Below are 144,179 nucleotides of genomic sequence, written 5' to 3' on the forward strand. Positions count from 1 at the left end.
TTGCTGAAGAAATGGGGCATGGGGAAGTTTTTTTTAATACTTGTTTTGCCCTCTGAAGAGCAGACCACAATGGATCACATTTCAGAGAGTGTTTGATAGGCAACGATGAAGCATTATATTAATTCATCACTCCTGACTTACCTCTAAAAACCTGCATCACCATGTTGCAACTGCATGCATTGTATGCAGATGGAGGCTGGCTCCATACGGTGTAATGGGTTGCGTTCAGTGGCTGAACACAACAGGGGGATACGTTTTGCCCAGCCATGATGCAAAACATCGCGGCTGCAGCATGTGTATACCCCCACCCTGACTTTGCAGCTTTTGCCCCATCCACTTCTACAGCTTTTGCCTGTGCATTACCCCTCCTAACCCTTGTAATCTCACACACTTGTGATCCCAGGTCTGTGTGCATTTACCTCTCCTAATTCTTGATCTATGTACATTACCCATTCCTGACCCCTGAATTATGTATATTACCCACTCCTGACCCCTGCATTTTGTATATTACCTATTCCTGAGCCCAGCACTCTGTACATTACCAACTCCTGATCCCTGTACTCTCTACATTGTTCACTCCTGAACCCAGCACTCTGTACATTATATACACCCTATACCTGCACTCTATGTTACATACTCCAGACCCCTACACTCTGTACGTTACATACATTTGACCCCTGTCTGACCCCTTCTATTGTTAACTCAAATTTGCCACACCTAAATGTCTTGACAACGCACACTGACTGCAGGCTGGGGGAGGGGTAGTTGGGCTCAAACCTTGACTTTGTTAGGTGAAGGGACCCTGTCAGGTAGGTTGTACAGGGCCCCATGATTTCTAATGGCAGCCATGTTCCTCTCTGTGTACTTTCCCCCTTGCAGTCTCTGGAGTATTAACAGATAGAGGTTTCCTGTATAGACTAGTGGTAACTACAATTATCACCGGTCAGACGGACATCGAGGAAGAAAATCTCTCTCGTCCGATTGTCCTGTGAATGACAGATTCTCATCATTGTTGTTTAAATAAGATAAAAGGACTGACAAGTCAATGTCCATCTGACCGGTGATAATTGTAGTTACCACTAGTCTATACAGGAAATCTCTATCTGGTAATACTCTTTTATTGTCCGATTGTCCTGTGAATAATAGATTCTTATCATTGTTGTTTAAATAAGATAAAAGGACTGACAAGTCATGTCCGTCTGACCGGTGATAATTGTAGAGTTACCACCAGTTTATACAGGAAACCTCTATCTGGTAATACTCTTTTATTGTCCGATTGTCCTGTGAATGACAGATTCTTATGATTGTTGTTTAAATAAGATAAAAGGACTGACAAGTCGATGTCCGTCTGACCGGTGATAATTGTAGAGTTACCACTAGTCTATACAGGAAACCTCTATCTGGTAATACTCTTTTATTAGTCCAATCCTAGACATACTATCAAAAGTATTCCGGTTGGACAATTTTTGCGCATTTGTCGCAGCTGTATTGTCAAACAGGATTTCGCTACATACCAGTGCTTTTTACATAGGGGATATCCTAAATGGATGCTGGATAGAGCATATTGTATAGTCAGTTCTAAACGAAGGGAAGATCTTCTATTGAAGAAAAAAACCATGCAGTGGGAGTGATAGTAAGAGAAATGATAATGTCAATCAATCCAGTAAAAGGAATCTTACTTTTTCTACTCCATTCAGTTTGGAATTTAATGACATTAAACACATTGTCACCCATTATCTTCCTAACCTATGTGAGGATCAGATATGTGCAAATATACTCAAGAACGGTATTAATGTAGTTTCAAAAAGAGCCCCCACCTTAGGTAACACTTTGTCTCCCAGCTTCTATAGTCCCATACAAGCACAATCCACTACGTGGTTGCATTTCAAAGGCAACTACCGTTGTGGTGCGCTCTCTTGTCCATGCTGTATATATATTATGAAGGCCAATACATTTGTCTACTGCTCATAATAAAGAATACAGTATTGCTTCCTTCTATAACTGTAATACCACCTATGTGATTTATCTGATCACCTGTAAACTTTGTAATATTCAGTATGTGGGACGTACGATCAGACATTTAAGGGATCATTTTTATGAACATCTATATAGTATAGAAAGACATCTCTCTACTAGTGTGGCCCGCCATTTCAATAATTGTCATGCAGGAGTAGGGGCGGACTAACAAGTAATGGGGCCCCCAAGCAATAGGGGATCATGGGGCCCCTGTGTCCTTGCCCAAACTCAAAAAAGCCTATGAAAAAGGTACCAGGGGCATCTCATGGGGCCCCCTACTGACCCTGGGTCCACGGCCAGTGCCGAGTTTCCAAATGGTCAGTCCGCCCCTGTGCAGGAGATATTATGGCAGTACAGGTCATTGAAAAAATGTGTCCTTTCAAAAGAGGTGGTGATACGCTTTTGTAGTTGTGCAAAAGGAAGGTATTCTTATATGTATGTATATGTATCCTCTTATATATTTAATTACTTAGTTTATTTAGATGCACGTTCATTTGGGCACATCATGCACCTTACATGTGCATATTCATGTGCACACACATCTTTAATACCATCTCTCTTTTCCCTTTGGGATTTTCCTTTCTTTTTCTTTTTTTTTTTTTTTTTGATGCATTCCTTTTGTTTTTTGATGCGTTGTTTTTTTATACGTTACTTTTGGTATATATATATATATATATATATGTATATATATATATATATATATATATATATATATATATATTTATTTATTTTTTCTGCCGTCTGAATATGTATGTTTTTTTGTGATTTTATCCCAAGTACACATGCGTTATGTGATTTTTGTATGCGTTTTTGTATGCTTTTTTGCATATATTTATATTTAAATTTTTACTATTTACAAATATGGCTTCTTAGCCCATATCTTCTTGGGATATTTACTCACTTTCATCTGTGTTTGTTATTCTATTTTTCATTTATAATTTTTTCATAATTATTTTTTCACAATTTTTATCCGTTTTTCTTTTTCTCTTTCTTTGTTTATCTTTTTATTCCACTTCACTTTCATTTTTTCTTTTCTTCCTTTCTTGTTGTTCTTTGAGATCACTACTTTTGATACAATGGTTTTATATGTCTTGTTACAATGTATTAGTAGGTGCAGCCTCAGGATTCAGGAGTGCTGATCAGGACAGGTGTTCTTTATTAACTAATACCTATATAAGACAGCACTTTTGTTGTTTTCTTTGTTATGATTAAGCACGAGATCATGTGAAACGCGTTAACAAGTCCTGTATTCACGTCCTGGTGTTTTGTGTGTCCTATGGATCAATAAATACTCACTATATTCATCTATCCTCTGGTGTGCGGCTGACCCTTCTTCCTGTTGCATCGTGTGTGGTGGTGAGCCAGAGCCTGCACCTGTTGTGGATTGATCTGGATTGTTTGCCTGAGCGGTATACCTTTGTTCTTTGGTGACAGCAGATTACACATAGAAGGTGAAGGGATGTCCGCAGACATGAGGAGAGAGAGGGAGGGGCGAGCGCTCAGACCAGTTTTAGTCATTTTTTTAACCTCTTCCATACCGCGCTATAGCCAAAAGACAGCTAAAACGAGGTTGTCTAGTTCTAGGAGTACATCCATGGACGTCCTCCCAGAACATGCCCCCTGCTCGGCCCCAGTTGATCACATGATACAGTAAATGGCTAATCACAGCGACCGTTTGCCACGTGATCAGCTGTGTCCAATGACACAGCAGATCACTGAGTAAATACAGTTGCCAGTTATTGGCTGCACTTTCAGTGTGAGGAAACTACTGCCGATAACCGACAATTGTCAGAGAAGTGATTGGCACTGATCATCAGGCCCCTGATGATCAGTGCCCAGAAGTGACGCCCACCTGTGCCACCCACCTGTGCCCATCAGTGCCGCCAACCTGTACCCAGCAGTGCCACCCACCTGTGCATAGCAGTGCCACCCAGCAGTGTCGCCCATCAGTGCCCAGCAGTGCCGTCAGTCAGTGCCACCCATCAGTGCCCAGCAGTGCTGTCAGTCAGTGCCACATCAGTGCCTATCAGTGCTGCCCATCAGTGCCTACTATCAGTGCTAGCTTATCAGTGCTGCCTATCAGTGCCGCCTATCAGTGCCTCCTATCAGTGCCTCATCAGTGCTGCCTATCCATGCCACCTCATCAGTGCCCATCAGTGCTGCCTGTCAGTGCCCATCAGTGCTGCCTCATCAATGCACATCACTGAAGGAGAAAAAATACCTGTTTGCAAAATTTTATAATAGAAACAAAGAAAAACTTTTTTTGCTAATGTTTTGCTCTTTTTTTGTTTATAGCGCAAAAAAATAAAACACCCAGTGGCAATTAAATACCACCAAAAGAAAGCTCTATTTGTGTGAAAAAAATGATAAAAATGTCATATGTCGCATGACCGCGCAATTGTCATTCAAAGTGTGACACCGCTGAGAGCTGAAAATTGGCCTGGGCAGGAAGAGGGTATAAGTGCACAGCAGGCAAGTAGTTAAATTGTCATTTTAATCCTTTCACTGCCAAAACAAATGGGTTTTTAATTTTTTTTAACCCTTTCACTGCCGAACCAGATCCCCCCCCCCCCTTTCTGGCACACATGTTTCTCAACCAGGGTTCCATGGGTTCCTCCAGAGTTTGCTAAGGATTCCTTGAGCAATGAGCAATTTCTTCCTCTCAAATAAGTTCTCACTGACACCATTGATCTTTTTAGCTATCTATAAGTGGGTAATTCTTCCCAATTACCACAAGTGTAAAGAGCATTCATCCCAGTGACCATCACACTAATGTATCATGAGTTGTAGATAATAATTAGCTGGGGTTCCCTGTCACTGGAAGGTTATTTCAAGGATTCTGCTGTGTTAAAAGGGTGGAGAAAGGCTGTGTTAAAGCATAACTAAAGGAAAACTTTTTTTGTTGTTGTTTTGGATAGGATGGACAGGGATTAGAGCACCTGTCAGGTTCTTATTGCTCTGTGTGCCAGGGACATTCACCCTCTCTATTTTTCATGTTTACCATTACCACCAAATGTTAAAGGACATTCCAAATTTTGGGTTGTCACAAAACAGGGATAAAGGGGAAATATTCCAATGGGGCCTTCCAGGCGCTGTGTTGGGGGGCACACTGGTGACCGCCCACAAGTCCTGGTCCAGTAAGCAGCAGTTGTTGGTTGCCAGCGTCCCGAGCAACGATGCCCTGCAACACATTTTCCTCTCCTGCCTGGCAAGCTACAGGGACTTCTCCTACAGGTACACTGAGCACTGTGATGGGGCAACTGATCTACTGGGGGACTCTGATGGGGCAACTAATATTTTGGGACACTGTGATGGGGCAACTGACCTCTGGGGACACTGTGATGAGGCAACTGACCTCTGGGGACACTGTGATGTGCTAATCTATGGGGCCTATGATGGGGCAACTAATCTCTGGAAGCACGGTGATGGGGCAACCGATCTATATAATAATTTGATGGAGCAACTAATCTATGGGAGCACGGTGATGGGGCAACTAATCTCTGGGGGAAACCGATCTATATAATAATTTGATGGGGCAACTAATCTATGGGGACACTCTGATGGGGGCAACTAATCTATGGGGACACTCTGATTAGGCAACTAATCTATGGGGGCACTATGATGAGAACAAATAATCAATGGGGACACACTGATGAGGGCAACTAATCAACGGGGACACTCTGATGGAGGCAACTAATCAATGGGGAACTGTGATGGGGCAAGTGATCTATGGGGGCAACAGATTTATGGGGGTACTCTGATAGGGGCAAACAATCTAGGTGGGTACTCTGATGGTACAACTGATCTGTTGGGGAACTCTGATGGGCGCATCTAATCTATGGGAGTACTCTGATTGGGGGAAATTGATATGAGGGTATTCTAAATGGGGTTACTGATGTAAGGGGGCACTGTGTAGTGAGGCAACTATGTAGTGGTAGGAACAAAAGGGCCACACTCCTCCTCCATCCAGCTCTTTCCTTTCCACCTTTTCCCTGACTACATTCCCTATAGGCAGCCCCAAGCAGAAGGGGTGTCACAGGTTTACTTTATGGCACTTCCAGTCCGGAAGAGGACACACAAAGTAGGGGCGAGGGTTAGCTGCAACCATGTGATGATTCTGCCAACCCCACCCTGCCATCTCCAGCTTTAGTACTGAGCAGACAAGTTTAGCTGTTTTAGCATAGGAACAAATGTAAAAGTATGCCCCTGGCCAACCCCATACCCAGCCTGTCAATGTCAGCTGGTTTTACAGCTGCTGCCATTCCAGCTGATGGAGTCTGCCTTGTTCCGTGGATGTGCGACCTGTGCTGAACTGCAGTGGCAGTTTCAAAGGAGCCACTTTTTCACCCATAAAGCCATCCCCACCCTCCTCCATCATTTAGAAGGTAATGTTTCTATGTTGCTGAACCATGCAGTCAGCTGCAGGGTCCACATGATCACAGACATGTGGTCCAGAAAGTATCAAAGGCATTATATTTTTTTCTCAGCCCACTAGGTCACTTTGCTGGTGGCCAGGAAGGAAGTAGAATGAGGTAGGTCCTGACACCTGATTAGTCACCTCCACCTCCTCCTATACTCCCTCTGGTAACTCATCCTCAGAACCGCCAGTTCCCTCCAAGAGGCTATGCAATAACTCAGGCAAAATGCTGCCATTTGGTTAAGGTAACTGGTATCCCTAGGGGACAGGAGCCACACTGGGGAGTTTCTGTCAGTTCTTCAGGGCAGGCCCATAGATGGTTAACCCCACACTATTTTGTACCTATGAATGTTGTATGTGATATTGGCACCAACCTGTTATCTGCCCTTCAGCAAATAAGTTCACACACATTTCTTGCCTGGTATGCATCCTCAACCTGGTGGTGCAGTGGTTTCTGTTAGGTAGCATGGCTTACAGGATCTTTTGAGACAGACCAGAAGAGTTGGTAGCCATTTCAGGTGGTCATAACCAACCAGTGTTCGAATGGGTGAAATTTAGTGCGAACTCACATCTGTATAATCACACCTATATGGGATATGCCTACCTGGCAGAACTCTACCTTGACCACACTACAGCAGCTGCACATGCATTAGTAGGCCATAAATGAGAACCTGTGTCAGTATTGACACAAGGACTGGCTCGGGGCAGCTACGGTCTTTTCCTCACATCACTCAGCAATGACTCTTCATTCAGGATGCATGCACTGTATAGTGACATCTGAGGAGGCAACCAGAATAGTGAGTTGTGACAATGCAGACAACATTACTATTCATGTAGTGTTACTTCTGGAGCAGATACTGCGGAGGATACCAGACCAGGGTTTTGAGGCACAGCAGCAGGAGGAAGAGGATGTCTTCCTGGTGGCTTAGGACCTGTTTTATCCAGACTCAGTTTCTGTGAGACCACAGCAGGCACAGCAGGAGCTGTAAGGGAGAAGTATCATTGCTGTGATGATGTTGAGGAGGAGAACATGAGGCAGGCTTCCAGGGGTGGGTTTCATCCCTCACAAACCCTGTGATCTGCAGTGGTTTAAGTGAGATAGCTGAGCACAATGTTGTGCTCAGCAACACCAAGGTTCATCTGCCTCCAGTAATTTGTGGTGGATGTGCATGTTCATGCTCCAGTGTCTGTGAAAGAACCCCAGGATTTGTGGCATCGAGGAGAGGGACCATTACTGGTTGGCCCCCCTCCTGAATCTATGTTATCAAGGGTAAGTCACAGAACTTATCCTGCCCTTGCAGGGGGAGCAAAAGGTGAAACATGTGAAGGATGTGCTGCAGAGGATCCAATTAATCACCTCTTCAGAAGCTGGCAGTATAGTTTCACAGGAATGTGACATAGAGTTGCCTATCATTGAAAGAAGGTGTAGTGATGGCAGTGGCAGCCTAACCGAGGCTTTCAAGATATTCATTGGTATCAAATGCCCAAGGTTGTTTGCTGCCAGCAGTTACAGATACAGAATTGTATGGTGGCTGATTACACTGGGTCAAGGGCAGATGTTGACACCTTTCCAACAGACGACCCCCTTAAGTTATGGTTAATAAGAACCAGTGGGCAGAGCTTGGCTACTATGCAAATGAGCTGCTAGGCTGTTCAGTAGCAAGCGTGCTTTCTGAATGTTCACTTAGTACTGTAGGGGCTTTGTTACAGAAAAAAAGAGTCCATCTGTTCCCAGAAGCAGTTGATTGGATGATGCTTGGGAAAATGAACCAATCCTGACACAGTTGACACAGATTAAATTTTTTTGGCATTCTTGCCCCCAAAATTTTGTTTTGGTGTACAGCTTAAGCATCTCCTTTTACCGCTGCAGGCCTGAAATAAATGCCCCCTCCTGCCACCGTTGCAATCTCCTGTCTTCATGAGCACACTCTGTCATCATTAACACTTCCTTATATCACTGCTGACTTGACACTGTGACCATCTACTGCCACTGCTGTAGGCCTGCCACCATAACTATCTCAAACTGATGCCATTGCGGTAGTTTGCAACAATTGCACTTTTAATATGTTTTTTTACTTTTATTTTCTGTAGTTATTTCCCAGTTACACAAAATTTTACATTTCTTGCCAGGGTCAATCTTTGCTCTTCATCACTATTTGTGTAGGGTGCATTGTCATTAAGATTGAATAACACTTATCTGTTTATAAAACTTTCACTGTCCTGACCTCTCAAGCATTCACACAGCTGTCACGAATCATCATAATGTGTGTATTATGTTTATTTTCTATGATCCTCAATTCCATCCTGTAACAATGGTGTGGTATTTTCCCAATTTAGGTATTTCAGGGAAATACCACATTATGATTATTGGATGGAGCTTACAATCATAGGAAATAAATAAACATATTACACACATCATGATGATTATCTGTGATGACTGTGCGAGTGCTGCAGGTATTCACAAAGAAGTTGTTTTAAAAATATACCCCTAAATATTTCCACATGATGCTCTTCAGATAACAAATATTTGTGGCTTTGATGCAATTTACATCATGCTGCCTGTCTCAGTATTTTTGTCCTACTTGGGTGCACTGGCATGATCCTAAACCAGGGGTCTGCAACCTTTAAGACATAAAGAGCCACTTGGACCCGTTTCCGAAGGGAAAAAAAGACTGGGAGCCGCAAAACCATTGCAACATTTAAAACAAATCCGACACTGCATATATTGCAAAAAGCGCTCTGGTCATGAAGGGGGTTTAAGGGCCCAGTAAGCAAAGGGTTAATCAGGGCCACAGTGTATCGTCATAATCACAATCATAGCCTTTGGTCAGTGGTGGCAACCTTTTTTTTCAACTGAGCCAAATCTCGCCAAAACCACGATTTAAATTTATTTTGAGAGCCACATTTTTAAAACTGAAAATACATCCCCCATATAGTAATTCATCCCCCACAGTAATTCATCCCCCATAGTAATTCATCCCCCATATAGTAATTCATCCCCCATAGTAATTCATCCCCCATATAGTAATTCATCCCCCATAGTAATTCATCCCCCATATAGTAATTCATCCCCCATAGTAATTCATCCCCCATATAGTAATTCATCCCCCATATAGTAATTCATCCCCCATATAGTAATTCATCCCCCATAGTAATTCATCCCCCATAGTAATTAATCCCCCATAGTAATTCATCCCCCATAGTAATTCATCCCCCATATAGTAATTCATCCCCCATAGTAATTCATCCCCCACATAGTAATTCATCCCCCATAGTAATTAATCCCCCATATAGTAATTCATCCCCCATAGTAATTCATCCCCCATATAGTAATTCATCCCCCATAGTAATTCATCCCCCATATAGTAATTCATCCCCATAGTAATTCATCCCCCATATAGTAATTCATCCCCCCTATAGTAATTCATCCCCCCTATAGTAATTCATTCCCCATATTGTGTCAATTCACTTACCTTTGCTCTGCGCGTTCCTCTCGCCGTGTTCCCGCGCCGTTCCGGTCTTCAGGGCGGACTGTGAGAGGAGAGGAGTTCGTCACGCTGCCCCGCCTACATCCTGACAGCCAATGTTTGCCACGCTCCGCGGGCCGGATTAAAAGGTCCGCCGGGCCGTAGTTTGCCCATTGCTGGGCTAGCTGCAGAGTCCTGACTTTTGGGGCGGCCGCCCGAGAGGAGGGAGGGGAGCGGGCGCCCGGCACACAGAAGAGCCGCATTAAAATGTGTAAAGAGCCGCGGCTTGCCGACCACTGAGCTACAGCAACCCTATTGCCTGTCACCTGGTGGGCAGTGTGCTCCGGAGCCGCAGCAAAGGTGAAAAAGAGACGCATGCGGCTCTGGAGCCGCGGGTTGCCGACACCCATCCTAAACGTTTGGGATACTAACTATTTAAAGTAATTATGAATGCTGCTGCTAGACTCATACACCTTACCAACCGATCAGCGACTGCTGCCCCTCTCTGCCAATCCCTTCACTGGCTTCCACTAACCCAACGTATAAAATTCAAAATACTAACCACAGCTTACAAAGCCATCCATAACATTGCCCCTAGCTGCATCACCAACCTTATCCACAGATACCACCCAAATTGCCCACTCTGCTCCTCCCATGATATCTTCCTCTCTAGTTCCCTCATCACCTCCTCCCATGCTCGCCTCCAGGACTTCTCCAGAGCTTCTCCCATCCTCTGGAACTCCCTACCACAGCATGTCCGGTCAGCCCCCACACTGTCTGCCTTTAGGCGATCTTTGAAAACCTACTTTTTCAGAGAAGCCTACCCCACCTCCACCTAAGAACTGTGCTTGAATCACCTCCGCCAGATCATCCCCGCAGCTATCAACTTTTGTATCATCTCTCCCTTCCTTTAGATTGTAAGCTCCACGAGCAGGGCCCTCACGTTCCTTCTGTACTGAAAGTATTGTAATTGTACTGTCTCACTTATATTGTAAAGCGCTGCGCAAACTGTTGGCGCTATATAAATCCTGTATTATAATAATAATAATGTGACTTAACAGTGATTCTTTAAATAGAATCCATTCCAACTCCAAAATTGGTGACCTATAAAACATTTATACACTCTGTACTGATAAGTTGTACAACATATTTCTCCTTTGCCAAAAGTCTGCTCTCTCCCTCTTGAGTTGCCTCCTATGAAACATAATTCATTTCTGTAAATGGAGTATACATTAGATAATGTGTCAGAAAAATAATAGTCTAATTCAATATTTTGGGCTGAAATATGACTTTTCTCTGCTAAGACAATAAATGATATTTAAAAGAAAAATATTTTGTGCATCAAATTTTTTACATTTTTATATAGCCTCTCTGAAAAATGTCAGTGTAATTGTCTTTTTCTGTCTGAAATATATTTACTTTCTACTTCTGAAATTGCTCTTCTTTTAAAAAAGATGAGATTGTGTTGCAGCAAAGCAATACCATTTTAATACAGTGTATGAGAAAAATAACATTAATTATGACTGAAATATGACTTCTACCTGCCTCTGAAATTGCAGACTATTAAAAAATATGTGATTCTAAAAGGGGGGGGGCAAGTAATGTAAAAGGTGATGGCTGTGGGAGATGGGCTGATGGAGAATGTAAAGGTACAGTCTCTAGGTGGAGGTGGAATGGACCTCCCTGAAGAAATTGTCTTTTAGGTTTTAGGGATTGCCTAAATGTTGACAGATTAGGAGATAGCTGGACAGATTGTAGAGAGTTCCAGAGGATGACAGAGGCTATAGAGAAGTCCTGAAGGCCAGCACTGGAAAAGGTAACTATGGAGCTAAAGAGCAGGAGGTCCTAGAAGGACAGTTTATATGTTACTAGTATTTTGAATTTTATTTGCTGGAAGGATTAGCAGAGAGGGGCAGTGGTAGGGAAGGCTCCTTCCATTCAGCAGTGACTAAACTGTCACTGTCATCAGGCTGCTTCCATTAATCAGGCAAAAAAATTGAGCTTTTTGTAGTGGCCTTAAAGGTTAAGTTCACCTTTTCCCATAAAATAGCTTATACGGTCAAGGGGCCCCAGCAAGTATTTCAAACTGTGCTTCTTTCTAAACGTTCATAAATTTTAATGTCATACCTGCAGGCCACGTTGGCCCCCTGGAACCCTACTTCCTGCCTTGTTGCTAGAACACGAAAAACATCAATGCTCTTTCCTACAATGCTGAGAGTGAGAGTCAACAGATTTCAGGTCCTAGCATCAAGGCAGGATGTGGGGATTGCTAACTAGGTGTTTTTAGGCCAAACTTTCAGAGGGGTCCAAATAGCCCACAAGTATTAAAATTAATGAACATTTTACATTGCTTCACAGTTTTTAAAATCTACCCCTTGACTGCAGTGGCTGTTTTCTGAAAAAGGGGACACTAAACTGGTTTAAAAAAAATTTAATTCTATTCAAGTATGTATTCTTAACTCAAAAAGTAATTTCTGTTTCTCTCAGCCTACACCACATCTCCAAATTCCTTTTTGCTGCTGTAATCCAACTTCCTGTTAGAGGGTGTGTGTTCTCCATGGTCTGACTATATATAGGAACATAGAAACCACCTTTTTCCTTTGTCCCTAGAACAGGGTTTCTCGACCATGGTTCCATTAAACCCTAGCATTCCTCCAGAGGTTCCTCCATGAGCAATTTCTGCCTCTCTGACAAGTTCCCACTGACACCATAGATCTTTTCAGCTATCTATAAGGGGGTAATTCTTCCCATTGTCCACAAGTGTAAGGAGTATTCTTCCCAGTGACCATCACACTAATGTATCATGAGTTGTAGATATAGTCATTTTTTATCCGGGGTTCCCTGAGACTAGAAATGTATTTCAAGGGTTCCCTTGTGTTGAAAAGGTTGAGAAAGGCTACTCTAAATGGACTATGGGATATATAGTGTGCATAGAAAAGGAGAGGTTCTGGAGCTCATAGAAGACGTTACCAAGAGACAGAAAAACACAGTAAAGCAAAACACTTCTGGTGCTTCTTCAGGGAGCATTTGACAGGCAATGAGGAGGCATTGCATTGCCTCCTCACCCCATTTTAAGCCCCTAAATGCTGCACTAACGCATTGCAACTGTGTGCATTGTGGATTGTTACAATGAAACCCCATCTTTTTAAATGGATATTAACCTCCCTAGCGGTCTGATTATGTCCATATTTCTGTGCTCAAAGCGGTACATTTTTTTGCATGGAAATATGTATTTTTTTTATTGTAGGCCTATAATTTTTAGGAATAACTCACTGAAATCTGTCTGAACAAGAGTCTAGTAAACATCCCGGGTAGGATAAAACTTTAAACACTAAATCATAAATTATAATTTAATAAATAATCATAAAAAAAAATAATAAATTTAATTCAATAATATAGTCAAACCAAAAACACTGAAATTTGATTTATAGCGCCAAGTTCGCACATCACTGAGCAAAGTCACAAAATCATTTTCAGTGTCTGATGCGAATTTCCCCACGAATCATTATCACTCAATTCTGCAAGTGGTTCTAATTTATTATTGCTGTTCTCTAGCTGGTCTAAAACCGCTTTTGACCTAAAGGGACGCTTTTTGGATGCCATGGACATTGCTCAGTTTCCAGGCAGAAAGAACAGTAAAAATGCAGGCAGGGCACAGGACAAAGCACTAGGGACAAAATGTATGTGAAATGGTTTAATACAGTAATGTTTTACTATGTGATTTTAGTGAATGTCACTTTTTGTCATTTTCAAATTTCCCGCCGTTCCGTCCCCGTACGTCCCAACGCTTGCAGGGGACGGAACCCAGATGACAGATGCCGGCATCCCTCGGATTACATTGCCAAGGACACTGCAGTAGGGACATCGCGGGAGCGCAGGAAAAGGTAAGTGATCGAGGGATAGCAGAGTGTAGCTCGGGGTTACCACTTGTGGTACTGAAACTTTACCCCGAGCTACACTCGGGAATACTGCCAGGGAGGTTAAAGGTTTGGCTTTAAAAAACAAAAAACCTGCTTACCTGCTCTGTGCAGTGGTTTTTCATACAGCAGCCTCAATCCTCTTTTTTTTGGTCCCCCCTGTGCTCCTGGTTACTCCACGTTGACCAGTGCCCCCAATAGCAAGCTGCTTGCTATGAGGGCACTGGTGTGTACGCGCTCCCGAGTCCTGCTTTATGCATCCAAAAGACACATAGAGCTGTGGTTCGGCCCAACTCCTCACTCTCTTTTCATTGGCTCACTGGCTGTTATTGACAGCAGTGGGAGCCAATGGCACAGAGCAGCCCTGATCTTCTTCTTCTCGGGTCCCCCACAGGCACCTCTTCCTTGACCAGTGCCCCCAATAGCAAGCAGCTAGCACTGGTGTGTCCTCACTCAGGAGCCCTGCTCTATGCATCCATAAACTGTGATTTTGCACAGAGCAGCACCAATCCTCTTCTTCTCGGGTCCCCCCAGTGATCCTGGCTCCTCCCCCTTCACTAGTGCCCCCCAATAGCAAGCTGCTTGCTATGAGGGCTTTTGTGTGTACTCACTCACGAACCTTGCTCTATGCATCCATACAGTATCTCACAGAAGTGGGTACACCCCTCACATTTTTGGAAATATTTTATTAGATTTTTTCATGTGACAACACTGAAGAAATGACACTTTGCTACAATGTAAAGTAGTGAGTGTACAGCTTGTATAACATGTAAATTTGCTGTCCCCTCAAAATAACTCAACACAGCCATTAATGTCTAAACCGCTGGCAACAAAAGTGAGTACACCCCTAAGTGAAAATGTCCAAACTGGGCCCAAAGTGTCAATATTTTGTGTGGCCACCATTATATTCTAGCACTGCCTTAACCCTCTTGGGCTTGGAGTTCACCAGAGCTTCACAGGTTGCCACTGGAGTCCACTTCCACTCCTCCATGATGACATCATGGAGCTGGTGGATGTTAGAGACCTTGCGCTCCTCCACCTTCCATTTGAGGATGCTCCACAGATGCTCAATAGGGTTTAGGTCTGGAGACATGCTTGGCTAGTCCATCACCTTTACCCTCAGCTTCTTTAGCAAGGCAGTGGTCGTCTTGGAGGTGTGTTTGGGGTCGTTATCATGTTGGAATACTGCCCTGCGGCCCAGTCTCTGAAGGGAGGGGATCATGCTCTGCTTCAGTATGTCACAGTACATGTTGGCATTCATGGTTCCCTCAATGAACTGTAGCTCCCCAGTGCTGGCAGCACTCATGCAGCCCCAGACCATGACACTCCCACCACCATGCTTGACTGTAACAAGACACACTTGTCTTTGCATTCCTCACCTGGTTGCCACCACACACTCTTGGCACCATCTGAACCAAAGAAGTTTATCTTGGTCTCATCAGACCACAGGACATGGTTCCAGTAATCCATGTCCTTAGTCTGCTTGTCTTCAGCAAACTGTTTGCGGGCTTTCTTGTGCATCATCTTTAGAAGAGGCTTCTTTCTGGGATGACAGCCATGCAGAACAATTTGATGCAGTGTGCGGCGTATGGTCTGAGCACTGACAGGCTGACCCTCCACCCCTTCAACCTCTGCAGCAATGCTGGCAGCACTCATACATCTGTTTCCCAAAGACAACCTCTGAATATGACACTGAGCACGTGCACTCAACTTCTTTGGTCGACCATGGCGAGGCCTGTTCTGAGTGGAACCTGTCCTGTTAAACTGCTGTATGGTCTTGGCCACCATGCTGCAGCTCAGTTTCAGGGTCTTGGCAATCTTCTTATAGCCTAGTCCATCTTTATGTAGAACAACAATTCTTTTTTTCAGATCCTCAGAGTTCTTTGCTATGAGGTGCCATGTTGACCTTCCAGTGACCAGTATGAGAGAATGAGAGCAATAACACCAAATTTAACACACCTGCTCCCCATTCACACCTGAGACCTTGTAACACTAACGAGTCACATGACAGTGGGGAGAGAAAATGGCTAATTGGGCCCAATTTGGACATTTTCACTTAGAGGTGTACTCACTTTTGTTGCCAGCGGTTAGACATTAATGGCTGTGTGTTGAGTTATTGTGAGGGGACAGCAAATTTACACTGTTATACAAGCTGTACACTCACTACTTTACATTGTAGCAAAGTGTCATTTCTTCAGTGTTGTCACATAAAAAGATATAAAATATTTACAAAAATATGAGGGGTGTACTCCCTGCTGGGAGATACTGTAGAACTGTGGCTCGGCCCCACCCATCAGTCTCCTCATTGGCTGTGATTGACCCACTCCCAGTGCTGTCTTAGCCAATGAGGAGAGGGAGATGCAGGACAGCCGAGGCTCCCATGCACAACACTGGATAGAGGGCTCAGGTGAGCATTACGGGGGGCTGCTGCACACAGGTTTTCTATGTATGAAGGTAAAAAAAACCTTCAGCCTTTGCAACCACTTTCAATGCTGCAGGGGGTTTCATTTCTACCGTGACCAAAGCAGGGCATTGTGGCGGTGGCATGTGTACACCCTTGGTTGCTGCCTTTTCAGCTAAAGGGGGAGTAGTTGGGGTGTGTGGCAGGGGCAGACTGACAACTCATGGGGCCCCCGGGCATTAAGGGATCATGAGGCCCGTATCCTTGCCCACACTCAAAGCACACCCAAAAAAGCCTATAAAAAGGTACCAGGGACATTTCATGGGGCCCCCTACTGACCCTGGGCCCTCGGGCAGTGCCGAGTTTTGGAATGGTCAGTCAACATACCTCAACATAACTCAACAACCCCCCCAACACCACCCCCCCACTAGTGTAGTCAAGCCCTAAGAAACAATTTAATGAAGACTAGATTCCAGGACCATTAAGCCGTAGATGCGTATGGAATATTTTTGAATAAAGGTATCTCCTAGATTGTAAGCTCTAAGGACCAGGACCCTCTGACTCCTCTTGTACAAAATTGTATTGCAACTGTCATGTCTGATCTCATTTTGTAACGTGCTGAGAAAACTGTTGGCGCTATATCAATCCTGTATAATAATTGTGCAGACTTTCTGAGCCCTGTTGATGATAGCCCTGAGGAAGACGGCAAAATGCAGCAGCTGATTGGCCAGGCTAGTGAACCTGCACCAATCACTATTGCCCCCCAGAAGTGGCACTATGAGTGTGTGTCAGCAGCACTCCCCTCTCCATGGCAACAAGCAGTACACTGTGCCAGGTAAGTGTGTCTGGGGAGGCATGGACGGTGCTTCGTCCAGGTAAAGGTGTTCGGTGCTCTTTAATGTCCCCATTAGAGATGTACAATCAGTGTAAGTGACTGGAGGCAGAGCAAGGTCAGGGTGTCAGTCCCGGGCGGTGTGATGATGATGATGAACATCCCCCTCCCTCTCTTCGTCCTCTCGTGGTCCCCCACCATCCGCCATCCTCCTCCTCATCAGGCGAGCCTCCTCACGCGTCCGCTGTCCCCGGCTGTGTGTGGCTGGGAGAGGCCGGGCTCCACCCAGGGGCGGGGCCGGCGGGGAACACACTGCTAGGCTGGGCCGGGGAGGAGGAGAGGACGGCGCGGAGCTCACACAACCTCCTCCAGACATCGCACAAGGGAGCCGACACCGGGACACACATAACGGTACCCGTACTGCTCGTTAGACCGGGGAAGGGGGTGGCCGGCCGGGGAGGGGGTGTGGGCGCTGATGGAGGAAGTTTGACAAAGTAAGGGGATGCCGGCAGTCACGTGGCGGAGTTTGGAGGATGGAAGCTATATATGGCCGGGGTGAGGGAGCTGAGCCTTTTCGGGGTCCTCCCTCCACCCACTCCCATATCACTCCGGACTCATTTCCTGGGTCACAGCGCTCACACACGGGACAACTCCATACACTGCCTCCTCCTATGGCGTCTGGAATTTTCTCCATGTGTCAGTACACCCCCATTACACATGATCTGCACCTCCTCACTTAAAGGGGAGCTCCTCCTCAACCTGGCTTGTAGGGCTGGACTGGACCCCCCCCCCCCGATTAGTTTTGTTCTCTCCCTGGCCATGCTGATCACCCCAGTACTGACACATGCAACACTTACAGAGGAACTAAACCCGCCCATTAAACTGCTCCATTCAAGGCATGCTGCGGATGAGACCTGTCACTGTTGCTTCTGCTGTTAACCAAGCTGTCAAGCCATTAAATGGCTAGTGTCATAACTGATCACATGGCAACTGCAGGTCAAACTGATGGCAGCTTCCTTGGCTGGAAAGGATGGGCGGATTTAGTTCCACTTTAATAGTTTCACAAGACAGTTGTAGTAAAGGTGTGATGACTGTCACAGTTGCTTGTGCTCTTTAATTGAACTGTCAAGCCATCAGTTTGCCAACATACCTGATTACTGGTGTAGCACCATGGCAACCACAGATCAGAGGCCAAGATGGCAGCTTACATGGCTAGAAAGGAAAAGAGGATTCAGTTTCACTATAACAGATGTATTTAGCTCTGGTTCACACTGATGCACACCTGATGCGTTCCAGAGTGCATAGAATGTAAGTGTACAATCCAAACACACATGTTCCTGTGTTACAAATGGCTGTGTGTATAAGTGGGTGCTGCAGCAACCGTCGTCTGGAACTGAACAGAATCAGCAAGGGAGGATGTCACCAGTACACTGAGAGTCACCAATATGGGCCCAAAAGTTTTAATGAATGATCACATAGTTACAGCAAGGCAACATTTCGGAGTCTCGCAGGACCTCTTCATCAGGTATGTGACACACACCTGATGAAGGGGTCCTGCAAGACTCCAAAATGAAACTATCTGATCGTTCATTAAAACTTTTTGACCCATATTGGTGATCCTCGGTGTGCTAGTAACATTCTCCCTTCCAGAATGCATAGATTTGCATGTCAAGGGAGATAAAATGGTTTTCTATGGATGTCGTTCACAGCTATGTGTTCCAAATGTGATGCGATTTCTAAAAGGGTCCTGTGTGTGTTTGATGCGGTGTGTTTTTGAACCCCATAGACTTGAATGGAAACAGCAGTGAAAAGTTATAGGTGTTCGAATGCAATGCGATTTCAGTGTGAGATGCACCTATTTCTAATGTCACAAAATTAGCCAGGATAGAAATCGCAACTGTGTAAATTGCTGCAGAATTGCACAGCAATTCACTGAAATCGCACCACATCAGTGTCAACCAGGGTTCAAGCATGCCCTGAATGATAACTGTCACAGTTGCTTGGGCTCTCAACCAGACTGTCAAGCCACCAAACGGCTGGTGTCACAACTGATCACATGTGCAGCACCATGGCAACTGCAGATCAATCAGAGGCTAAGATGGCAGCTTCCTTGGCTATAATGAGTAGGAGGGTTATGCCATTTTCTTTCCTTTAACCACAGGTTGAGGGAAAGAAAATTGCTTGATTCCCCCACCAACACAGTTCCCTCCTGCCGTACTATTGTGTTCTGCCGGCCAGGAGCACAAGGAGCCCTTCCCACTGGCAGAATACAATGATCACTGCCGGCAGCGATCAGGCTAAGAAAGAACCCGACAGGCAGGTTGTACTGAAGTCAATCAATCGATCAACTTCAGTATAACCATCCTGCCCACAGATGGATTGAAATGCAGCAGGCTGAATTTTAAGCCATCTTTGGCCAGCTTTAGTTCCACTTTTTCACTCTTCAGTATTATCCTGTATATGCCCTTTGCTTTTCAGTGTTTGCATAATTTGAATGACCATTACTTTGTCATATAAACTTTGTGTCTAAATGTCATTTTTTTAACCACTTGACCTCCAGACCAGTTTTGACATTACTCTACTAAATGTGCATATCTGCATTTTTATGCTAGAAAATCACTTAGAACCCCCAAACATATATATATTTTTTTGCATAGGGCCTAGAGAATAAAATGTTGAGTGTAGCATTGTTATGTCACATAGTATTTGCACAGCAGCTTTACAATTTCTTCTTGGAAAAAAAAAATTTTTTAATGAATTTTAATGCACACAAACACAATAGAATACCCAATTGTTTGATAAAAGATGATGTTAAGCTAAGTAAATACCTGACATGTCATGCTTTGAAATTTCCCATGACCATGGAATGGCAACAAACTACAGTACTTAAAAATCTCCATAGGCAACACCTACGGGCTACCAGTTTAGAGGTAAACAGGAGGTCTGGTGCTAGAGCTTGCTCTCGCTAGAACGTTCACAGCATTACCTCACATATAGGACAAACAACATTGTTTATACGCGTGCACGACCAATGTATGCATTCCCTTTCCGCACGAACATGGGAGGCTAAGGGAGCTTTAAAATTTGTTTTATTATTTGTTTAAATTTTTTTTACAGTATTTAATTTTTTTTTTTTTTTGACCACTTTCCCTTGTGACAACATGCCTTGTAATAGCTGGATCAGTGACAGGCCCTCTTTATGGAGAGATCTGGGGGCTTTTATACCCAAGATTTCTTCTCTGCCCTTCAAAGCACCAGATCAGATTGATCTGATGCTTTCACAGGCTGGTAACAGTCTCTTTACATTAGACCAAAACCGAAAGTGACAAAATACTTGTTGCTTCCAGTTTCTTAGACCATAGAGATGATCAGGAATGTTCTTGTCCTTGGCTATCTCTATGGTCAGTCGCGGGCTCCTTGGTGGGACAGGGGAGGGGGGACTGGTTTAACAACTCAAACTCGATGACATACAGGTACGTGGTTTTCGGTTTGGGTTGTATTTTAGCCGTTTAGAGTGTAAGAAAAAGGGATAGCCTTATACATGTCATCTGTTAAGGGGTTATTACGGCAGATTGCACACTGTGCATCATTTTTGATTTAGGGCTTTTGTCACTATTTAGCATGGAATGGGGGTTTGTATTACCTATACATTTGTGGTCACTATGACAGTTCTATCATACGCACTGTTCATGCACAAGATGTGAAGAACACTGTTTTAAGTGTGCTGCAGAACACTTCGTCCACCACTCCGCCGGTTTAAAATGCAAAGCAGTAGTGAAGTGGTTAAAGAGGTCTCTAGGAAATATGACTAGAAGGTAAGCAAGTGGTCATTGTAGTGTGTTAATAACACCTTCCCTCCATGCTGATGTCTCTGTGATCCAGCTCCCTGAAAACTGTGACAGGAGTGTGGTGATACTGTTAGCTCAATGCTTCCAGCTCATGTACTCTTTACATCTGGTCCCTGTTATATGAACGGATTTAGTCATGGCAAGGGTAGCAGCAGCATTGATCTGACACTGTGCTCCTGTGACAGTGGAGGTAAGTGGTATTAACACATCACACTTACCTCCAGCTGTCCTTTTTACCTTTACAAATTACCGGAGAGCCTAACACTTATCAACTAAAATTGCTGATATATGTAACTCTATTGGAGAAGCTTTTTTCTGCCTTTGACAACACAAGTCAAGCCTTCCAAGCAGGGACAGACACAGTACCCTTTCCCAGCCCCATCCAAATTAGAAATGGAAAGTTTGGAGTTGCACCTCAAGCTATCTCATTAACCGCTTGCCCGCTGCCCTATAGCAGGGCTGCACAAAAGTGCGTGTGATTTTGCATCTCTGGGTAGGGGGCGCATGCACCCTACCCATGCCGCCATTGCCGGCTTCTGCTGTCAATCACCGGGTCCCGGCCGGAGATTCCCTACCGGCCGTCGTCGAGTAAACAATACAGACCTCTCCCGTCAGCTCCAGCACACTGCTTTGTAGTGCTCTGCATAGCAGAGCACTACAAAGCAGCATGTTTACACTGTAAAGCACACGGTTAACCCTTTGATCACCCCAGAAGTTAACCCCTTCCTGCTTAGTGTCATAAGTACAATGTCAGTGCTGTTTATTAACACTAGTCATTGTACTAGTGTCACTGGGGATGTCAGTGGCCGTTAGTCATTTCCAGTGTCAGAATGCCCGCCGCAGTCCTGCTACAAGTCGCTGATCGCCACTATTACTAGTGTATTAAAAAAAAAAAATTTTCAGTATATATACTACTATTTGTAGACACTATAACTGTCACTTAAACCAATTAATTTACACCTATTGGGATTTTTTTTTAGCAAAGACATGTAGCAGAATACAGTTTGGACTAAATTTATGACGAAATTTGATTTTTAAAATTTTTGTACTGGACATGTTTAATAGCAAAAAGTAAAAAATATTGGTTTGTTTATAGTGCAAAAAATAAAAACTGCACAGGCGATCACATACCACCATAAGAAAGCTCTATTTGTGTGGAAAAAAGGACATAACTGTTGATTTGAGTGCTGCATTGCATGACCATGCAATTGTCTGTTAAAATAACGCAATGCCGTATCGCAAAAAATGGCCTGCTCAGGAAGGGGGTTAAATCCTGTGGAAGGCAAGTGGTTAAACAGTGCATCCAATAGGACCTGTATTTGTCTCTGTGGGGTATACTGCTGTGTGCACTTAGATGTCATATCGGATCTCCATCAGAATGCAGGACGAGGACAGACAGGAGATAAAGCCTATATTTCCACTGCTCCATAGTTATTGGTGGAATGACTGCTTTGCATATAAGCAGTGCTGGCATAAAGTGCTTCATTTGTAGACAGAAGACTTGTATGATCAAGCTGTAATGGTGGCCATACACATGGCCATTTTCAGACAGTCCTCTACCAACCCAACACTTTTCATTAAAGCTGGGTGTGACAGTAATATTATTTTTGTGGTTGAAATTTCCAAAGAATTGGTATGTGTCAGCATAACCGTATTCCACTGTCTGATTTCTGAAGAAGTTTGGCTTTCTTTCTTCTATTTTCTTCAGTGATAGCTAGTGGTGCACCGAAATGAAAATTCTGGTGCCGAAACTGAAAATTCAAAATGCACTTAGTCGAAAACTAAAACCAAATGCGCAGTTGTTAAAAATGAATGTATTTTTTTTGGAAAAAAATACACTTTGATTAAAAAAAATATATATATATATATACCCCAATTTTTTTGTAAAATATGAAAGAGGATGTTACGGCGAGTAAACATGTCACACTTTAAAATTGCGCACGCTCGTGGAATGGCATGAAACTGCGGTACTTAAAAAATCTCCATGGCTGATGCTTTAAAAATGTCTACAGGTTAGCAATGCAAAGTTACAGAGGAGGTTTATTACGAGAATTATTGCTCTTGCCCTGGCTTTCGTGGGGATGCCTCACATGTATGGTTTGAACACCATTTACATATGTGGGCATCGCCTACTTTTTTTTTTTTTTTTGCACTGTCCCTTTTAAAAAAAATTTGAATCGCTTTTATTCTTATCACAAGAAATGCATGCATCGCTTGTGATAGAAATAATTAGTGACAGGTCCTCTTTATGGAGAGATGTGGGGTCAATAAGACCCCACATCTCTCCTCTGCAATGTAAAGCATTGGATCAAAAAAAGCATTGATCTAGTGCTTTAAAAAGAAGAAAGGAAAAAAAAATGGCCGGAACCATTGCTCCGGTCCTCCAAGGACATAGAGATGAGCGGAGGCCATCTTTCCTCCACTAATCTCTATGCCCTGCGCCCAGATTGTTCGATGAATTCTCAGGTAAGGCTGAGAACTGAGTAGCGGCGGCGAGGGGCGGGGTTTTTTCAGCAGCTGTATTGGTGCTTTTTTTCATATCGGCCGAAAGGGGTTTTGGCGCTTCCCTAGTAATAGCACTCTATCTTTCTTTTCATGGTTTTTTTTTATTCTTCATAGTGTTGCTAGGATTACTTAGGGGTGTAGGGCCCATTCAGAAGCACAAATTACCGCTTAGCTGCTGGTGTGTGCCATGAAGGTGCTATGCGTTGTTAGAACACATTGTACTGCTTACATTTTTTTTTTTTTCGGTAATTTTATTGAAATGTCACAAATTGACATAATAGTTATCTTTTATGCACTACAACATGTTGCAATGCAGTGTAGTGCCATAGCCTGTCCTACTTTTTTTTTTTTTCGTAATAGGAGAATATAGGACATACGTAAATTTGCCTTGTCTATGCATTCAGACTGTGTTGGGCAAGTCTGCCCAGTGCAGTCCAATGTATATGGTTTGAATGGGCTCTACGTTACCGGGATATCCATCCCAGGAAGCTTTGGAAGGTGTTAGGCTTGGTTCACTCCTATGCTTGTTGCGATTGATTGATTAATTTTCCCAGCACGTTTTGCATTTTAAATGGTGTATGGTGTTTTTGAAGGGTTTTTGCATTTTATTTATTTTTTTTTTGCTAGTAGATAAGTATTGAGTGCGACTTTGAAGCAATTCAGAGGTGTGGCAATTTTTTAAAAAACTACTTGTCCAGGGACTAAATCGGTGCCCCAATCTACTTGTCCCTCATGACAATCTACTTGTCCAGATAAAAAAAACAAAACAAAACACTTTTTAACCAAAACCGTATTTAAATCTGCTTTAAGTAATGGCTGGGGCTTTTAAAAACAAAAGGGGATTTATGGTGACTTAAACGTTTAATATTTTTAACATTGCACTGTTTATCTCCTCCTCCCCTCTCTGCCTATCTCCAGCACCGAACCTGGGGACTAGCAGGGAGGGGAGAGACCTTGCAGTATAATGAGCACTGATTGGGTGCTTGTCAGGAAAGGGGAGTGTCGGGCTTATCCTTTATCCCTTTCGTTGCCAGTTTTGTGTTTGCTCTTTTTCCACACGTTTAAAAAACCATTCAAGGCCTGAAGATGACACAACTCTAAAACATTATGTATTTTCTAAAATCAGAGACCCTAGAGAATAAAATAGTGGTAGTTTCAATTTTTTATGTCACACAATATTATCACAAAGGTCTAAGAAACCCAAAATTTCAGTAGAAAGTACACAAGTTAATTTTAGGGCACAAAAAGCAATAAAGTATCCAATTTTTTTTATAACATATAAAGTACGAGGTTGCATCGAGTAAATAGATATCCAACATGTCAAACCTTAAATTTGCATGCGGTCGTGAAATGACGACAAACTTTAGTAACCCTATATTTTCAATAGGTGACACTTTTAAAGCCCTTTATAGGTCATCCGTTTAGAGTTACGGAGAAGGTCTGGTGCTAGAATTATTGTTCTGATTCTGGCGTGCGCGACGATATGTAATGTGTATCGCAGTCATTGTCTACATGCATAGGTGCCCCAACGTGTGCTTTTACGTTTGTACGTGCGAGCATATGTGGGTGTGGGGGCCTTGAAAAATTTTTTTTTTTTTTGGGGGGGGGGGGGGTTATATGCTTGTGTGTAACTTTCATTTAAAAAAAACAAACCTTTTTTTTTTTTTATACTTTTTTGGTGACCGGTTCTCTTTTTTTGAGACATCCAGGGTCTAAAAAACTCTGCATGTCTTCCCTGTACTACACTGAATGTAATGCAGTGCACATCGCACCGCATTACATTTTTTCCTGGCCTCGATCGCTGGGAAATCTGTCAACGGGGACCTAAAAGTGACGTCCCATAATTTCCGGATCAGGACGGGGAGGGGAGCGGATGTGTCCTCTCTCCTCCCTGCCATATAGCTGCTGGCAGCCAATGAACTGGTCCTGGGCCTGCACATGGGCAAGCGGAGCCTGGGAGACATAGCGGGCAGCGGGGCAGAGGCTGGAAACATAGTGGGCTGTGTGGAAGCAGCACTGTCGCCCAAATGCTTTTACCTGACTTATGAGCCCTGCTGTTTGCCCGCAGCAGGGCTAAAGGTAAAAAAAAGTACATGTCCCGGGCATCGGGCAACATGAACTGAACATCCATGAACTTTACACTCTCTGGCACTCAGTCACATTAAAGCAGTGCAGGAACCTTTTCAAAGTCACTGCGACTTTGAAAATGTTTCTGCACTACCTTGATGCAATTTGGCACTAAAAGTTGCATCAAAGTAGTGCAGGAACGTTTTCAAAGTCGCAGCAACTTTGAAAATGTTTCTGCACTACTTTGTTGTGACTTTGATGTGACTTGTGTCAGAGCGTGTAAAGTTGCATCATTCACCCTCAATACATTCCTATTGGCCAAAAAAATGCATCGAAAAGCAACACTTGCATTTTTGGTGTGGATTCATTGAAGTCTGTAGAATCAAAAACGCAATCTACTGCGGGGGAAAAAAGTCCCTGACTCTTTCCAAAGACGCAGCAGCTGAAAACACATAGATTTGAACACGTTCTGTATAAAAAACACATAGGTGTGAACCAGGCCTTAAAGTTGGTGTCCAGCCTTACCTCTTTTCCATACTTGTAGCAGGTCACCTAGATGCAAACCTGCATCTCCTTGGTATGAGTGTTTGAAGCTGCAGCAGCTATCATGAGCGTGCCTTCATTTTCTGTCCGAATGACTTCAATCACGGTCATACCCTCTCCTCCTGCTCTGTACCGTCATTGCCTATCTGTCAGAGCTATTAGCTTTCCCTGCCAACCATCTCTTTGTTCCCAAGCAGTATATGAAAGAACACATCAAAGACATTCCTTAAAGGCTAAGTTCACCTTTTCAAGCAGAATTTCACTTTTCATAATGAACAGAAGAGTTTTCAAATGTCATTTCTGGCCCAGCCATCCAAATGTGTTTATCTCTCACTTACCTCATATATAGCAGCTTTGAACTTTCGTCTGTCTATTTGGACTTTTAAAAATGCTTGTTTGATTCCATAACTTCCTGTAGTTCATATCTCATCATGCCCTGGCTTGCTGCATCACAGAAGGGGGCATGATAGGGTATGTTCACCTGTCTGGACCACACCTCTCTTATTATTATACCGCCTCTTGTTTTGTTTTCCACCTACATTCTGTACAATCTGATTGTACAATCTCCTTTAGATCTTCCATCACAAGTGCAAGGGCCTGTCGGATTTGATACAAATTGAATGGATTGTTCAGGTGCGTCCTCTTATTCCATGGTTCTGGTAAATCTAAAGGAAATTGCACAGAGATTTGTACAATAAGATTGCATAGCGCAGGGCTTGACATTTCTACTCGCCTGCTCGCGAGTGGAAATTATGGTGGGGGCGAGTGTGTCCCCCAAGGCCGTCTTGCTGAGCAGGCTCGGAACTCAGGGCCGGATCTGTCATTGGCACTGGGAGCCGTCAGACTACTCAATAGCTGAGCGCAGTGAAAGCAAAGGAAGGCGTGTGTGCTGTGCTCTCTGCCTCCCCCTGGAGTGCAGTACCCGGATCTGTGAGTGAACAACGAAGTACTGCAACTTTTTATGGGAGGGGGTGTATGTGTGTTTGTGTATGCATGTACATGTGTGTATCTGTATGTACATGTGTATTTCTGTGTATGTACATGTATCTGTGTGTATGCGTGTCTGTACGTGCCTGTGTGTGTATACATGTGTCTGTACATGTGTGTACATGTGTCTCTGTGCCTGTGTGTACATGTCTGTGTGTGTGTACAGGTGTCTCTGTCTGTGTGTTTGGTGGTGGAGAGTAACTCTTAAGGCCTGGCTCAGGACTTTGAGTGTATGGCCATCTTTATACAAGTACATAGGAGGGAGTGGACAGAGACACCCAGTTGCCAGGCCTGTTCACATCTCCTTGTAGTGGGAAATCACATTCCCGTATGGGGTTTTTTTTTTTTTTTTGAGAATTTTCGCTTGTCATGCATATGGCAGCTCATTCACGTGAATGTGCTACGTTACATGCAACAATCGCCCTAAAGAAGCTCCAGAAATTTTTAGAGCAGAGCGTGGTGTGTTTTTACTGCACTTTTTGGTGCGTTTGCAGCACGCTGGTCTCAGGCAAACACATGGCTGCTACCCGTGCTTGGGGTGCCTTCAACTTTTAATGACAATTCGAGCACGATGCGTATTTGTAACGCATTTCTGAAATGCATGGCAAAGCGCACATTTTATGTGCAGTTTGCCATGCATTTGGAAACAAGCAGATGTAAATGGAGCCTCATTGTTCAGATTCACTTTCAGGTCTCATTCACACCTAGCGTAATGTAATGAGAACGCATGGTTTTGGCTTTTTTGGATTTTTCCCGTGACATGCATTGGGCAGCCCATTGATTTCAATGGGCCTCCCTACACATGGCAAAGTAGCTCATGGTACATTTTTGCAATTTGCACGTTTTCTTTATTTTACTGGGTGGTTTGCTGCATTTGTTACTTTTTTTTATGCCAAATGTGTGTTTGTATGTGCATTTGGGGTTCCATTAACAATTAATGGCATCGAAAGAGCAACTAGTTCATTTTAAGTCAATAAGGATGGCCATACATGATACAATTAGATTGTACAATTTCTGTACAATCTCCTTTTAGATTTGCCAAAACTATATAATAGGAGGACTCCCCATCTATTGAATCACTCTGTATCCAATCAGGCAGGCCCTTTCACTATATAGTTGATGGTAGATCTAAGGCTAGGTTCACAACTAGCAGTTTGTGTTTGATCTGCATCTGCAGTGCCTTTTGAGGTGCACTTTTGCACATGTGGTTTTGCTGCGTTTGGATGCATTGTGGTTTTTTTTTTTTTTTTTCAACTTGTTGCTAGGCAGAATAAAATGCGTCCAAAACTTGCTACATGTTTTTCTGCAGCGTCTCCATTGAAATCTATAGAACCAAAAAGGCAATGTTTTGCATTTAAAAAAGTCCCTGACCACTTCCAAAAAATTGCACCAGGTGAAAACGTGGAGATGTGAACATGTCCCATAGGAAATCATGTTAAATGGACTGCTGTGCATTTGTGCAAAACACAGCAGAAAATGCAGAGGTGTGAACCTAGATTATGGCTGTGTATTAAGTGAGAATGTTGTTCCTTGACATTGACTGTATGTGTGCACAGAGGGGGGTGGGAACCATGTCCTGGAGAGAGAGGGGGAGGGGGGTACAGGTGCTGGGTGTGTGCACTAATGAAGTGAATTCCTTCCTCTGTCTTATCGGCTTTCCCAACCTAAGGGATGTCCAGGATGTAATGGAGAAGTTTTGTTATGCAACAAACTATGCTGAGGTAAGGGCTGGACCAAGATATTACAGAAATTTTTTTCTTTTCTACAAAAGATACACATTAATAGTGTGTTGGTACATAAGGGAGTTGGAATTTAGAAAACAAAAAAAGTTGAACCTAACCTTTATGACCTGTTCACACTGCCCCGACAGCAGTGCAAAAGCTGTGTGTAGTGAGCCAGGGGTAGGGGTGGTGTGATGCGCTGAAATGCGCATCACACAGTTCCCTTATTTGTTTCATTTTTTTACTCCACTTTATTTGCAATGTACTATTCAGTCATGTCGCTGTACAGGTGCACTGCGCTATTGTACAGTGACGTGACCCTGTCTTGTACGCTGCGATAAAATGCAGCATGTCTGCAATTTATTGCAGCTCACTGCTGCAGAGCTCCAGGTTATGTTCAGGTATGAATAGTTCATAGAAAACAATTGTGTTCTAGCAGTGACTGGTGTTCTTTAGCTGTGCAATCTATTATTCAGTTGCTTGATTGCAAATCCCGCAACTGATCAGCAGATTGCACAGCTGAAGCCTACACACAGTGGCCATCAGGGAGGATCATACAAGTCTGAAGGGATGTCTTCTGTCACATAACACTTGGACGTTTGAAAGATCCAAGTCAAGGTGCCAAGATATTTACTGGAGCCTCCCACCTCTCCCACTAAACTTGAAACAAAAAGCAGAAGAAAGATCCAGTGATGATGTCACAGTATCTCAAAAGCATTGTTTCCTGAAAACCGTATGAATTGATTGAAATTTGAATTTTGAAAGGGGGGGGGGGGTTGGGGGAGAGGGAACAAGTGAAGGTATTATATGCATACTTCACACTCCAGCTCTAATCCTCTAAGAAACTCTTTACCCTGTTCTCCATAATCATGACCTCTGTCTTACTTATTAAGTTACCTTTCTTTAGTTTATAGCAATTAGACCATGAGAGTTAAAGTAGTTTTAAATGCAAAACCAAAAATGTAATCTAGTGCAGCTCACCAATCATTAAATGTGGTGGCTGCATTCATTTTCTTCTCTTAGGCTTTTTTGTCCCTCTGTTTTTGACCTGGTGAGCTGGCCAGTATCACACCTCCTGTATTAGAGTGCCTCCGCTCTGGATCAAGAAGCACAGGGGCACCTTTGGACAGCAGCATTGTCATTCTGGGGTGAGGGGAGTGTTGGATGTACTAGCACAGGGTTCGACAAATTCCAGATGCCAGGTTGCCATGGCGACCAGAAATCGCAACCTGGCGCCTTGGCACCCGTCATCCCGCTCACACCAGCAACTCCCACTGCTCTATGCCATGCAGCTCCAGGCGCGTGGCAACCGATCCTCTCTCCCCCTTGCTGGTCTCCAGTTTTCCTGGAAGTAGGCAGTAGGCTGAGCTGTAATCCGATGTCTGGCTGTCAGGCCCAATGTGAGTGAGAGTCGAGGTGGCCTCAGGCGGCTGCTATCCCCACCCCCATTGCCCGAGCAGGGTCCGAGAGTGAGCCGGCTCTGCTGCTGCCTGCTGTTCCTGAGGGACATCACCGAAAAGCTGGCCTTGCTCCCTGGTGTGTACATGGTAGGAGGCGGGGGGGTGAGGTGAGGACCCAGCGGCCTGTGTGCCGCCCCGTGTGACCACCACCTGACGAAACAGGTGGACCGGCAGTATTCCCTGCAGGAGCTTGATGCGATGGAGGTGTTCTGGTGGAGGATGGAGCTGCCTGGGCTGTATGTTTGCCTGGTATGTGTGTGAGTGTGTGTATACACACACAGGGGGGAAAACCAGATCTGGGGTGTATACAGGGGGGAGGACCAAACCCAGGGCAGGGTGCATATAGAAAAAGGGGAGGAGTATACAGAGGAGAGGGGGAGATGTATAGAGGGGGGAATCAGGATATATGAGGGGGGAAGGGCTTGACAAATCCCAGGTCGCCATGGTGACCAGAAACCACGTCCCGGCACCTGGCCTTCCACCAGCCACTTACCGCGCGTACCAGTCGCGAGCAACTCCCATTGCCCGATGCCCCAGACATGCAGCTTACCCACAGCAGAGCCAAAGTTTCTCTCTTCCTCTCCCCCCACGGCACCGCCGTGTACACTCCACCCCACCCCCCCCAGTATACCCACCGTTGCCTTGCAGAAAGGCTCCCCTCTCCCTTGACAAGAGCCAATCTGTGCATACCATGGCCCACCCCTCCTCCTCACCGCCAGTCCCCTCTCCCTTGACACCAGCCAATCTGTGCATACCATAGCCCACCCCTCCTCCTCACCGCCAGTCCCCTCTCCCTTGATGCCAGCCAATCTGTGCATACCATAGCCCACCCCTCCTCCTCACCGCCAGTCCCCTCTCCCTTGATGCCAGCCAACCTGTGCATACCATGGCCCACCCCTCCTCCTCACCGCCAGTCCCCTCTCCCTTGACACCAGCCAGTCCGTGCATACCATGGCCCACCCCTCCTCTTCACCGCCAGTCCCCTCTCCCTTGACACCAGCCAGTCTGTGCATACCATGGCCCACCCCTCCTCTTCACCGCCAGTCCCCTCTCCCTTGACACCAGCCAGTCCGTGCATACCATGGCCCACCCCTCCTCCTCACCGCCAGTCCCCTCTCCCCTGACACTAGCCAATCTGTGCATACTATGGCCCACCCCTCCTCCTCACCGCCAGTCCCCTCTCCCCTGACACCAGCCAGTCTGTGCATACCGTGGCCCACCCCTCCTCCTCACCGCCAGTCCCCTCTCCCCTGACACTAGCCAATCTGTGCATACTATGGCCCACCCCTCCTCCTCACCGCCAGTCCCCTCTCCCCTGACACCAGCCAGTCTGTGCATACCATGGCCCACCCCTCCTCCTCACCGCCAGTCCCCTCTCCCTTGACACCAGCCAATCTGTGCATACCATAGCCCACCCCTCCTCTTCACCGCCAGTCCCCTCTCCCTTGACACCAGCCAGTCCCTGCATACCATGGCCCACCCCTCCTCCTCACCGCCAGTCCCCTCTCCCCTGACACCAGCCAATCTGTGCATACTATGGCCCACCCCTCCTCCTCACCGCCAGTCCCCTCTCCCCTGACACCAGCCAGTCTGTGCATACCATGGCCCACCCCTCCTCCTCACCGCCAGTCCCCTCTCCCTTAACACCAGCCAGTCCGTGCATACCACGGCCCACCCCTCCTCTTCACCACCTGTCCCCTCTCCCTTGACACCAGCCAATCTGTGCATACCATGGCCCACCCCTCCTCTTCACCGCCAGTCCCCTCTCCCTTGACACCAGCCAATCCGTGCATACCATGGCCTACCCCTCCTCCTCACCGCCAGTCCCCTCTCCCTTGACACCAGCCAGTCCGTGCATACCATGGCCCACCCCTCCTCCTCACCGCCAGTCCCCTCTCCCTTGACACCAGCCAGTCCGTGCATACCATGGCCCACCCCTCCTCCTCACCGCCAGTCCCCACACGTGGCGCTAGAGGCAAGCAGAGTCCAACCCACACAGCATGCCACACACACATCAAAAACCTCGGCTCCAGTCCCCTCCATGTGCAAATTCAAGATCTGCCATCTCCGTCATCGAAAATAAAGCCGTTCCTAACTGGCGCCTAACTTTTATATCTGGCTTCTAGATTCAAAGCAAATTTGTCAAGCCCTGTACTAGCAGGTATAGGTACACTAACAAATTGAAGCTATCCAGCTAAGGCTAGGTTCACACCGATGCGAATTGTGTGGCTTGGGTACAACAGCCTATTTGTTTGATTCCTGTAGGAAATGCAGGAAAAAGTTCCTTGCACCTTTTTTAAAATCTCAGGCACATGGAATTCCCATAGTGCTTTTGCACCATGCAGTTTCCCACACTCTGAAACAGTCTCTGTTTTCATTTGTGGGGTTGCCATGTAGAATGAATGGCACCTCCACACATCTGCTAAATAGCAGTGCAGTTTACCCGTAAGGCCTCGTTCACAGCATACGTACAGAAAAACTGACACGCAGATTTCACTTGCAGAGACATCAGTTTCTATGTGCGCTCCAATGAGTTTTCTACATGTTGCAGATTCCTGCACAAAAAATAATCGGCACGTGATAGCAGTGTTGTAAACAGGGCACATAGAGAACAGTTGATGTCGTTGTGCCCTTGCAGTATGCATGCAGAAAAATTGACATCTATGCACCATGGTGTGAACGAGCCTTATGTGTGGGTGATTTATATGTATTCCTGCACCCACATAGCTTAACAGTTTGCAATCAGTTACAGAAACCGTTTTTGTTCCTTTTGGGATAAAGGTTTTACATGAATAAATAAAATCTGTAAGAACAACAATCTTTATGGCAGGATCACCAAGTAAAAATAAAGGAAAGACAATCTAAAAAAAGAAAACTAATGCAGCCATCAGGTTGAAAAATTGGTAAACTGCAATATAATAGTCTGCTTTTGAGCGTAATACTGATTTAATGTTACTTTTGCACTTTGTACATTCTTTGCCTGTCTTCCATATACAGTGTTATAGAATTTAAATTTAAAGCTGAATTCTTAGCAAACAGGTAAAGTTTTAGATGCAGCAGGAAAGGTTTAGGTTTGCCTTTATTACTTTCTTTGAGACTTCCCCTCACGCTTGCAGGTCAGGGTGTCTCAAGGACAGGACATGGAAGATCTCTCCAGTTGAGACCAGAATGTATTAAAGGCAGGGGCGGACTGACCATTTGGAAACTCGGGCACTGCCTGAGGGCCCAGGGTCAGTAGGGGGCCCCATGAGATGCCTCTGGTACCTTTTTTATATAGGCTTTTTTGAGTTTGGGCAAGGACACGGGCCCCATGATCCCCTATTGCCCGGGGGTCCCCATGAGTTGTCAGTCCGCCCCTGATTAAAGGTTAAAGTCTTGAATCTTTGCGCTCTAAAATGTTAGCTGTTTGCATTGCTGGGCATTGTAATGGTGGTGTGTGAATGTGAAGACTGGCTGAACAGAACTCTAAATCCTTTGGAAGGCAAGCAGCTCATATATGTATTTAGCACAAGAGCCAATAGAAGGATTGTTGGCAAATATGCCTATTAGTATATGTTGTTAATACTCCGCAGCCAACTACTATTGACTTAAGCTTTGGACCTTTGGATGACAGATTCTGTCATTGACTAGCTACTGAGAAAGTATTGAATATTTTAAACATTATTTCTAACCTAACATAACGTTCTATTGAGTTGGTATATAAAAACTAGCAAAAGTAAAGCATTTCCCAGCAATCAATTGGGTCTTGTCAATCATTGTGATCAAGTCGGTAACTGCTATACCATTGATTCAAGTTATGAAAGCACGTATCGAATTGCCCCCTTTCCAGCTCATGTCACAGGAGGAGAGTGATTTACACAAAAGGCTATGTTGGAGCTGGTATTGGCTTAATCAGCTTGACAAAGAAAATCTGTTCCACAGGATTTCAATTAAAGCCCAACTCCCCACTGCAAGGGTTAAGTGCTCATTTTGTCTAGGAGAGAAGAGAGATCCTTATACTTACTGATCCTGCACTCCACCAGAAACCGTTCTCCCCCACGATCCAGCGGTGGACTGTTCCTGGCGTCCTTACACCCAGAGCAGGTCTATGGAGCTGAGACTGTGCTTGATGACTTCGGGACTCAAGACAGTGCAGGGGCGCAGGACCGATCTTGTGCGGGGAGGATCAGGTTAGTATATCTCCCTTCATCTCTCCCCTAGACAAAAATGAGCACTTAACCCTTGCAGTGCGGGCACAGTCCCACTGCAATGGAAAACTTATTCTTGCCTAGAGTTGAGTTTTGAGAAAATGACAGTGTACAGGAAATGCTTGTGTAACCCTTGGGGCTCATTCACATTTGCAGCAGCAAATGCCTCTCTGAAAAGGGATCTGCAGTGGATTGAGCTTCAGAGGGCAGCTGACAGGCGGCTGGAAGAGGATATGCTGCTTTTTCAGCACATGTTTTATACATGAAAGGCCCACACCACCACCATGCATGCAATTGCAGGGTGGCTGCTGCACAGCCCCATTCACTCAAATGAGTCATGTTTGGTAGCAGTACTGCTCATTGTGTGAAGTTTTTTTTTTTTTTTTTTCATTGCTTTCACTGCCTGTGACATGTGTGAATGGGTGACAGTCTGATGAGTCACATGATTCTCTCCCCCATTTACACATTGGGGTTGATTTACTAAAGGCAAATAGGCTGTGCACTGCAAGTGCACGTGCTCTAGATGCAAGGGTAACATGCAAGGAAAATTTTAAAAACAGCATTTTTGCTTGCATATGATTAGAGAAAGAAATCAGCAGAGCTTCGCCTCATTTTAGAGCTTCTCCTCGGATGTAAAGCATTGCACTTGCGATGCACAGTGTATTTACATTCTCAGTGGATGAGAAGGGAGGGAATAGCTGTTGGAAACTTTCCGTTACATTTTTCCCAGGGACCTGAAGTTGTTAACCCCCTGCATACCAGACAGTCATATCCAGGAAGAGGACTGGTATCCCTGCAGTGAAGATTTCTCAAGAATCCAGCTTCCTGCAGGACTTGAGACATGGTTCATTACAGGCAAGTTAGGTAACTAAAGCTGTAATACTTAAAATAGTGTTTAGCTAAACTTCAGCTTTAAGGCCACACAGCTTGCTCATCCAGATCTTTATGCACTATGCAATGTAGTAAACCCTGCTTGGCTTAGAGTGCTGCTACTCCTGTCCTTGCTATACATGCTATTACAGGAGACTGATATAGAGGCACACTGAGTTACATTAGATACCTTTTATAACTAGGTTTAATGGGAGTATTTTATATCTGTCTACATTTCTGCTTACAGTAGACATCTAGTTTTGTAAAGTTGTGCCATCGATTTCACAAGATACTAAAGTATACACTGGTATTACCTAAGGTTTCAACCGACTTCATGTGTTTGTCTTCCTCTAACTATGCTTGTGTGAACAAAATAGCAGCTGTTGTTCTCAATACAGCATTTATTGATAACCAAGATTTAGTAAATAAAGTAAATCCATTTTTCAAGTGCATCTTTATTTTTGAAATTGAGTCTGCATGTATATTCTTTTATTTGCATTTAATTTATGTTTTTGTTTGTTTTTAGATTGCAAACATGGAGACCTTGGACAAAGCCGTAAATGGATATATAGATAATTTACTGGGACCAAGAGGTGGGAACTGTACAGTATTTAAATAGTTAATGTTTAATCACATGATATGTGTGTTTTTCCATCAAAACTTTATAGAATAGCTAAAATTAAGATGAAGAATGTAATTATTTCAGCTTACCAGTCCTTTCAAATGTCATGTGCTTAGGTGCTGCAGTTATTCAGATAGAGCTCATTTAATTTCCTAGCTGGAGGACGTCCAGCATCATCCAGCGTTTGCTCTTTAGCCTTAGTGTTCCTCACCCACCCCCTCCCTGATTGACCCCCTGTCAGTCAGGGAGGATCAGCATCACATGTGGGTGATATGTAGGGGGGCATGCAAATGCAGGCTGCCTAGGAATGCCACTCCTCCAGATTGACATCCACGCATCAAAGCCTTTTAATGTTTACCTTTTCTCGAGAGCCAGCCCACTGCTTTCATTAGAGCTCAGGGCTCTTTATAGGATTACTGACGTAGGGAGCTGGTTTCAGGTGCCCTGCTGACCCTTTTCTTCGGTCATATTCTGCCTGCACTTCATAGAGAACCACAGATATCCAGTGATGACAATACAGAAGACGGGGGGGCACTTTTTACATCTGGAGGAAAAGATTTAACCTCCAAATACGGAAAGGGTTCTTCACAGTAAGCTGTGAAAATGTGAAATAGACTCCCTCAAGAGCTGATTCTGACCAGTTTAGTAGATGGTTTTAAAAAAGGCCTGGATTCTTTCCTAGATACAGAAAATATAACTGGCTACAAATATTTATAGGTAATGTTGATCCAGGGTAGTATATCTGATTGCCTGCTGGGGAACAGGAAGGAATTTTCTCCCCACTGCAGCAAATTGGATCATGCTTAATCTGAGTTTTTTGCATGCCTCTGGATCAACTGTGTGTATAACTTTGTTGTATAACTTTTGTTGTTTGAGCTAGATGGACTTAGTCAACCAGACTAACTGTGTAACATGGTCTAAATTAAGGTATTTAATGAAAACTGGTTTTATTTAAAAAATGTTGATAGCTTGTTGATGGGGGAACAGGCAAGGAAAAATATAAGCAAATTAACTTTCAGCCTTAAGCCTGTTTTGATTGTAGTTATCTTTGCAGCTTCCATATAGACATGCTGCTCCATGAACTTCTTACTGCCATCTTCTCTCACTGCTTACACTACTGCTGCCTGTCAAAATTGTGTCCCTACCAGTGAAGGTATTGGGGTTGACTTACTAACCACAAATAGGCTATTCCCTTTACAAGGGAAGTTACCCTTCGTAGGGGAATTTTGCCCCAGAGCTTGGTGAATGAGGTAAAGCTCCGCTGACTTCTATTCTCCAATAATATGCAAGTACAAATGATGTTTTTTAGTTTCCTTGCACATATTTGGCCATTCTTTGCAAAATGAAACTTCACTGCATTCAATTCCCTTGCAAGTTGGAACTTACATTGAAGAGAGACCAACTTACAGTATGTGCCTTTATTAAAGTTTTACTAAACCCAGGACCCTTCATTCACTAGATCTGGTCTCCCACAGTACACAGAACATGGAAATGCAATTATTTTAGTAAATATAAACTGCTAAATACCTTTTCTCATCAGCAGTTAGAGCAGTCTTGTGACTTCTATCAGTTTCCAGTAGAGCACATGATAAAGCTTGTAGGAGGAGTTTTCATTTTGCTCTAGGAGGATGCAGAACTCCTGACCTCTGTTTGGACAGAGCTGATTGGTCCTGTGCTGATCACATGCACTCTCCCAACAAAAAACAAACACCTCTCTAACAATACACACCAAACTTAGCATGTGCAAAGTGACTCCACAGGAGATAAAGAGGGGCGGTGAAAGAAGGGGAGGAGAAAGTCAACATCAAACAGCCTTTTTACACAATGCAGAGGATTAACCCCTTAGGCTCCACAGTAAGTATAAAAAGCATGCTTTAGTGCAGGGGTATTGAATTAAAATTCAAGGAGGTCTGGTCACTAAAATTTTCTTCTGGCCGAGGTCCAAATCTCATGTTTGTGCTATGACTCAGAGTGTAATCACTGTATGTCTATAAAAAAATTAGAAATGTACAATTTCCATAGTAAGGATGGAAGGGGCGGGTGAATGGAAGGAAGGGGCGGGTGAATGGAAGGAAGGGGCGGGTGAATGGAAGGAAGGGATGGATGGATACAAGGGGTGGATGGATGGATGGAAGGAAGGGGTGGGTGGATGGGAGCAAGAGAGGGGTGGGTGCAAGGAAGCAAGAGAGGGAGGGGTGGAAGGGAGGGGTGGGTGGAAGGGGTGGAATGAAAGAAGGGAGGAGGAGTGGGTGGAAGGGGGGGGGAAGGAAGGGAGGGGGTGGTTGGGTGGAAGGTAGGTTTAACTCATGTGACTCATTCAGGTGCATCAGAGCGGTCGGCTGCTGTATTCAGTTTCCCGCCCACACCTCTGAAGCTGCACGGACTGGAGTGTGGATGGGCACGGGGAGGCAGAGCAGATCCAGTCTCTCTCCCCTCTTCTGTTGGTGCGGAGGTTGGAGGGACTGGGCATTGAGAAGAACACAGCGGTGGTGGGAGGGAGAGGGGGTGGGGGTTAGAAAGAAAACTGAGCCGTCAGGTATATTCTTTGCAGCGGTGGGGGCGATGACAAGCAGCGATTTCCTGTATGACTTTCAATGAAGCAGCTGGAAGCCGCTTTTCCTCCTCTCCCCTCCCTGTGGCTTCCAGCTGCTTTATTGAAAGCCATACAAGAGATCGCTGTTTGTCACTGCCTCCACTGCCACCCCTTCACACACACCCCTCACGGGCGAGTGGAAATTTTGAGGGCTGCAGGGATGCTTGACAACTCTCCTCTGGGGGGTTTCAGATCCCCCTGACTTTCCCCCTTATCTACCTCTGCTGCAAGGGCAGAGCGCACACTGTGACGTCATGTTGTCGTGACAACCGCCCTGCTCAGCTGCAAATCTGTCATTGCAGGCTGGCTGTCCGGAAGGGAGCCCTGCTGGGGCCGTTCTCTGCCTGCAGTCCGCCATTTAGTGACCACTGCTTTAGTTCATATACAGACTGAATTTACTGTTGTGGGTTTAGTAACACTTTAAATTAACCCCAGTGAGTAGTCTGATGATATCATGGTTGGGTAAGAGCTTCATGTTGCTGGCACAAAGGTAAATGTTTTACAAACCAGACTCTTCTATCTTATTGTTCAGGGAGATGTACTTCTTAATTTTTTATGTTTTAGTACAGTGGACTAATACAAATTACTATTTAGCTTTTGATTAGTGTATGTTGGCTGTTGTGAATCAGCATTTTGTCTGCAGTGTTGATTTATGGTATTGGTAATTGCTCTGCATTTTAAGAAAAAATGTGACATCTAAGGCTTTGCTCACTTGGGCATATTTTAAAGTAGTTCTAAAGGCTGAAGGTTTTTTACCTTCGTCATTATATGCATGAAGGAAAAAACCTTCAGATTGCAGCCCCCCCCCCCCCCCCCCCAATACTTACCTGAGCCCAATCTCGGTCCAGAGCTTTGCACGGGAGCAGCTGCTCTGCCGGGTCTCTATCTCCATTGGCTCCCACTGCTGTCATTCACAACCAGGGGGCAGGGCTGAGCCGTGCCATGTGTGTTTTATGGAGTGAATAGACAGAGCAGCGGCTTGAGAACGAGCCTGCTTGGGTGCCCCCATAGCAGGCTGCTTTCTATGGGGGCACTCAGCGGGGGGGGGGGGCAGGATCGCTGACAGGGGGGTCCAAGAAGTGAAAGATCGGCGGCAGTTCTGTGCAAAACTATTGCACAGAGCAGGTAAGTATAACATGTTTGTTTAAAAAAGAAAAAAATACTGTGCTTTCCCCCTGTATGCTGCTATGCAGATCTTTGATTTGTTGACCTATTACTGGGATAATGTAGAACTATCACGTTGGCAACTGGTATTTTTCAAACTGCATTACTTGTTTCCTTTGTTCTGTTGTTCTGGTTGCTGGGAAAATTAAAATCCATGAACAAAGACCAAGCACGAGTGGCTTAGCACAAGCAGTTCATAGTATGTGGGATGCTGTCCAACATTTGACATTTTTCTTTACTTCATAAGACAATCTTTTTAAATAAGTATCTGCATTGGCAGCTTAGAGTGGTGGTTTATGTTGGATGCATAAAATAAAAACCCCTTAGGACCCCATTCATACGTGAGTGTTTTCTAGCTTAAAGCTCGAAGCTCCAAAAACCCCTCAAAAAACAAAATTCAGTGTAATAAAATAGTGGCTGTTCACATATGGGAGACCAGGCGCCTGTAGCTTGATGCCTGAAACTCAGTAAGCTACTGAAGAAGCCACTAAAGAACTACTTTTGAGGCAGATTTGATCTTTTTTGCCCCCTAGGCTTCAATGAGAACTCCTGTACACACTCAAATGAAACCTTTTTTTCAGGAATTTTTCAGACCTGTAAGAACTGGTCTCTTCCTCCTAGTGTTTTCCTTTGGCTAAAACAAAAATATTTGTAGCTTAAATACAAAACGCTTGAAATACATTTCTAAAATACTCCTGTACATGTATAAAATGCTCAGATAAAAGCACATGACAATTTTTCTGCTCAGGTGTAAACGCAAGCTTAGTCCTGTAAGTAGAAATCTGTCTTTGTCTTGAATATAATGACATTGAAAGTAGGTTTCATAATACACCAGTACCTGCCAGTGCTGAAAGTTAAAAATTGGCCTGTAGTCCATTGATTTTCTGAAATTACCAGTTAGCCAATGCATCCTATGGCTCAAAATGTTTCACTCAATTCCTATCAAAGATATGCAGCTGTGACCAGGTTATCCAATCTGTGTTTCAGGTGTCCTTTTTGTTTACAATTGTAAAACTGGATCTCACAGCCCAAGAGGTTTAGTATGACTTATAAACGTTTAGATCTCATCAGAACCGTTCCAGAATGACCCTACAAATGCAATCTTTTGCAACCATTCCACTTTTTTCAAAGCAGATAATGATCAAACAGGGGGACTGTTCGTCCTTGTGTCTGGTAAGATTAATTAGTTAGGTGTAGTGTGTGTATATACACACACATACACGTCTGACCTCTGTGATTGCCAATAAGGGATTTGCCACCAAGTACTAAATCATGTTTTGTGAAGGGGATCAAATACTTATTTCCCTCATGAACATGCAAATCAGTGCATCATTTGTTAGACATGCATTTCTTTTGAATTTTTTGTTGCTATTCTGTCTCTGTTACAATACACCTACCATTCGATTTTTAGACCGATCATTTCTGTCCTTTTGGTCTCTGTATTTTGTTTGTGTGCATTGCTTGGCGAAATAAAGGCTGTCCCTTGAGATTTAATGGCATTCGGTATCTTATTCAATGAGCCAAGATGCCTGCTTTCTGATTTGCAGGTCACTTGTAAAATTGGGACTTTTAATATTCTGTAAATTTGCAGATTAGATCAGAAGCTGATACGGTTATTGAGCCTTAGGAGCCTCCTTGAAGTTAAGTTCACCTTTACCAATAAGCTCACTATGCTGTCCAATGTTGATATTGCAGCATAATATGCTAAACCTACATACCAGTCAGGGCTCCCTTTCAGTTCAAATAATGTAGGTTAAAATTGCATTAAAAAGGCCTTATTAAAATCTTCTACAGCGTGTGATGGCTCTTTCCTGAATTATTGTAGGAACAGAGCAGCTGTTGGGACAACACTCCTTAGTACCACGGGAGGGAGCACCATCCTGTTTTTTTGGGCCACGCATATGCAGTGTGTACCCTCTCTTGTCGCCTAAGATGAGTTCAGAGGTTGCGACAGGCTTCTTTTTAATGCAGTTTTGGCCTACATTCTTTGAACAGAAAGGGAACCCTGGCTGAAAGGCAAGTTTAGCATACTATACTGCTATACCTATATGGGCCAGCTTAGTGTGATTTTGGTAAATGTGAACTTACCCTTTAAAGGAAACTTGACTTGTAATAAAATACAGAGGCTGTCATTGATGACTTCCTTCAGAAAATGCTAACTTCCTGGCATACATGCTGATTTCTGACTCCCAACTGCATAGCAAGGGCATGTATTTGTTTGTTCTGGGTCAGTGACTTAGAAGTCATTGGATGAAAATAACAGTCAGCAGCTAGCATTTTTAGAGCAATAGCCAGTATTTGTGTCCTGCCTACTTGTATTTCTCTCAGTCTGAGTTTCTTTTATGGGATTAATGTGTGTGAATGTGTTCACAAAGAATTGGGCTGAGATTGACAAATGTTAGAATCTTGCAAATGAGCTATGAAAAATAGACTGATGCATAGTCAATTAGGTATGTTTAATTTATCATTTTTTTAAAACACCGGAAACCCAAACGAAGATTTGCATGTATGCACTGCCAAGAGCTGATCTAATGTCTGGTCAGGGTGACATTAGGATGTCTCTTGGACTTTCCTCAAGTCATAAAATCATTTAAGTTTATAAAAGATTAATTACAAAGGATATATAAGGTGCCTCACCTTTGTCACATACTTCCAGTTTGTAAATACATTCAGTATCTCACAGAAGTGAGTTCATTCCTCACATTTTTGTAAGTATTTTATTATTATCTTAAGATTTAACTATCTTTATTTATTATCTTTTCATGTGGCAACACTGAAGAAATGACACTTTGCTACAATGTAAAGTAGTGAATGTACAACTTGTATAACCGTGTAAATTTGCTGTCCCCTCAAAATAACTCAACACACAGCCATTCATTTGTAAACCGCTGGCAACAAAAGTGAGTACACCCCTAAGTGAAAATGTCCAAATTGGGCCCACCCTCATGAAGTCTGTTTCTGATTGTTTTGCCAGAGATATTCACACCATTGGCCTGCTGGAGGTCATTTTGTAGGGCTCTGGCAGTGCTCATCCTATTCCTCCTTGCACAAATTAGCAGATACCAGTCCTGCTGATGGGTTAAGGACTTTCTGTGGCCCTGTCCAGCTCTCCTAGATTATTTGCCTGTCTCCTGGAATCTCCTCCATGCTCTTGAGACTGTACTGGGAGACACAGCAAACCTTCTGACAATGGCACGTATTGATGTGCCATCCTGGAGGAGTTGGATTGCCTGTGCAACCTCTGTAGGGTCCAGGTATCACCTCATGCTACCAGTAGGGACACTGACCCTAGCCAAATGCAAAACTAGTGAAAACAGTCAGAAAAGATGAGTAGGGAAAATAATTTTCAGTGTCCTCCACCTGTAAAACAATTCCTATTTTGGGGGGTCGTCTCATTGTTGCCCATCTAGTGCACCTGTTGTTAATTTATTTAACACCAAAGCAGCTGAAACTGATTAACAACCCCCTCTGCTACTTAACTGACCAGATCAATATCCCAGGAGTTTAATTGACTTGATGCCATGCTCTGATTAAAAAGTGTTCCTTTAATTTTTTTGAGCAGTGTATATTGTATAACATAGAAATAGCATATGCAGTGGAACCTATAGCACAATGGCATTTGTAATTTCAGAGATTAGGTGTTGATTCCTTTGCTAATCCTGTTATCTTAAAATCAGTCCATAGGTATCTTGTGTACTGTACAGAGATTTTAGGCTCTATGCACATTATTCTTATTATACAGGATTTATTTAGTGCCAAGACAGTTTGCTCAGCGCTTTACAATATGACGGGAGACAATAGCTAGGGCTCTGCTCCTAGCGTTTTTTTAAGCTCTAGAAGCTATTATGACTATTTTTATTTTGCTCCTAGAAGCTAATAGTGTTATCCTATGTGTCCATGCACACTATTTTATGCTAGAAGTGCTTTTCAAACTTCAGCATTTAGGTGCAGAAAAAAGTGTTTTTGTACAGTTTTTGGCGTTTTCATGGCAGAAAAAACACTGAATGCTCCTAAACACTCCTAACAGCTTTTTTCCAAGTATCTTTTTTCTTCATGTACTGTAAAAAAAAAGTTTATAAAATGCTAACGCTTTTAAATGCTGCTAAACACAACTAAACATTACTACAAGCCAGCACAAAAAAAGGCTATTAGTGTTTTTCATCCTGTGTTCTTTTCTAGCTTTCTGAGCCTATAAATAATGCTAGTGTGAAAGGAGCCTTAGACACTTGAGGAATAATGCTATAAACTTAGAATGCTTTCAGAAATAATACAAAGAATAGATTTCAAAGTGCATAAACAGAAAAAAAACTAAATCAGATTATGATTTCTTAGTCTTACAGTACAGGACACAAGCTCTTTAATCATTGCAATTGTTTTATTTGCAGCTACCTTCAGGTGATTGGACACCAGCAAAAAACCCCCCCAAAAAAAACAAAATAAATGCAGGGACATAACCCTACTACTCCCAACTAGGCTAAGTGTTTTGCTGTGTCCTTATTTGATGGACCTCTTCTCTACCAAAGCAAGCTTATCTCCTTCCTATGGAGGTTTCTCCCTAGCTCTCACTTTTAGGCAATTAGGTTCCCTCTTGAGGGATCCTGTAAACTTCTCCCTACTTCTCAATCCAACATTGCTAGGTGGATCAAGCAAGTTAGAGCTTATGGTTTAAAGAAGTGGTCTCCAAAAGGTGGCCCTGGGGCGTGATGCGACCCTCTGCTTGCCTTTGGGCCATTATTCCTCCCATTGTCAGCAACCGTGGTGCATAGTTCCTGCCACTGACACCGACAACAAGACACCTATTCCTCCCACTAATACCAATGATGGAGCACTATTCCTTCTACTAGCACCAATGATGGGGCTCTATTTCTCCCACTTACACCAATGATGGGGCACTATTACGCCTATTGACGCCAATGATGGGGCACTATTCCTTACACTGACACAAGTGGTGGGACACTATTCCTCCTACTGACACCAATAATGGGACACTGGTTACTTTCACTGATTCCAAGACATTTTCTACAGTCCGGCCCTCCTAAAATTTGAAGGACCGTAAACTGGCCCTTTGTTTAGAAAGTTTGGAGACCCCTGGTTTAAAGGATAAAATTCCTCTCTTCGCTGTTAAAACACACTCTACCAGATCTGTTAGTGATTCATGGGCTTTCTAGCATCAAGTATCTTTCTCAGATTACCAAGGCTACCACCTGGGCTTCTGTTCATACATTTGTTAAGTTCTGTCAGGTAGACATGCTAGCCTCCTCTGCTATTTTCGGACGCAAGGTGCTACAAGCTGCTCTTTGTATCTGTTTGTGGTGGTTTGGGCTGGTTCACACCAGATGCAGTCCAGTGCATTTTATAATCTACATAAAAAACTCATGCACAATGTTCTCCATGTATTCTAGGGACCCTAGTTCACACTAGTGCAGTCAACAAAAGTAGAACACGCTGCATTTTTTCAGTAAAAAAATAAAATGTGGCAAAACTCATGTAAAATGCATATGAACACTCCAAAAAAACACTGGAATGCACATGTCCTATATTGAGATGAAGAAAAAGAGGGGCAGAAATGCACCGGAACAGATCCAAACCCGTGTTGATGCGTTTGGGGCTGCATTTCTGCACATATAGTTAGGAACCTGGTCAGAAATAATGGTCTCCACAGTGCTAAAAAGAACAGTCAAATACATATTTATAATGCAGAACCAGGTGATCAGACTTCAGGCGTCTGATCAGTCACACATTTATTCTGCAACAGGACAATGAATGGAAACCTACAGTCAATCATAAAGAACTATTTTTAGCAAAAAGAACACAAGTCTTGAAAGCGATAGTATGGACCCACAGAGCCTTGATTGCAACATTATTGAGTCTGTCTGGGATTACCTAAAGAGACAGAAGCAACTGAGACTGCCAAAATCCATACAATCATTTTGGTTAGTCAACCTACTGCTGAATTCGCTATTAAATTGTGTGCATGGGTACCTAGGAGAATTGATGTGGATTTCTAAAGGCAAAAGGTAGAAACCCCAAATATTTGATGTAGATTTTTTTCTGTTTATGCACTTTGAGGGTTGAATGACAAATAGAAACTATTCTCCTCCTTACAGCATTTTTCACAAGTGTCTAAAACTTTTGCACAGTACTGTATTTATATATATATATATATATATATATATATATATATATATATATATTATTATTATTTTTTTTTTTTCACAGATATTTTCTGACAGGTCATGTGACATGCAGGATCTTTTTCTCCAGTACTGGGCAGTCCTCAGTAACATAGATAGCATTACCATTCTCTCCATTATTGTACTGTGAAGAGTCGTGGTGGTGCTCCCCTAAAGGGGCATGTCCATGACGTCTGGCACTCACAGGAAATGGGTTGCATGATGCAGTATGTTGTTCAACACAGAAGAGCAGTGCCACTAGCAACCGAGACAGTGAGTCTGCAAGGTACAGCACCAGAAAGATGATATTTTGCAGCTTTCTTTTCACTGGAGCAGGGCTACTGAATTTAAAAATGAAAATGCTAGGCCTCTTGCACATGTGCGAAAATACACTGTGTGTGTGTGTATATGTATATATATTCTAATATAATTTTTTTTTTTTTTTTTTTTAAACAATCTACATGAGCATTGTCTTCTATAGCGCAATGCACACTGCTTTATAAAGATCAGTATGCAGTAATTAGTTGAGAGCTATAAGAACAAAAAAAAAAAAGAAAATGTTACGCTTGATTACAATAATTTATGCGCGTATACATGTATATGCAAGTATATATTAGCAGCTAGAAGAGAATAAAGATGAATTTTACTTGTGTGCACACAAAAGCACTATTCTATGCTTGTACGTACATACTTATGGAACATAACTTGTATTTTTTTCTCTGGATCTTTCTGCCAGCAGGATCCTGTGTATAAATGTTAAGTTAGTACATCCGTGTGAAAGAGGCCTATAGTCTATCAACTCACAAGATCAGTTAGGAATTGCATTGTTTGCATTATTTTGTTTGTTGTCTAACTGGAACCTGTTTTTTTCTCTAACTTGGTTTGTTTGATTTGGAATACTAGATCCTGTGTTACCATGTTTTAAAATCCTATTTTTGGTGCTTATCTAATTTGCTGTTTCTGATTATGTTTCAGACCCGCGAGTGAAAGGATGGTTCCTGTTGGATAATTATGTTCCCACCTTTGTATGCACTGTCCTGTATTTATTTATTGTATGGATAGGACCAAAATACATGCAAAACAGGCAACCCATTTCATGTAGAGGGATTTTAGTGGTTTATAACCTTGGACTGACTCTGCTCTCCCTGTATATGTTTTATGAGGTAAGACTTTTAGACATTTATAAGTATTGGCAACCATTACTGTGAAATGTATGCTGATTAATGTTATTGAAGTGGATCTTTACTCAGCTAGTAGTCTTACAGAGATGGAATAAAAAGTAAAAAAAAAGGGCTGAAAGGGGTATCTTTTGTGCATATATGCTTTATTAAAATCAACACAATTATTGTCTTGTTTACTAATTAGAGCGACCTATGGGGAAGATTTACTAAAACAGGGGAACACTGATTACCATGCAGAGCTGCACCAAATTCTATCAGCTTCTAACTTCCAACTTGTTCAGTTAAGGCAACATTAAAGCTTCTGTTTTTTTAAAATTAAAATAACAAACATGTCATACTTACCTGCTCTGTGCAATGGTTTTGCACAGAGCAGCCCTGATCCACCTCCTCTGGGGTTCCCTACCGGCGCTCCTGGCCCATCCTCTTTGGCGGGATTTCAATGGGGATACCCGTGCAGGTTGGCTCCCGAGCTGCCCTGTCTGCTTCCATTGACATAGAGCAGGTGGCACAGCCCCACTCCCTGCTCCCTCAGTACAGCATTTGATTGACCGCAGCAGAAGCCAGTGGCTCCCGCTGCTATCAGTATGCCCAGGGAGGAGAGATGGCGGTGAGAGCCGCTGCTCTTGTGCACATTGCAGGATCAGATCGGGCTCAGGTAGGAATAAAGGGGGGTGGGGGGTTGTGCAACACAGAAGGTTTATCAACATAGAATGCATTAAGATGAAAAACCGTAAGGCTTTAGAACCACTTTTAGCTTTGACAGTAAAACCTAGAAGCTGATTGTTTACTGTGCACAGCTGCACCATATTCTGTGTGCACCAGTTTTAGTATATCACCCCCATGTATAGTCTTTTTTTGAAAACCTTTGATTACATAACTCATAGAGAGATCTTCTGCAGTCAGAAAAGCTAACACAGTCCATGGACATTAAGTTATATTCTTTCCAATGATTGTGACATAGACATTGAAGGTTTAGTTTCGGTCAGGCGGGCAGGTTTCTGCACTGATGGTCCTAGCTCAGGGGATCTATATGATTGAGCAAAAATGCATTTCAGTCAAGCCTTTTCATTGAGGTGGAATGACCTGTGAGTTCTGTCAAGATTGCATACTGCCCATAGACATGTGACTGTTTCCAAATGCAACAGCAATAATCCATTTTAGGCAACAGTCATGTTAATGGACCTCTTTATGTCCCCAGAGCCCTGTGATTGCTCCTTCTCTGTGGACAGTACTGTTGGCTTAATGTGTCCCACATCTCTGCTTAATCCATTAAGTTTTCTACATTTAAAGTATAACTCAAGGCAAAACTTTTTATTTTTTTGGATGAAGGGAAGAGGGATTAGAATGCTTGTCAGTTTTTATTGCTGTCTGTGCACCCGTCAGGGAGACCCACCCAATTTGTCCTGTTTATCATTGAAAATCCCAAATTTTGGGTTGTCCTCAGAAAAGTATGAGGGAGGAAATCTTTTAATGGGTGCACTATATCTGGTGACCTAGGGATCCCAGAGGAATTCCCTTAATTTTCAGGGATTTCTTCTCACTTCCTATTTTGTCTATGGGACAAGAAGTGAAGGGATGTCTCTGATGGGACACAGACTGCGGAAAAAACCTGATGGGTTATAACCCTCCCTTACCCAAAATGAAAAAAGTATTCCCTGTAGTTCTACTTCAAGGTAGCTTTTCTGTGGCACTTGTTTAATGTTCCTTACGTTTGGTCCACCTTGTCTGGCATCCTTTAGCTCGCATCATGCCATTTTAAAAGGGAGTGTAGCCTGAATATTGCCAGCTATTTTAGTGGCTCTCATGGCAGCTCACAAGGTTTAATAACCAGAAATATTTGTAATTGCAGTCTGAAGATGGCTGCTGAGCTCCTGTTCTGGTCTGTCTTTGTTTTATATTTCCATACACTGCATGGGTGTACTTGCTAATTAGAAGCTCCTTTTTATCCAGGTTTTTTTTTTGTTTAAATTATAAATTTTTATTAAGAGCCAATGCCCCAAATTTTTTTTAAACAGAATACAGTTACAACAATAACACTTTATGTGTAAATGTTGCAATGACAGGAATCTATCGTTCGCATAGAAAACAAAGTCAGAAAAGATATGGACATGAGTGAACAGCATGTTAATCTGCACAATTCGAGAACATGAATCAACATAAACCTGCACATCGTTAGACTACATTAGGCTACTTTCTTTGTCAAAGGCATATTGCTTGAAAAAGTGTCTGGACTATATAAGAGGAGGGGGGAAAGGGGGGGAGGAAAGAGGCTTGCCAAAGGGAGAGTGATCCCATGGCCCCCAAATAGAGTGAAAATTACCTGAATGTTCACCAACTAGAGCTGTAAGGTATTCCATTTCTCTAATTTCAGAGATCATTCTTAAAAGGTGATTTTGCGTGGGGACATCTGTTGATTTCCAAAATCGTGGTATAACCCTTCTGGCGGCAGTCAGAATATGTACTCCCAACCTTTTAGATTGTTTGGGGATACCCCTAAAGGGTAAGCCCAAAAGATAATGTAACGGGTCTAGGGGCAGGACAACATTAAGTACTTGTTCCAATATCGTTTGAATCATGGCCCAATAACCCGCAATCTGTGGACAAAACCAGAAAATGTGCACCAGTGTACCTACTCCTCCCATGCTTCTCCAGCACTTATCAGACAGATTTGGGTTAATTGCATGGAGCACTACAGGGGTCTTTATACCAATGCATCAACACTTTTATATGAGTTTTCTTTCTATACAACACAGCGAGAGGTATTGGCAGCCGAATCCATATCACCTGCCAACACTTCAAAGAAATTGAACACTGGAGTTCATCCTCCCATCTCCTCATATAACGGTGGGGCCTCTCAACCATAGATTCCTTATTGAGGAGCAGTTTATATAGAGAGGTGATAAGATGCTGCTGGGAGGGACCCTTAATAGCTATCCTATTGAAGTCTGTAGGGCGGTCTAACGTTAAGGAGGAATTCAGTAGGGCGGAAGAAGTGATGAAACTGCAGGTAAGTGTACCTGGCCGATACAGGTATTGTGGATTTCCATGCCCTAATCTCCTCAAATGATTGAATTCTGTGTGAAACAGGATTGACCAGATGGCGGAGTTGGAATATTCCATTAAATGCCCAAGGGTTCATCTGTGAGTAGGACAGACTATCTGGGAGCTCTGGATTATACAAAATGTTCATCAATGGAGAACACATGGACAGCAATTGCTGCGATTTTACACAAGTTGACCAAATCTTGAGGGTAAATTTTATAGGCTCTATTATGGGAGGAAGGGGAGAGAGAGGCAGTGTGTAATGGAAGAGGTGTAGTAATGGAAGAGGTGTAGTAATGAACACGTGTGGATTGGGTAAATGTAACTTAATTCGATCTCCGCCCGTCTATTTTGAGGTTTCTAGGTGAACCATGATACTTATCCAGTTTTTGGGTTTTCTCAGCCTGTGTAATTGGAATAGGTTAATAACCTCTGGCCTGTCAGTCAAGGGAATTACATTGTATATCACACTACATCGGATCCCTACTATTGACCTCTATGCTTAGCACACTAAAACTACTGCACTATGGTGAATGGACAGCGTTTTCAATGTATATAAAAGGACATTTGTGTGTGCATTTAATTGGTTGGGGTGGCTAAGCAGTATACATGTGTGCTTTTTTGCCTGGATTGACCAGTATGTGATTGAGCACAGGTTCAGTTTGATTGCCTTAGAAAATGGTTAGCATACATTTTCCCCTTGTGCTTCAGTGAAGCTTTTCACGCCATTTTATTTTATCATAGTGACACTTGTTGGAATTAAAACATTCCCCCCAAGTGCCAGTGGAATGCATGCACTCCAGACAAACAAATATATGTGGAATTTTTGATTTGGAAACACAGTGTTCTTTGTTGCCAGAATACCAAGGACCACATCACTTAATCTCCTTAGCTGTACAGTGTGTGCTCTCTAGTCTACGTCAAAAAAATATCACACTGTTTTACATTTAGCTGTAGAAACAGCTCTGTGTTTGCAGAGTACAACAGCTATGAAGCATGTAGCTTGTATGTCCTAGGCTGTCATTACAGTTGTGTAGGAGTTCTTGTATTCTATTGTGATGAGCTAGCCTGGATTATGTCATTTTCTGATGCCAGATAACTGGCGTAACACTAGTATGCTTGTTTTTAAATGCATATATCAGAACAGAATTATATGGAAACTGTTTTCATGAATCCATGGTTGTCATGTTTGTTCTTTCTTTGCTGCTTAGTCACTTACCTGGAACAAGTGTTTGTATGTCTGGTGTTCCAACATTGGATTTGCATGGGCTTGTTTCACTCAACTAAGTTATCAAGTAGTGAAGGAATACAAAGGATACAAGCTATGTACTATTGAACCTTCAAAGACATTTCTTCAAAGACATTTCTGCAGTGACAGCTCCCATTTGCTATCCCGGTATATTCTTTTTAGAAGAGCAGTACAAAAGAGAGCTGCTTATGAGGAGCAAATTTTACTTTACTATTGGTGTATGTTGTGAAATTATTTCTGTTTGGTAGTTGGTGTTTTTGTACTAGCGACTGCACTGCTAGCTCCTATGGTCTCATGCTCACTGGACTTTTTTCAGCTGCTCCTAGGGGCATCTGGAATTTTTTTTCTAAATGCCTTCTAAAAGCCTATGTGTCCATGCAAACAAAGGCTTTTAGAGGAGTTCAAAGGCAGGAGAAAAATCATTGCCAGTGCCTCCAGGAGTAGTGGCGTTTGGCAGAAAAAATGGCTGACACCTGTAAATGTGTCTAGACACGCATTAACACTGGACACGTTGATTCATTTCAATGACTGGAATAAATTATTATTCTGGCCAATGAAATGAATTGACACCCAAGAGATTGACATGCCTAAATGTGCTTAAACTTGCCTAAATGCGTTACACACTTTAGCCTCCCTGGCAGTCTAACTAATCAATATTTTTTGAATGTCAAAGCGATACATTGTTTTGCATGGAAATTTGTTGTTTTATATTGTAGGCCTGTAATTCTTAGGAATAACTCATTTAAATCTGTCCAAACAAGAGTCTAGTAAACATCCCGGGTATGATATAAAGTTTGAAACACGTAATCATAAATAATTATAAAAAATAATATAATAAATTTAATTCAATAATATAATCCAAACCAAAAACACTGAAATAGAGCACCAAGTTCACACATCACTGAGCTCAGTCGCAGAATCATTTTCAGCGTCTGATGATGAATCACTATCACTCAAATCTGCAAGTGATTCTAATTCACTATCGCTGTTTTCTAGGCGTTCTAAAACCGCTTTTGACCTAAAGGGACATTTTTTGGATGCCATGAACATTCTCAAGTTTCCAGGCAGAAAGAACGGTAAAAGTGCAGGCAGGGCACAGGACAAAGCACTAGGGACAAAATTTAGGTGAAATGGTTTGAAACAGTAATGTAATACTAACAGATTACAATGTATTGTGTGTGTGTGTGTTATATTTTTACTTTTTTGAATCTCCCGCCGGTTCCGCCACCCTGTGTCCTGACGCTCGCAGGGAATGGAACCCGGAAGACGGATGCTGGCATCGGCCGGAGGACACAACGGGAGTGCATAGTGGGATCGCAGGACAAGGTAAGGATTGGGGGATCGCAGGAGAAGCACTACAGTGTACTTTTGGTACTGTAAATTAACCCCGAGCCACACTCAGGATTACCACCAGGGAGGTTAACAAGCAGCAGGTGTTTTTCTGCAAAATTCTGCTACCAGGAGGAAAGGCTTCTGGAAGACTTAGCAAAACGTCCTGTGTGCATGAGGCCTTAATTTGTTATAACAATCAGATTTCACTAGTTGAACCCAATTTATATTGTCATATCTGAATTTATACAAGCATAATTTTACTGGCATTCTTGATTCTTTAACCTTAAATGTTTGTAAACCCTTACATATACCCATTGAAGTGACTGGCCACAGATGATACAATGAGATGAAAGCAAACCTGCATAAATTGTGTCTGTCTATTTATTTTTTATTTTATTTATGGTACTTATATAGCACCATCAATTTATGCAGCGCTTTATATACATATATTGTACATTCACATCAGTCCCTAACCCTCAAGCGGCGAACAATCTAAGGTCCGTAAATCACATTCATACATACATACATACTGTATACTAGGGCCAATTTTAGACAGGAGCCAATTAACCTACCTGCATGTTTTTGAGAGTGTGGGAGGAAATCAGAGTACCCGGAGGAAACTCATGCAACCACAGGGAGAACATGCAAACTGCAGGTAGGTGGTGCTGTGGTTGGAATTCGAACCAGCGACCCCTGTACTGCCAGGCAGAAGTGATAACCATTAAGCCACTGTGCTGCCCAGATCTGCATTTTTCTCTTCTCTACATCTTTATGCTGTATGTATAAAGTTTGCCTGAAAGTTTAGAAAAAAAGCTAATGCGGAGCTGAACTTTCACTCTGCAGAGCTCAGTAAGGGGAGCTTATTGGAGGGAAGAGACACTCGCACATTCACACAGGAACATAGCTGAGGCTGTCAATCTGCTGGACATCCCTCAACTGTCACCATTTTTCTCTTGGTGTCAGAGAAAACATGTCAGAAGTGATTCATGCTGATAGTAGGGGAATTAAGCAGCAGACAGAACTAACACTTAGTCCTCTTAATAGGGACAAGTACACAGTATAGAGAGATATGCATTGTTCATATTTTATGTATGGTGTTTACAACCACTTTAGGGCAGACCTTGGTTAAAAATGAAAAGTCCACCTCTATCAGAAATAATAAAAAAAAGGAAAAGCAGCTTTTCAAGAAAAGGTTTAAAATAGTCATCTTGGACCCCACTTCCTAGTGGCACTGATGATGCCATGGTGCCTCATTGCTGCTAGGTGCTCAACATCCCAAGAGAATGAGCTCCTGCACATTGCTGTGATTAAATTCACTGTGTGAGTGAATCTCCACTTTAGATATTGAGTCTTCTAAGCAAAAGTTTTACTTTAAAGAAGAGAGCACTTAAAAAATTTAAAAGGATCCTAAAGGGCCACCTACTGGCTTACAAGGAGAATGCAAAATATTAATATACAGTTTTTCATATTTACTTGACTTAAACTTAAATGTAAGTATTGGCTTAATAAATGCATCGTATACAGTACAAGAGTACTATACTGTCCTTTTAACTGGCATTATCATGTTTTATAATGTGTGCTCTTACACACTAACAGAATGCAACTGCCCCCAAAATGCCCTGGTGTCGGTTATTGGCAGGGCCTAACAAAAATGGGTATGCCACCCCCTCCATCATGTGACAATGCTTGGTCCTAGTGTAACAAAAGGTGTGTATGACCACACTCCAATGCAAACTACCTTTTTATTGTGCAATATAATAAAATGAAACAAGCTGAAGCAATGGATCACATAAAACTCACATGTTTCATGCTTAATAACATTGTGGAGGCATAGGTGGATACACCTTGACCATCTGCTCTGAACAGAAGTGACAGTATCTCTAACATGCAAACAGTTATGCACTGCAATGCACTGGACATATGTAAAGGGGACTTTACTGCTTCTTCTGCGAAGGGCATTCAAGTCAAACTGGGACTTTTACATTTTTTAGGTAAAAAAGGGATGCTAGCATGGCAGTACTACACGCAGCAGTAAGTGGCAAATGTGCCCTTTTACTGATGGGCAGCACACATGTCGCAGGCCAGTCCAAAGACCGTTAATCAAGATGGCAGACAACAGTGTTAGTGCGTGCGTGGAACAGCGTGTGGTGATGAACTGTCCTATAAACGAAGACGTAAAACCCGTGGATATGTACAGAAGACTTCAAGCACAATGTAGTGCAAAAGACATTTGAATGGTGTTAACGTTTCAAAGATGGCCGTGTGTCCATCAGTTATGATCCCAGCCGGGGTGGTTCCCAGCCCACAGCAGTCATTCCTGTGAACAAGCAGCACGTGGAATGCCTGTTCCAGAATAAACTACACTTAATGCGTTGTGAAATTGCACAAGAGACTAATCTTTCTGTGGGAACGGTGCATACAATCATTCACAAACATTTTGCATTTTTCGAAAACTTAGCGCTAGCGCACGCTGGGTACCAAGACAGCTTTTCTGCTTTTGGACGAGTGATGTGCATACGCATCTGTGAAAAAAACAGCCTTGTTTGATCACTAAGGTTGTCTTGTTTCTCCAGGACATACAAGCTCCAACTGCTCACCGCACTACGTGCACATTACAGCAACTGGGAGGTATTGCCACATTCTCCTTAAATCCTGGACCTCGCTCATAGCGATTTCCATCTGTTTGGACCCCTAAAAGAGTTTCTCAGAGGTCAGCATTTCGGCACTGATGACGAAGTGAAGCAGGCTGTCTTAGGACGGTTCAGGTGTACTGACAAATCATTGCATGCTGAAGCTTTCCATGCATTAGTTTAAGGAGAAGTACAGTCAAAGCTCTTTTGGATGTACTTCTGTGGATCACAGAAGTGTAGTACAATCTAAAGTAGAATACAAGATGTCACTTCCTGACATTGCTTACTACTAGCGAAATCTGTGAATGATCACAGAGGTCACATGGTACAAGGCTATTCACAACAGCCTTGTACCATGTGACAAGCTGTGACCAATCACAGCTCGCACAGTATTTCTCAATGGCTGCAGGAATGCAGCCAGAGTGGAGAAATGATTGCTTTTAGCCTTTACGGGTGTAAAAGCAATCAGTGTAAAAAAAAGAAAAAAAAAAATCTTCATCACCCCCCACAAGTAGTACAGTGTCACTGTGGTGACACTGTACTACTAGGGTGACAGTATGTTAAAAAAAACCCCAAAAACAAATACGTAAATAATATAAAAAAAATTAAGTGTACAAATAATTTTGAAAAATTATAATTTTTGGTTATAAACTAATTTGGGTTTTTTTTTTACTAAATATTTATGAAGAAAGATTATTTATTTGCAAAATTTCATAAGAAAAACACTTTTCAAAATGTTTGGTCTTTTTCATTTATATAGCAAAAAAAATAAAAATTCCAGTGGTGAATAAATACCACCAAAATAAAGTTTTATCTGTCTCAAAAAAATGCTAAAAATTTCATATGGGTATAGTGTTGCATGACCGCACAATTGTCAGTGTGATTGAACTGAAAGCTGAAATTCGGACTGGACTGGAAGGGGGTGAAAGTGTCCAGACTTGAAGTGGTTAATCAGATGTGACCAGAGACAGCCCAGGAAAGTAATAGCCAGACAACTAAATGGTACGTGTTGGCTGGAAAGAGGATCCTCTAAGGGTCTGATCATTTATTTCCAAGTTGACTTTACATGATCATATGCAGCTCAGTTTGTTGGCATATGTTCACTTTTGCTTGTCCATTCATACATTACATCACAATGCCTGCATTATGCTATGCAGCTTTTAGTGTTCAGTCCTAGAAGTTTGTGTCATACATGTTTATGGCTAAATCTGAAAGATTTCAAGCTTTGGAAAACGCCAAAGAAGCAGTCGTATGACAACCTCCTCCCAATAGTGGTGGACAACCTATGGCTCCCCCTCTCATACATAGAAATAGGGCAATTTAGTTCTCATATTTCACAATAATCTGTAGATTAGATACAGCTCCAAACTGGAGATAAATTTCAAAGCTGACAGGTTGTCTTTTTGAGCCATACAGGTATCATTGAAGAGTGCACTGTTGAAGCTGCCCTTTGCTGCTGTAATTCTGGAAGCAGGTCTTTGGATGAGGACAAAAGTGCACTTGGCTGAGCTATTATTATCATGATGTGACTGCTGACTAAAGTACACTTGCTTGGCCTGAACAAATATGAGCAGGATCAGTCTAAATAATCCAGCTATGTTAACAAATACATAAGGATACATTAAGCTTACATTAATAAGGATACGTTATAACTGAGCTCATATTTCATGTGCCTCTCCCCTGACGTTTCAATCAAGACCAATAGCATAACAATCAGAACCTCCCCTCATGCCTCTCCTTTCAACCACAAATTACTGTCCAAATCTTGCGACCTTCACGTTTAACATTTCTAAAATACAACCTGGCTTATCTGGCAATGTTCTTTTTATGTAAAAGCGATCCTAGTTGCTAATTAGCCACTATCGCTTTTCTCAGGGAGTCTCTCCTTCTGCGGCCTTCATGGGCTCTCCCGTCTCACCCGAGAGCCCAGGACTGAAGATTGCGGTTCTGTTTTACCATATAGATGATCAAGGACCGGATCATCTCTATGGTATAAGAAAGCGGAAGCGACTGGTATTTTGTCACTTCTGGTTTTGCCAGGATATAAACAAGCCTTTATTGGCTTGGAAAAGCATCTGATCAAGCCAGTCTTTGCTTGATCAGATGCTTTTAAGGGCATAAATAGGACATGTCACTGCTCCAGCTATCACAAGGGATGTTGTTCATCCCTTGTGATAGCCATAAAATTGATCAAAAATAATCAACCATTTGCCGCCTGGCCAATGGCCGTTTGACGGCCTCAAAAATGCACTAGATTTCCGGGGTGGACGCCATTGCGTGTGCAGTTTTCGCGCTTGCAGAGCCGCGCAGCGGCGCAATCTGTCACCGGCCGTGTACCTCGGACACGGCCGATGACAGATCTGAGTACTGGAACCCCGTTGCCGGTACCATGTGACCTGCTGTGACCAATCACAGCAGGTCACATGACCGTTGTATAAAATGGATGGCTTCATTCATGACATCCATTGTATACTAGTGTCTAGCTGTGAATGGTCACAGCGATCACATGCACATGTCATGTGATTAGCTGTGGCCAAATCACAGCTAAGAACAAAAAAAAAAAAAAACCCTGAATGAATCGATGTCATTCAGGTAAATGCTTGCTTATAGCAAAGTAATTCTTTGCTATAAGCAAATTGTGTAAAAAAAAAAAAAAAAAAAAAAAAAATACTGATCACTTCCCCAAAGTAGTACAATGTTACTATGGTAACATTGTACTACTTTGGTCATAGTGAAATATGAAAAAAAAAATCTTAAAAAAAAATGTAATAAAAATATATATATATATATTTTTTTTTTCTTCATACTGTCACCACTCAGTGTCCCTGATCACCGCCATGCCAGTTATATGATGATGCTGTACTGCACTGGTGACAGTATGTAAAAAAAAATAGTGAAATGTTTTTAATTTTTTCATTTTCCGAAAAATTATGACAAAAAAAATACTTCAAAAAACTCTCCATGCCTCTTATGAAGTACGTCGGAATGTCTACTTTACAAAAAGGGGTCATTTGGGGGATATCTGTACTGTTCTGACATTCTTGGACCTCAAGAAATTAGATTGGCTGTCAGTACTTCAGGATTGATCAATTTTCAGATCTATACCATAGTTTGTGAACTCTATAACTTTCCTACAAATTAAAAAAATACATCCTGATTTTGGGTTATTTTCACCAAAGACATGTAGCAGAATACATTTCGGCCTAAATTTATGAAGAACAATTATTTATTTGTAAACTTTTATAACAGAAACAAAGAAAAATGTGTTTTTTCTTAAAAATTTTTGGTCTTTTTTTGTTAATTTAGCAAAAAATAAAACCCCAGCAGTGATTAAATACCACCAAAAGAAAGCTCTAGTTGTGTGAAGAAAATGATAAAATTTTAGTTTGGGTACAATGTTGTATGACCGCGCAATTGTCATTCAAAGTGTGAGAGTGCTGAAACCTGAAAACTGGCTTGGGCAGGAAGGTGTAAATTTGTCCGGTATTGAATTGGTTAAAGAGCCAGTGTAAAAAATAAATAAAATACAAATTTAAAGTGCCCCTACCCCATGCACATGTGCAAAGGGGAACACATATGTAGGTCATGCACGCATATGTAAATGCTGTTCACACCACATATGTTAAGTATCGTGACGATCGTTCTACCAAGAGCAATAATTGTAGCACCAGACTTCCCATGTAACTCTAAACTGGTAATCTGAAAAGGCTTTTAAAGTGTTGCTTATGGAGATTTTTAAGTAGCATAGTTTGTTGCCATTCCACGAGCATGCATAATTTTAAAGTGTGACATGTTAGGTACCTATTTGCTTAGCATAGCATAACCTTTTATATTTTACTAATTGGGTATTTATATTGTGCTTTAAAATCCATTTAAGTATAATTTTTCAAAAACTAAGCTTTTACATTTACAGAAGACCACCTCTTCTGGCTCTCTGAACTCTCTCCTGACTTTCCCAGCCGTAAGTTACAGCTCACTGCTGTACGGGCCAGCTCCTGGCCTCTCAACAGGGTTCTCCTGACAACCGTGCTTGCTCATTCTGAGATTTACAGATTCCTTCATTTTCTTCGGGCTCTCTGTCTCCCAAACACTCTCGGTCTCAGCTGTCCCACCTCTCTCAGCCCGATGGCCATGGAATGTCTCCAACGTGAGTGCTGTCTCTTGAGTAGAGCACCTCTCTGTCTCCGGACAGAATCACACATCTGTCTTCAAACATGTGCACACCTTCCCCTGGCTGGAGCCCTGAGCTATGCCCAGGCCTTTGTTATAAGGGCTGTGTGGACTTGGACACACACCCTGCTGGTTTTCAGGAAGACCTGGACACTGGCTTGGAGATTTCTTCCCTCCCAAAGCACTCTGAAATCTCAAAACTACGGAGCCCAGTCTGGGAATACCAAAATCTGGAGAAAGCTGTAAGTAGTTTTTTCCCCTCATAATACTGTGGAGTCCCACATTCGGCATACGTGCGAACCCTATGTCCTTTTTCCAATGTACACAGTGACAGGGCCTCACACTGTCACACAGCCTATGCCACAGAGAACTATTGTGCATATTGTAACTTTAAACCAGCCTTTTTCAACCAGGGTGCCCAGGCAAAATGTCTAAAAATTGCCTAAAAACTTGTATACAAGCCATCAGGTGGATCAAGCCTGCCTTTTAATTACAAAGCCAAAGGTTTTCATTGTGCACCATTACAACCTTCTAGCCGCTTGTGTCCTGACAACCAATGACATCATCAGTTAAGGAGGATGTCAGCTGTTTGCACAGTATCCTAGTTTGACCCTCCCCTGCCATTCTCCATCAGTGCTGAGGTCACATTAGCTCGGTGATGGAGAAAAACCAAGGGAGAAGAGGAACACTGGAATACTACTTAGTGTGCAAAAGTGCATTTGCTTTGGAAGAATAAATCGCCTCTAACGTTGGGTGTCTTACATGTGTGGATGTTGCTGTGTTATATAAAACTATTAGAATAGTTTTTCACATTTTAGAATGTGGTTCCCTTTTAAAATTATGGACAGTCTGGAGGTACCCCATTTTAGAATGGGTTGCCTCCAGGCTGTCCATAATTTTAAAGGTTGCCTCTGGACTGTCCATAATTTTAAAGGGTGCCTTGACTGAAAAATGGTTGAGAAACACTGCTTTAAACTATATAACTAACTAGGAACCGTATATTAAAACACCCCCTTTAAAAATTAACTCCTATTCACCTAAATACATAGATGCTAATGTAACCCATAAAACGATCCCTTAAAAGATAACAACTTTAGGGAACATGTTGCATGTTTCACCCATTACTTTGGGTGGATATGTAACATGTTCCCACTGCCGGAGCTGCTGCCTGCACCACTGCATCTAGTGACAGCTAGCTGGGAATCTTTTTCCTCTGCATCATTCATTTACAGAATTCTGAATGTAAAACTATAAGCTTTTGTGGCTGTCTGCTTGTAGTTCTCAATGAATTACCACAGTGCTGTTGAGAACATTGAGTTCATTGTCTCTTCCTGTCAGTGTGCATCGGTTTGCTCATATGATGTATGTACGAGCACGCAAATACACTGACAGGTCTGCAGGAGTCCTGCATGGCACCCACAATCTGCTGAGCATGGGTGCGATGCTTTCTAAGTAAAAATAAATAAATAAACGCAAAAAAGATGTGCATTTATTTTTTTTTTTTTAAAAAGGTAATCTTATCCTTTTAACACCTAACCCCGACTCTTCTTAATTAAGGAGACTGTCGCCACGTTCTAGACCCTCAACTAAACACAGGCAGACAATCTGTACTAAGTGTACTTCCAGAAGCACTGCCTGCTGCAAATTTGTTTGCAAAGGATGTCAACACCACAATTCAACAAAAAAATTGACACTATTTCCAAGTCACCCACAGAACCCCCATTCCCTTGTTAGTAAAATGTTTATGCTGGAAGTACAAAAAGATCCTTAGATAGGCATCTAAGGAGATTGAGGTGACAACAGGCCTACAATGCAACAGTTTTCAGTGTCAATCTTAATATGTTTTTGTAGTTTCAGCAGAAACACTCATGTAGGGGCCAGGGGTGATGTGAGCTGGTTGGCAGTCCTAAGGCCTGATACCCTTCAAAGTGTTTAATATTCAGGCTGAATTTTGCAGGGCTTTTGTAAGTATACTTAATTCATATTACTTGCCTGTGTTCTAGGTCTAGGATTTGTGACAGGGTCTCTTAAAAGACCGATGACACAGTCCCTGATGCTGCAGGAGAGACCGGCTCCAGATTTCACTTTGCAATGTTCTTTGTGGTTTCCTGGTCCGTGCATGACATCAAAGCTTTTACACAAATAGGGTCCAAGAAAGTATCATGCATAAATCCAAGAGGTTCATTCACTAGCAGGGGTATACAGACATCAAAACCATCTTGATGCATTTTACACTTTAGGCATTTATTCCTACTTGGTGCTTATGCATAAGAATCTAGTGCGCAAAAGGCAGTAAATTGGTTCTGATGCCTGGATGTAATATGGCTTGTGAACAACCTATCAAGTTATGCATGTTACTTTTGTGGACCCATTTCATGTAAAAGCATTGACAGTTTCCCTTCAACTTGTCCCCATAACACGTCACCATTAGAAATCCTATAAGGCTTGGTTCACATATGTACGGCTGCGGATCTGCATGAAAATCCGTGCAGCCACACCACCTGCACAGAGGAATGCGGATTCGCAGGCGGGTGCCATTAGTTCTAATGGCACACCACCCGCACTGAAAAACGCTGGAAACCGAGGTTCTCGTGCGGGCTGCGTTTTCAGAAGTGCAAGGACTTCTTCCCTGCGTGTCACGGGGCATGGGAGTCCATTCAAATGAATAGGCTCTCGTACCCGTGCAAAACGCAGCCCGCATGGCCACATATATGTGAACCAGGGGTAACTGTTCCTCCTCATGCACACTGGACGTTTTTACAGCGGCTGTTTTTGGCTTTTGACTTTTTTTCTACAGCTTGTAAACTCCCCAGCATGTTATCCTGTGTGTCCATGCACACATAGACTGTAATCAGCGTTTTTTGGCAGGACCGGTTTTGGCTGGAAAAAAAAACCCAGGACTAGTGGGTTTCTAGAGGAGTTTTTTAGCTGCAAAAACTCTCTAACTCTAAAAATGCTGTAAATTGCAGCAAACCAGAAAAAAATTGACAGAAAAAAAATTAAAACTCCGCTAAACGCTAATACAAAAACGCTGAAAAACTCACGTTTTTAACGTGACTTTAAACAGCTAACGTTACCAGCGTTATTGAAACACCCAGTGTGCATGGAGCCTTCCACTTGTTTTACCTTTTAAACAGATGAAAAATGAAATCTGATTGATTGCTTTGGGTAAAATCACTTTTCACATCTTGAATATTGTATTTTCTATTCACTTGCATAAGGAAAGTGCAGTTTCCATTTGAATTTTGTATCTGGCCAACAAGCATCAGCTGGAAAACGCAGCCTATATAATTTCCCATCAGATGTTGCCCATAGGCCAAGATAGTAGGAATGTTGTATTGCCACACCTGATAAACTCAAATAGATATAAAACATTTCATTAGTGTTTAATAATGTTTCCCTGGTATTCTGAGCAATATTTGTGATGTGGTCTGGAATATTTGCATCTTGTACACTATTCTTGCATCAAATTGCACGTATTGTGAAATGACTATGATTTGCTTTGTATGAGTAGACTGTAATTATGACATATAAGACACTGTAATTAAAGGTGCAGCATGCAGTGCCTTATGTTCAGATAAATACAGCTTTACAAATTAGCAGAATGGTTGGTGAGTTTAAAATAAAAAAATAAATTTATAGCTTAAAAGCATGCCTCCGGCATGCTAATGAACAAAAGGTATATTTAGGTAAGTTACATGCTTTGTCCATAAGCTGGTGGCTACAGAAAAAGGGAGAAAGTTGTGTAGAAAATGGTTAATTTTAGTTTGATACAGTTGTTTGGATTTTAAAGTGGTTCTAAAATCAGGTTTTTTCCTTACGCACTTGAGCTTTAACTCGATCCAGTGATGTGCACAACCTCAATGTTAATCACAGCCATTGAGGGGGGGCAGGGCCAAGCCGCTCTTTGTGTCTCTTATGGACACACAGATCCGGCTTTGGAGTAAGCACACATGAGTTCCCCCAGAGCAAGCAGTTTGCTATGTGAGCACTCCGTGAGGGGGAGGGGCCAGGAGGACTGGCGGGGGGATCCAAGAAGAGGAGCATTGGGGCTGCTCTGGGCAAAATCTTTCTACAGAGCAGGTAAGTATAACGTTTGTTACTTTTAGAAAATAAAACTTTATCCTTTACAATCACTTTAATTCATTATGGTGTTGGAAAATATAAACGGTGGAACTGTTTCCATAGTCAGATTTAAAGTGGAACTTCACTCTCTCAATCAACAATGACTAATTTTAATCCTTCTGCTGCCAGCACTAGTAAATAGTTAGGAAAATGTTTACTTGTTTTAAACTTTTTTTTTTTTTCATTTCTTCCGTTACTTTCTGGTTTCCATGCCTAGGCAAATGATGTCATACATCCCAGCAGTCTTCAGGAGGGGAGGGTTCTCAGCTCAGCCAATGCTTGCGCTAAGGGCAGATGGATTCCAGGAAGTAAATGCTACAAGAGTTATCTGCCCCTACTCAAGATGGCCACTGCCAGAAATGCCAGGGGGTGTTTTTCAAAAATATTTCTCAGAAAAATAATGCATAGAGACGTGGATGGATGGCTGAGTTTACTTTGCATAATAAAAATGAATTAAATCGCATTTTTGATTTTTTGGTGCTCAGATGCAGTGCAGTTCCACTTTAAAATGCTATCCTGTCTTTCACATGAATATTGCAAGTCAAGGTTGTGAGATTATTCCATTGGTGGCAGGTTCAAACCAGAACCCAGATGAATGCACTGCCCTTGCATGTGGGTGTCAATGTATTGTTGGGGACACTTCAAACATAGATTGCAAATGCAGTCCGTTTGTGGACCACAATACCATGCAGTTTGGTGTAGTGCATTGAAACGCTACTTTTTCCGCGGTCATTTGTGTTGCAGCCCATTCAAATTAATGGGCTGTCGAAACGCTTCACACAGGAATGCGTGCAATCCTAGCGTGAACTGCCCCCTGTCGCAAACGTGCGCAACACCCAGTGAAGGACGCAGACTCCATTTTGTTAAGAGTATCCATTTTCTCCAGCGTGTGTGTGTGCGCGCGCGCGCTGGTTGTGGGTCAATGGCAGGCCAAGGCATCTCTGAGCTAGGTGCCTAGCTGTCTCGGAAAGCTGTACCATTTCACACCTCGGAAGAGATAAGGCAAGCTTTCTCCAGAGTTGAGAGAGATTTCAACCTCATAAAACTTAACTCAGTGTAGGTGACAGAATCAGATAACCTCAGTTAAAACCATTTTTCCCCTATGTCTCATATCTTGGAATATGAGAGACTTACATAAAAACCGAACATATCGTCAGATGGACGATGAGCATGCGAACAGCTTGATGGGTCACTCGCCTTGTCTCGGATGCACAGGAAAGCAGAAAAATAGATCTCACGAACCGTTTACCATACACTCTAATAATTCATATCTAAACAATCCTCAGACTTGTCTGCATAATAATCTACCCACGGGTGGGATGTCACTTGCGCATAGGAAAAGTTATAGGCCAAATATGAGTTATGGAAGATTTTTGTTCTAATTGAGGCATCCACCCATCTCTCCGCGCCCTAAGCGGAGATTGGTCCTTGACTGCAGAGTCACCCCCTGCTGGGGACTACAAAACTGGCTGTCGGGCCTAAGATTAGGAAGTTGAAGACGTCTCCCATTTTAACATCAATACCACCTGGAAAGACCCCTGCCTTTTGCTCTGAAACTTGGATCTGCTAACCCAGGACTTTGGCAAGTACCTTAAACCTTTCACCTCTCTGATATCTCTTTGCTGTGCTGTTATTCTATGTGTATATATATATATATATATATATATATATATATATATATATATATATATATATATATATACAATCTTAGTTACATCTTGTTTCTGAATATATGTTTATTGCCCGTTTGACCTTTTAGTAATAAATCTTTCTTTCTGAAAGTGTTGAACTGTTTCTATAGCTCTGTATTGCAATTTACGAATCCCTGCCTCTAAAGAGAATGCTACTGTTTGTTTAACCCTCTGTATAACAAGCCTGTGTTATGACCGTTTTATACAGACGATTATCTCAATCATTATAGTGTTATAGCTGATAACGCAGAGTTTCCTCTTTCTCTGTACAAAAAGGAGGTGGTGGCAGTGTGAAGGGTTAATTGCGTAATTAACCTGACCCAGTAACAATCGCCCAGGCTGCCAGTGCATCGATTGTGGTCCGTTGTGCAGGGTGCAGCTGGGCGTGGCATTGTTACGCACGTCACATCGCGGTTTTAGATTGGCTATTCCTTCAATCACGAGTTTGGTGAGAAGGTCTGGGGTCTGACGCCGCGATCGTGACACCCCCCCATTAATTGATTACCAGTCATTCCTGGCTGCTAAACTATCTTTATTATTTTTTTATTTATATTTTTTTACTGCTTCAGGCAGTGAAGCTACGTGCATGCTGTTGCACACTGTAGGAGTTGCCCAATTGCAGTCGATATAATCTTTAGGCCAGGTTGGCTTGTTGTTGTAGCTGTTTCGCACTCTTAGGCTCCATGTACACGGGATGTTTGGAAAACTGTTCTTAACAATGGAAACTGACCGCTGGAAAACGTAGGTTAAAAAAAGTCTGTTTAGCCACGTTTGCATACCGCATTTATGAGCATTTGCCTTTAGAAGCGTTTTTAAAAATAACCTCAGGAGACCTTCCAAAATGCCAAGAATGCACTGAAAAATAGTAAAAAATTTACTATTTCAGACATTTTTTACGCATTTATAGAAATAGAGCAGAAGCAGAGAGAGCAGTATGTGTTGAGATGACCTGTCTTTTCTGGTTGTATTCACTATGGATCCCATCATGAGCATAATGCAGCACGTTCTACCATTCTTTCCTTCACACAAAGCAGGAACTGACTGCGCTGGTGTGCTAGGTCCATTTGAATACATGGAAAACACTTTGCATGCATTTCTGATGATGAAAAAAGGTTCTGGACAGCATCTGGATATGGAACAGTTCTAAAACGCTTATAAATGCGGTTAGCTGCGTTTACAAGCGTTTGGCATTTGAAACGCTGATAAAATCTACTTCTGAACGCAAGTTTTGTGCATTAAAAAAAAACGACTAAACTCAACTGCATGTAAACGACTGTGTACATGGACACATAGGAAAACATTTGGGAGAGTTCAGGGGCTGCTGAAAAAAAACGCAGAAAATCTCCTGAATGTGAGTTTATCAGCTGCAGTGTACATGAGCCCTTAGTTAACATCACAATATTGAGGGTCCATTCACATTGGTGCAGTTTACAGTGTAATGTCGCCATTACCACAATGCACAGTAACACACCTTGGCGCAATGCAGTGCCTTTCATTCTAAATATACCCGCTCAACCGATTTAATTCACTTCAGCCATATGGAAATGCCAGTGCTCAGTTAAAGTTCCTGTCAATCCATACACAGTGCAATTAGTAATGAAAGTCCTGGATATGGCTCCAAGTTCTCAACTTTTCATTAGTCTAAAGACATACAGTACACCAGTATGTTTCAGCCATGAACAGCCTTAATCACGGCTAACTTTCATATAACATTGCGTTTATATACCCCCTCACCACCTACAGTTGGGAAGAGCATTTAAATACAGCAAAATGATATGCAGTATATGTTGTAGACTAACATAATAAAAACACAGGCTTACTTAACCCCTTGATGCCGACGTCACACAAATATGCAGCCTCACAGAACTGGGCTTTTTTTCCGTGGGGCCGCATATTTGCGTACCTGTCTTTGCACTAGCACAAAGACTGCGGTGTCACTGAGAGCCCCGGGTCCCGTTCTAACGATTGGGACCCGGGACTCCTGATTCCGGGTCACATGATCGCTGTGTTAGCCTCTGGCTATCGCAGTGATCAGTCACTGTACAGCCCAGCCCCCTTGTTTTTTTTCCTCTCTATGAATGAAGAAGAGAGATACATTGTATCTCTCTAACTCCTGGCATAGAGAGAAATAAAAAATGTTTGTAAAAAAAGAAAAAATACCTAGATCAATGTTTGATCTAGTTCAGTGCCAGGGTTATTGTTTGGGTCAAGGTTAAAAGGTCAGGATTAAAAAAAAAAAATGGTGTCAATGTTGGTGTGTTTTAGGTTAAAAATAAAAATAAGACAGAAACAAAATGCGCACAATTGTTTCTGGGCTGTACTATGGGTACAAACAAATAACATACACATATATGGTATCGCTGCAATCGTCAAGAGCTGGAGAATTTATTTTGGGTTGTTTTTTTGGTGGTAGGTTATGGTAGTAACAAGAAACACACCGCTAAATAAAAAAAATGTTTTTTTATATATTTTGGGACAGTTTTCCTTTGATAATAAAAAAAAAATCAGGAGATATCCATTACCATTTACCACCAAATGAAAGCCCAATTTGTCCTGAATAAAATGCGGTATAATCCACCTGGATGTACAAAGTAGTGGTGATTGATATGTACGGTTTTACTAACACATGTCAACGTTGCAGAATTGTGCTTGGCATTTAGATTTGTTTTTTACCCTTAGGTGTGAAGGGGTTAAGATAGAAATTCACATCTCAAAAGGGGAATCCTGGAACATTTCTATCTACCTATCTTGCTTACCAGTTTATTTTCACATGCTGTGTTTGTGGTTTAGCTATGTATAAAACCTGATGAACAGATTATACAGTCAACAGATGATTGGCTCCCTTCAGCTTGTCATTACGCAGGTGCATGAGCTTTTTGAAAAGGTTTAGCTTCCTGTGGACAGGTGTTTGCATATTGCAGCTGACAAATTACTTCCCTGTCTATCTTTCATTGATGTTGCAAACCTCAATAAAATATTGTACCTATGAACAGTTCTCTTGTGGTTCTAGAAAACTAAAGTAACTAATGCTAATCACTATATGGAAATCATTTCAAGACTTAAAATGAAAATGTGATGACAGAAATATTGGCACTTTACTATTGATTTCAGAGAATTCTGCTCAGTTCCTGTCAATTTGACAGAACAGGAAGTCAGGGAAAAATCTCCCCACTTTGTGTCTTACATGTCATTGTACGTTTCTAGCACTTTTGCCCACCAAGGGAGCAGCAGGTAGCGCATACGTCCAACCATAGAAGTAAATGGCTGTAAACACCAATTCTTAATTTCCAATGTATGAAATCAATAAAAACACATCGAAATGCATGTCAGTGCTGCTTAAAAAGAGAAGTGTAGGATCCTAAAAAAAAAAACCGAAACAACATACATACTCGCCTAGATGGCTGCAGCATCAGTCTTAGCTGCAGCTGTCCCCCGCAGGCTCTACACTGGGAACTGAGTGATCAAAGACAGCTGATCACTCAGTTCTCGGGTCCACTGTGAGCAGAGAGCAGTGACTGTCACAGGCTCTCTGATCTTCCCTTCCAGCGCTCACTGAAGTGCCAGACTATGGAGGGGCGGGAACTGCTGTTCAGGAATCCGGGCGGATTCCAGAATTACTTTTGGGAACCCTGTAGAGCATGGACAAGCTCTGTAATGTCAGCTGACTGTAGACTTTAGCCCACTGTCAGCTAAATCTGGGTCACAGGAGTGCAGAACTAAGTGCATTCCTGTGACCCACAGGAAAAGCATGACCAAAAGAGCTTTGGCCCTACTTCAAGAATTCACGATTTGGAGCTTTGGCACATGTTGATGTGCAGGATGACTTGCACTGACATTAAACACAAAGCACACAATGTATATATAAGAAAATGTGCAGCACTATGAAATAGCACAAATCGGTGCAAAATGTGAAAAAATCAAAGAAAAGAAAAACCACAAAAAATAATTGTCCACATATGTAAAACACTCTATTGTGGTCTCTTAATACTCGTGTAATATCCCTATAAAGTCCACATAACAAACAGGAGTGTATAAATCCAATCTTTCAAGTGTCCACCTATGTGTAGGTTACAGAAGTGGTTTGTGTTATGGCGCTGCGTTACTGTAACTGACAATTGCGCGGTCATGCAATGCTGCACCAAAATGAAATTTACGTTCTTTTGTCCCCACAAATTGAGCTTTCTTTTGGTGGTATTTGATCGCCTGTGCGGTTTTTATTTTTTTTTATTTTTTGCGCCATAAAAAAAAAAAGGCCGACAATTTTGAGAAAAAAAAACAATATGTTGGACTTTTTGCTATAAAGAATGTCCAGTAAATAAATGTAAAAATCTAATTTCTTCATAAATTTAGGCCAAAATGTATTCTGTGACATGTCTTTGCTAAAAAAAAAAAAATCGCAATACGTGCAAATGAATTGGTTTATATGAAAGTTATAGCGTCTACAAATGGCGGTATAAATACTGGAATTTTTTTCATTCATTCATTCATTTATTTATATGTGTGTGTGTATATATATGTATGTATGTATATATATATATATATATATATATATATATATATATATATATATATATATTAACAATGGCAGCGATCAGCGACTTATGGCGGGACTGCGGCAGACATTCTTACACTGGGGGGAACTGACTCGGGGTCACTGACATCCTCAGTGACACCAATACAGTGATCAGTGCAAAAAAAAAAAAACACTGACACTGTACTTATGGCACTGGGGAGGAATGGATCAACATTTGGAGGCAATCAAAGGGTTAACTGTGTGAGGGGAGTGTTTTACTAGGGGGCGGGGGTGCATGCTTCACAGTAACACACTGATCCAGAAGGCTCTGCTCAGCAATCCGGACCAGTGTGCTCAAACTGACAGGGAAAAGAGCTGCCTGTAAACACTGCAGCCGTGCTCCCTGTCAGTGATTGCCGGTATTCAGCGGCCGGGACCCGGTGATTGACACCCGCGGCCGCGATCAGCGATGTGGGTAGGGTAGTCGCGCGCCTTGCACGTTCCCCCTGCCTTAAAATGCAAAATCACGTATATATACGTGATTGTGCGCAGCGGTGCCGCCCTGCCACAGTATATATACTGTGGCTGGTCGGCAAGCGGTTAAAGGCACATTACTGCTCCCAAAACAAAGATCACATTCCAGCTTTACTTATTTAAAGGTGTATAGTGTACTCTGGGGCTGAAACAACTAATTTACACAATCGATTATAATCAATTATGAAAATAGTTGTCAACTATTTTCATACTTGATTAGTTGGGCAGCTGATTGGTTGGCCTGCATACAGGATGCATTATTTGTTTACATATCATAAAAATACAGTGCAGCACACGTACAGCTCAGTATGCCGGCCATACATGTCAGTATATACAGTGCAGCACACACACCGCTCAATACACTGTCCATACATGTTAGTAAGTGCCTGAGAGCTTGAGTGTGTGAGGAGTAATGCCTCATGGGACATGTAGTCCTGGGAAGGAGAAGAAAGTGATAAAGGCAGAAGTTTTTTTTTTTTTTTTACCTTGCCGTAGGGACACTCTATAGTATACTTTGCAGCTTACTATGGGGGAAACTCTGAAGGCTGGAGGAACCAGGAGTTTTGATGGGGGACCCCCAGAAGAGGAGAATCGTGGCTGCTCTGTGCAAAACAATTACACAGAGCAGCATGTATAACAAGTTTGATAAAACAACGTTTACAATCACTTTAATGGCTCTATGCAGGGAAGGTCAGTATCTGAACCCAGGGCAGCTGGAGGCTAGTAGTCTGGAGGTAAAATAAAAACATTACAATTAAATTCAAAGTAAAAGTCTACCAGTATTGTGCATTATATTTAACATGATTACCGTATATCCAAGCAAAAACGTCTCAGCCTTCAGTACTATTTTTATATAAAAGATTTAGATCCCCCCCCCTCCATCCATCATATACAGTAGCTTCATGTCTGACTCTTAGTTAAAGTACCCTCTATATCCTACTTCTGGATATATTTATTATTGTTATATTTAGTATTACTTTCACAGTATAAATAACCCCTTTATAGTAGTGAAAACTGTTTTTGTATTATAAAGGGCACATTCCACTTGCTTTTAACATGTAATTTCTGAACAAAAACCACGTACACTGTCCAAAAAATTGGCTTTATAGAGATGTTTTCTATTCTGCTTCTTCAAATTTTCCTGTCTCTGTGGTAGAAAACAAACGTTGATTTGACCCCATTAAATAACCCCTTATAATAGTGATTATATGCTCTTTTTGTATTCTAAAGGACTAATTTTTTTCACCTCACTATGACAGATTATAAAAAATAAGCATGTTGCTGCTACTAAATGTCTTATGCTGACCATACACACATTCGTATGAGAAATCTTTAAACATTTGATATGGACAAATGTAACATGCAATTTAAAACAAATGTAATTTCTGAACAAAAACCACATACACTGTCTAAAAAATTGGCTCGATATAGAAAAGTTTTCTATTCTGCTTTGTCAAATTTTCCTGTCGCTGTGGTGGAAAACTTCAATCAGAAAATCAAGTGAACGCTCTTAAACGTTTTCAAATGAAAATTTGTGTATGGCTATCATAAGTGATGGGGTGTTGAATTCCTATCGCCCGATGCCCGGGACATGTAGTTCCGGGCGCCTGGCAGGTAGTTCTTTTGTACCTTCAGCCCTGCTGTGGGCAAGCAGCAGGGCATGCCTGTCAGGTGGAAGGAATCGGCGGCAGCGCTACCGCTGATTGCTTCCACATGGCCAGCTATCTCCCAGGCTCTGCTTCGTCAGAGAGGAGGGAGGAAAGCAGACACGGCCCCTCCCCTTGTCATGAAAGGGAAGTGATGTTATGATGTCACTTCCGGGTCCCCATTGAGAGAATGTAATGTGGTGCGATGTGCACTGCATTACATTCAATGGAGCACAGGGGAGACATTCAGGGTCTTTTAGACCCTGGATCTCTCAAAGAGAACCTTTCACCAAAAATCATCACATAGGGGGCATTGTTCTCTATGTAATGAAAAAAGTTTGACAATTTATTTTTTTTTTTAATTGTAAAAAATTAGTTGCACCTAACATCCCCCCCCCCAAAAAAAAAATAATTGAGCCCCCCCACTTCCACATATACGCACGTACAAACTTAAAAGCACACCTTGGGTTGCCTACGCATGAAAACGTTGAATGCGATACAGATGTTACATATCACCGCGCATGCCAGTATGAGAGTGGTAATTCTAATGTTAACTTTTGCGGTAATATAATGCAACATAAAAAATTGGAACTACCACCTATTCTCTCAGGTCTCTGATTTCAGAAAATATATAATGTTTGGGTATTTTACGTAATCTTCAGGCCTAAAATTATATTTTTTTAATCTTCTGCAAAAAATGCAAAAACGACTCTGCGAAAACGGCAGCGAAAGGAATAAAGGATAAGCCTGATAAGTGCAATTTTAATCTCCTGGTTGAATTTACTTACTACACTATGAGCTGGCATTTTTTCTTTCTTTGGTGTTGTCACACGATGGGAAGTTTGCTACTCAGAATATCTATAACTTGGAGAAGTATTTGTGATTATACCGGGAGCAATCTACATTGAAGACCTGTTGCTGTATCAGTTGGATATATTATACTGCTTACGTTGGCCGATCATTTGGGTGGTGAAACCTTCTGATAAGAGTCCAATTCTTTTGGGTGGAAGGTGATGGTTTTCTCTCTGGATCGGGCTTTTTCCTTTATGCATCAACCTCTACCTGCATATGTAAATCCTATATGGACTTTGCTACCACCGATGTGCATTTATTAGTAACCTTTTTTGCTATATCATTAAGATACATGTATAGTTAGCACTGCAATTGTTATGTTATTATATCTCAAGCCTTAGCATTCCTCTGGGCAGAGTGGACGCAGGCATCAGTCAACTCGGCGAGCGTGATGACGTCATTCTCATAGGCCCTTACCTATGAGTTTCATCACACAACTTTTTTTTTTTAGTACTACAGAGTATGCCTGTACAAGGGCCATGTTTTCTCACATGGGGATGCACAGGTATTCCATACATCCCCCTGTAGGCAGTCCCATTCATTCCAATTGAAATGCAACAGCTGCCCAGGCACAGCTGCTGCTTTGTATTGGTCATGCATGTGGGTGCATGACAGCATGCGTTTTAGGGCCATGCACCCATACTGTCAAATTGGGAGCAGCGGCTATGTACGTGCAGCCGCTGTGTCCCAATTAACATTATTGGGACTGACTGTGCAATGGAACACCTGTGCATCACCGTGTGGGCAAACACAGCCCTTGCACAGGTGTATGCTATAGTACGCCCGTGTGAACAAGCCCTTAAATGCTCTGTGTACTAGTAGTATTTTACCATTTGGATAGTAGAGTAGTGACTTGGCAGGAAGAGACTACTTTAAAAGAATCATATTACAGGGGATTTTCCAGCTTTCACTCTCTTTTTTTAAATGAAAGGTTTGGTATAAGTGCAGTGAGGTATATACTGTAGCTTTATTCATGAGGTAAACTAGGCATATTATTGTGTACATCCAGCCAAAACTGTTTTTTTATAATAGAGTGAGTAAGGGTCGGGAACCTCTGTTGGGTTTTACTGCTAATTTGAGACTCCATTAGAGAGATTTCAGCCCTTTTCTTATTTGCTGACAATGGTTCCACCAGATAGGAAGTGAAGGGAAATGCACCAATGGCCACACAGGCATACCCTATATTGGCAAAAGTTTTGGGACACCTGCCTTTACACGCACATGAACTTTAATGGAATCCCAGTCCTTAGGGTTCAATATTGAGTTGGCCCACCCTTTGCAGCTATAACCACTTCAACTCTTCTGGGAAGGCCGTCCACAGAGTTTAGAAGTGTGTCTGTCTATGGAAATGTATGACCATTCTTCCAAAAGCGCATTTGTGAGGTCAGGCACAGATGTCGGACGAGAAGGCCTGGCTCGCAGTCTTCACTCTAATTCATCCCAAAGATATTCTATCGGGTTGAGGTCAGGACTCTGTGCAGGCCAGTCAAGTTCCTCCACCCCAAACTCGCTTATCCATATCTTTATGCACGTTGCTTTGTGCACTGGTGCGCAGTCATGTTGGAACAGGAAGGGGCCATCTCCAAACTGTTCCCGTAAAGTTTGGAGCATGAAATTGTCCAAAATGTCTTGGTATGCTGACACCTTAGGAGTTCCCTTCACTGGAACTAAGGGGCCAAGCCCAACCCCTGAAAAACTACCCCACACCATAATCCCCCCTCCACCAAACATTACACTTGGCACAACGCAGTCAGGGAAGTACCATTCTTCTGGCAACCACCAAACCCTGCCACGTCCATTGGATTGCCTGACAGAGGAGCGTTATTCGTTACTCCAGAGAACATGTCTCCACTGCTCTAGAGTCCAGTGTTGGTGTTCTTTACACCACTGCATCTGACGCTTTGCATTGCACTTGGTGATATAAGGCTTGGATGCAGCTGCTCAGCCATGGAAACCCATTCCATGAAGCTCTCTATACACTGTTGCTGCGCTAATCTGAAGGCAAAGCGAAGTTTGGAGGTCTTTAGCTATTGACTCTGCAGACAGTTGCCGACTTCTGTGTACTTCAACATGCACTCTGTCATTTTACATGGCCTACCACTTTGTGGCTGAGTTGCTATTGTTCCCGAGTTGCTATTGTTCCCAGTTGCTTCCCCTTTGTTATATTACCACTAACAGTTGACTGTGAAATATTTAGTAGCAAGGAAATTTCATGGATGGACTTATTGCACAGATGGCAACCTATCATGGTACCACACTTGAATTCTCTGAGCTCCTGAGAGTGATCCATTCTTTCACAAATGTTTGTAGAAGCAGTCTGCATGCCTAGGTGCTTGATTGTATACACCTGTGGCCATGGAGTTGATTGGAACACCTGAATTCAGTGATTTGGAGGGGTGTCCCAATACTTTTGGCAATATAGTGTACATTTAAAATATTTTTTTTCTGTAGATTAAGGGATGCCAGAACCCATGTCAGCGTTATTTTCGCTGTCGGTGTCGCAGTTACAGTTTTTCCTTCCCTTCCTGTCTGGTGAAATCATTGTCAATGGAAGAGGAAATGAGGGAAGAACGGTCTAATGGAATCCTAAACTAAAAATAAAACCTTTTTGAACATACACTTTGTCCTTCTGTTCCTGTCGTCACTACCTGGTGAGTCACTGAACTGGAGCACAAACTCGGCTAGTAAATACTGAAAGTCTGCACCCAGCCCTGCGTACATGTTTTGCCCAGTGACATGCTAGATACTGAAAACAAGATCAGGTTAAGAGCCCAAAAGCCTGCACTATTAAATACAAGTCCAACTGTCTGTCAGATTATAAAGAGGCCTTGTTATGCCATGATAGCTGTGCAGTGTATTCTGTTGCAATCAGCAATTAAAGTTTGTTATCATAACATTACTTTTTTTATTTGACTTGCTTATGAATTTATCCATCAGCCCCTATTTCAGCTGACAGCATTTCATTTCTGTAAAAAAAAAAAAAAAAAAGTTATTCTGTTTAAGTTGCCACATTTATGTTGCTAAGGCTTTGTTCACACTACTGCAATGCGATTTTGATGCAGTTTTCAGTGTGAATATGTAGCATGAATTTGATGCGACTTTGGCTGTGGTTAGTATATTCTATGGAGCCAAATCGCACCAAAGTAGCACAGAAACCTTTTTGAAAATCGCACTGCATTGATGTGAACGAGGACCAATGTTGAAAGCAATGTGATTTCCCTTGTAATGCAAAGCAAGTCGCATCAGTAATCACATCAGTAATCACATCAATGTGAACCAGCACTAAATGGGCAAACTCACAAATCTTTGTGTACATGTAATATATGTTAATAATCCTTGTTCATATTTAACACGTTTTAGGCCTCTTATGCATTTCGGGCCTCAAAATGCATTTAGAACGCAGCTCCATATGCATTAGAATCCATGCATCTGGAAGTAGGTAATGCTTTCCTGTCGATGAATGCACCCTAGCGCCTAGGTGCATTCAGTCTAGCTGTGTTTACAACGTGGACCCCCAGTGATTCAAAAGCATGGGCAGCTGAGGTTATTGGAAAGCAGATTCTGTTATCAGAGTTGTACTTCATGGGATCAGTTTATATGTCCTAGGACCAGTTTATATTCCAGAGCCAGGACCAGTAGTGTCTGCTGTGCCCCCACAGATTTTACATCATCCGCTTATCATACACTTGGCCATAGCAGGCAAATCTTATGTTAAAAAAAAAAGCAGCTCTTTAAGGCCTCATTAACACTTGTGTATTGGGCTGGCTACAATTTACTGCAGGACACTCAGAAGTGTTTCCTGCAAAGAGCTGTGGGCAAGAACGTCCTATTCAGAACCTTGGAAATCTGATAGCAGCCACAGTTATCGAACATCATCATTTAATCGAACATGAAAGTGATTACCTGTGGAGGTTAAGCACTGAACGCAGACATATTTGACCTTGTAGACCCCGGTCACACTGGATGCGAATTGGCATGCGATTTGCATGCCATGCAACTTGCATCCCAAATTGCAGCCTATTGTCCACAATTAGAGCGGTCATGTCGGTGCGATTCTGACTTGGTCGGAGCCACACCAATTTCTAAAGTAGTACATGCACTACTTTTGGTGCGATCTGTATCCGATGTCTTGCAAATCGCACCTGAAATCTGCATGTTATCTGACTTTGAAATCGTGCGACTCCACTGTAAGTCGCACAATTTCAAAGTAGGGTTTGATGTCACCGGGGTGTTAAAGTCATTTGCATGTATATATTTATTGCTGGGATGGTCCTCTTTATATTGTATTCTAGCTGCAGTCTAACCAGCCCCCTCCATATTTTTATCTTTGTCTGCCACTTACATTTCTAGAACTCTGGAAAAGTGCTCCAAGTTCAGGCGGTGGAACACTTTACACGTAAGCCAGGAAATGCTCTAATTATCCTTATATTAATTAAAAATCATACATTTCGCACAGGCTTTAAATAGACTTTAGTTTTTTTTTTTTACCTTCATGCACAGTTGCAGATCATCCTCAAAGTGCCAAGAGATGCAATTAGGTCTCATATAGACAGGCACTGACATCCGTACAACAGAAATGAAGTATTTGTTTATATGCCTGCAGCTCCATGCAGAGGCAGCCTTTGTGCCTAGTGATTGGAGATGCAGCAGCTGTACGGACAAACACGGCCACACAGCTGACTTTGACAAGCATAGGGGGGGGATACATACTGTTTGCATTCTGGACTGCACCTATCCCTGCTCTCATATCTAATTTGGATGTGTCCACACAGTCACTGCGTCTCTACTAACATAGACTTCCAGCACACAGGCATCTCCAGGCACGTAAGCAAACACCTCGTTCAGTGCCAATGAGGCCTTAGGTTGTGTTCACCTCAGATCTTGGCTTTCTGTTGTTTTCTTTCTTCTCTTGTAACTGCTGTGTGTTTTACATTTGAGATTAACCACTTGCCTTCCAGAGGATTTACCCCCCTTCCTGACCAGGCCATTTTTTGCGTTATGGCACTGCGTTGCTTTAACTGACAATTGCACGGTCATGCAATGCTGCACCCAAATTAATTTTTTTTTTTTTTTGGAGAAAAAAAACAGTTTTTTTGACATTTTGCTATTAAACATGTCCAGTAAAAAATAAAAAAAAAAAAAAATTTTGTCATGAATTTAGGCCAAAATGTATTCTGCTACATGTCTTTGCTAAAAAAAAAAAAAATCCCAATACATGTAAATTAATTGGTTTGCGTGAAAGTTACAGCATTTACAAATGGTGGTGTATATACACTGGGCTTCTTTATTTTACACTAGTAATGGTGGCGATCAGCGGGACTGCGGCGGGCATTCTGACACGGGGGGGCGGGGGGGACGACGACGACTGACTGATTTGGTGTCATTGACATCCCCAGTGACACCAATACAGAGATAGATCAGTGCTAATAAAAAGCACTGACACTGTACTAATGGCACTGGGTAGGAAAGGGTTATTGTGGGGCAATCAAAGGGTTAACAGTGTGCTGTTTTACTAGGGACTGTGCGTGTGTTTCACTGTAAGCACACTGTGCCTTGCCTTGCATATGCCCCCTACCTGGAAATGCAAAATCACATGTATATATATATGTGATTTTGCACACCGCTGACGCCCTGTACCAGTATATCTGCTATGGGGTTCCGCTAAAGTGGTTAAAAAGCTGGCAGGCTGCCATATCAGTACTGAGAGGGGTAGCAAAAGAAGCCAAGTTGCTAAAGGGAAACTGAAATTACTTTATGCTGTAAACTTCTAAGACTGAATTGCTCCATGCTGCCTGCAGCTACAGAGGCCAGTGCAGTTTGCTTAGAGGCTTGTCTATTGCTTGTTAACAGTATGTAAACATTTGAATGTCCAACACGTGGCCACAGTTCTACTGTCTGGAAACCTTTTGCACAATTTTAGGCATTAAACACTTTCCAGCAATCCTTTCTGATACTACTCTAAACTTTTAGTTTGGAAGCCTTGGTGAGTTACTTTATCATTTCTTTTAAGGCCTCATGCACACTGATGTTTAATTTTAACTCCCCTAGAAGCCAGCAGTGTTTTGGCCCAAAACAACTTGACGCTTGTAACAGTGTGTACTGCGTTTTACCTATGTCACATGTTTGGGCATTAATTAACTTTATTGACCAGAATAAATAATTTACTGGTATTTTGGCTATTTACATAAATTAACACACAAAGTCTCCTAGCGTTTAGGCATGTTTTAAGCGTGCCAAAAGTCTACTGCTCCATAGCTCCCTGGCAGAGGGTTTTTTTGTTATATGTTTTTTTGTTACGTTGCTAAAATCCTGTGTGTGCATGAACACATAGGATAACATGCAGGGGAATTTAGAGACAGTACAAAAAACCCTAGGAGCAGCTGTAGAAACACCCCGTGTGCATGAGGCCTAATAAGAACTATGCAAAACAAAATTGTGGCCAGCATTCTGACATACAAGATAATTCCTCTTCCATGTTGGGCCCCTACCCCTTTGTTTACTTTATATTTTTGTTTCTTTCTATTTGGTCCTTTTTGTTTAACCAACTTTGTAAAATCTATTCTATAAGGTAATGCTGAACTATGGGAATGTAGCTAAATACAAAGTTAAAATAAATGTGTTAATGTTTGGGGCTTCATTCAAACAGACATAAAAATGTTACTGATGTTATTACACGTGTTTTGTAGGAGAAAAGTTCCTGCATAATGATCAATAAAATACTTGTGTATAGATGCACTTAGACATGCAAAGATGCACATCTGTACATGTACAGAACTTATTTTTCCGATTTGCTTAGACTTAATTTACGTGCTTAAAAATGTGTATACACGTAAAGTGCATGTTCTTATGATCTGAATATAGTGCATGTTCATGCACCTGTGTGAATGGCTCCATTGAATACGATGCAGCTGCATTTTTGATCCATAATTAAAAAACACGTGCATATACGTTTTTGTTTGTTTTTTGGGTTTTTTTTTTTGTTTTTGTTTTTTTTTTTTACAGTCATGTGAATGTAGCCTTGCAAAAGCACATGTTTTTATTCAGCCAGTTTCTAATGCACACACTACTGTCAGATAACACAACTGGATGCTTGACCTCAACTGCTGTGGTAGCACAACATGCTTAAAGAACATATTTGAAGTCTGTTGGGAAAAGCTAGAGCAGTTCCAATCTGCTTACTTTGGTTCATTAGTCTTATGCCCCGTACACACGATCAGAAAATCGGATGGCAAAAATGGCTTTTGGAGGAATCCTACAATAAGCTGATTGCTGGTACACCACTTTCAACAGCCGATTACGACAGTTCATGACAATATGTGAAGGAACAAGCACGAAAATGTTTCTCGTACAATAACAGCACAAAATTTTTGTTTAATCAGTACAGTGTTCATCCCAAAATAAAAATCAAGAAACCAAGACCCCACATGCTCAGAAATGAAAGAATACATTACAGTACAATACAGTACATCACTTCCAAAGTTGTATTCTGTCGTATGGGAATTTTCGTAACTTTAGTAACCCCTTCATTTTTGATATAAGACTAGCATGAAAAAAAAAGAACGATAAGTCTTCCGATTATCTGATCGTGTGTACTAGGCATTGTTGTTTTTGTATCTAACAAGTTTTTTGTTTTTTTTTTTCCTTTGCAATGGTTTTTGACTTAAAATTATTGAAAAATACAATTATGCTAGGACAAACTATCTTAGAGTTACTTTAAAATATCAGTTTTAATTACTTTGTGCACTTCAAAAATTATTTGGAGAAGAATGATGGAAGCTGTGATATCTTGTCTTGCAGGTTTGCAAATTCTGCCTTGGAGCTCATGTGAATTGTTAGTAGTCATGAGCTACATACAGTATTGTATGCCTATTTCCAAAGGCATTCGGTTAGTAATTCATGCTGCGAGCGCCTACAGCAAATACAAGCTCTGCATTCCGAGTCTAAAGTAAATGTACTGTAATGTTTCTCATACCTATCCTCCTGCAGTATAGAATAAAATAATAGAATTTGATCTGCTCAGGTCATACTTTTTTCCTCGAGTGAATTCTGTACGCTGTGCGGTTTTTTTCCCTTAGGAGTCAGTCATTTTTATCTTTAAGGGATTCTGACAAAACAGATTCCCCTGCAGAAATAGTACTGTTACAAATTGCACTTGTTAGGATAAATCAGCTGCACAGGGTTATAGTGAACTCAATACGGCCTTTCAGAGTAGATTTAGAATCAGATTAAGCTCATAACGCTTTCATCTCTTTAGTTGCTTTGTTCAGAAAAGAACTCTGCTGAATATAATAACCTCTAAACTCATTCCATACCTAATGCCATATATCTTGGTTTATCCTTTTCTCCAGTAAGTTGTCAACTATTTGTTTACAAAACTATACACAATCAAATTCAAAGGAATCTGTTATGAAGCAAACTGCTAGTGTGAGAAGCCTTGGATAGAAGCTGCAGTTCAGTGACTCTGATGCAATGAAGCCAGCTACTAAGTGACATCCATTGGAACAATTTTTTATTGGCTGCATAGCAAGATACAGTATTAGCACGCATAGTGGCACCAGTTGTAGTAATAACTGAATAGGTTTAGCCTTACTGCCCTCAATCTAGTGAGTCAGAGAATAAAAGCTTTGATTTACATCTCTCTCGATGGTGTTCATTTAGAATCTAGCTGTTCTGCTTTGCACTAAGACTTGCGGATAATGAACAATCTACATTTCCATGACTAGTGATTATTTTGTAGGCATTTTCCATAACACCCAGTCTGATCCAGTAAATATCTTGGCCACCACCTGCAACATCCAATTAACAAAAGTAAAGTATATGGCACTTCTGTCATTAAATAACCCAGTCTACAGGTAGGGGCTGCATTTTATATGGTGGTTAGGTTGGGAGAGGGTAGTATGTGTTATGCAGGTGGCAGATTGGGGGTACAAGCAGTCACTGCTTTTTGTTTAGACTCCATTCAGGGCACAGCGTTACTAGCCCGTCCACCAACCCACCTGTACTTACATTCCTCAATAACTTTTTTGTAGAAAAGAGATCAGCTTTTACAAATCGTTATTCCCAGGAGATGACAATCCATTGTTAGGCAAGAAGAGCTTAAAGTGGTTGTAAAGGAAGAAGGTTTCTTACCGTAATGCATTCTGTGATCAGTTCCCCCTCATCCCCCCTAAATATCTGAGCCCAACCACTTTTAAGTGGCTGTAAACCTCAGACATGTAGTATGAACAAAGCATATACTTCTGTAGTGTATACTTGTCTCAATCTAGAGCACTAAGTGTCATTTCTGTCTGCTTCATTCCTCTGATATTTGCATGAGTCATTTCTGACACATTTTCCTGACACCAAAAGAAAAAGGTGATGGGGAGGGACCTACAGCACGCCGCCTGGATTGGCCGCCTGAGATTGACAGCCTCAGCACTGTTCCTGTGTGCTGTGTGAAGGGAGATGTGTCCCTTCTATTCAACTCCAACTGAGCTCTGCAGAGTGTATTTTCAGCTCCTTGCCCCATTTTCTGAAATCTCAAGCAAGCTGTATAAATTTGGCATTTTGAACGGTTGTGGAGGAGAGATGGCTGCCAATAAGCGTATACAACTTGCAGTTGTATTAAAATTAATACCACTTAGTGTTCTGGATTGAGGCAAATGCACACTATAGAAGGATATGCTTTGTTCATATTGAGTAAGACTTGTTTCTCATTACTGCGACCTGAAAGTCGTGCGACTTTGCAAGGTGACTTCCTGGTGACTTGAGTACTACTTTGATGTGACTTTTCCTGTGGCCAATGAGAATTTAATATCCTGTAATATCAGATCACATAGATGAGGATTTGACTTGGAGGCGACTTCCATTAACCCCCCTAGTGGTCTGATTGTCAGTATTTCTGTGCTCAGGGCCTGTAATATTTAGGAATAACTCACTGAAATCTGTCTGAACAAGAGTCTAGTAAACATCCTGGGTATGTTAAAATTTGAAACACGAAATCATAAATTATAATTTAATAAATAATCATAAAAAATAATAAATTTAATTCAATAATATAATCAGACCAAAAACACTGAAATTTGAAATATAGCGCCAAGTTCGCACATCAGTGAACAAAGTGACAAAATCGTTTTCAGTGTCTGATGACGAATTTCCCCACGAATCATTGTCACTCAATTCTGCAAGTGGTTCTAATTTACTATCTCTGTTCTCTAGCTGGTCTAAAACCGCTTTTGACCTAAAGGGACGCTTTTTGGACGCCATGGACATTTCTCAGTTTCAAGGCAGAAAGAACAGTAAAAATGCAGGCAGGGCACAGGACAAAGCACTAGGGACAAAATGTATGTGCAATGGTTTGATACAGTATTGTTTTACTATGTGATTTTAGTGAATTTAGTGACTGTCACTTCTTCACATTTTTAAATTTCCCGCCGTTCCGTCCCTGTACGTCCTGATGTCGCAGGGAACGGAACCCAGAAGACGGATGCCGGCATCGGTCGGAGGACATTACACTGCAGGAGGGACATCGCGGGAGCGAAGGACAAGGTAAGTGAAGAAGAGATCCCGGAGCAGTGCTGCAATGTATTCCCGAGTGTAGCTGGGGGTTACCGCTTGTGGTACTGAAACTTTACCCCGAGCTGCACTCGGGAATACCGCCAGGGAGGTTAAAGTCTATGCGCACAAGTCAGATAGAAGTCACATTGAAGTAGCACAGGAACTCTTTCTAAAGTCAGAGCGATTTCAGTAGTGCTTATTAAGACAGCTTCGTTGACTAACATGGGATTTCACATGTAATGCTACTTGGGGTCTAACAAGTCGGATCCCAAGTCGTGGCAGTGTGAACGGATCCAGAATCTCAAAACCTTATAATAGTTTTTATTTCCATACACACAATCGCAATGGGAACACTGCACAGTCTATTCTAAATCAAAACATGAAGAACAATGTTTCACATTTGTTATTCCTTTACAGAAAGTGAAGACAAAGGAATATTAGGCTGTTCAAAAATAATAGCAGTGTCTGCGTTTTTCTTTACAAACGTTTACTGTATAAACTGAAAAATGATCAAAGATTTTGTTTTCTCATGAATCACTGAACTAATATTTAGTTGTACAACCACTGTTTCTGAGAACTGCTGTACATCTGTGTTGCATGGAGTCAACCAACTTCTGGCACCTGTGAACAGGTATTCCATCCCAGGACGATTGCACTACATTCCACAATTCCTCAGCATTTTTTTGGTTTTACCTTAGAAACAGCATTTTTGATATCACCCAACAGGTTTTCTATTGGATTAGGGTCCGGGTATTTTGCTGGCCACTCCATAATGTTAACCTTGTTGGTCTGGAACCAGGATGCTGCTTGCTTACTGGTATGTTTGGGGTCGATGTATTGTTAATACACCCATTTCAAGGGCAATTCCTCTTTGGCATAAGGCAACATAACCTCTTCAAGTATATTGATGTATTCAAACTGTTCCATGATCCCTGGTATGCGATAAATAGGCCCAACACCATAGTATGAGAAACATCCCCATATCAAGATGCTTGCGCCACCATGTTTAGTTATAGTGTACTGTGGCTTGAATTCAGTGTTTGGGAGTCATCTGAAGAACTGTCTGTGGCCCTTAGACCCAAAAAGAGCAATGTGGCTTTCATCAGTCCACAAAATGTTGCACCATTTCTCTTCGGGCCAGAAAGGTTGCAGGAAAGAAAATTGCATAATCTATGGCCTGCCTTGAGCGTCTCCTAGTTAGAGCATTGTTGGACTGACTGCAAAGCAGCATCTCATAGTGCATTAGTAAACTGATGGTACTGTGCAAAGCAGTAGAGCCTAGAACTTTACCAGTCTGGATGCTGCTGTGCAGCTCATTATATGGAAAGTTAAAATGCATGTAAAAAGGTAAGCAGTATAAACATACAGTGCATTCATAAAGTATTCAGACCCCCTTCACTTTTATGAATTTTGTTATGTTGCAGCCTGATACTACAGTTGTTTAATTTAAATTTTTCTCATTAATCTGCACTCAGTACCCCATAATGACAAGTGAAAACAGAAATTTAGAAATGCCTGTGAATATCACATTGGCATAAGCATTCACACCCTTTGCAACAACACTTGAAATTTAGCTCATATACCTCTCATTCCTCTTGATCATTGCTGAGTTGTTTCTACATCTTGATTGGAGTCCACCTGTGGTAATTTAAATTGATTGGATATGATTTGGAAAGGCACCCACCACTCTCTAAAAGGCCTCCCAGCTGACAGTGCATACTGTATCAGAGCAAAAGTCATGAGGTCAAAGGAACTGCCTGCAGAGCTCAGAGACAGGATTATTGAAAGGCACAGATCTGTGGAAGGCTACAAAAAATGTCTTCTGCACTGAAGGTGAAGAGCATAGTGGCCTCCATAATTCTCAAATGGAAGAAGTTTGGCACAAACAGGACTCTTCCAAGAGCTGGTAGCCCGGATAAACTGAGCAATCAGGAGGAGAAAGGCCTTGGTAAGAGAGGTGACCAAGAACCTAATGGTCAATCTGACTGAGCTCCAGAGATCCTGTATGGAGATGGGACAAAGTCTCAGAAGGACAAGCATCACTGCAGCCCTCCACTGATCTGAGCTTTATGGTAGAGTGGCTAGCCTTTCCTCAGTGCAAAACACACATGAAAGCCCATTTGGAGTTTGCAAAAACACCTTCTGTCCAAAATGACTCGTGCAGATAGCCAAAGAAAGACAGAAATTGTACTTTGGATTGAGTCTAGTACACTCTATAGATGGACGTGCTTTGTTCTTTTTCATTTCAGAGGTTTAAAACTACTTGACATACAGTCAGGTCCATAAATTTTGGGAAATCGACACAATTCTAACATTTGTGGCTCTATACACCACCACAATGGATTTGAAATGAAACAAACAAGATGTGCTTTAACTGCAGACTGTCAGCTTTAATTTGAGGGTATTTACATCCAAATCAGGTGAACGGTGTAGGAATTACACCAGTTTGCATATGTGCCTCCCACTTATTAAGGGACCAAAAGTAATGGGACAGAATAATAATCATAAATCAAACTTTCACTTTTTAATACTTGGTTGCAAATCCTTTGCAGTCAATTACAGCCTGAAGTCTGGAACGCATAGACATCACCAGACGTTGGGTTTCATCCCTGGTGATGCTCTGCCAGGCCTCTACTGCAACTGTCTTCAGTTCCTGCTTGTTCTTGGGGCATTTTCCCTTCAGTTTTGTCTTCAGCAAGTGAAATGCATGCTCAATCGGATTCAGGTCAGGTGATTGACTTGGCCATTGCATAACATTCAACTTCTTTCCCTTAAAAAACTCTTTGGTTGCTTTTGCAGTATGCTTTGGGTCATTGTGCATCTGCACTGTGAAGCGGCGTCCAATGAGTTCTGAAGCATTTGGCTGAATATGAGCAGATAATATTGCCCGAAACACTTCAGAATTCATCCTGCTGCTTTTGTCAGCAGTCACATCATCAATAAATACAAGAGAACCAGTTCCATTGGCAGCCATACATGCCCACGCCATGACACTACCACCACCATGCTTTACTGATGAAGTGGTATGCTTAGGATCATGAGCAGTTCCTTTCCTTCTCCATACTCTTCTCTTCCCATCACTCTGGTACAAGTTGATCTTGGTCTCATCTGTCCATAGGATGTTGTTCCAGAACTGTGAAGGCTTTTTTTAGATGTCCTTTGGCAAACTCTAATCTGGCCTTCCTGTTTTGGAGGCTCACCAGTGGTTCACATCTTGTGGTGAACCCTCTGTATTCACTGTGGTGAAGTCTTCTCTTGATTGTTGACTTTGACACACATACAGCTACCTACTGGAGAGTGTTCTTGATCTGGCCAACTGTTGTGAAGGGTGTTTTCTTCACCAGGGAAAGAATTCTTCGGTCATCCACCACAGTTGTTTTCCGTGGTCTTCCGGGTCTTTTGGTGTTGCTGAGCTCACCGGTGCGTTCCTTCTTTTTAAGAATGTTCCAAACAGTTTTGGCCACGCCTAATGTTTTTGCTATCTCTCTGATGGGTTTGTTTTGCTTTTTCAACCTAATGATGGCTTGCTTCACTGATAGTGACAGCTCTTTGGATCTCATCTTGAGAGTTGACAGCAACAGATTCCAAATGCAAATAACACACTTAAAATTAACTCTGGACCTTTTATCTGCTCATTGTAATTGGGATAATGAGGGAATAACACACACCTGTCCATGGAACAGCTGAGAAGCCAATTGTCCCATTACTTTTGGTCCCTAATAAGTGGGAGGCACATATGCAAACTGTTGTAATTCCTACACCGTTCACCTGATTTGGATGTAAATACCCTCAAATTAAAGCTGACAGTCTGCAGTTGAAGCACATCTTGTTTGTTTCATTTCAAATCCATTGTGGTTGTGTATAGAGCCAAAAATGTTAGAATTGTGTCGATGTCCCAATATTTATGGACCTGACTGTATATACAGTATCTCACAGAAGTGAATACACCCCTCACATTATGTAAATATTTTATTATAACTTTTCATGTGACAACGCTGAAGAAATGACACTTTGCTACAATGTAAGGTAGTGAGTGTACAGCTTGTACAACAGTGTAAATTTGCTGTCCCCTCAAAATAACTCAACACACAGTCGTTAATGTCTAAACCGCTGGCAACAAAAGTGAGTACACCCTAAGTAAAAATGTCCAAATTGGGCCCAAAGTGTCAATATTTTGTGTGGCCACCATTATTTTCCAGCACTGCCTTAACCCTCTTGGGCATGGAGTTCACCAGAGCTTCACAGGTTGCCACTGGGGTCCTCTTCTACTCCGCTGCTGGATGTTAGAGACCTTGCAGTCCTCCACCTTCCATTTGAGGATGCCCCACAGATGCTCAATAGGGTTTAGGTCTGGAGACATGGTTGACCAGTCCATCACCTTTACCCTCAGCTTCTTTAGCAAGGCAGTGGTAGTCTTGGAGATGTGTTTGGGGTCGTTATGTTGGAATACTGCCATGCGGCCCAGTCTCTGAAGGGAGGGGATCATGCTCTGCTTCAGTATGTCACAGTATATGCTGGCATTCATGGTTCCCTCAATGAACTGTAGCTCCCCAGTGCCGGCAGCACTCATGTAGCCCCAGACCATGATACTCCCACCACCATGCTTGACTGCAGGCAAGACACACTTGTCTTTGTACTCCTCACCTGGTTGGTGCCACACACACTTGACACCACCTGAACCAAATCCGTTTATCTTGGTCTCATCAGACCACAGGACATGGTTCCAGTAATCCATGTCCTTAGTCTGCTTGTCTTCAGCAAACTGTTTGAGGGCTTTCTTCTGCATCATCTTTAGAACAGGCTTCCTTCTGAGACGACAGCCATGTAGACCAATGTGATGCAGTGTGTGGTGTATGGTCTGAGCACGGACAGGCTGACCCCCCCACCCCTTCATTCTCTGCAGCAAAGCTTGCAGCACTCATACGTTTATTTCCCAAAGACAACCTCTAGATATGAAGCTGAGCATGTGCACTCAGCATCTTTGGTAGACCATGGCGAGGCCTGTCCTCAGTGGAACCTGTCCTGTTAAACCGCTGTATGGTCTTGGCCACCATGCTTCAGCTCAGTTTCAGGGTCTTGGCAATCTTCTTATAGCCTAGGCCATCTTTATGTAGAGCAACAATTTTTTTTCAGATCCTCAGAGAGTTCTTTGCCATGAGGTGCAATGTTGAACTTCCAGTGACCAGTATGAGAGAGTGAGTGATGACACCAAATTTAACACACCTGCTCCCCATTCACACCTGAGACCTTGTAACACTAACGAGTCACATGACAGCGGGGAGGGAAAATGGTAAATTGGGCCCAATTTGGACATTTTCACTTAGTGGTGTACTCACTTTTGTTGCCAGCGGTTTAGACATTAATGGCTGTGTGTTGAGTTATTTTGAGAGGACAGCAAATTTATACTGTTATACAAGTTGTACACTCACTACTTTACAATGTAGCAAAGTTTCATTTCTTCAGCGTTGTCACATGAAAAGATAGAATTGAATATTTACAAAAATGTGAGGGGTGTACTCACTTCTGCGAGATACTGTATGTATTTAAAATACCCTTTTGATGTTTTCTACCACATGAAGTGCAAATGACTCTGATTTACTAAAGGATTTTCACATATTCAAACTGCAAAGGGAATTTTCTCTTAGCTTTACTAATGTGAAAACTCAGTTTGCAGAGATTACTAGATTATGTGCAGAGAAAATTAAAAACATTATTTTTGCTTGCACATGATTTAGATTGACGTAAGCAGAGCTTTATCTCATTTGCTAAATTCACTTTGTAAAGTGAAAGTGTTCTACTCCTTTAGTAAATCTGGGTCAATATGAGGGAAACTGCCTGCACTAACATTTGCATCTAACTTTAAAGATGTCATTTTACTTTTGACTTGTACTACATAGTATACTCATGATTAGATGTATTTTCTTGTAGCAAGTGCCATGCTCGGGGCATTGTTATTACATCTTAGAACTCTGTAAAAGACTTTTTGTGGTTTGAGATCAGAACACTATAAATTTATAATTTAAAAAATACATCCAAAAGATGTGATACTAATAGCTTCCAGCATCAACATTAAAGTTGTATTTGAGAGCAGAATCCAAGCTGACAGGGCCAGTACACTTAGGTTTTATTACTTGAAGGACTTTTATGATGACTAAGCCATCTCTTATAATGATGTGTTCAGGTTTGAGATTTGGATGTGATCAGTATTCTTCTTTTTATCAAGAGACCATGCAGACTTTGTAGGTCAAGTTAGGGATTTTATTAGCAAAACTGACCCTACATGTGTGAAAAAACAAACCAGGTGAACTTGACCTTAAACTAATGTAGTACTTTACCCTACTTGGCACAACTGCTGCTGAGTCTGGTTGTGCTGAGTTAGCAGAAGCACTCAACCATCAAGTGTGGCACAGCCAAAAGTACATTTGTGTGCAGAAGAAAGGTGGCAGTATAACTTTTCATATATCGTAACTGTTGCATGGCTTAGTACAGGGGGTCATATGCGTGACTTAACATTATAAACTAAGGTCTGGTATTTAGCACTTATATGTAGTAAGGATATCAGGGCACAGCCAAGTTTATATATCCAAGCTTTGCGGTACTACACAAATCTCACACCACTCCTAAAATTTCAGTACTAATGTGTTTCTAACAGCTACCAATCAAATCCAAACCAGGCTTCTAAGTTTGAATTGTGATGCAGAAAGAGATACTTATACAGCGCAGGCTACAGAAAGTACACTCCCAATGCTTAATACTTACTCTGGCAGCAGCTTTGCAATGGCCTGGATACAGAAGATTACACAAAATTGAATGCATGTTCTGACAGCTGCAGTGTATGAATATTGTTTGTAACTGATTCATTGTTCTTGTAGTCTGAATTTTTTCTTCAAAGTAGTTCTAAAGGCAGAAGTGTGGTTTGTTTGTTTTTTTTAACCTTTTCTCCAGCTGCCCCTGAGCCCCTCCCCACCCCATGTTTACCTGAACCCGATCTCGATCCACAGATGTGCTTGAGAGCAGCGGCTCTCTCTCCTCAGTGACTCAGAGACATCAGTGGGAGCCACTGGCTCCTGCTGCTGTCAGTCAGAGAGGAGAGAGTGGGGGCAGTCTGAGACCTCTGTTTGTCAGTGGACTTTCAGAGGCAGCTCGGGAGCAAGCACCCACGAGTGCCACCATAGCAAGCAGCTTATTATGGGGGCACTCTGCAGGGGAGAGAAGCTAGGAGTACCGCCATGACCAAGGGGACCTGAGAAGAGGAGGATCCTTACCTGCAGAGAGCAGGTAAGTATGGCCGGTTTGTTATTTTAATTTTAAAAAAAGAGTGTTTACAATCACTTTAAAATATACTATCCAGCATCCTCTGTTGCAAACGTGTTGCATTTAATGTACTGTATATAGACATTATTGTATTAGGTCACAAGCATATTGTGAAATTGTGGTTGTTTTTGAAACTTCCTTGTAACAGCCAACTATATTGCTTATAAAGTAGCTAGCAATCACATACTCACTTTTAATAAATCTATATGGTGAAGGAGATAATTTTATTGGTTGCTAGGACTGACACGGAGTACATTTTTTGTATTAGATACATATTGGCATTCTCTACCGATGCAATAAATGGGACACTTTATGAATCTTTATGTGTACAATACACAGTGTGGAATACACTGTATGTACGTCTGTATCCTAACTGAAATGTTATCTTTTGTAGCTTGTAACGGGAGTATGGGAAGGAGGCTACAACTTCTTCTGTCAAGACACTCGAAGTGGAGGGGAAGCAGACATGAAGGTAGGATCATGTTTATCATTTATTGCAGAAGACTGAAAGGAGGCCAGGCTGATTAAGAACAGTATAATAAAATGAGGAGCAGTTAAAATCACTAAAAATAATCCATTAAAGCTCAGCTCCAGGACACAATGAAATTTAAATAGCGCATTTTGCATCAGTTACTTTACTCCTTAGTCTTGATTTCAAACACCTTTTCTTCAAGCAGAATTTCAGACTAAGGGCTCGTTCACACTAGGCTGTTTTGCCAACGCTTGCCAAACGCCCCTATAGCGTTTGGCAAGCGTTGGTCCGGTGTTTGCGGAGCGTTTTTAACGCTCGGCAAACGCTCCGCAAACGCCGCATGCGCGGTTTAGCGGCGGTTGCCAAGCGTTAATAACGCCCCACAAACGCCTATAATGCATTTGAGTGGTGTTACCGCTCCGCAAACACCCCGCAACCGCGTCGCAAACGCCGGCCGGGCGTTTGCGGAGCGGGACCATAGACGAGAATAGGAGGCTTCAAAGCCTCCTGACTCGACCAGAGGCGTCCGTTTTGCCGCGACGCGACGCAAACGCTCCTGTTAGAACAGCACCATGTGCTGTAATGTGCAGAATTGGCAGAGGCGTTTGGGAAGCGGTAAAAACGCTTCCCAAACGCCTCTCTGCCGCCTGCACACAAGGCTAGTGTGAACGTAGCCTTAACCTCACTAGTCTTAAAGATGCTTCCTCCCCCCTTCTAACACCCATGCTGACTAACCTGTATTAGAAAGATGTATGTACTTACTTATTTTAAGCCCACTCCTGTCCGGTCATGTGATCCACCTCCCCTGTGTCAGCAGCAACTGAAGGGGAGATGAGGGGGTACCGACAGCGGATGCGCCATAGGAGAATATTGGTGACTTCACAGCTCCAGGTTTTACCAGCTGTTGAGCACTCTCTTCTCTGCCCTATAGCCACTGCTGGCTGATACATGAGAAATCACATGGCCGCACCAGTACTGGCTAAAAATAGGTAATTTTATATACATTTTTCTTACACAGGTTAATCAGCATAGGTGTTAGGAGGGGTAAGGGGAGCATTTTTAAATTAGGTTTAGCCTGAAATTCTACTTTGTTATCCTGCAGTTTAAGGGATCAAAGTCAGTGTTTCTTCTGAGCATGAGCAAAGCTAATGCCCTGGCCTGGGAGACCTTTTTCGCTGCTCGTTTTTAACATGGGCATTGATCCCCCTCATTGCCCCTATGACTTCTGCCTCTGTAGGCTATGAGAGAGGAACTTGTCATGAAAGCGAAAACTTGTATATAGATCAGGGGTCTCCAAACTTTTCAAACAAAGGGCCAGTTTATTCTCCTTCAGACTTTAGGGCGGCTGTATTGTGGCCACCTAGGGAAGAAAATGTCCTGAGAATAAACATGGCATCAGGGTTGGTGGTCAGGAGGAGGAGTAGTGCCCCATTGTTGTTAGTGGGAGGAATAATACACCAATATCAGTGGAAGAAATGGTGCCCCATTGTTGGTGTCAGTGGAAAGATTAGTGCCTCTATCACTGGGAGGAAAAGTGCCCCAATGGTTGGATAAAGGCTAGCAAAGGGTCTCAGTTTGGAGACCCCTGATATTGAAAATCTTTATCCGCATCTTCCTCTTTAGAAGTGTCTGAGGAGGGTTGATTGGCCTGAGGAGGTTCTGAGACCAGTTGACTGGTTCCACAAAGAAAACTGGATGTTGCCAGAGTAGAGGATCCTTGCACAGCAGAAGTGAAAACAACAACTCTTATGGAGTGTCTTGACCTCTTGCTTGATGTGCATAACAACCTGTTGGTCGTCATCATCATCTTTATCCCTGGCTTCTTGAACAAAACAGGTTTCGTACAGGATTTTGCCTGCCAAAGGCACGAGTGCCACAAGTCCAGTTTAGACTGCACATAATGCCATCCCACTTCTAACTGCAACCACTGACGTTTTCTACGCTGTAAAAAAATCAGTGCAATAGGAATTTAGTTTGTTTAGTGAGAAACCATAAAGGGTTACCTACTGTAAAAAGTATGCCAGCACTACAGCTTCCCGCATCGGAGCACTGAGAATTCACCAGGTGGTTAATGAACCAGGAAACAGGACATGATGAAACAAATGTTTATATATTCAGAACAAATAAGAAATTAGAAATCTGCACCAAACATTGTTAAAATTCTGCACTGTACATACACTCACGGGCCACTTTAATAGGTACACCTTGCTAGTACCGGGTTGGACCCCCTTTTGTCTTCCGAACTGCCTTAGTCCTTCTTGGCATAGATTCAACAAGGTGTATGAATTATTAGAAGCATTATACTGCTGGAAGTAACCATCAGAAGATGGGTACACCGTAGTCATAAAGGGATGGCCATTCTCCTCTGATCTCTGACTAGGCATATTCGTCCACACAACTGACACTCACTGGATATTTTCTCTTTTTCGTACCATTCTCTGTAATACTAGAGATGGTTGTGCGTAAAAATTCCAGTAGATGGGCAGTTTTTTAAATACTCAGACCAGCCAGTCTGGCACCAACAAGCATGCTATGTTCAAAGGCACCTAAATCCCCTTTCTTCCCCAGTCTGATGTTCAGTTTGAACTTCAGCAAGCCGTCTTCACCATGTCTGGATGCCTAAATGCATTGATTTGCTACCATGTGATTGGATGATTAGCAATTTGTGTTACCAAGCAATTGAACAGGTGTACCTAATAAAGTGGCTGGTGAGTGTAGATCACCTATTATGAATATTATTTTTTTTTTTTATGTAAAAGTGGAAGTACAGTTTAAATAGCACACATGGGGTCTGGTCAAGTGCCTTCTGCCTGCCCAAAGCTGCTGTTGTACTGAGGAAGCATTCCAGCTGCCATTAGACCCATAGAGGTAGTAGCCAGGGAAAATTAGATGTGGGGCTCGGGTTTTTAAAGGCAATAGCTGGGAATATTTTAATAGGCCTCTGGGAATAGTCCCACTGATAAATGGGAGCCACTTATGTCCACTCCATCCATAAACCAATAAATGTAAGGGAAATCATCTCACAGAGAACATCTGATAGGCTCATGAGGAGGACGAAAAAACACGTCCATTGAATCAGTCTCAAAATGTACAGTGGGGAAAATAATTATTTGATCCCTGCAGATTTTGTAAGTTTGCCCACTTACAAAAAAATGAAGGGTCTATAACTTTTATCATGTGTATTTTAAATGATAGAGACAGAATATCAACCAAAACTCTACAACACATGATACAAATTTTATAAATTGAGTTGCAGTTCAATGCGTAAAATTAAGTATTTGATCCCAAAGCAACACATGGCTTAGTACTTGGTGGAGAAGCACAGAGGGCAGACTTACCTTGTTGGCAAGTACAGAGGTAAGTCGTTTCTTGTAGTTTGTTACCATGTTTGCACACATCACAGGAGGAATTTTGGTCCACTCTTCTTTACAGGTCTCCTCTAAATCCTTAAGGTTTCTTGGTGGTCATTTGGCAACTCGAAGTTTCAGCTCCCTCCAAAAACTTTTTATAGGATTAAGGTCTGGAGAGACTGGCCACTCCATGACTGTAATGTGCTTCTTCTTGAGCCACTCCTTTCTTGCCTTAGCTGTGTGTTTTGGGTCATTGTCATGCTGGCAGACCCATCCATGACCCATCTTTAGTGTTCTGGCTGAGGGAAGAAAGGTTCTCATCCAAGATTTTACAATACTTGGCCCTGTCCATTAGCCCCTCAATGCTGTAATGCTGGCCTGTACTTTTAGCAGACAAACAGCCCCAAAGCATAATGTTTCCACCTTTGTGCTTGACTGTAGGGATGGTGTTCTTAGGGTCATAGTCAGCATTTTTCTTCCTTCAAACACAGCGAGTCGAGTTAATGCCAAAGAGCTCAATTTTGGTCTCATCTGACCACAACACTTTCTCCCAATCCTTCCCAGAATTATTTAGATGTTCATTGGCAAACTTCAGACTTGCCTGCACAGGTGCCTGACTGAGGAGGGGGATCTTGCAGGCACTGCAGGATTTCAGTCCATGGTGGCGTATCTGTGTTACCAGTGGTTTGTTTGGTGACTGTGGTCCCAACAGCCTTGAGATCATTCACAAGCTCTTCCCATGTAGTTCTGAGCTGATCCCTCACTTTTCATATGATCAATCTTACCCCATGAGGTGAAATTCTGCATGGAGCTCCAGACCGAGTGTGATTGATGGTTATTTTGTATTTCTTCCATTTGCGAATAATAACATCAACAGTTGTCTCACCAAGCTTCTTGCTGATGGTCTTGTAGCCCATTTCAGCCTTGTGCAGGTCTACAATCTTGTCCCCGACATCCTTTGGCAGCTTGGTCTTGCCCATGGTGTTGCTCAAGAAAGACATTCTGTGGACAGATTTCTTTTATATACATAACGAGTTGTCGTTAGCAGATTTATTGACAGGACTAATCCGTGTACCACATGAGCTCTCAGCCAGTATGTAGAAAGCCAGAATTACAGTCAGGTCCATAAATATTGGGACATTGACACAATTCTAACATTTTTGGCTCTATACACCACCACAATGGATTTGAAATGAAACAAACAAGATGTGCTTTAACTGAAGACTGTCAGCTTTAATTTTAGGGTATTTACATTCAAATCAGGTGAACAGTGTAGGAATTACAACAGTTTGCATATGTGCCTCCCACTTGTTAAGGGACCAAAAGTAATGGGACAGAATAAAAATCATAAATCAAACTTTCACTTTTTAATACTTGGTTGCAAATCCTTTGCAGTCAATTACAGCCTGAAGTCTGGAACGCATAGACATCACCAGACGCTGGGTTTCATCCCTGGTGATGCTCTGCCAGGCCTCTACTGCAACTGTCTTCAGTTCCTGCTTGTTCTTGGGGCATTTTCCCTTCAGTTTTGTCTTCAGCAAGTGAAATGCATGCTCAATCGGATTCAGGTCAGGTGATTGACTTGGCCATTGCATAACATTCCACTTCTTTCCCTTAAAAAACTCTTTAGTTGATTTTGCAGTATGCTTTGGGTCATTGTCCATCTGCACTGTGAAGTGGCGTCCAATGAGTTCTGAAGCATTTGGCTGAATATGAGCAGATAATATTGCCCGAAACACTTCACAATTCATCCGGCTGCTTTTGTCAGCAGTCACATCATCAATAAATACAAGAGAACCAGTTCCATTGGCAGCCATACATGTCCACGCCATGACACCACCACCACCATGCTTCACTGATGAGGTGGTATGCTTAGGATCATGAGCAGTTCCTTTCCTTCTCCATACTCTTCTCTTCCCATCACTCTGGTACAAGTTGATCTTGGTCTCATCTGTCCATAGGATGTTGTTCCAGAACTGTGAAGGCTTTGTTAGATGTCGTTTGGCAAACTCTAATCTGACCTTCCTGTTTTTGAGGCTCACCAATGGTTTACATCTTGTGGTGAACCCTCTGTATTCACTCTGGTGAAGTCTTCTCTTGATTGTTGACTTTGACACACATACACCTACCTCCTGGAGAGTGTTCTTGATCTGGCCAACTGTTGTGAAGGGTGTTTTCTTCACCAGGGAAAGAATTCTTTCATCCACCACAGTTGTTTTCCATGGTCTTCCAGGTCTTTTGGTGTTGCTGAGCTCACCGGTGCGTTCCTTCTTTTTAAGAATGTTCCAAACAGTTGTTTTGGCCAAGCCTAATGTTTTTGCTATCTCTCTGATGGGTTTGTTTTGTTTTTTCAGCCTAATGATGGCTTGCTTCACTGATAGTGACAGCTCTTTGGATCTCATCTTGTGAGTTGACAGCAACAGATTCCAAATGCAAATAGCACACTTGAAATGAACTCTGGACCTTTTATCTGCTCATTGTAATTGGGATAATGAGGGAATAATACACACCTGGCCATGGAACAGCTGAGAAGCCAATTGTCCCATTACTTCTGGTCCCTTAACAAGTGGGAGGCACATATGCAAACTGCTGTAATTCCTACACCGTTCACCTAATTTGGATGTAAATACCCTCAAATTAAAGCTGACAGTCTGCAGGTAAAGCACATCTTGTTTGTTTCATTTCAAATTCATTGTGGTGGTGTATAGAGCCAAAAATGTTAGAATTGTGTCGATGTCCCAATATTTATGGACCTGACTGTATTGTTGGTTGGTAGGGGATCAAATACTTATTTTACTCACTGAACTGCAACTCAATTTATAACATTTGTATCATGTGTTTTTTCTGTACTTTTCATTGATATTCTGTCTCTATCATTTAAAAACATCTATGATAACAATTTTAGAACCATCATTTTTTTGTAAGTGGGCAAACTTACAAAATCTGCAGGGGATAAAATAATTATTTTCCCTACTGTATGGAAATGGGGTGCTATAGGGTAGAAGTGAGACAAGGGTCTACCCATATGTATGCTGCCATGGAGTCATTCAGGAAATGTATTTACAGACAGCATATTATGGTAAAAGGAAAATTTGAGCTAACTGAATTCAATTAATCATCTGTCAGCATGCAGCTTCCTTCAGGACAGATGAAGCAGAAACCCTGCCAAAAGCAAATTACCTTGTTGTTTAGCAACTGCCATTCCTTTAATCATTCGATAGGATTGCAAGAAAAATATATGCGGTGAACAAGAAAGAAATGGCAAAAGTCGGAGATGAAATTGATGGATCTGTTAAAGCATAGGCAAAACCAGCTTTGATGCTTTTGCATCCACTTTTCTGTTGACCTGTATTTTTGCAATGAAGCATTTGTATCCTCACATAACTGCTCAAGGCTCCTACCATCTGCATGTCTCAGCTCAGGAAGAGACATGCTATTGGCTGCTTAGGCTGAGAATAATGAAATTGAATCTGTCATGCCAGAACTAAACTTCATAACTCCCTCAAGCTGCAGGTATCACGACTATGGGGTTCATGTGTCTGCTGTCACAGTTCCAGGCAGAAAGAGTCATTGCGTAGGCTGGTTTGGCAAAAGCCAGGCCTTGCACTCAGAGGGAACCTAGAGGGATTGTTAGGTGAGAAGATTTTCTGCCAGATTGCATGCTGGCACAGTGGGCAATAAAAAAAACGGGGTTTAGGTTGGCTTTAAACAATAAACTACCGGCAAAATGCTTCTGGTCTGGAGTTACAATAAAGTAGACAAATCTTAACAAAGCAAGCCTTATCCACCTGGTAGAGATATAATATAATAAATATATATATATATATAGGAACACTTTGAAAACACATCTCAATGGGGAAAAATATGCTGGATATCTATACTGATATGGACTGGGCAGTATGTTAGGAATGTAAGGATGCCCCATCGTTTGAAAATTATCAACCTACAGAGGACTGAATTCAAAGACACTCTGAAATCAAAGTGAAAAAATTATGCAGCAGGTTAGTCCATTTTGCTGAAATTTCATTGCAGCAACTCAGAATGGTACTTTAGTAGTTTGTATAGCCTCCCACGTGCTTGTATGCATGTCTGACAACGTCGGGGCATGTTCCTAATGAGACGATGGTGTCCCGGAGTATTTCCTCCCAGATCTGGACCAGGATGTCACCGTACTCCTGGACAGTCTGAGGTGCAACCTGGCAGCGTCAGATGGACCGAAACATTATATCCCAGAGGTGTTCTATTGGATTTAGGTAAATTCCTGCATCCTCCAGGAATTGCCTGCAACTTTCGTCACATGAGGCCAGGCATTGTGCACCAGAAGGAACCCAGGACCCACTGCACCAGCATAGGGTCTGAAAATGGGTCCAAGGAATTCATCCTGATACCTTATGGTAGTCATGGTGCCATTGTCTAGCCTGTAGAGGTCTGGTTGTCCCTCCATGGATATGCCTCCCCAGACCATTACTGACCCACCACCAAAATGGTCATGCTGAACGATGTTACAGGCAGCATAATGTTCTCCACAGTTTCTCTAGACCCTTTCTCGTCTGTCACATGTGCTCAGGGTGAACCTGCTCTCATCTGTGAAAAGCACAGGGCACCAGTGATGGATCTGCCAGTTCTGGTGTTCAATGGCAAATGCCAATCGAGCTCTATGGTGTCGAGCAGTGAGCACAGGGCCCATTAGAGGACGTCGGGCCCTCAGGCTAACCTCAAGTTTGTTTCTGATTGTTTGGTCAGAGACATTCACACCAGTGGCCTGCTAGAGGTCATTTTGTAGGGCTCTGGCAGTGCTCATCCTGTTCCTCCTTGCACAAAGGAGCAGATACCGGTAATGCTGATGAGTTAAGGACCTTCTACGGACCTGTCCAGCTCTCCTAGAGTAACTGCCTGTCTCCTGGAATCTCCGCCATGCTATTGAGACTTTTTGCAATGGCATGTATTGATATGCCATACTGTAGGAGTTGGACTGCCTGTGCAACCTATATATTCATTTATTTAGTGTGTGTGTGTGTGTGTGTGTGTGTGTGTGTGTATATATATATATATATATATATATATATATATATATATATATATATATATATATATATGTGTGTGTGTGTGTGTATATATTTACAGAGACACATACACTAACTTGGGGAAAATAGATTATGGTATGGATTTTAAGGGAAACCCTATGTCAAGATTTATGGATTTCGGGGGGACCCCATGCCATTTTGTAAAACCATTTTGGCATGGGGCTCCCCTCAAAATCCATATTTCCAGCAATTCTATTGTTTACATTTAGCTGTTAGCAGGGAACCCTGCTAACAGCTGATGACATAGGGTTTCCCTTAAAATCCATACCAAATCAGAACGGCCTGGTGCGGATTTGGGGGGGGCCCCCCACACTGTTTTTTTTTTTCCTCAAATTATAATTGCCGGCAATTCTATTGTTTACATTTAGGTGTCAGCAGGGAACCCTGCTAACAGCTGATGAGTAATCGGTTGTTAAGGATGCGGGTGGCTGGCTTGATGCCCACTCCCTAGCGACCAGCTGTTGGCAGCTAAATGTTTACATTTCACTGCTGACAGCTAAATGTAAACAATAGAATTACCCACAGTTCAAATTTTAGATGAAAAAAAGTGTGGGGGTCCTGCCCCCCAATCCATACCAGGCCTTTCTGGTCTGGTATGGATTTTAAGAGAAACCCTGTGTCAAGATTTAAAAAAAAAAAAAAAAAAAAGGCATGGGGACCCCTCCATCCAACACACAGATTTTGAGGGAGTCCCATGCCAAAATTGTTTTACAAAACAGCATAGGGTCCCCCCCAAATCCATGCCACACCCTTATCTGAGCATGCAGAGTGGCAGGCTAGGAAAGGGGGGAAGAGCCCCTCTGTCCCAAATCACCCCCCCGATGGGCATTTGGGCTGGTATGATTTAGGAGGGTGGGGCGCTCGCTCATCCTACACCCCACCTTTCCTAGCCTGCCAGGCTGCATGCTTGGATAATAGTCTGGTATGAATTTGGGGGGGGACCCCAATGGCATTTTTTCTTTTTCATTCTTTTTACATTTGGAGTAGAGTTCCCATCAAAATCCATACCAGACCCGTAGGGCCTGGTATGGATTGGTGGGGACACTCATGCTGTTTTCGTTTCTCACATTTTAATTGCCGGCAATTTGTGTTTACATTCAGCTGTCAGTGGAGAACCCAGCTGACAGCTGATGAGTCATCTGTTATGGATGCGGTGGCTGGCTTGCTAGCATGCTCCTTTACAATCAGCTATTTACTGGTTGTTAAGGATGCCAGCGTCCACCGCTAAGAGAGGTAAAAAATGCTGGAAACTGGCTCTTAACAGCAGTTAGCAGTGTTTAGGAGCGTTCATATTTTTTCTGCTGTTAAATTGCTATGGACACATAGAATAACACTATTTGTTTCTAGAGGCAGAAAAAAAACCTCTCAGAAGTAGCTGCTACTAGCTCATTTGTAAGTCAGTGCGCATGGAGCTTCAGGGTGTAACATGTAACATCTTGCTGCTTGCACGAGGTACGAGCAGACAGATTACACTGATAGTTTGCAAGAGCTGTGCATTAAAACTGTGATCTGCTGATCGCTGGTGCAATGCTTTACAGGCTCCCAATAACAGAAATAATAAATGCACATTTTTTTTATCTGCAAAAAGATGTGCATTTATTATTTTTTTTTAAAGGTGAATGTATCCTTTAACAGATCAGGTTATCCACAAAGTGTGAATCTGTTTGCTTGCAGATTTATCCAGTCTCCTGTTTATGATGAGTGACTGACGGGATTTCTTAAAGCCATTTTTTTCCATTTTGGATGGAGTTGGGAAGGGTTAAAGTCGTCATCCTATATTTGTAAATTTACGTCAAAACATAAAAATAACAGCAATAAATACATCAACCAACAATCCAACATGGCCTTGCAGGGCTCAGGTTGTACATAGAAAATTCAAAACATATAATCAGTTACATAGGCCCGGAGGCTTTACAAACTTCACCCCCCCCTCCCAATCCAGGCAACACCCCTGTGAGGTACACTACTCTCGAGTAAATTAGGAGCCCCCTAATTGGCCCCCTGGGGTAACATGACTTCGATTCCTTAAGAGCAAAAGCCTAAAGCTATGGTTGCTACAAAATATCTGACCTAGGCCTCACACCTGGCCTGCTGTCTGTTACGGAATATTGGGACTATACAGTAAACCTGAGTAAACACATGGATATTGGCCAAAAGAAGAGGTAGGTGTTGAAGGTGTATTCAGGAGAACCATATCAGCCAGGTTGGAACCACCCCTCAGGAACTAGTGGAAGAACGGTCTAGCCAGGGCTGCCATATGTTTTGGAACTTGAGACACCCCCTGCATCCTTTATTTTTTAAATATCCAGCAAACAAGAGGTATCAGTATGTCAAGCACCAAATCCTGAATAGTTACATTCTACTGGTATTTCTTTTTATTATTATATAAACACCAATATACTGTACTTGTTTGTTTCACAGATAGTCCGAGTCCTGTGGTGGTACTACTTCTCCAAACTCATTGAATTTATGGATACTTTTTTCTTTATCCTCCGCAAAAATAACCACCAAATTACCGTCCTGCATGTTTACCATCACGCCTCTATGCTTAACATTTGGTGGTTTGTCATGAACTGGGTACCTTGCGGACACTGTAAGTACCTTGAGATGAGTGTTACAGTACTGAACACTGCTTGGTTTTTGTCTGACATCTGTTTATCACAGTTTTCTTCATATTTGCTATGTATTAAAAGCTTTGCAGTGTCAACTTGTGCACATCCAATATTAGCCTGTGGTGATTGTGGCCAGAAATAAATACCTTTTCCCACAAAACATGGTGGTGGAAAACCCGTGTCACCCTATATAAATGTTTTCAATCTCAATCTAAATCTGCTTTTTTTTCTGGTAAGACGCTTCGTTAGGTTTTTTGTTTTATAGCCAAGTTAAAAAAGGAAACCAAATTGACAGGAGGTGGCAGCAAAGACTAAGTAGCCGTAGGTTTGTCTTAGTTTTCTTTGCTACAGTTTTCAGCTCCAAGCTTTGTCATTGAGATGGCAAATACTAGCCTTTAGCCCTTGGTCCATGTCCTTTTTATGCAGACCCCCCCCCCCGCTGCTTGTCTATCTCCCATGGTTTCTCCAGGCTCTGAAATCTTGACACTGCTTTTTGGACAGCAGTGTCTGATGTTAGTCACATCTTGAAATAATGATTAAACAATAAAGTCATTGTATCCATTAACCTCTGCAAATGTGTTACTGGGTGATTCATATACTCTTCTTACGGTATAGTAAACCACACAAACAATAGTTTTAATGGAAGTCATATGTTGTCTGTGTCAGTAAAAGTTCTAGTGTTGGCAAAACACTACGAAATCAAGATATACAGTAACACATCTTTTGGCTAGGCCTGCTTTTATGGCCTTATAAAGAAGTGATCACATTTTTTTGTCTTTTTTGCTCTTTTGGATAGAGTGGGAAAGAAATGGACTGTTTGTTAAGTTTTGATTGATGGCTATGTCACTGCTGTGGAAGATGCGCCCCTCTGTTGGGCCCGGAGTTTTAGAGTTGTCACACAAAAAGGTACAGGAAAATCTCCCAAAGTTGACACATTTTAGTGACATCAGTTTAGGAGCAGAATTTTACTAATTTTGTAGAGCTTTCCTTTCACTTCCATTTGCAGGAGCAGGAAGTGGAAGAAAATCTCCCCTAAAAAAATAAGAATCTGGGGTTTTAACCCTTCCCTATTCTATATCTCTATGCCACCTGACATGCCACCATACCACCTGCTGTTTATTCAGTGGAACATCTAGCAAGCTTTTCTGCAATAAATTGTGCACATGCTGCACAAAAGCATTAAAACAGAACTAAACTCAGTGATACTCTCACTTTTGCTTCAACGGTCCAACGTCCACTAGGTCCCACATCTGCATCTTCTTCCAGGTATAGGTCTTCAGCCATCTTGATTGGCTGGCGCAGAACAGCATCTCTTTCACGCATGTGCAGGAGTGCAGCCATCCCAGCACATGGGGGCACTGCTGACATGTAAACTGAACTGCATATGCACTGCTCTTTGTACATTCTATAGCAGGCTGTGAGCAGGCAGGTAGGTTTGTTTTCATTACCGAGGAAACATAGCATGTCTCTTCTGCAATAAAATGTCTGCCTGCTTGCAATTTTTTTAAATATTATAGTTCCACTTTAAGGGGTGATATCTGCTGCATATTGTCTATCATGTGGTGACCCTCCACTATTTCTGTCTTTGCAGGGTAATAAAGCTAATGTGAAATGTTAGAATATGCTGGTCTTGATTTTCTACACATTTACAAGCAATTCCCTTATCACTTTCAGTAACCTTCATAAAAAGAATCTCATGTAGGAGGAACCTAGTTATGTGACCACTAGTTAAACTGGAAATACCACCTACATCATGAAGTCATCTCATTTTCTTTTAAAAACCTTTCTAAAAAAAATAATTCTACATCATCGTGCAGCTACTTACATGACAAGATTAGCTACTGTTTTTAGTCATAAAACCTGTCTTGATAACCTGATATGATTCTGGTCTTTTCCAGCCCTGTTTAGAATACACTAGAAAACTATAGACCTGTAAATCTGAGCTTCAGGCAAATTGCTAAATACACAGTTAAAACACATGCATAGAAACAGTTTTACTTACAAAAAGGTTTGTAACATTGTTAAGCCCGTCTTGTTATTCTGCTACCACTGTTGGACAGCATAGACATGCTGGTGACCTCCCTTTTATCCACTCCCCTACTCAGCTTGTTACATGGTAAGGAGACATCACCACACCAATGAGGTTATCAATCTGCTATGTTCTTCTGTAATCAAACTAACATGAATATGTCCAGTCCGGACACTTGTAGCCATTGAGAAATACTGTGAGTTGTGATTGGTCACAGCTTGTCACATGGTACAAGGCTGTTGTGAATATCCTTGTACCATGTGACCTCTGTGATCATTCACAGATTTCACACGTAGTAGGCAATGATGTCAGCAAGTGACATCTTGCTTACTACTCTGTATGTGATCATTGATTGGCCAATCAGTGATCACATGATCGGGACCTCGCACAGAGGTCCCGTATGACGATCGGTGTTCCACTGTGTCCGGAGGACACAGCGGGCACTGGATCGTGGTGCTGAGCGCTCCCAGGGAGCGTGCACAGTCCAAAATGGCAGGTGCCGTTTATGAACAGCAACCCGCCCCTGGACTGCCACCGCCCGGTCATTTATATACATGGGCCGGACAGCAAGTAGTTAAATGGTATAATGACCTAGATTTTATCTTTTAAAAGTCACTGTTAGGATACACATTTCCTAATGATAGTGCCTCCTAAATAAATGTCCAATACACTGGGGGACACAGAATCTGATGCAGCTGTGTATGGTAGCCAGTCAGCTTCTAACTTCAGTTTGTTCAATTAAGCTTTGGCAATAAAACCTGGAAGCTGATTGGTTTCTGTGCAGAGCTGCGTCACATTTTGCACCATGCAGTTTTAGTAAATAACCCCCACTGTATGGGCAAAGATGTGTAGACACCCAACCATCACACCTTTATGAACTTTTGTGGCAATAACGAGTTTCTGGGGCCACACATCCAACACCTGATATGTCCTGCCATCTGCAGGAGGAAGAGGAGAGGACAATTAAGGAGCAGCTTGAAAAGCAAACATTTATTTGTAACACATCATATTCATGTACCAGAGTGGTTGTAAAAACTTACAAATACCCAGTGAAGTGACTAACCTCAGGTGATACAGTGAGATGAAACAATTCCTCCTACATTACGTTGTACCTGGTTATCTGCATATTTGCTTTTCTACACCTATTTAAAGTGCTGAAATGATAACATGAGAGTTCAGAAAACAGGGAGGGAGCTGGATTTACACTCTGCAGAGCTCAGTGAGGAGAACTCTGAGAACTGATTGGAAGGAAAAGACGCATCCTCCTCCACATGGCACACAGGAACAGGGCTGAGGCTATCAATCTGCTGGAGGCCCCTCCCCTGTCGCCATTTTACTCTTGGTGTCAGGAAAACTTGTCAGAAGTGACTCAAGCTGATACCAGAGGGATGAAGCAGTAGACAGGAGTTACATTCAGTGCTCTGGATTGAGACAAATATACACTATAGAAGGATATGCTTTGTTCATATTTCATGTCTGAGGTTTCCAGCCACTTTAAGGACATTGTAGGGAGGTTTTTGGGAAAAGCTAGTAAAAAGGGGGAACTAATTCTTTAAAGCGATTTTTAAAGCTGCTTTTTTTTCTGAAAACAATAAACATGTTATACTTACCTGCTCTGTGCAGTGGTTCTGCACAGAGCGGTGTCGAACCTCCACTTCTGGGGTTGCCTGCTGGCGATCTTAGCTCCTCCTCTTCTCTGAGTCCCCCCTTAGGAAGCTGCTTGCTGTTGAGGGATCTTGTGCAGGCTTAAGCCCAAGGTGGGTTGTGCGCGCCCAAAAACACACACAGTGCAGTCCGACCCCGCTCCCTCCTCACATGATCTGGCTGACAGCCGTGGGAACCAATGGCTCCCTCTCTTGCTGAGTCTCCTGTGAGAAGATAGAGGGGGGAGAAGAGCTGCTACAGACATGCACAGTACTAGATCAAGTTCAGGCTCCAGTACGTGTTTCAGGGAAAGCTGGGGGGGCAGCTTTTGAAAGGCTTTTGTTTACTTTAATGCAGAGAAAAAATGCATTACGACTGATTGGTTATAAAATAGTTGCAGGCAATACTTTTCAATAATATTTGGTAGCTTGAATATACTATCTAGGAATTGCAGCAGCTGTGCTAAAGTCAGAAGATCCTATCAATTTACCTTAATGTGAATTTCCTCTGACTCTGTCACCCTCATGGAACAGTGCTTTCAGAGCAGGGCAGGGCTTGTCCTGTCTTGCCATTCATTCTGTGCTGTGCAGCCTCCCTGCTGCTAGAAAACTGTCATGGGGAAAGATTTTTTTCTGAATGACACAATGTCGTTCATTTACTAAAGGTGAGATGTATGTTCACTTTGTAAAGTGAATTTTCACTTGGCTCAGTGGAATACCCAACCATATGCATTTTAAGTTGCGAGCAACAGCAAAGTTCAGAAGAGATGAAATAGAGGAATTCTTGGGTAAGAATAAGAGCTTTTACTGTGCATAGGCTGTCATCCGTGTATATCACCTACTGCTTTATTTCTGTTTTCCAGCTTACTTTGGTGCTACGCTCAACAGCTTTATTCATGTTCTCATGTATTCCTACTATGGACTGTCCGCTATTCCAGCCATGCGCCCATATCTGTGGTGGAAGAGGTACATCACTCAGTGCCAGTTGGTAAGCTTTCACGTCTGTATTTTGTTTTGTTTTTTTCCCGTGTCCTGGCTGTCTAGGAAAACACCACCCACCTGTATCTCTCCATTGCCAAATTAGACCTTGATAGTCATATCCTCTTGTTAACAGCACAAATACTACCCAAATACAGTAGTTATCAGTAGACATTTTGAAGAATTACTCCTTAGTAATTCTAACAGCATTTTTCGGTGTCAGCAATAATTTATTTTTATTACTTAGCCACTTGCCTACCGGGCACTTATACCCCCTTTCTGCCCATGCCAATTTTCAGCTTTCAGCGCTATCGAAATTTGAATGACAATTGTGCGGTCATGTAACACTGTACCCATATGACATTTTTATAATTGTTTTTACACAAATAGAGCTTTCTTTTGGTGGTATTTAATCACTGCTGGGTGTTTTTATCTTCTGCGCTATAAACAAAAAAAAGCAACAAATGTGAAGAAATAAAAGTTTTTCTTTGTTTCTATTATAAACTTTTGCCAACAGGTAATTTTTCTCCTTCACTGATGCATGTTTATGAGGCTGCACTGATAGGCAGCACTGATGGGTGGCATTGATGGGCACAGAGGCAGCACTGATATGCAACGATGGGCACTGATAGGCGGCACTGGTGGGTGGCACTGCTGGGCACAGGTCGGTAGCACTACTAGGCACTGATGGGTGGCACTGGCGGCACTGCTGCGCACAGGTGGGTGGCACTGATGATCAGTGCTGATCCATCTTCAACAATTGCCGGTTATCGGCAGTATTTTCCTCATGCTGTGGCAGCGTGAGAAAAGTGCAGCCGATAACCGGCAACTGCATTTACCGGTGATCTGCTGTGTCATTGGACACGGCTGATCACGTGGTAAAAGGTCGCTGTGATTGGCCTTTTACTACATCACGTGATCAGCTGTGTCCATAGGACACAGCGATCACAGAGATCGCCAGGTGCGCACATTCTGGGAGAATGTCATATGACGTCCTCCCAGAACTGGACAACCGCGCTGTAGCTGTCATTTGGCTATAGTGCGGTTGGCAAGTGGTTAAAATTTAACTAAAGGCAAAACTTTTTTTTTTTTTTTTTTTTTTAGTTTTTTTTTTAGTTTTGGATAGTGTGGAGAGGGATTAGAACACCTGTCAGGATTTTAGTGTTGTATGTGTGCCCATTAGGGAGATTCACCCTCTTTTACTATTATCATTGAAAGTAAGAAAAAATCCCATATTTTGGATTGCACCCAGAACACTAATAGAGGCAAAATCTTTCAATGGAAACAGTTCTGGTGACAGGCCGGGATTCCCTCGCTTTGGAGGGATTTGTTCTCACTTGCTGTTCTGTCTGTGGGACAGGATTTGAAGGGAAATCTCCCCAATGGAACACAGATGGCAAAAAAAACTGACAGGGGTTATAACCCTCCCTTACTCTATCCAAATGAAAATAAGTTTTGCTTTTTGTTACACTTTAAAGGAGTACCCCAGCTAAGATACAAATCACTAATATTTACATTGTGGTCGATTTACTATATTAGGCTGTCCACCTGGCAAAGTTGATATTGGTAAATAAGAAAAGCTGTGTTTCCATATCAAGCATGTGCTAGCAAAATCCTGTATTTTTTTAATGATTGGGCATTCATTGTGAACACAGTTTCACCTTATTCACCAACATTCACTTTTCAATGTGAACATGCACTTTGTAGTATCTAGTTATGTGTATTTGCTGTTTACTGTATTTAAGCTACAGCTGGATCTTGCTGTGTTACAAATAGGTTTCCAGTAGTTCACTGCAAGCTTCTAATCAATGACGTTCTATGTATAAAGGTGAAGAAAAAATGCTGCGCTACATCAAAAAAATTGCACAATACCTGTGAATCAAAAAATTTGAAAAAATAAAAAATTAAATACGAAAACCAAGAATCACCCAAACCAAAACAAAGAGTAATTATTTTTAATCACCCAAAAAAGTCATTATAAACTCAAGTCCAATCAAAATAGTGTTCTTCTGTAAACCCTCCTGTGGATAACGAAAATATGTGCAGCTGTTACAAATTCCAGTGAGAAAACATCCTCCACCATATATCTGCTCACCTCACGCAGTGTGACCTCACATTGTACAATACTAGGGTCTAACTGCACTTTTGGTCCCAATTGGACTCAGAAGATCGTCTTGTTGAATGAGGTCTCCAAAGTATGTTTCCTCATAAACGTCTTGGTGTCATCCGTATTCCTCATTAAAAAGAACTCCACATAGTGCTTTATCCTTTTAAACTTTTATTAAGCAATAAAACCTAGCGCAGCATTTTTCTTCACCTTTATTCTTCTTATTTGCCATGGGTTGTGTGCACTAGCGGCTATAGTATTTATTTGTGTGTGTGTGTGTGTATTTTTTGTTTTTTATTCACCGTCGTAAGCGCTTGAGTTATTTAATTTATAAAGGAAGTTCTATGTACTGTGTAAATTTGTGTGTTGGTACAGTGTGTTCCCCTTTTTTATATGACTTTCTTTCACAATATGAAAGCTTCTGGATTCTAATTATAAATTTACAATGCACAAGATATATTTATTAAAAGGACAAAGGTCAGAGTGATAGTGCACCAAGTCTGATTTTGAAGCATAGGTTGCATACGTTTTGTAAGGTATTGGTTCTTCTCTGCTTACAATCTAGTGTTCTGAATTTGACCCCCTGCAATTTTGTTATTTTGCTACAGACTCAATTTGTCCTGACAATGACCCAGACCAGCTGTGCGATGATTTGGCGCTGTGCTTTCCCAATGGGTTGGCTGTATTTCCAGAACTGCTACATGATCTCTCTGATCATCCTCTTCACCAATTTCTACATTAAGGTAAAAACCCACTGCTGCAATAATGTATAGAGGTATTACATGACCGTAAGGTCAATTCACCGTTTAAGTTGTTTTTAACTGTGTTTTGTATTTTACCTTGGGACAATTTTATCTGTAAAATGGTTTATTTGCAAACAAAAATACACTATATTGCCAAAAGTATTGGGATGTCTGCTTTTACACACACATGAATTTTAATGGCATCCCATTCTTAGTCCGGAGGGTTCAATATTGGGTTGGCCCATCCTTTTGCAGCTATAACAGCTTCAATTCTTCTGGGAAGGTTGTCCACAAGGATTAGGAGTGTGTCTATGGGAATGTTTGACCATTCTTCCAGAAGCGCATTTGTGGGACGAGAAGGCCTTACTCAGTCTCCACTCTAATTCATCCCAAAAGTGTTCTATTGAGTTGAGGTCAGGACTCTGTGCAGACCAGTCACATTTCTCCACCCCAAACTTGCTCATCCATGTCTTTATGGACCTTACTTTGTGCACTGGTGCGCAGTCATGTTGGAAAAGGAAGGGGTGATCCCCAAACTGTTCCCACAAAGTTGGGAGCATGAAATCGTCCAAAATGTCTTGGTATGCTGACGCCTTAAAGAGTTCACTTCACTGGAACTAAGGGGCCAAGTCCAACCCCTGAAAAACAACCCCACACCTTAATCCCGCCCTCCACCAAAATTTACACTTGGCACAATGTAATCAGACAAATATTGTTTTCCTGGCAACTGCCATACCCAGACACGTCCATCAGATTGCCAGACAGAGCAGCGTGATTCGTCACTCTAGAGAACACACCTCCACTGCTCTAGAGTCCAGTGGTGGCATGCTTTACACAACTGCATCCAACGTTTTGCATTGCACTTGATGATGTAAGGCGTGGATGCATTTTCTCAGCCATGGAAACCTATTCCATGAAGCTCTCTACGCACTGTTGTGCTAATCTGAAGGCCACATGAAGTTTGGAGGACTTTAGCTATTGACTTTGCAGACAGTCGGCAACATCTTTCATTTCTGTCCATTGAGGAACACAGGAAGTCTTTAACCTTTGAGTTATACTGCCACCTACCCCAGTTATTAAAGGGCACTAAACTGTTGGCCAGCCCAGGATATCCCCCCCTGCTTCTATCATGCCTCAGATTTTTGTTATTGCAGGGTAATGAAATTTTTTTTTAAAAACTACTTGTCCAGGGACTAAATAGATATCCCAATCTACTTGTCCCTCATGACAAACTAGTAGTTCAGATAAAAAAATAAATAATTTATAACCAAATCCATATTTAAATATGAGTTGCTTTTATGTCTAGGGCTTTTGAAAACTTGCAGTTTTTGCACATGTTTAAAATATCATTTTAGGCCTGAAAATTACACAAACCCCCCAAACATTGTATATTTTCTGAATGCATACACCCTAGAGAATAAAATGGTAGTTCCAATTTTTTATGTCACACAATATTACCCCAAAGGTGCACAAAAGAGCATAAATGAACCATTTTTTTTTGTAAAATATAAAAGATGAGGTTGCACTGAGTAAATAGATATCCAATATGTTAAATTTCCATGCACTCGTGAAACGGTGACAAACCTTAGCACCCTCTATTTTCTATAGGCAACACTTTTAAAGCCCCTTATAGGCCATTAGTTTAGTGTTATGGAGGAGGTCTGGTGCTAGAATCATTGCTCTCATTCTGGCCTGCGTGGCGATAAGTAACTTGTATCTCAATTGATGTTTTCAAGCATAGGCACCCCAGTGTGTGCTTTTACATTTGTATGTGTGTTTGGGGTGGGGGGGGTGCCTCAAAGATTTTTGTTTTTTTTTTTGGGAGGGGGGGGGGGTTATGTGTTTTGGGTGTAAGTTTATTTTTTTACAACTAAAAAGAATAAAAAAGTATATATATTTCTACTTAACTTTTTTTTTTTTTTTAAATCATCACAGTGTTGATTTTTGGTGACAGATTCTCTTTATTGAGACATCCAGGGCCTAAAAGACTCTGGATGCCTCCTCTGTATTCCACTGGATGTAATGCAGTGCACATCGCACCGCATTACATTTTTACTCGGCCTTGATGGGCGGCAATCTGTCAACTGGGACCCAGAAGTGACGTTGTGACGAGGCACGTCAAGACTTTTTCGCTCTCGTTTCTCCCCTACATCTGCCGGCACCCGCTGAACTGGGCCCACAGATGGGCAAGCAGAGCCCGGGAGACATAGTGGGCAGGTGGGCAGAGGCTGGCATTGTAGTGGGCTGTGTGGAAGCAATTTTGTGGCAGCGCAGCCATCCAAATGGTTCCACCTGACTTGTGAGCCCTGCTGCTTCAACTACATGTCCCAGGCTTCAGGCGATATAAATTGAAAATTCCTGCAGTGTCCTAGGAGGATGGATGTCTGTTCTCCAGCTTTGCTGAAGTAAAGATGAACCAACTATTTTTTTTTTTGTTTTTTTGTTTTTTTTTCCTCAATCAGGACTCCTGTCTTCAATTAGCATCTGTCTAACACTGCTGTCCCCAACCTGGCTTTTGGCTAACTCTTCCAAATCCTATTTGACTGGATGTTGCATGGATAGCCTGGAAGCAGCCTTCAAGCACAGGGTTTTGTGTAGAACACTTTCCAGATGCTGTGGAAATGAATGCTGATATCATTTGCTGGGTGAAGTTTTGCACGTGCTTTGCACTTTTTTTTCTGCCATACAGAAGAATTATCAGTCTGCTGCTGCTCATGCTACAAAGAACCACGTGAAACTTTGATCTTTGATTTATTTCCATTCTACAGTGACTTTTGTCACCCCCAGTCACCCAGTTATTTGCTGACTTGGATTCCAGAGGTCACAAGTGTGCGCCTGCTTTCTTTTCAGTAAATTCTGTGTCAGGGAGTATTTTAAGGGATGATAATCTGTGTTTAATTTCGTTAGTTGACTGTTACATTAAAATGCTGCAGACATTGGTTGCACTAATTGACTTTGAGGAAAAAAAGTTCTCTATTGAGAAAAAAAAGAGATGAATCTTTAAAACTAGCAAACAGTGTATGGTAAGAAATACTACGAGTTACTGTATGTTGTAGGGAAATGACCCTAATATGTCATTTAATATATAGCTTCACCTTATTATTGTTGAGAGGAGATGGCAGTCATTATCGAATCAAAGCTATAACAAAATACAAGACTGTGTAAAACTGTTGCTAGCTGAATCAAAGTAAATGTATAGTCTTTTATGCTTGTGTAGGTCAGGGATTTACCATTTAGTGAAATCAGGATCAAAATAAGGGCGCGCCTGATCCTGAGCATTTGAAAAAAAAAAAGAAAAGAAAACCCCAGTAGCAATGGCAACAATTATATTTGTTTCCTTAAAGGACACCTGAACGGTAGACATGTTTTAATGTAAGCAGCAGTATTATTAGCAAGCAGGTACCTACACTTGCCTGAACGACATTCCTATTTCGAAAAGTACTTCGGCGAGAGCTCCCTTGAATTTTGTTGCAAGTTTCAACTTTGTAAAAGTCAAAAATGGTACAATTGAACTGTGATGTGAAAATGCTTCGGCCTGGAGATTGACCACATGTGCAACTGAATTGTGGTAAGGCAGGGAATTGTCAGATGTACCCCAATCCCAGGATGTATCCTGTACTTCTGGAGATTCCTTCAACAGAACAGGGAGGTGAGGGTACCACAGTAAATATAACAATGGTTACTAAAAATGATGCTGCTTAAATATGTTCACCTGTACAGAGATGTTTCTGGAAAGAATAATCCTTACTTAGAAACATTTTGATGCTGTATTCATGTGGATATAAAAAAAAACTGTTTAAGCTGCCTATTACACAGTATTCAAAGAATACAGTTTTATTGAAATTCAAAGTATACTTTTGTAAAAGAAATGAATTAAAGTAGGCCTCATTTTTAAATGTACATCCTTTAAAGTGCTTTGTCAATTTTGTGTTTCATTATTTTGTATTTTTCCAGGTAAAATTGTCTGCTATTTATTAACTAACCAAAAAACCCCCAAGAGAAGTGGAATAAAGTTATGTTGTTTTTTTCCCAGACTTACAGCAAGAAAGCTTCTTCTAGGAGGAAAGATTACCAGAACGGCTCGGTGAGTGCAGTAAACGGTCACACAAATGGCTTTTCATCGCTGGAGGACAATGTCAAGCAGCGTAAACAAAGAAGGGATTGAGCAGTACACCCAACGGCCATTTCGCTACGCCAGAAGATACAACATCAGATTGAAAGCACAGCAGAGTCTGTGCAATGACACCCTTGCAGCTACTGTAACGATTCCTAGTTAATATAATGTGATTAACGTAGGTCTTAACAAATTTCAGCCATTTTAACTATGCTGTATAAAACATGGAAATTTCTCACAAAACTAGCAGCAGTTAATATTTAGTCCTGCCCTCTTATTTAGCTTTCTGCACCCTGTGATTTTCCTGCCATTAATCTCCTGCAGTTTTCATTCACCCAACCAGCTGTTTATATTGTAGATGTCCCTCTGAGCAATGGCTTCCCAGCTGTTTTTACAAACCTTTGGTAGGTAATACTAGGCATTCTGATCTGAAATGTCTGATAAAGATTATTGCCTATAGCAACCAGATTCTTTCCCCCCAATGGAGCATTTGGAGACATTGGACAAAGCCTTTGTTTGGCAGCTTTAGGTAGCTGTTTTACCTTCAGACAATTTTGATAATGAAAATGGCTGCTGGAGAACTATAAACTATATGTCTTTCTCATGAATAATGTTCTTCCAGTTCAGATAGGTAGCTTTGCCAATAGCAATAGAGCCTGACTTTGATTAGAAATCTGGCAGCTATATTTTTCCCAGAACAGCTAGTGGGCCTAAGTGTAATAGTGCGCTGGAATAGGCTCCCGAGCATATGTTCAAATGTACCCCACACATCCAAAGTCCCAGCTTTATCTTCATCATAGACCTGTAAGCTGCAGCCACTGCTCAGTTCCCATTAGATTACCCAATGGTTTGTTTCTTTCACACTTTGGTGCACTCACAAATATTGGCTACTTTGCCTTATATATTTCAGAGCTGTATATTTGTTCCAAAGCACCCTTGTATTTATTCCTCAATTTTAGATATCTTTTAGTTTTAGATATTCTTCAGTCCATAGATGATCTTGTGAGTCACATTCTATAGGTAGAATATTACAGTTTCATGGATATTTATAAAAATGCCTTTCATGTATAGGAACAAGGTAGCAGTAAGGGCTCCTACTCATGACTTTTATGATGCATCCTCCTTCATCTGAGTGTTGCTGGATTTCTAAGCTCCTTGGTACCATTTACCATAGAGATAACTGTTGTCTATGATGAACACAAGTGTGTGTACACACTGTTCACAGAGAAGTACATCGAAAATCCTCAAGATCATTTACCTCTTATGTGTATTTATGTTTATTGTATGCAGAGAGAGCTCTGAACAGTAACTGCTGCTTAGTGCCTCTTCAGTGCTCTGAAAGCGAATGAGGGCAGAGATTCAGTGATTGTGTGCTCATGTGACCTTGCTATAGACCATGGATACACAAAGTATTACTGTAGTATATACCACTGCTGTTGCCTTACTAGTTTCATATAATAGGTGCTGACTAGCAATATTCAGTTACCAAGAATTATTATTCATTTTCTATTGCAGGATACCCTTGTATTTGTAGGTGTCATTTGTATCGTGTAGTTTGAATAAACATGCCTTAACAAGACAGCATTTAGTTAACAGAGCCTATAGCTTCCTTCAGTTTAGGTATACATATGCATCATTTTAGAAAGTGTTTTTTTTTTTTTTTTTTCTTAGACCATGCAGTTTACAATTATTTAAATTGTAACCATTGCCTCACACGCACATTGGAAGCAGCCATTTTGTACTATGAACAAATGTTGATTAGAACACAGCAAGTTCATTTAAAATTGGTTTGACCATCAAAACGGCTGCCTCCACATTAGTTAGTGACAGGTACACTTTATTGAATGAAAGATGACTGCAAAGTAAAGTAAACTTTAGATTTCTGTTATTTAAATCCAACGGAGTGTGTCTATGTCCCTGAGGAAAAGCTTTCTGCCTTTTTTTTTTTTTTTTTTTTTTTTTTTTTTAAATTCGATCACACGGTTGTGTGTTGTTTAATTTGTTTTGAAGTTACTTGTTTTGTAACTCCTGTAATGATATTGCACTTAAGGGAACCTTATGGCCTAAAGCATACAGGTATAACTGAGGTGCTCAAATAATTTGGGCCACAGTGGAATATGTACCTAGAGTTGTTAAAATTGGCATGTACGTGGATGGACTAGTTTAAAAATAAAATACAGAATATTGCTGCCTGACTTTGACCTAATGTTAAGCAATTGAATCCATAGCACTGCTGCCTCCTGTAGGCTTTTGAAGGCACTGCATAATATCCTATGGTCTGCCCAGTTTGCTTGTAGAGTACTTGTGTCCTGTACATACAAGTGGCAGGTAATTTGTGGAATATAGAAATCTACCATGACAGAATTACATTAAATGGACATGGCAGACACCATCAAATAACATCCTTTTGCAGTGTTGCAGATGATAATATTATGCCCCATGTGATCTGCTGCTCAATTATCATTGACAGTTTGTCTTTTTTAGTGGCAGTGTCTTTAAATCCTGTTTTATTGTTTCTCTTTTAATTCAATGCAATAAGGGATGACAACACATTTGTTGTGATATTCCCTGCAGTGAGCAAGTTAGTAATAATGATGCCAAGGAAGTTGTATGAACATGTTTGTATGTTTTATTTCCTTTAGTTGCCTAACGTCCACCACTGGCAAAGTCATTTATACAGTAATGTCTGTTAATATATTAAAAACACAAAATGCTAATGTTGTTGTATTGGTGCTTTTATTAAACTGTTTCTTGTGCTGATATATTGAACTGAATCAGGTGGTATTATGCACGGTTTAATTCAGACTGGAATGGCTAAAAAGCACATCCAAGTGCTGGCAATATAAATAAGCATACTAAATATATGCCCAAAATAAAAATATAAGATGGAAAGTAGGGATCAACAGTTGTTTATGCTCAAACTGTTTAATATCTTGCAAAATAATTGAAAAAAGTAATTGGTGATGGGTACTACAAATGAGCACATCCTTCAACTTTTAAGAAGTCCTCTGCTGAAGAGTAGGAAATGGATCTTTTACCTTACCAGTGCCTTTTTGCTTCATTTGACCACATTGAAGAGATCCCCAACTACTGGTACAAGGGTGAAATGAAGGGCTTTTTAGCTGAATTTTCCATATCCAATCCTTCTATTACTCTTTATGTCTGGTGTCTGAGCCCCTCTAGGAAACAAGTAAGAGATATTACAAAGAGAGGGATCTAAAAAAGTTCAGCTATAAATTAAGCCATTGCTGCCAAAGACAGGACTGAAAGCTAAGAGGATATCTACTTGTCAGACCATAAACACCTAGTGGAGAACCAAACTCTTGTACATTCTCTATAAAACCTAAATAAGCAATGGATGGAGGTTTTTTTTATGCTACTATTATGGTGTATGTTATTACAATTCGTGTTAAAATGAATAGGGTAAAGAATGGCTTTAAATCCATCATGTGAAAGAAGACCAAACCGACTTTAACCAAAACCACTTTAAACACATTTAGACCTCAGTCACTTGGGTGTACTACAGTGAACGCTCGTGTGAGAGCCGTGTTTGCCCGCATGGGGATGCACAGTTGTTCCGTGCATCCTTGTGCAGGCAGTCCCAGTTGGGACTCAGCAGCTGCACAGGCACAGCTGCTGCTCCTAGTTTGACAGCTGTGGAGGTACACAGCCCCAAATGCAGACAGTGTGTGTTTAGGGCCATGCACCCTCACGACTGTCAAATTGGGAGCAGCGGCTATATCCAGGTGTGCCTTATAAATGCTGCAACATGTAAATGTTTGACCTTTTAGGAAGTATTAGGGCCCTTTCACAATTATACATTTTTCAGTTAAAAATAGCAGAAGAAAAATGGTTCCCTTCAATTCATATGAAATTCTTCACACCGGTCTGTTGCGGTTTCAGTTGCTTTTACACTGTTCAGCCTTTAAATCCTAAGGAACTCTTCACACTGCTGAGTTGCATTTAAGTTGCAATTTTAAAAGTCTTGCTTGCTGCATTTTTGGTGTGTAGTTGGTGCAAGTTAGGGCCCTTTCACACGGATCTGTTTTTCTGTTTAAAAGAAAAAAAGTGTCCTTCAAAGAACTTGGGCAATAGCCAGACTGTTATTCCTATTTTTTTATGGACAGCTTAACCACTTGCTGCCCACCATATACTAAATATACTGCCTCTTTAGTTTTGGGAGGGCATGCATGGACATCCTCCTGGTACACATTGAGAACTTTCTGTAACCGCTGTGTGCCCTGACACAGCATATTAACCTCCCTAGCGGTTTGATTATGTCAGTATTTCTGCGCTCAAAACGGTACATTGTTTTCAATGGAAATATGTTGTTTTTTTTATTGTAGGCCTGTAATTCTTAGGAATAACTCACTGAAATCTGTTTAAACAAGAGTCTAGTAGAAATCCTGGGTGCAATAAAGTTTAATACATTAAATCATAAATTACATTATTTAATTTATTATTTTTTTAATTATTTATTATAATCAAATCAAACACACGGAACTGTCCAAACAAGGGTGCAATATTATATAGACACTGCACTTTGTTCTAGAAAACAACCCAGGTGTGATATCTTGAAACATGGGACTGCACAAAGTCTGACATCACAAGATCTACCTACAGACATTGCTGGTGTTTCAGGAAGATGGATTCTGCAACTTTCCAAATAAATTCCACGTGAAGCACAGGCTTGTCACTGTTTTTGTGGAACAGAATGTAGGCATTCCAAAAGCACTGTTCTAGAAGATGCCGGAAAATCTTTTTGTAATATTTCCTCTGCTGCTTTCTCATTGGTGGATAGAAAGTCATAGCTTGGTCAGCTCTGTCAACACCTCCCATGGTGTTATTGTAGTCAATAACTACCTGCGGCTTCTGAGTGTTTTTCCCACCTTTTGATTGTCGCTCAATTCAAGTAGCTCCTCACGGTCGGTTTGCTAGCTCATTAAAAACAGCTTTGGCGCTAGCGAGACACTTTTTGAAAGCCATGAGTGCAAAACCGTTTTTAGTCACAAAAACTGAAAAACTGCACTATGGATATATCTGAGGTAATGATGCAATGTATTCACTAGAGCAACACTTTATTTTTACACAGGTCTAAATTTAAAACTCCTGCAAGCCCCGCCGGCACAGCGCGGCTATCTCACGCTGATCACACAGATCAGCATGAGATAGCCGGGAAGGAGACGGGACGGTCAGAGCGGATGACTCGGCGGCTGCAGGACCCGGGACACAGATCGCAGGACCAGGTATGTATTTTGTGGCAGCTACCGCTTCTGACAGCTAGATTTAACCCTGAGCCAGACTTGGAAAACTGCTAGGAAGATCTGGGTAAAGGGCCAATCACAGCAGCCCTTTACCATGCGATCGCTGTGTACAGATGTAAACAAAGCAGGTTCTTGCTGGTTAATGGCTCTCCAGTGTTTTTACAGTGCCACAGATCAGTGCCCTGATCATCAGTGCAGTCTCATCAGGACCCTGATCATGCACATGTCAATATGATAGGTAGTCAGGAAATTAGATGTGTAATTTCTGCATCTGGAACGCCTGAAGGTGCTCCTTTGATGTTGGGGCTCTCTGTGGCTAGGCCATGAAAAGGTCTCACAGGTGTGGTATCATACTCAGGAGTAACAGAATGTGTTTTGGGGTGTATTTCTTAGCATATCCAAGCTGTGTGTTAGAAATATTTTGGAAATTGACAACTTTGCGTTCTCATTTTCGTTTTCTTTCCACATTTTCCAAAAGCTTGTGGCAAAAACATGTCATGTTCAAAAAGACTCCTTATGCCTCGTAGAAAATACATTGGGGTGTTTGCTTTCCAAAAAGTGGTCATTTTGTTAGTGTTTCCACTGTCCTGGTGCTCCAGGGGTTCCAAAAATGTGATGGGTAGTCAGGAATTTAGATGTGCAATTTTATGTGTAATTTATGCTTCTTGAAAGGCCAAAGGTGCTTCATGGATTTTGGGCCCCTCTATGTGGCTAGGCTGTGAAAGTCTTACACATTTGGTATCCCTATACTCGGGAGGAGTAGCAGAATGTGTTTTGAGGTATAATTGCAAGTATGCCTATGCCGAGAAATAACTTAATGTGACAATTGTGTATAAAAAAATTCTTATTTTTTGTTCATTTTCCAAAGAATTGTGGGAATAAATTACAACTTAAAAAAAAAAAATCACCATGTCTTTTACTAAATCCCTTGGGGTGTCTACTTTCCAAAAAGGGGTTGTTTGGGGAGTACTTGTACTGTCCTGGCATTTTAGGACCTCAAGAACTTAGGCAGTCAGTACATCAGGACTGATCAATTTTCAAATATATATATATCATAGTTTGTAGACTGTATAATAGAGATGAGCGAATCGAACTTGGCGAAGTGGAATTCGTTTCGAATATTAGGAAAATTAGCAGACTTCGGATGCGCGAATCGAAATTTTTCCAAAAATGGCGGCGACATGTGCGGCGACGGAGCGGGGATCTCTGGGAAGGCGCGCAGACAAGGCGCGCTGACCCATAATGCATTCATTGATGACATGTGATCGCATTAGCCAATCAGCAGCCAGCCAGCCAGCACTGTGTAATGTTCGAGCTATAAATTGCGGCCATTTTAGAATTCTCCATTCGCCTCCAGTCATTCAAGAGAGACAGACCACCTGTCTGTATTGAGGGACAGAGTTAGGGCCACAGAATCGTTACTTAGGGACACAGAACCGTTACTTAGGGACACAGAACCGTTACTTAGTGACACAGAACCGTTACTTAGGGACACAGAACCGTTACTTAGGGACACACAATCGTTACTTAGGGACACAGAACCGTTACTTAGGGACACAGAACCGTTACTCAGGGACAGACACAGAACCGTTACTCAGGGACAGACACAGAATTGTTACTGAGGGACAGACACAGAATTGTTACTGAGGGACAGACACAGAATTGTTACTGAGGGACAGACACAGAATTGTTACTGAGGGACAGACACAGAATTGTTACTGAGGGACAGACACAGAATTGTTACTGAGGGACAGACACAGAATTGTTACTGAGGGACAGACACAGAATTGTTACTGAGGGACAGACACAGAATTGTTACTGAGGGACAGACACAGAATTGTTACTGAGGGACAGACACAGAATTGTTACTGAGGGACAGACACAGAATTGTTACTGAGGGACAGACACAGAATTGTTACTGAGGGACAGACACAGAATTGTTACTGAGGGACAGACACAGAATTGTTACTGAGGGACAGACACAGAATTGTTACTGAGGGACAGACACAGAATTGTTACTGAGGGACAGACACAGAATTGTTACTGAGGGACAGACACAGAATTGTTACTCAGGGACAGACACAGAATTGTTACTCAGGGACAGACACAGAATTGTTACTCAGGGACACAGAATTGTTACTCAGGGACACAGAATTGTTACTCAGGGACACAGAATTGTTACTGAGGGACACAGAATTGTTACTGAGGGACACAGAATTGTTACTGAGGGACACAGAATTGTTACTGAGGGACACAGAATTGTTACTGAGGGACACAGAATTGTTACTGAGGGACACAGAATTGTTACTGAGGGACACAGAATTGTTACTCAGGAACAGACACAGAATTGTTACTGAGGGACACAGTAACAATTCTGTGTCCCTCAGTAACAATTCTGTGTCCCTCAGTAACAATTCTGTGTCCCTCAGTAACAATTCTGTGTCCCTCAGTAACAATTCTGTGTCCCTCAGTAACAATTCTGTGTCCCTCAGTAACAATTCTGTGTCTGTCCCTGAGTAACAATTCTGTGTCTGTCCCTGAGTAACAATTCTGTGTCTGTCCCTGAGTAACAATTCTGTGTCTGTCCCTGAGTAACAATTCTGTGTCTGTCCCTGAGTAACAATTCTGTGTCTGTCCCTCAGTAACAATTCTGTGTCCCTCAGTAACAATTCTGTGTCCCTCAGTAACAATTCTGTGTCCCTCAGTAACAATTCTGTGTCTGTCCGTGAGTAACAATTCTGTGTCCCTCAGTAACAATTCTGAGGGACACAGGATTGTTACTCACGGACAGACACAGAATTGTTACTGAGGGACACAGAATTGTTACTGAGGGACACAGAATTGTTACTGAGAGACACAGAATTGTTACTGAGGGACAGACACAGAATTGTTACTGAGGGACACAGAATTGTTACTGAGGGACACAGAATTGTTACTGAGGGACACAGAATTGTTACTGAGGGACACAGAATTGTTACTGAGGGACACAGAATTGTTACTGAGGGACACAGAATTGTTACTCAGGGACAGACACAGAATTGTTACTCAGGGACAGACACAGAATTGTTACTCAGGGACAGACACAGAATTGTTACTCAGGGACAGACACAGAATTGTTACTCAGGGACAGACACAGAATTGTTACTGAGGGACAGAGAATTGTTACTGAGGGACAGAGAATTGTTACTGAGGGACACAGAATTGTTACTCAGGGACACAGAATTGTTACTCAGGGACACAGAATCGTTGAATTAAAGAGTATGTCAGACAACATGCAGAGGAGAGGCAGAGGAGGCAATGTTTTAGGAGCGAGCAGACGTGGCAGCAGAGGAAGGGGTCGAGGCAGCACTAGTCGCAGCCAGAGGCCAGTGCTCCCGGTGTCATCCAGCGGTCGTGTCTCCACCGACAACCCTGCCGTCATCGATTGGTTGGCTCGGTCATCTTCCTCTTCCCAGGTCACCTCTGACACCTACAGCCAACGGTCGGTGGGTACGTCAGACACAACCGTTAGTTGGCATGGCCCGGGAGCAAGCCCACTGAAATCACGTGTCCTCTACCTGCCCCTGTCCTTTGGTGTTCCCTCACCAAGCGAAGTATCGCATGCTGTGGGCTCAGCCCCACTGGACAGTGAGGAAGAGCTAACAGAGGGCGGTCAGGAACGGGGGGAGACATCCGCCTCTTCAGCAGCCAGGCGAAGAAGTACTGGCGAGGAGAGTGGCTCGGTAGCCGGTCTAGAGACAGGTCTGTCTCCTGACCCACACGCAGCCGAGGGGGCTAGTAGTGAGGCGGAGACCCTAATTGATGATGATGAGGCTGATCGCACTTGGCAGCCTCGTCGTCATCAGGCTATTGCTTCCGCATCATCAGGAGAAGAGAGTGCCAGCTTGGCAGCGAGCAAAACAGTCGGTGGGTTGCCCAGGAGGCAGCAGGGTTGCAGCAGTGTCAGTGGAGGCAAACGGCCACGGAGTAGAGCACCAGCTTCACTGCAGCCTACCACCACGGCCAGTAGTGGTGCCGGTGTGCACGGAGGAAGTAGCAGTCAGCCAGTGAGGAGTAGCGGGGGCAAAGTTTCCTACTCGGCGGTGTGGCAATTTTTCATCAAGCTGCCCGAGGAAGTAAACGTAGCCGTATGTCGACTATGTGGCCAGAAAGTCAAGCGTGGCCAGGGGGCCCATGTTGGGACTACAGCGTTGCATCAGCATATGCAGCGTCGCCATTTGGTGGCCTGGGAAAACCGTGATAAAGATACGGCGGTTCAGCCTGCCTCCTCATGCTGCTGCCAGGTCCAGAGTGTCTCATGGGTCCCTGTACGGCCTCCCATTGCTGCTGTCTCCATCGCCACACTCTGCCATGTGCCACTTTCAGGTCTCCTCACACTGCTGGTGTGTTCCATTTTGTCATAGGGTGCTGGCAGATTACGGGCCTCCCATTGCTGCTGCCAGGCCCGTAATCTGCCATGGGCCCCCGTACCGACTCATACAAAATAACAATTTCATTTGGTTACAATGTTGCATGACTAATTTGTCATTCAAATTGTGACAGCACTGAAAACTTAAAAATGACCTGAGCAGGAAGGGGGTGAAAGTGTCTGGTATTGCAGTGGCTAATGACTAGACTGGTACCAGCTGACTGCCCTTTAATAAAATATTGGGAAAATGTTGGTACCAGAGACATACCTGGAAACTACAGGCCAGTCACTCTAACAATTATTTTATGTAAACTATTAGAGGGGATGAAGGGACTATATCTAAGAATTTGCTGATGAAACCTGTATCATTAGTAGTAATCAGCATGGATTTATAAAAGATTTTTCCTGCCGGACCAATCTGTTAACATTCTATGATGAAGTGAACTGCCATATAGATAAAGGAAGAGCGGTGGATGTGGTGTATCTGGATTTTGCAAAAGCATTCGATACAGGTTCACATAAGCTCTTAATTTACAAATTGAGTTCTGTAGGCATGGACTATAGTGTATGTACCTGGATAGAAAACTGGATACAGGGTTGTGACTATCGCGGTTTCAGACCCCAGCCCTTCTCACCAAACTCATGACCGAAGGATTAGCCAATCTAAAACTGCGCTGTCACGTGCGTAACAATGCCATGCCCAGCTGCACTCTGCACAAAGATTTTCCAGCTAATGGACCACAATCTGTGTACCTGCAGCCTGGGAGCGATTGTTACTAGGTCAGGTTAATTACGCAATTAACCCTTCACACTGCCACCACCTCCTTTTTGTACAGAGAAAGAGGAAACTCGGCAATATTAGCAATACACTATGATGTTTGAATAATCGTTTGTATACACAATGTCACCGCAGACAGTTATATGCAGACGTTTGAAACACACAGTAGCGCTCTTCAGAGGCAGGGATTCTTAGTTTGCATTAAAAAGCTTTAGAAACAGTTCAACACTTTCAGAAAGTAAGATTTATTACTAAAAGGTCAAAAGGGTGCAATAAAAAATATTTACAGAAAAAGATGTAGCCAATATATACAGGTGAAACTCGAAAAATTAGAATATCGTGCAAAAGTTCATTTATTTCAGTAATGCAATTTAAAAGGTGAAACTAATATATGAGATAGACTCATTACATGCAAAGCAAGATAGTTCAAGCCATGATTTGTCATAATTGTGATGATTATGGCTTACAGCTCATGAAAACCCCAAATCCACAATCTCAAAATTAGAATATTACATGCAATCAATAAAACAAGGATTGTACAATATCGGACCTCTGAAAGGTATAAGCATGCATATGTACTCAGTACTTGGTTTGGGCCCCTTTTGCAGCAATTACTGCCTCAATGAGGCGTGGCATGGAAGCTGTCAGCCAGTCGCACTGCTGAGGTTTTATGGAAGACCAGGATGCTTCAATAGCGGCCTTCAGCTCTTCTGCATTGTTCGGTCTCATGTCTCTCATCTTTCTCTTGGCAATGCCCCATAGATTCTCTATGGGGTTCAAGTCAGGCGAGTTTGCTGGCCAATCAAGCACAGTAATCCCACGGTCATTGAACCAGGTTTTGGTGCTTTTGGCAGTGTGGGCAGGTGCCAAGTCCTGCTATAAAATGAAGTCAGCATCCCCATAAAGCTTGTCTGTGGAAGGAAGCATGAAGTACTCCAAAATCTCCTGGTAGACGGCTGCGTTGACTCTGGACTTAATGAAGCACAGTGGACCAACACCAGCAGATGACATGGCTCCCCAAATCAACAGACTGTGGAAACTTCACACTGGACTTCAAGCGTCTTGCAGTGTGTGCCTCTCCATTCTTCCTCCATACTCTGGGTCCTTGGTTTCCAAATGAGAGTTGCTCTCATCAGAAAAGAGGACTTTGGATCACTGAGCAACAGACCAGGTCTGTTTTTCTTTAGCCCAGGTAAGACGCTTCTGACGTTGTTGTTCAGGAGCGGCTTGACAAGAGGAATATGACATTTGAAGCCCATGTCCAGGATCCGTCTGTGTGTGGTGGCTCTTGATGCACTGACTCCAGCCTCAGTCCACTCCTTGTGAAAGTTCCCAACACTTTTGAATGGCTTTTTCCTGACAATCCTCTACAGGCTGCGGTCATCCTTGCTGCTTGTGCACCTTTTTCTTCCACACTTTTCCCTTCCACATAACTTTCTATTAATGTGTTTTGATACAGCACTTTGGGCACATCCAACTTCTTTTGCAATTACCTTTTGAGGCTTTCCTTCCTTATGGAGGGTGTCAATGATGGTTTTCTGCGCACTGTCAGGTCAGCAGTCTTTCCCATGATTGTGATTCCTACTGAACCAGACTGAGAGACCATTTAAAGGCTCAGGAACCCTTTGCAGGCATTATGGCTTAATTAGCTGATTAGAGTAGGGCACTTTGAGCCTAGAATATTGCACCTTTTCACAATATTCAAATTTTCTGAGATTGTGGATTTGGGGTTTTCATGAGCTGTAAGCCATAATCATCACAATTATTACAAATCACGGCTTGAACTATTTTGCTTTGCATGTACATGTAATGAGTCTATCTCATATATTAGTTTCACCTTTTAAGTTGCATTACTGAAATAAATGAACTTTTGCACCATATTCTAATTTTTCGAGTTTCACCTGTATATATAAATATACAGAGAGCAATAACACAGCAAAGAGATAACAAAGAAATTTAGAGAGATAGCGTACTTGCCAAAAGTCCTGGGTTAAGCAGATCGTTTCCTGAGCCAAAAGGGTGCCTTATCTCCCAAAGTTAGTTCCAATGTTAAAAGGGAGGATTCTTCAACTTCAACACGACCTACTCCACTTAACTTAACTTTCTGCTCCAAGCATAACAGCCTTTCTAGGAACTCAGCAGGGTGTCTCCTTGAAACAGAGAACCAATCGCCTCATTTGGGGAGGGTGTTGGAGGTGGAGACCCAAGCTAGAACCATAATCCCTCAGTTTCTATCATGATCCATAACTTACCCTCGGTGCATGTAGCAGCCTAGCCACTAGTCGATTTAATATGCAGAAGCATCTGCTGAACGTCTAGATATGAAATATGACATACCTGCTTGAGACGGTTAAGGAGATATCATTTTCTGCTCTCCTGTAGATTTCAGCTAGGGGGTGTAATATATCAGGCGACTTGTATTAAAGTGACCGATCTGAATATATGCCTGGTCTCCTTGTAAGTCTTTCATATTCCAAGATATGAAATCATAGTGGAAAGTGGATTTTGAATGTGATGTCTGTTTTACGTCTTATCTGGAATGTCTTTGAAGCTCAGTGAAGGACTTGGTTTATGGCTTTACGATATCTCAGATTGAGAAGCTAACAGACACCCGGGCGCCAGCTAGTGGAATTTATAACCATTAAGCTCTCCTGCTGAGCCTGTGATCTCTGGCATCATCCAGACCACATTCCTGAGGGAGGGGGGAAATTGGATGGAGGCAGGTTTGGGAGTAGAAATTATACAAGATGGAGGATCCTTAGCAAGATGGGTGACCGCGTCCATCTCTGTATGCACAATTGCTACAAGGGGCACGTACAAATGGTGGTGATAAACAGCAAGTACTCAAAACGGTCTGGAGTGGTAAGTGGGGTACCCCACGGCTCTGTCCTGGGACCAATTCTGTTTAATTTATTCATAAATGATATTGAGGTGGGTATAAATAGCTCTACCTTAGAGTTTGCTGATGACACAAAGCTAAGTAGATAACAATGTGAATGCTTCCATATAATAAGTAAATTTTTGTGAAGCTTCATATCCGACTTCCATTCCCAGTGTTCAAAGATAAAGACACCCAAGAAATAAGTGCTCTTCCTTTTTCCCCAGAAAAGATAACACACCGCACTCACCAGAGATATATGACCTCTTCTCTCAAAAAAGGTCATAATCGCTTGAAGTGCCACAAATAGATCCTATCTTCTTGTTTTAGTTGACTTGCATATATGGACCACACCAGATATTCCCAAAAGTAATGTGCAGCAAGAGACTAGTTAAAATCCATCAGGCATATAAATCACCAGAAATGAACGCCGGTTTGCGTTCCACCAACCGTAAATGACGTATCACAGAAGCTCTATCCAACGCGGTTCGCAACAATAACGGCAGATGTTGACGAAATGCGTTGGTGGCGCTTTTGTGATGCGTCACTTCCAGTTGGTGGAACGCAAACCGGTGTGCCTTTCTGGTGCTTTATATGCTTGGTTGATTTTAACTAATAGTCTCTTGCTGCATATTACTTTTGGGAATATCTGGTGTGGTCCATATATGTAAATCAACTAAAACGAGAAGATAAGATTATTTGAGGCACTTCAAGTGTTTATGACCTTTGAGAGAAGAGGTCATATATCTCTGGTGAGTGCGGTGTGTTATCTTTTCTGGGAAGAAAGGAAGAGCACTTATTTCTTGGGTGTCTTTATCTTTGTACACTGGGAATGGAAGTCTGATATGAAGCTTCATAAAAATGGACTTTTATAATCTTATGGAAGCATTCACATTATTTGTTTTGGCATATGAGTTAGAGGCAATAATTTGTACACTGCTCAAAAAAACTAAAGTAACACTTTTTTTGTATAGCATCAAGTCCATTAAACTCCCAGGATATTGATCTTGTCAGTTAAGTAGCAGAGGTGGTTGTTAATCAGTTTCAGTTGCTTTGGTGTTAATTAAATTAACAGGTGCACTAGATGGGCAACAATGAGACGACCCCCAAAACAGAAATGGTTTTACAGGTGGAGGCTACTGACTTTTTTTTCCCTACTCATCTTTTCTGTTTTTCACTAGTTTTGCATTTGGCTAGGATCAGTGTCACTACTGGTAGCATGAGGTGAAACCTAGACCCTACAGGAGTTGCACAGGCAGTACAACTCCAGGATGGCACATCAATACGTGCCATTGCCAGAAAGTTTGCTGTGTCTCCCAGCACAGTCTCAAGAGCAGGGAGGAGATTCTAGGAAAGCTGGACAGGGCAGTAGAAGGTCCTTAACTAATCAGCAGGACCGGTATCTGCTCCTTTGTGCAAGGAGGAACAGGATGAGCACTGCCAGAGCCTTACAAAATGACCTTCAGCAGGCCACTGATGTGAATGTCTCTGACCAAACAATCAGAAACAGACTTCATGAAAGTGGCCTGAGGGCCCATAGAGCTCGATTGGCATTTGCCATTGAACACCAGAATTGGCAGGGCTATCACTGGTGCCCTGTGCTTTTCATAGATGAGAGCAGCTTCACCCTGAGCACATGTGACAGACATGAAAGGGTATGGAGAAGCCATGGAGAACGTTATGTTGGTGGGTCAGTGATAGTCTGGGAGAGGCATATCCATGGAGGGATGCACGCACCTCTACAGGCTAGACAATGGCACCCTGACTGCCATTAGGTATCGTGATGAATTCCTTGGACCCATTGTCAGACCCTACACTGGTGCAGTGGGTCCTGGGTTCCTCCTGGTGTAAGACAATGCCTGGCCTCGTGTCGAGAGTATGCAAACAATTCCTGGAGGATGAGGGAATTGATACCATTGAATGGCCCCCACGCTCACCTGGCCTAAATCCAATAGAACGCCTCTGGGATATCCTGTTTCGGTCCATCAGATGCCGCCAGGTTGCACCTCAGATTGTCCAGGAGCTCAGTGATTCTCTGGTCCAGATCTGGGAGGAAATACACCAGGACACCATCTGTCGTCTCGTTAGGAGCATGCCCCAGTGTTGTCAGGCATGCATACAAGCATGTGGGGGCCATACAAACTACTGAGTACCATTTTGAGTTGCAATGAAATTTCAGCAAAATGGACTAGCCTGCTGCATAATTTTTTCACTTTTATTTTCGGGGTGTCTTTAAATTCAGTCCTGTGTAGGTTGATAATTTTCATTTCCATCAAACAATGGGGCATCCTTACATTCCTAACACATTACCCAGTCCATATCAGTATAGATATCCAGCATGATATTGTTCCCCATTGAGATCTGATGTGTTTTCAAAGTGTTCCTTTAATTTCTTTGAGCAGTGTATTTATTTTGATTCACATTATTTAAGGAGCGTGGTATATATTGTTTGTATGTTTTGAGGCTTTTAAGCTTACCAACCAGCACCTCCCTATTTACACTAATAATAATATTTATATTTGCCGAGGTTTGAGGGAAGCGCGATCTTGGGAATTCACCACAAAGCTAAGTAGGGCAATGACTTCACAGCAGGATATAGAAACTTTACAAGAAGACCTCGGTAAAATAAAGCGGTGGGCAACTACATGTAAAATGAGGTTTAATGTTCAAAAAATGTAAAGTAATGCACTTGGGGGCTAAAAATATAAATGCAAATTACTCACTAGGGGAAGCTTTGGGCGAACCCATGATGGAAATAAATATGTGGTGGCTCAGCAGTGGCATGCAATGCCAAGCTGCACCAAGCAAGGCTATCAGAATATTAGCATGCATTAAAATAGCATTTACCCAAGAGATAAAACTATAGTTCTGCCACTTTACAAGACTGGTCTAGCCACATCTTGATTTTGCCTTCCAGTTCTAGTCACCAGTCCTCAGGAAGGATGTACTGGAACTGGAGAGAGTCCAAACAAGGGCAACAAAGCTAATAAGGGGAATGGAGGACCTCCATTATGAGGAATGACTACAAGCATTAAACTTATTCTTCCTGGAGAACAAACACTTGAGAGGAGATATGATAGCAATATCAGGTAAACAAATACCTCAGTTTTGATTCTAGCATAGGGAAGAAACTATTCTGTTTCAGGGAACTTAAAAAGAGACATGGGCATTCTTTGAAATAGGAGAAGTGGTTTAACTTTAAATTGGGTAGAGTGTTCTTTACTGTCAGAGCAGAAAGGATATGGAACTCCCTTCCACAATCGGTGGTGTCGATAGTTAAAAAAAAAAACTTTTAGATGGGCTTCTTAGCAAACGCAATGTACAGGGATATGGTAATTATTATTGACAAAAACACACACGTTGAACTGGATGGACTAGTGTCTTTATTCAACCTTACAAACCATGTAACCTTATGTGTGTTTACTGCATTTTTGCAACGGAGCAGTGTGAAAGCAGCCAAAAACGCAACTGACTGGTGTGAAGAGTTCCATAGGATTTAGAGGAATGCATTTTTCATGTATATTTCTTTATTTTTTAACTGAAAAATTGATTAGTGTGAAAGGGCCCTTAGGTCATTGTATTGTCTCAGTCTGCACTAGAAGCCTTTCTATTATATTAGTGTTGTTCAAACATTTGTTAATTAGAGAAAATTATGCTTTTTTTCTGTGCAGATCCAGCTCTACTAGAATTCCAGCCTACAAGCATATAAGCTAGTAAAGTCACAAGGTCCACTGTAATTGCAGTGTGACAATTATCTTTACTGTTAAACTTGTACCCTATTGATAGCAGTGTAAAGTCAGTACATTGATTCAGTCAGGAGGTAAAGTACAACTGTAAGTAAAGTACAGTAGAACTATAGGCAAAACAAGTGATAGGAAATCCATGCAAATTAAGGGAAACCCTTGGAGCCCCCATATCGCCAGAACTAGTGTCCCCACTGGAAAATTTCCCCTCTATTCTGGGGACAGCTAAAAAATTTGGATTTTCTTTTACTTTAAAAGATAACAGTAAACAGGATAAATAGAGAGGGTGAACCTCCTTAACTAATCCATCTGCCTGGAGTTTGTGGGTACTCCGGTTTCCTCACACACTCCAAGGACATGCTGGTAGGTTCATTGCCTCTCATCTAAATTTGCCCTTATATGTGTATGAATGAATGTGAGTTAGGGACCTTAGATTGTAAGCTCCTTGAGGGTTAGGGACTGATGTGAATGTACAATATAAGTAAAGCACTGTGTAAATTGATGGAGCTATAGAAGTACCTGAAATTAAAAAAAAAAATCAACTTTGCTGCATTTGGCTGACTATATCTCTAAACACTGCAGAATTAATCCGGCTGCTTCAGTCTTCTGTCACATCATCAATAAACACCAATGACCCCGTGCCACTGGAAGCCATGCATGCCCATGCCATCACACTGCCTTCACAATGATTTACAGATGACGTTGTGTGCTTTGGATCATGAGCTGTTCCAAGCCTTTTCCACACTTTTTTGTTCCCGTTATTCTGGTACAGATTAATCTTGGTTTCATCCAGAATGCTTTTCCAGAACTGGTCTGGCTTTTTTAGATATTTTTTGGCAAAGTCTAATCTGGCTTTTCTATTCTTCAGACTTATGAATGGTTTGCACCTTGTGGTGTAACCTCTGTGTTTGCTCTCGTGAAGTTTTCTCTTGATTGTAGACATTGACATTGATTCGCCCACCTCCTGGAGAGTGTCCTTCACTTATCTGGATGTTGTGAATGGGTTTTTCTTTACCATAGAGAGGATCCCTCAATCATCCACCACTGTTGTCTTCCATAGACATCCATGCCTTTTTATGTTGCTCAGCTCACCAGTGCATTCTAATTTCCTCAGAATGTACCAAACTGTTGATTTGGCTCCTCCTAATGTTGCTGCTATCTGTCTGATGGATTTGTTTCATTTTTGAAGCCTTACAATGGCCTCTTTCACTTCGCCTTTGAATGCATGATGTAGACTCACCACCATAGATTCCAAATGCAAATACCACACTTCGAATCAACTCCAGACCTTTTACCTGCTTAATTGATGAAGAAATAATGGAGTAACCCACACCTGGCCATGAAACCGCTTTTGATTCAATTGTCCAATTTCTTTTGGTCCCTTGAAAAAGGAGGGATGGCTGCTTTTAAGATCTGTAATCTCTAAACCCTTCCTCCAATTTGGATGTACATACCCTCAAATTAAACCTGAGAGTGTGCACTTTCAGCCCATATCCCTTATATAACTATAGCTTGAATATGTTTTGGTAAATATCTGAAAAAAAATAAAATTGTGCCTGTGTCCAAATATAAATGGACCTAACAGTACATGCATTTCAGCGCAAATCAGTGTGAATTGGCCCTCAAACCCCATACTGATACCTTATATGCCTAAGCCAGGGGTGTCAAAGTGTAGCCTTCCAGCTGCTGCGGAACTACAAATCCCATGAGGCGTTGCAAGGCTGACAACTACAGGCATGACTCCGAAAGGTAGAGGCATGATGGGGACTTGTAGTTCCTTTACAGCTGCAGGGCTGCAGTTTGACACCTGTGGCCTTAGCTGAGAAGCGGGTGCGTGGTCTGCATTGATGCCAAGCACACCAAAGTGCAGAAGATGACAGCACTACAAGCAATAATGACATAAAGCAAGGATCTCCAAATGTCTCTAAAGAAAGGTCTAGTTTATGGTCCTTCAGGCTTTGGGGAACCAGGCTGGCAAGTGGGAGTAAAAAATGCCACAGTGTCATTGGAAGTAAACAATGTCCTATCATTGGTTTTAGCAAGTAAGAGTGCCTCGTTGTTGGTATACTGTACAGTAGGAGGAATAGTGCCCCTTTGTTGGTATCAGTGGAAAGAATGACGCCCCATCATTGGTATCAGTTGAAGGAATAGTGCCTCAGGGGGTGGATAAAGTAATGGAGGGTTAAAACCCCTGTAAGATTTATTTTTTTCATCTGTGTGCCATTGTGGAGATTTCCTTTCTTTTCCTGTTCCATACCCAAAACAGGAAGTGAAAGAAAATCCCTCTAAAATGATGGATTTCTTGGTTGCCACCAGAGTTACCAGAACTAGTGTCCCTCTCTGTTCCTGATCTCGGGACAACCCAAAATTTAGGATTTTCTTTTATTTTGATTTTCACTGATGGTAAACAGGACTGATAGAGAAGGTGAACCTCCCTAATGGGAGTACAGACACCAATAAAAGCCTAACTGGAGTTCTAATTCCCCTCCACTCTATCCAAAACTAAAAAAAAAGAAAGTTTTGCTTAATTATACTTTAAATGAACAAAAGTCATTGGGATATATTAGGCAGCAGGAAAAAATGTTGTCTATGAAGTTGATGTATTGAAATAAAAAAAAAAATGGCATCACAGTCCATTTAGGGTGTCCATGCCGACCTGTTTCCACAGCCAAAGCACCTATAATGGATATTTGAATATTAGAATTGGACCACGGAGCAATGAAAGAAACACATTTTATTTACCATCAAGTGGATGGCCTGGTTCATGTACATCGCTTACCCAGGGAAGAGATCGCACCAGGATGCACTAGGCGAAGAAGACAAGCTGGTAGAGGCAGTATGATGGTTTGGGCAATATTCTGCTGGCATACCTTGGGTCCTGCCATTCATGTGGATGTTACTTGACATGTACCACCTTCCCAAATATTGTTGTTGACCAAGTACACCCCTTCATGAAAACAGTATTCCCTGATGGCAGCAGCCTCTTTCAGCAGGTTAATACGCCCTGCCATACTTCAAAAATGGTTCAAGCCACTCTGCTCACGACAGCATCAGATAGTATTAGATGTTTTTTCTTGGGTAAAACTTTTGCAATACAAATTCCCATTATGTCTAACAACCAGTACGTTCTCTACACAGGACCCACCCCAACAAGCAGACGTGTGAAGTGTCCTATCCCATTACAGTAGACATCGGTTACTTCATGTTGTAAATAGGCTTTCTTTTCCATTCTTTGAAGGACACAGCAACCTTCATGATGGGTGGGCTTTCTGTTGCCACCAGCAGGAGCATCCGTTATGAAGATTGCTTTGTCCTTCAATGAACTCGGAGAGGAGAGGATTTTATGGTTAGTACAAAACTGCCATTACTTTAAGTAAAGCTTTAAACTTAGCTTGGTAAAAAATTTTTAAAAAACCTGCAGCTCCACCTTCTGGTTGGAAATGGTTAATATGAAACTAGTCATATTTAATATTAGGTTTTTTGCCTGCCAAAAAAAATTCAAAAACATATGCAGTGGTGAGGTAAATCCCTTCAACTTTCCCCTCTCTTTAACTCTTTTTAATGTGATAACTGGCGTATTGCTTTGTTGAAGTGGAAAGTGGAGATTGGATTTAGTTTGGTAGAGAGTAATACCTTCTCTGTTCCCAAACAGTTTAGGACTCTTGTCCACAAATGATAAAAGTGGCAACCCTTTGCATCCAAAAGATGCACCCTCAGAGGACCCATCTTACAGGATATGTAGTTTACTGTACATACCTGCATACTCTAGGCAAGTATTGCTGTCTGACTTCCGTAAAGGAGTATATGCTTTACATGCATACACAATCAGTCAGGAGAGCAGTAAAGAGCTTCCTGCCTGGCTGGTGTCTTGTGAAAGACCATTTGTGCACAAACATTAGAACAGGGATCCTCAAACTGCGGCCCGCCAAGGACATTTATCCGGCCCGCCGGGCAGGGGCGCATCTGCCGCGGTCAGGAGAGCTCGGCAGGGCTCGGGTGGGAGGCAGGAAGGCGGGATCAGCAATTCTAGAACGGGAAGGGGGGCTCGGCTTATGAACCCGCACAACTCACCTGGCCTCTCTGCAGCCAGCCGGCCATCTATTCTGATCAGTGCATGCAACCGTCAGAGCCTAGAGATGATCATGAAGAGGGGGAGCCAAGAGAGGAGACTCCATCTCTGCATGTTGGGTATCATGGCTACGGACCCTAGATAAGTGCACTAGATGAATCGATCTCCTCCCTCTCTCTTTCCCTCCCCCTCTCTCTCTCCCCTCTCTCTCTCTCTCCCCCCTCTCTCAGCCTCTCTCTCTCCCCCTCTCCTCTCTCTCCCCCCTCCTCCTTCCCCCCCCCTCCTCTCTCCCCCTCCTTTCTCCACCCCCTCCTATCTCTCCCCCTCCCTCCTCTCTACCCCCCATCATCTCCCTCTCCTCTCTCCCTCTCTTCTCCCCCTCTCCCCCCCTCTCTCTCTCGCACTCCCTCCTCTCTCTCACTCCCCCTCCCCCTCTCATTCCTCCTCTCTCTCTCCCCCTTTGCCCCCTCTCTCTTCCCCCCCCTCTCTCCCTCTCTCTCTCCCCTCTCTCTCCCTCTGTCCCCCCTCTCTCCCCCCCATCCCCCTCTCTCTCCCTCCCCCCCTCCCCCTCTCTCTCCCTCTGTCCCCCCCTCTCCCCCCATCCCCCTCTCTCTCCCCTCCCCCCTCTCTCCCTCTGTCCCCCCTCTCTCCCCCCCATCCCCCTCTCCCTCCCCTCCCCCATCCCCCTCTCTCCCTCCCCCTCCCCTCCTCCCTCCCCCCCCCCCTCCCCCATCCCCCTCTCTCTCCCTCCCCCCCTCTCTCCCCCCCCCATCCCCCTCTCTCTCCCCTCCCCCCTCTCTCCCCCCCCCCCCCCTCTCTCCCCCCTCTCCCCCTCCCCCTCTCTCTCCCCCCCTCCCCCCTCTCTCCCCCCTCTCTCTCCCTCTGTCCCCCCTCTCTCCCCCCCACCCCCCTCCCCTCCTCTCTCCCCTCCCCCTCCCCCCTCTCTCTCCCTCTGTCCCCCCTCTCTCCCCCCCATCCCCCCTCTCTCTCCCCTCCCCCTCCCCCCTCTCTCCCCCCCATCCCCCTCTCTCCCCTCCCCCCTCTCCTCCCCCCCCCTCCCCCCTCCCCCCTCTCCCCCCTCTCCCCCCCCTCTCTCCCCCTCTCTCCCCCCCATCCCCCTCTCTCTCCCCTCCCCCCCCTCCCCCCTCTCTCCCCCTCTCCCCCCCCCTCTCTCCCCCCTCTCTCCCCCCATCCCCCTCTCTCTCCCCTCCCCCTCTCTCCCCTCCCCCTCCCCCCTCTCTCCCCCCTCTCCCCCCTCTCTCCCCCCCTCTCTCCCCCCTCTCTCCCCCCATCCCCCTCTCTCTCCCCTCCCCCTCCCCCCCTCTCTCTCCCCTCCCCCTCCCCCCCTCTCTCTCCCCCTCCCCCCTCTCTCCCCCCTCCCCCCTCTCTCCCCCCTCTCTCTCTCCCCTCCCCCCTCCCCCCTCCCCCCTCTCCTCCCCCCTCCCCCTCCCCCCTCTCCCTCCCCCCTCTCTCCCCCCTCCCCCTCCCCCCTCTCCCTCCCCCCTCTCTCCCCCTCCCCCTCCCCCCTCTCCCCCCCTCCCCCTCCCCCCTCTCTCTCTCTCTGTCCCCCCTCTCTCCCCCCCTGCCCCCCTCTCTCCCCCCTCTGTCCCCCCTCTCTCTCCCTCTGTCCCCCCTCTATCCCCCCATCCCCCTCCCCTCCCCCCTCTCTCCCCCCTCCCTCCCCCCTCTCTCCCCCTCCCCCCTCTCTCCCCTCCCCTCCCCCCTCTCTCCCCTCCCCTCCCCCCTCTCTCTCCCTCTGTCCCCCTCTCTCTCCCCTCCCCCTCCCCCCCTCTCTCCCTCTGTCCCCCCTCCCCCTCCCCCCCTCTCTCCCCCTGTCCCCCCTCTCTCCCCCTGTCCCCCCTCTCTCCCCCCCTCTCCCCCTCCCTCTGTCCCCCCTCTCTCCCCCCCTCTCCCCCTCCCTCTGTCCCCCCTCTCTCCCTCCCCCCTCTCTCTCTCCCCCCCTCCTTATCCCCCCCTCCTTATCCCCCTCTCTCTCTCTCCCTCCCTCCTTATCCCCCTCTCTCTCTCTCTCCCTCCCTCCTTATCCCCTCTCTCTCTCTCCCTCCCTCCTTATCCCCCTCTCTCTCTCTCTCCCTCCCTCCTTATCCCCCTCTCTCTCTCTCTCCCTCCCTCCTTATCCCCCCTCTCTCTCTCTCTCCCTCCCTCCTTATCCCCCTCTCTCTCTCTCCCTCCCTCCCTCCTTATCCCCCCTCTCTCTCTCCCTCCCTCCTTATCCCCCCCTCTCTCTCTCCCTCCCTCCTTATCCCCCCCTCTCTCTCTCCCTCCCTCCTTATCCCCCCCTCTCTCTCTCCCTCCCTCCTTATCCCCCCCTCTCTCTCTCCCTCCCTCCTTATCCCCCTCTCTCTCTCTCCCTCCTTATCCCCCTCTCTCTCTCTCTTTACATTGTACACAGATCTGACCCAACAAGGTGTCCTGCATTTACCCTATATTTCGTTCCATTAGACATACTTTAGGGGAAATGTCTGTGTGTTTTATGGAGCAGCCGGCCCAGTATTCCCGACGCAGTTGTATGTCTGCAGTCTCTAGTCATCTCGGGTACTATGTCTGCAGTCTCTGTTCATCTCCTGTACTGTGTCCGCTTTAGTTTTTTTTTTTAAACTTTAATCCGGCCCTCCAACGGTCTGAGGGACAGTGAACTGGCTCCCTGTTTAAAAAGTTTGAGGACCCCGGCATTAGAACATTAGCCCAAACCAAACTCTCAGTATTCATACAGGGACACAGGAACCCTGGGTACATACGTACAGTTGTGTCCAAAATTATTCAACCCCCAATGCTGTAAAGGGGTTTAGGGACTATAGTGTACATTTGGAATTGTATTCAGAATCAAATCCTACAAGGACGTTGTAACTACCCAAATGCAACTAAAATGACATCAATTGTTTATGTAATACAGTAGTAAATGGTTCTTATGTGGTTTCTTCATTGCCACAATTATTCAACCCCTTAAAGACTACCACTCTGAAGAACAGAGGTTCATACAGGTGCTTTCCATCAGGTATTGAAAACACCTGTGGATGTCACCGAGCAGCAATCAAGCATAATAAGCACCAATTAGGCAGCTTTAAAATGACTGTGATACTCAGCTCCTTCTAGACATTTACTGGTGTGGTTACAAACATGGTGAAGGCAAGAGAATGGTCCAGGAAGACAAGAGAAGAGGTGATTTCTCTTCACAGGAAGGGCAATGGCTATAAGAAGATTGCAAAGATGTTAAACATACCAAGAGACACCTTAGGAAGCATCATTCGCAAATTCAAGGCAAAGGGCACTGTTGAAACGCTACCTGGTCGTGGCAGAAAGAAGATGCTGACTTCGACTGCTGTGCGCTACCTGAAGCGTAGAGTGGAGAGAAGTCCCCGTGTGACTGCTGAGGAACTGAGAAAAGATTTGTCAGATGTGGGTACAGAAGTTTCAGCCCAGACAATAAGACGCACACTGCGTAATGAAGGCCTCCGTGCCAGAACTCCCAGGCGTACCCCCTTGCTGTCTCCAAAGAATAAGAAGAGTCGACTGCAGTATGCCAAAAGCCATGTGGACAAACCACAAAAGTTGTGGGATAGTGTTCTGTGGACTGATGAAACAAAATTAGAACTGTTTGGGCCCATGGATCAACGCTATGTTTGGAGGAGGAAGAACAAGGCCTATGATGAAAAGAACACCTTGCCTACTGTGAAGCATGGTGGAGGGTCAATCATGCTTTGGGGCTGTTTTGCTTCTGCAGGTACAGGGAAGCTTCAGCGTGTGCAAGGTACCATGAATTCTCTTCAGTACCAGGAGATATTGGATGGAAACGTGATGCAGTCCGTCACACACCTGAGGCTTGGGAGACGTTGGACCTTTCAACAGGACAATGATCCCAAGCATACCTCCAAGTCCACTAGAGCATGGTTGCAGAGGAAAGGCTGGAACATTTTGGAGTGGCCATCGCAGTCACCAGACTTAAATCCGATTGAGAACCTCTGGTGGGACTTAAAGAAAGCAGTTGCAGTGCGCAAGCCTAAGAATGTGACTGAACTGGAGGCCTTTGCCCATGAAGAATGGGCGAAGATACCCGTAGATCGCTGCAAGACACTTGTGTCAAGCTATGCTTCACGTTTAAAAGCTGTTATAACTGTAAAAGGATGCTGTACTAAGTACTAAGATTGAATGTCACTTGGGGGTTGAATAAAACTGATAATGCTGTGAGCACAGAAAAGACATTTGTGGTTATTTCATTATAACTGTTATGTTATATTTGTCTGACCTACAAGTGCCTCTTTAATGTAAATGTAAGCAAGATGACTGAATGATCAAAAGCAATGTCAAACTGGCCAAAACACTCAATTTCAGTGGGGGTTGAATAATTTTGGACACAACTGTAAATGTCCTGACTCTAGAAGGTTGGCCACAAAACTGTAGAAGACTTGTCTCCTCCATGTCAGTGGTGTTGTTCTTACAATCTTTTCAGTAAGAGTGTGATGAACTGAAATGAAGGAAAATATTCTAAATGTTAAAGTAGGTGAAAGTATTAGGGTTAGATGCTAGCATTTTCAATAACAATAAAAGTGTTGTTTTAGAGTTAAGCATATGGTAACATTTTCTCCTAAAGATTAAAGATAAGAACAGGTAGAGTTCAGAAATACACAACAACATCCTGTATGGTGAAACATTCTTTTATGCTATGTGTGATTGCAACAAGCAGAACTTGATGTCATTTTGACTATTTTTGAGCACCTTGTTCTCTGCTGTGTCTTCACATAAAACAAACGTGTCTTCCTTATACCTTTCATATATGGTGAGTGAATGCAAAATCTGACTTATAGCCTAGACCCGTTAATGGAAATGTTATATAGTGCAGCTTAGGAGTCCTGAGATGTGATGGCCGTATTAGTTTTGTTTTTTCACCTTTATGTGATCCTGCCAATTACACACTTCCTGTTCTCGGGTAACAGCCCAGACAGCCCGCCAATCCCCCGAGAGAGCCCAAAGGGGCCAAGGAGGGGTGGAATATCCGGCCCATAGATTAACTGTGGCCTACCGGCCACATACCCAACCGACCAAAGGATCCACTACCAGGGAGACCAAGGAGATACACCGACTATAGAGAAGAGGTTTACCAATTACCATTACCAATGTCACATATTGTACAAAGGATTAGCAAATAATACAACTGAATAAACAGTACCATATATATATATACATATAGAAGGCGGCCACAAAATAATCCACAGAGCACTACAAAGCAAATGGGTCCACCAGTAGTACATCCACAACAAGACACATCACAAGGATACTACCAAACCAGGACTACCCCCCAATAGAAAGAGGGGGGGATGGAAAGGGCATAGCCACAACGAAGGAGGGGATTGACACAGAAATGTAGTTACAATACTTGTTATAGATGAAACCTGTATCAATAATTATACACATGGATCACTCTTAAAAAGAGTATATGATAATATGTGTAAAAGGCCTATATACAAAGTAAACAATGTAACTATATACTGGCATACAGAGATAACACCCACTGTTAATTGGAGTGGAAACAACCCATAAAGGTCAATAGCATAACAGGAAACTACATGATCCCGAAATGATCATATATGATATTTGTGGATTTATAACCTTAATTCATAGAAAGAATTTGTATGACAGAATTTCATTAAGGCCTGGTGGATTTATTGCATTTAAGCATTCAATCCACTTGGTTTCTCTACAGAGAATTTATGTGCACCCTTCACCAACTGCTCAGCAGCAGTTCAGACTGCACCATGCTAGTAGGCGAAGAGACCTCCAACATTTCTAACACTTTAGATTTGTTCACGACTTCTCTACAGTGTGTCCCATACACCAAATTACCAGGAAGAGACACAGCAGTGCACACTTTTCAACATCCTTAATAAACTTGGTAACAAACCATTCCAATCTCATCCACCTCTGTTCAGTTCAGCCTGCAATACCTTGCTCCCCCTAGTGCTATTCACAATACCAACTTGTCCAACTCAGGAGGAGACACCCAGGTATACAATGGCTGTGCATTCAAGAGTTCAAGCATTGCTTTTAACACATTTGTCATAAAACAGCACTTTGATTCCATACCTTTCCTGGGTAATAACCTTTATGTTATTGGAAATGGTGAAAGACTCATTCGCTAAGGTTTGATTTGGAGGTAGCTGATACAAGAGCCTGTGCTCTCCCAGAGCCCTGCTAGGTGTGTGGCTCACTCTCAACCTCTCAATGAGCTGCTCCAGGTCTTCTCTTTTGACAGCGAAGGTTTTATGCATGACCCATCAAAGGGTCAACGTGAGACTCCACACCATTAACCCTTTGATAGGCCATGCACAAAATCTTCACTGAGGCTTGTCCTCATTTGGTCCTTCTAAGTACACTCTTGGCTACAGGCTGCTCTGCAGTCCCTCCATTTGGCACAGCAGCGATAATATCCACCCCACTGTTACACATAGGGACCCCTTCCAACATTGAGATTAACCTTTAGGCCCAACTATCCCAATCTATTCTATCTGCACTCCAATCACATGTACACTGCAGCACCAATGTACCTGCCCAAGCAGACACTGCTAGGGAAAACGGCACCTCTTTACACAGTGTTTGGTCTATACATCACAGATGTCTTCATAACAGCAGTAAGCTTCACATTAATGTGTTTATCCCCAGAATTATCCAACCTCATATTTACATCAGCATTTTTATCTCTAGTGGGCTTCCCTAGCCCAACACACACTTGAGCCGTGTACCGTTTAACACACAAACATTCACACCCACCTTTGGAGAAACACTCTTGCCCCCCGGGGGGCAACACAGTTTTTGTGGGAAACCTCAAGCTCCGACACTGCGGGCTCCTGGGAGGTTTCAAGGGACAACTTTGTTGCGACTGAAGCTGTTGCTAAGGGAACTGGCACGCATTCCTCAGTGGTCCCCATTATTACATCTATCTCAGCACTGCTAGATTAGCTCAGGTATATGCACAGGACACTTTTCACCATTAAACATCAAGACATTTGCAGGGTTGGCTTTAACCCTTGTCTTACTACCATACAAGGCACTGCAAAGAGCTAAGTCTCTGTCCACATGAAGAACAGGTCTCCCAACTGGGGAATTTCTCACTTCACAGGACACAATTTCCTAGCCAGTTTTTTCTATGATTACATTAGCAACAATCTTGTCTCTGACATGTCTCTGTCTTCACCTCTGGTACCAATCTTCTGCTGTACCTTCACTGGCCAATTTCCCCATGTGGCCACAGCGTGTACTTAGAGTTGACATCTCAAGCTGTTAGTTACCCCTTGCAGGCCAAACGGTAATTTTACTCCTGTTGCTAGGGGTAACAACAGACCTTTTCTCGCCAAACACTCAGCCATATTCGATGAAAGGAGCTGGACACACTTACTCATTGTCTCACTGCTATGGGAGACTGTACCTGGCTTTCCCAGTCCGGCTGCATTGACACCTGCAGGCTCATTGTTTTATGCTCCCTTGCTCAAGAGCATGCCATCTCCATGATCCACAGACAGTAGGACTGGCTTCCTTGGTGTTGCTATTGGTAACCACTCTCAGTCTTTGCCTCTGGTCAGTATCTTGCTCTCTTCTGTCATTTAGGGAAGGCTTCCCACTTGGTGATACCAGAGTGTGGTTGTAAATGCTGTTCATTCAGACAGAGACCAGTCACTAGTGGTATACCACAAGGATCTGTGCTAGGTCTCGTTCTATTAAATCTGAACTCTGGCAAAAATTACTTTTGGCAATTTTTTTTTCATGATGGCTGTATTCCAACTCCTCTTCTTGACTATTCAGAACAGGTGTCTCTTCCAATCTGCCCTGACATCTGCCTGAAATCAAATTATTTGGTTTCAGGTGAAAGGAGCATCCTTGACTTCACACTTGGAAGTAGCTTCTTCTCAGCAGTTCTTTTCCTCTGCTATTTTAATACTGCACTATTTGTACTGTCAGGTATTGCAGTGACCTTCTCATATTGCAGATTAACCAGAAGCTTTTCTTATAAGCAAACTCCCTTCCAAGCTCTTATGATGTGTTAAAGATTATTTTGTTTTACATTTCTCCCATTCCTCATGAATCAAGCCATCTTCGACATGAAAGCAGTGAAGCAATAGTTCTGCTGGCAGACTGGATTATGCAACACCAAGACACAGATTTACTTCACCTTCTGTTCCCTCATCTTCTTTATAGTGGATGTGGGATCCTGCTATCACATTCGCTATCATGTACAATCAGAAATTCAAGATGTCTGGAAGAAGATATATATATATAAAATCAGTTGGGTTTCTTAATGATATATCCAATGTCCACTATCATTATAGTATAGGACTGGAGTATGGGATGAGAAGAGGGAGAGTTTGGGGAATAGGAAATATTGTTCAATAAAAACTAATAAAAAAAAAAAAAGAGAGATAGAGGGTCTAACATTTCTCCATTGCATCAAAAAGTTAAAAAAATATTTTGCCTAGAGATTCACCTTGAGTTAAAATTTCCAGTTGTAGGAGGGCCAATGTTCTCCTCTCCAGATTATAGTGTGATTAAAATATTTCCCGTTACAAATCCTTTGCATAATTACACTGATCAAATCATTTGTTCCTTTTTAAAGAAACTGTATGCTGTGTCCAATATACTACTTTTTTACCTGCTTGTTCACTGTTGCAGCAAATCACTTTTAACTCAATGCGTTCTGCTTGAAATCGATCAAATTGCTTCAAAAGCTTTGAGGCTCTGACTCGATACAAAAGGGGTAAATACCAGGTTCTAAAGTAGAATTTAATTTTTCTGCCATTAACTTATTTTCTATGTCATGCCTTCTGTTCAGCCAGCTCACAATATTATATTTGTCTAAACTACCAAAAAAAAAAAAATTTTAATTGCATAAATTAAGTTTTTGCAGTACAGGCTATACATTTACTTCTCTTGCCGAGAGGAATTCCTCACTGTTGATTTCCTGGCCTTTATTTGAGAATTGGATAAGGTGGGTAGAGTGGTGAAGGATAATAATCCCCATCCTATTACTGATATCCAAGATTCTTTTAGAGGGATTTCCTCTCACTTTCTGTCCAGGTGGTATAGCTTTAACCAGAAAGAAGTGGAGGGAAAATCTGTGACATGGAAATAAATCACAAAAACTTACAGATGTACTAGCCTCCTCCTTTTTTTTCTGTCTATGTTGCTCTCAGAAATTGAGGACCCATTAATACCACAGCTCACATGTTATTGTGTGCATAATGCTCTTGCTTGTGTGCCTGCATCATGAAAAATGCAATGCACTGAAGTGCTTGTTT

The 144,179-nt window shown here is 42.6% G+C and overlaps 1 protein-coding gene across 2 annotated transcripts; it reads left to right on the plus strand.

The window, feature by feature from the left end:
* Positions 1-17,367: 17,367 nt before the first annotated feature.
* On the plus strand, positions 17,368-116,454 carry ELOVL5 (ELOVL fatty acid elongase 5). 2 transcript variants are annotated; one of them, XM_089679505.1, is made up of 8 exons: positions 17,368-17,461; positions 35,765-35,831; positions 46,766-46,953; positions 91,000-91,077; positions 101,933-102,104; positions 106,659-106,783; positions 109,489-109,623; positions 113,657-116,454. In XM_089679505.1, exons 2-8 carry the CDS (start codon positions 35,774-35,776, stop codon positions 113,786-113,788), a joined length of 888 nt encoding a protein of 295 aa, XP_089535631.1. In that variant the 5' UTR covers positions 17,368-17,461; positions 35,765-35,773; the 3' UTR covers positions 113,789-116,454. The 2 variants fall into 2 exon arrangements, with proteins under 2 accessions (XP_089535631.1, XP_089535630.1); XM_089679504.1 differs by lacking the exon at positions 17,368-17,461 and adding an exon at positions 28,702-28,721.
* Positions 116,455-144,179: the final 27,725 nt, after the last annotated feature.

Source organism: Staurois parvus, unplaced genomic scaffold (genome assembly GCF_062004578.1).
Source record: "Staurois parvus isolate SC_StPar_1 unplaced genomic scaffold, SC_StPar_1.0 ptg000226l, whole genome shotgun sequence".
Lineage (NCBI taxonomy): Eukaryota > Metazoa > Chordata > Amphibia > Anura > Ranidae > Staurois > Staurois parvus.

What these genes read in the sequence shown, in the direction of transcription:
- ELOVL5 (XM_089679505.1), top strand. Translation starts at nt 35,774, where the DNA reads ATGGAGACCTTGGACAAAGCCGTAAATGGATATATAGATAATTTACTG. An exon ending in TAATTTACTGGGACCAAGAG is followed by an intron (nt 35,832 to 46,765) that starts GTGGGAACTGTA and finishes ATTATGTTTCAG; the next exon opens with ACCCGCGAGTGAAAGGATGG. An exon ending in ACATCACTCAGTGCCAGTTG is followed by an intron (nt 106,784 to 109,488) that starts GTAAGCTTTCAC and finishes ATTTTGCTACAG; the next exon opens with ACTCAATTTGTCCTGACAAT.